The 144,179-nt window shown below is 48.4% G+C and overlaps 1 long non-coding RNA gene across 3 annotated transcripts; it reads left to right on the top strand.

Annotated features, from left to right (window-relative positions):
- The first annotated feature begins 10,722 nt into the window (after positions 1–10,722).
- On the top strand, positions 10,723–118,645 carry LOC138282312 (uncharacterized). 3 transcript variants are annotated; one of them, XR_011200913.1, is made up of 5 exons: positions 10,735–10,840; positions 10,948–11,020; positions 11,112–11,185; positions 111,548–111,608; positions 118,235–118,645. It is a non-coding gene; the product is annotated as an uncharacterized lncRNA (long non-coding RNA). The 3 variants fall into 3 exon arrangements; XR_011200914.1 differs by lacking the exons at positions 111,548–111,608; positions 118,235–118,645 and adding an exon at positions 11,587–19,701 and having other exon boundaries at positions 10,723–10,840; XR_011200912.1 differs by lacking the exon at positions 111,548–111,608.
- The last annotated feature ends 25,534 nt before the right edge of the window (positions 118,646–144,179 follow it).

A 144,179-nucleotide genomic window follows, 5' to 3' on the forward strand; every position in this document is an offset into this window, starting at 1 on the left:
CTGAGATGAACTGTGCTTAGTGCTGTCTTTTAGTCAATCAATTTCAGAAAGCGAAAGCGAGAAAGGGCTGGGTCTCGGCTGAGAATCAGTCTGCATCTGTGCCCTAGTGGGACCTCTGGGTGACATTGTTACCCCCTTAATAGCTGGTACAGCTTTGTGAGGGTAAAAAGCCTGGAGCCTGCAAAGTGAGATTACTCCCCCTAGAGGGTTAGAATGACACACATTCAAGGAGAGCTGTTGGACAAGGGAGGGCGCATTGAAGTTAATAACAATACAATCCCCTGTACCGGGGTTTTTGAGTGGACCCACCCAACCCACCCTCCTCACCATTAATATTGAGAGTATCATGTGAAAAGCAAATCTAGCATATCTATGAAGCCAGTGGATGACCTTATTTTTCAGTTCTGTAAATGATTCGGGAATATTAGGCTTAAGCTTAGGAACATTCGTAATAACAAGCACATAAGGGCAAGCTTCCGGTGGTAGGTGCAAAGTTCTCGTGTTGGGTCCTAGATCCCTATGCATCCGGTCTGCTGGAGAGTTTGTATGGACCTTAAGCAGTTTTGTGCCCATGTTCATGGAAGAAGCAATTTCATCAGTCCGCCTTGGGAGGAGGGAATCTCTCTTTGGGTGGGGGTTGGCCAGTCTAGTAGTAGAAGCCTTCACTGGTTGGTGCGAACAATCAGGGCAAAGTGGTTGAGAGATGTGGGCCATACTTGGTGGTAGAGGAGGGTTACTGGCACTGTTGACTGGAGGGCAAGGGGGAAAATATTGCTGCGAATATTGTGAATCTAATGAGGAAGAAGTATTTGGCTGATTAAGTTTGATGAGAACATCAAGTTTCTCCTCAATAGCTGATAGGTGAGTTGTTATAGGGTATAGTTTTTTGGAGAGCTCGTCTTTTATAAAATCTATTATGAAAGCTATGTCTAGGCTGCCGTTGTTAGTAGCTTGGGCAGCTTGGGCAGGTGTACAGTCCTTGGTCCGAGTAGGCACGGCATGATTGGGGGAGTTCAAAACGCGGGCCCGTTTGTTCTTTAGGTTTACCTCCCCTCGTTTCCTTTTGCCCTTTGAGCTATGCTCTGGGGAGGGTGCAGGCCTATCTGGCATAGACTGTGTAATTTCTGACGGATATTTGACCTTGTCCAGGGGCTCTGCGACGGGCATTCGGGTAGTTTGGATAGTTGGAGGTGGAGTTGGCGGGGCAGGCTGGAGTGCTGGTGGGTGTAAAGGTTGTGGTGGAGTTTTCGACAAAGCCTCCGTTGGTGGGGGGGCAGTCAGACGGCGCTCTACCAGTTCAATTTCTTTTTCAAATACCCCAACCGCTTTTTGAAGGAAACCATCTAGAGTCTTGTTATTGTCGGCTTTTACCAAAGGCATCCCCCCCTTCCGTCTACCCATCTTGCTTTGATAAGGCACTTAAGTCCAGTCCCAAAGTTTGGCAGTTTATTTCCGTGGGTGCCCTTCCTCTCCTGCTCCCACCTTGTTTTAGCTCTACTGGGGCTTTGTTAGGAAAAACTGAGACACCAGGAGGGCCAGAAGTGCAGCTCACCTATATTAAGAAGGTGTCCAGGTGGGTAAGTTATGTTCGTCCACTGGTCACCGACCTCGGAAGTCTGAAAGAAAATAATGTGGCCCAGCCCGGCCTCTTCCGGTCGCTGACGGGCGCAGGACGGGCCCCCCCCTTGGCCCGGGCTTCGCCCGGGCGGGAGCGCTGTCTCTGATTTAAAGGGCTCCTGCCCGTCACGAGGGTTACTGGGGGTTTTCTCCTCCCCTGAGCGCGTCCGGGAGCGCTGTCTCTGATTTAAAGGGCTCCTGCCCGTCACGAGGGTTACCGGGGGTTTTCTCCTCCCCTGAGCGCGTCCGGGAGCGCTGTCTCTGATTTAAAGGGCTCCTGCGCGTCACGAGGGTTACCGGGGGTTTTCTCCTCCCCTGAGCGCGTCCGGGAGCGCTGTCTCTGATTTAAAGGGCTCCTGCCCGTCACGAGGGTTACCGGGGGTTTTCTCCTCCCCTGAGCGCGTCCGGGAGCGCTGTCTCTGATTTAAAGGGCTCCTGCCCGTCACGAGGGTTGCCGGGAGTTTTCTCCTCCCCTGAGCGCGTCCGGGAGCGCTGTCTCTGATTTAAAGGGCTCCTGCCCGTCACAAGGGTTGCCGGGGGTTTTCTCCTCCCCTGCTGTTCACTCTATCACCCTACAAGTACGTCCATGGGTCTCATTTTAATTCCTCTCTGCATCCGCCCTGGGATTCCTCACTGGTGTCAGGAGCCAACGCAAGTTTGGATAGCCAGAATCACCTAGAAAAGGGTGCAATACAGAGTCCTCATTGTTAAGCACCTTGGTCAGGCAGCCTGGCTGCCTGCTATGTGTCAGTTAGTGACAGACACACTTACCTATGATCCACCCTCTGTCCTCTTGGAGTTGTTCCATCCTGTGTGGCACACTACTGTTCCTCAACACAAAGGAATCATTGACTGAGCCTAGGAACATGGCATTCACATGTGAGATGTACTGGTCTGCAGTACATACCAATTGGATGTTCATGGAGTGAAAGTTCTTTCTGTTTCTGTACACCTGTTCACTCACTCTTGGGGGGATGATCGGTGTGTGGGTGCCATCGATGGCACCTATAACATGGGGTATGTTGGCAAAGGCATGGAATTCAGACTTGATGGCGGGGAAGTCAGTACTTTGGGGAAACCTCACATAGGACTGCAGGTGTCATACAAATGTATTCAGAAATCTTGTCAGTACCATGCTGAACATTGACTGTGAAATTCCAGCACCCATGCCCACTGTCACTTGAAATGAGCCCGTGGCCAGGAAATGGAGTGCGGAGAGCACCTGCACTTCAGTAGGGATGGCATGCTGATTACGATTTCCCGGAGTTAGTCCAGTAAAACACAAAGTTCCTGAATTGTTGCACGTGTGAGTCTGTAATTGATTATGATCTGACGCTCCACCATGGTCCTCATATCAACATGTGGTCTGTACACCGATGGTGCCCTTCCTCGCCGTAAGGGTCGGTACCTACGAGGGGTATCAAAAAGGTGTGATGAAGACACATACATAGGCACACATTTTCATAATTTGTGCACTGCATAGTTCATTGTAGTGACTCAACATTAAAAGCTTCCTGACAGATCTACATCGACACCACAATGAGGGAACAGAGTTTTTCATGTGTGGTATATTACGGAATGGACACATGCTTAGGTGCTTCATGTGGCTAGTAGGGCCTGCATTGTGCAAAGTTTTATTTATAGATGCGTAGTTACTGCCAAAATGTCTGCCCACTGTAATCCAGGCCTTTTGTTGTGGAAGTGACCACATACCGCTAGCGGTTGACGTCACAGCATAAGGCGGTATTCACCGCCATTCGCACCGTCATTGGTTAACATGGATGCCAATGGGGATACCTGATGTATCATGATCGCCACCGGCGATGATGATGCACACCGCCGCGGTACGTACGCAATTTCATCATCAGTTATTCACTTGACTCCCTGATCTCGTGTGGACAGGTACTCCACTGTGTGTACTGCTGTGGCCTGCCTCTGGCAATGGATGTGGCTTGTGTTGCAGGGGAAAGGGCCTCGGCCTTCACCCAGGAGGAACTGGAGAGGCTAGTGGACGGAGTCCTGCCGCTGTACGCAAAACTGTACTGACGGCCAGAGGTACAGGTGAGTCTGGGTTTGGGGGGCACTGTTTGGGTGTAATGGATGCTGTTGAATGGACATATGTGTGCACGTCTGAGCATGCATGGGCTGTGGTGCATGGCATGCTGCGTGCGTATGGCCTGTAAGTCTAAGAGTACTGTCCATCCCATAGTGGACAATTAGCCAGCTGTACCTATCTTGCAAGTGCCTGACCTCTGTGTTCCATATCTGTGTCACCCTTTTAGGTCAGTGCCCACCAGAAGAGGGCTATTTGGCATGCCATCGCCAAGGAGGTGCGGACCCTGGGGGTCCACAACCGGCGTAGCACCCACTGCAGAAGGAAGTGGGAGGACCTGCGGCACTGGGCGCGTAAGATCTGTGAAGCCCAGCTGGGTAGGTCCTCCCAACGTGGAAGGGGTGCCCATCGAACACTAACCCCCCTCATCCGACGGTTCTTGGCGGTGGCGTACCCAGACCTGGATGGGCGCTTGAAGGCTGCACAGCAGTCACAAGGGGGTGAGTACTCATTTCACAAACCTCAGTCTGGAAGGATGTCTGTTTGTGCATTAGGGTTCATGCTGCTTAGAGGCAGGGACTCCGACTGGTGTCCATCTACATTATGGTCCCCAAAGGGTACAGTGGTGTCTTTGACAGGTCTCACACATGTCGCCTCCTTAGGTAGTCCAGAGGATGGGTGTAGAGCAGTATTCTGGTCAGTAGTCAGGGGCATGGCCATAGTGAACGGTGCTGCCTGTTGTGTGTGTCTTCTGAGTGGGTGTATGTCTGGCCATTATGTACCTCCATTCAGCTATTTACAATTGTCTCTCCTGTTTTGTCTCCCCATCCCTGTTCTCTTGTGTTGGTTTGGGACAGCAGCAACATCTGGCGAGGGAGCTGAGGCACCGGCAAGTGGGGAAGCAGTGGGCCATGGATCCTCGGAGGCAGAGACATCCGACGCCTAGGGGACCAGTGGGTGGGAGGGCGAGGGGAGTTCCACGGGGAGGCAACTACCACTGGAGGTAGTGACTCCGAGACCTCCTCCGATGGGGGTTCCCCGGCGGTGGCAGACCCTAGTAGCCACATCACTACAGTGACATCTTCCACCACCCCCATTCCATCACTGCCCTCCCTTCTGCTCCCCACCGAGTTGCCTGTGCCCGCTCACCCAGAAAGGTGGGCATCTCCTTCGCCCCAGGCACATCCTCCCCCGCCCCAGTCAGCCCTGCTTCCCTCCCAGAGGATGCTATTGACCTCCTGAGAACCATCTCCATAGGGCAGACAACCATAGTCAATGCCATCCAGGGGCTAGCATCAGAGGTACAGCAGACAAATGCCTATCTGGATGGCATTCACGGTGCCGTATCTGCACTACAGAGATATTTTCAGGCTCTGGCCTCCTCTTGGACGGCAGCCAGTTTCCCTTGCCATTCCGTCCCCCCTCGAACCTCCTCTACCCCTTCCAGCACTCCACTCCCTTCACCCGTCCAAGGCACACATTCAGACACGCAGTTAAGCACATCAACACACAGGAAGCACACTTCTAAACACAAGCACTACACCTCCCACCACAAGCATTCACACAGCCAACAGACACATGCACACACAACAACATCCACTTCCCCCAGTGTGCCCACCTCTTCTGCCTCCCTGTCTGTCCCCTCTACATCCACACCCTCATGCACTGCACCTTCAGTCACTGTTGCTGCTCCTCTTACTGCACTCACCACAATAGCAGACATCCATACATGCACCCCATGCACCACACCTGCACTCACCAGAACTACTGTAGTTGACACATGCAGCACACTCACCAGATTTGCAGACACCCACACAAAATACATCCACACTAGCTGCCTGTCTTCTCCCACTGTGTCCACCCCCCTCCTCCAAAAACACACAAACGCACTAACACCTACCCATCACACATCCACCACACCACAGCATACTGTCCAGTCACCTGCACCCACTACACGCACCCCTACACCACATACATCCACTGCCTCTGCCTCCACTCCCACGCCCTCATCCAGGACCACCCCAATTGCTCCAATAAACTTTACCTCTCCCATGCTGACCTCTTCCAACCCACTGGCCCACCCCCTCTTGTCCCCAAGCATGCTCACCTCCTTGCCCTTTCCACTCCTTACACTTCACAGCCCACCCCTGTCCGCCCCTCACATTCCCGTGCCCCTTACCCAGAGAAAGAAAAGGCCCGGGCAGAGCTTAGTCCATCTGGCTCCACCTGCTCAAAACACCCCCCATTCAAAGGACAAGCCCACCCCCTCCACCTTCCAAACGAAATTTCAAGGCCCACCCCTGTCGCAAATCCCCACCCCCACTACCCCCTGCCCCCATTCCATGAGGCACCTGGATGCCCCTTTGTTGCACCATTAGGTGGAGTATTGTGCACTTTTGGGAGTCAGGTTGGGTCCGTTGTGGCCCATAGCAATTGTAGCCGTACGGACTGGCCATTGGCCCTGTTTGGACTATTTGGCTGTGTGAGCTTTCATTAAAAATATCTGTGTCGCCTGTGTTTTGGCGGCCCACTGTAGAACCCTGGTCTTTCATTTCATTGTTTATGGGTGTGGGGCATTTGTATGTACTATGGTCAAGTTGGATTTGCCTTGTGTCAGGTAAGTACCTCTTGCTGTGGGATGTATGACTTGTGCTGCTGTGAAGGGTTGGGGGGCATTGCAGGGAGGGTGGAGTGGGTGGGTATGTGAATGTGCCCTTTCCTCCCTTGTTTCGTAGGTTGCGGGACTTACCATCTTTGTTGGCGGTCTAGGTCGTGGAGGTATATGGCAAGGAGCAAGGCTGGAATGATCTGCAGCTCTCTATCCATGTCTGTTTTGGCATTTCGTGTGGGCCTCCGGTGCGTGTTTACTTATATTTGGTTGATTTCCGCCTGGCTTTGCGTGGCGGTGGTTCCCGCCCCGGAACTGGCGGCAGACTGGTGGTTCATTATTTGACGGGCGGGTTGGGCCTTTCCGTCAGCCTGTGGGTGGACTCCGCCGTCGTCCTCAGCACTTCTTTGCTGGCGGTGGGTGGTTTTCGGGATGCCTGATTTTCGTTTGGTTCATTATTTGGCGGTCTGACCCGCTCCACTGTTGGCGTTTTTTACCGCCACCGCCGGCGGCACGGAATGGACCGCTGTGTTCATAATGAGGGCCTAAGTCAAACATGCTGAGGTAGGTGGCAGCTCCCAACCGATCAATGAGCTCATCAGCTCGGGGAATGGGGTGTGCTTCAGTATTGCTGACCGCATTGAGTCCCCAGGAGTCTACACAGAATCTGAGTTCCGGAGTGGCACCAGGTGCAGAAGCCTTTGGGACCAATACCACTGGGCTGGCACAAGGACTGCTGGAATGCTCAATAACCCCTGGGGTTAACATCTTAGATACCTCATCTTTAATGCTAGCCCTGACCCTGTCAGTCACCATGTAAACGTTCTGTTTAATGGGTGGACTGTCCCCAGTGTCCAAATCATGTGTGCACAAGTGTGTGACGCTTGGGATCAGGGAAAACAGTGAGGCAAACTGACCCAACACCTGGCGACAGTCCCTCTGCTGCTCTGCAGTCAGCGAGGGGGAGAGGATCACTCCCTACACAGACCCATCTTTTTCTCCTGCAGAAAGGAGGCCAGGAAGAGCCTCCCTCTCCTCCTCCACCCCATCATCTGTTGCAAGGAGCATGGACAGTTCAGTCTGCTCAAAGTGTGGTTTGAGGCGTTTAACATGCAGGACCCTTAAAGGGTTACTGGGAGTCTGCAAGTCCACCAGATAGGTGACTTCACTCTTCCACTCCACCACCTCATAAGGCCCAGTCCACTTGTCTTGGAGCACCCTAGGCTCCACTGGTGCCATCACCCACACTTTTTGACCAGGTTGAAACTCAACCAGAGTGGCATTCCGGTCATACCACCATTTTATATCCCCCTGGCTTGCTTCCAGGTTCTCCTGTGCGAGACTCCTGAAGCGGGCAATCTGGTTTCTCAGAGCCAGCTTGTAGCTAAATACATCCTGGGGGGGTTTACTAGAAGCTTTTTCCAACGTCTCCTTCACCAGACTTAAAGGTCCCCTCACAGGGTGGCTATAGATGAGCTCAACGGGACTAACCTCAAGTCCCTTTTGAGGCACCTCCCTGTAAGCGAACAGAAGGCATGGTAGGAGGACGTCCCACTTCCGCCTCAAGGGCTCTGATAGGGCCATGATCATGCCTTTCAAGGTTCGGTTGAACCTCTCAACCACACCATTGCTTTGGGGTGGTAAGGGGTGGTGAACTTGTAGGTTACCCCACACTCCTTCCACAGAGACTTCATATATGTGGATATGAAGTTGGGTCCCCTATCAGATACCACTTCCTTGGGGAACCCCAAGCGGGTAAAAACCCCCATCAAAGCACGACCCACCACAGGTGAAGTGATTGACCTCAGAGGAATGGCTTCTGGGTACCGGGTGGCATGGTCCAGCAAAACCAGGATGAACCTGTGCCCATGGCTGTCTTGGGATCTAGAGTCCCCACAATGTCAATACTAACCCTTTCAAAGGGGGTACTAACAAAAGGAAAAGGTTAGAAGGGAGCCTTACATTTCCCCGCACTCTTGCCACTTGCCTGACAAGTCTGTCAAGACCTGCAATGTGTGCATCTGAGTTCCTGCGCATTAGGGGCCAGTGAAAGGGGGTGACAAGCCTTTCAAAGGCCTTGTCCCGCCCCAAATGTCCAGCTAAAGGCACATCATGAGCCAACCCCAGTAGGAAGCCCCTGACACACTGAGGTACCACCAGCACATGGGCTGACCCAGGCTCAGGAACCTTAGGCTCACTATACAGGAGGGAAGACGATTCAAGGGAAAAAAAGGCACTCACAAATTCACCACGTTAGTAGGTAAATGCAAACAATTTTTAGACACGGTACTCCTGGCCAGTGGATCTTCCCCCTCCTCCAAAACAATCTCAAAATATTGACAAAAAAGGGGGGTTGCCAAGGGTTCTAGGTTTTCACCAGCATATGCGAACCTCTTTATGGGATACTTAGAACAGAAGGTGATTTGGAGCATGGAAGGCAATACTTGGAACACGGATATACTTTTCTGGGGTCGATATATCGATGACTGCATTATGATATGGACAGGAGACATCGACAAACTCAACAATTTTATTACCTATTTGAATTCAAATGATCTGAATATTAGATTTACCTGGGAACAGAGTAGGACTAATATCACCTTTTTGGACGTGCAACTTTTTATCCACAATGACCGAATTGAGAGTCGTCTTTATAGAAAAAGTACAGCCTGCAATTCAATACTGCACGCAACGAGTTCACATCCCAGACACCAAATCAACTTGATTCCATATGGTGAAATGGTGCGAGCAAGAAGAAATTGCAGCCTGAATGAGGATTTTAGGAATAGCATTGAGGACATGGAGGTTAGGTTCAAATCACGGGGCTATCCGTCATGTATTTTGAACAAAGCACGCAGTAGAGTCATGCGCTTAACTAGGGAGGACACCCTTGGACATAAAGCTAAAGTTACCAACACCAATTTGCGATGTATAGTCAGCTATACACATACCTCAGCAATTTTATGTAAATGCATGACTAAACACTGGCATGTACTAAAAGCTGATACAACCCTTAAGGGCTTAATTTTGGATTTGCCTACCTTTACTTATCGTAGGGGAAGAACCCTTAAGAACATATTGTGTCCCAGTTATCCAGTTACACATCAGCATGAGGATTGGCTTACAAGTCGTAACAAGGGGTTCCATAAATGTGGACGCTGCGGTATGTGCAAATGGACTTGATCAGGGATATCTACCTTCAACAGTCAGGCGAGTGATCAATTCCGCATTGCTTCAAACATTACTTGCAATAACAGTTATGTTATATATATAATTATCTGCAAGTGCGGACTTTACTATGTGGGCAGTACTATCAGATCTTTAAGAACGAGAGTGAGTGAACACTACAGGGCTCTTAGACAAGGGGATGAGAGATATCTCATTGAAATACACATGAGTCAGTGCCGGAAACAGGGCCAAACCCAGAGTTTTGAGTTTTTTGGCTTGGAGGTTGTACATAGAGATCCGCAGGGAGGGAACAGGGAATTAGCACTCAGAAAACTTGAATGCTATTGGATTCTCAAATTGAGGGCTGTGGAAGCAGGCCTCAACACTAACCATGAGATGGAGTATGTCTTGGGTTAACATCGATTTGCCCCTTGTACTGTTTACATATATGCACTGGGAGTGTGTCATATAACTATCTCTGTTTCTGCCCTGTATGTTTGATTTAACAGACAAATGTCACTTGTACACTATCGCCAACCTTTCCCAGTCAGTGCTGTTGTTGCATCAATGAATCTGTTATCTGTATTGACTGACATGAGCTCTTGGGAGCATACCGTAGAGATGTTTAGATAATCGTCTGACCTCATTCATCTTTGATATTGCAATGTCATAATCATCTTAGATTTGATACTATGTATGGTTCAAAGGATGTGGATTTTTCTTTTTACCATTGTTGTTTTTCTCCCATTTAGGTGTGTATGTATATTCATAATTTTATGTATGAAGGGAAACTGGTGTACATTATGAGGAGCTCTCTGAGTTGAAACTTGTGATGAGTGTCATGACACAAACGTGAAGAGGGTTGTCTACCACATAAAGGGTCACTACTTGCTACTGTATAATACTAAATAGACTCATTCTTTGATGATTTTCTGTCACTGTACAACCTTATCGTCTGTACTTTCATTCTTATTGAGGAATGGGGATGTGTAACTTCTCATCATCCATCTACATTTCAGTATGTTCCATTAACAAAGTGAATGTGGGTCGGCAGTTTACATTTTCTTACATACAAATTGTATACATTTTATATTTACTTCTTATTAATTTCAATACTTTCTTTGTTTTCTTTCGTTATGCAGACTAAAGTTCATAACTTTATGAGTAGTTCTCATAATCTTTACAAGATGGCGCTCAGGGCTTTTCGTTTTACTTTAGTACATGTCAAAATTATGGCGTCCGGGCCTTGGAGCGTTGTCCGTCCTTGCTGTTCTTTACTCTTTCTGCCATCTTTTAAACGCAAACACAGGGTTGCCGGTTGTGCTACTTGCTGACCGGAGCCTTCATAATATGGCTCCACGACACGCTATTACGTGCCGTTTCAACAACGCTAGGTAAGCGTGGGGTTTATTTTTGCTGCGATCACGTTAAATCGCAGTATGTTTTCCGTTTACAGCAGCTTATCCCGTAATCTTCAAATTATGTTTTCTTTTCCTTTCAGTTAAGTTGGTGTTTACATATACACCCCTAACGAGTATTCCTTTTGGATTTCGATACACAGAGCCACATAGTTGGTAGGTGCCTGTGCTTATTGGCTTGTTTAATACAATCTGAGGGATGTCTCTTTTTTAATTTCGCTTCACAAACCATTTGCTTTTTTCACAGTTTATTGATTTTAGGAACCAGAGGGATTATATTGCTACTTGGTTTCCTGAATATTTGCATCATACCATATTGAGGTATGTTCTTCCTTTCTGGAGTTATTGCTGTCTTTTACTGCACGACCTAATTGAATTTTGAAAATTTGGAAACTTTGTTCTTCGGATTTTTGCTAAGGACCTGGAGTTTAGTTTGGGCTTTGTCAATTCCGTGGCTTTCTTTTTCTTCACGTGGGTGTCCTGGTTTCTCACGCTTTTTCCAATTTAGATTGAATAGATAAGAGGAGTGTCTCTTCTGGTCAATTTTGGATACACACAGGTTGCCAAAAGTTCCTTTTGGTATATTAGGTGATATTTTCACTAAGTCATGTGGGTTTTGTTTTAGTTGTACATCAATTTTATAGATAAACATTACTTCATTGTATTTTGTATATACTATATTATTTATGTTATTTTTATAGTAATTTTGGTATCTTTTACAGCCCTGAGGAAGTCGCGGGGATCAGTTCTCCTACGACGAAACACGTGTTGGCTGTTTTCTGTTCAAACAAAAGATGAACATTCCATTCCAAGAATAAATTGGAGTTTTTTTTAACCTTTACGGTCTACTTTGATGTGGAAATTGTTTTGAAATTCAGTACACATGGACTACTGACCCCATATTATTATTTCATCAGTGCCTTGACTTCTATTGAGCTCACTATACAGGAGGTCATCCTCCAAATAGATCAGGTGAGATCCTGGCTCCTTGCCAGCCACCTGGTCTGCAGTCTACTGCTGCAAACCCTCCAGAGTGGGGCATGTCTTCTATGCTGCACCTAATCCTGACAGGCTGCCATTGACCTGATGGATATGCATACCCACCCAGGCAAACCCAGCATCTCCAAGTGTGACCTGTGTTCCACCTCCTTCCAAGGGGAATCCTCCAGGTCATTGCCAAGCAAACAATCTACAGGCATGGTTGGACTCACAGCTACTTTCAAGGGACCTGAGACCCCCCCCCCATTCAATGGGAACCTGCAACACTCTACACAGGCGCTCTGAGTTGTCCACTGCAACTAGTTGGTGAAGTACCCAGGAATCAATCTGCACTTCAGACATCAGCCAACTCCTCAATGTAGTCACACTGGTTCCTGTGTCTCTCAGAGCCTCCACCCTCTCTCCATTGATGGTAACCCACTGCCTGTACTTTTTAGTGTTCTCAGGCACGAGGGTTCTCTGGACCATCTCATTGTCCCCTAGTGAGACAATGGTCATCTCAGCTGGCTCCCACCCACCTGGAACCAACTCCTCTCCAAGCGCTACACTAGCCAAACCCTGGGACTGCGCACCAGTGGGTGCTGGTGTACTCTTGGGGAATTTGGTGTCTCCCCTCACATGTCCCACCTAGTCACATGCATAGCACTTACGTGGGGGGGGGGGGCTGCCACTGTCTTCCCTTTGGAGAACCATGGCTTCTTCTCACTGGGGGGCTGGGAATCATTACCCCGGGAATCAGTTTGGGGCCCATTAGAGAACTCTCCTTGTTTACCCTTCCCCCCCCTTTCTTCTGAGAGGGACCCTGCCCACCCTTGGCATGGTCTCCCCCATACCTCGGGACCCTGGTGCTCTCCCAGCAGTCCGCTTCCTGTGCAAGCTTCCTGGGATCAGTCAGCTTGCTGTCAATTAGGTGCTGGCACAGCTCTGGAAAACACAAACTGTTCAAGTGCTCCCAAGCAATCAAATTGTAAAGTCCCTCATACATTGTTACCTTACTGCCCTTCACCCAACCATCCAGTGACCTGCAGAATGAATCAACACACTCCAACCATGTTTGGGATTCCTTCTTCTTATAGGACCTAAACTTGTCCTTATACTGCTCAGGGGTGAGACAATATCTTGTGAGTAGGTCATCCTTCATGATAGAGTAAGTGAGCCCCTGAGAATCCCCTAAGGATGTCAGAGTATCTCTCCCCTGTACCTCAAAGTGCTTCCACAGACACACCCCACAATAAGCTTCAGGGACCAGATTCATGTTGAGAGCAGACTCATACCCCTTGAACCACAAGTATATGTCATCCTCCCTCTTGTAATCCTTCACTAGGTCTTTTGGAATGTGTACTCTTCTCTCAGGCTGCACTGTGCTGTTGCTGCCACCATCTCTACTGGACTGACTCTTCTGATCTAGCTCTCTCAAGCTAAGCTCATGAGGGAACAATATGTTCTTTTCCTCAATGGCCATCCTTCTGTCCTCCCTCTCCCTCTCGAGTTTGAGCTTTTCCAGCTCCAATTGGTACTCTCTATGTGCCTGTCTGTCCTGTAACTCTTCAGAAGTCAGCCCCTTGGATGGCACATTGCTACCTGCCCTGAAGACTCTCTCCCTGGACATGACAGGCCCACCCACTACATCATTGTGAGTGACTGGCTCCCCTTCCTCCTCCTGCTCTTTGTGCCCATCAGCTTGTATGGCTGTCACCCAGGCCCTCAGCACCTTTTGCAGGTCCTCCTTCTTGGATGAGCTCTTAATGGGACCGGCACAATCCTTTCAGAACTGCTTCAACTGAGCCACTGTGTAGCTCTCCAATTTCTCTGTGTCAAAAGCAGCTCCAGCTTATGCATCTCCAGATTGAGACATGATGAAGAGTTAAAAAAGTGCAAAGTTCCAAAGTTAGAAAAACAAGTTCCCAAATGAAGTTTTAAAAAAAAAGTCAATCAAGGGCTCAGCAAGAAGTAGAACAAAAAAGAAGTCCCAAAGTAAAAGGAAAACAAATCACAGGACAAGCAGTATGTGGTCATGTCTGAACTCAAAACAGTAGTATACACTTAATCACTGTATGTGAAGTACAAATACAAGTCCAATCCCATCCGCTGATCACCAGTGTTAGAAATGGGGTCTTTGGTTGGCAGTCAGATTATCCCCTGTCCAAGCAAGGACCCTCACTCTAGTCAGGGTAAAAGAGAATCACACTCAGCTAACCCCCGCTCACCCCCCTGGTAGCTTGGCACAAGCAGGCAGGTTTAACTTCAGAGCCCTAGGTGTAAAGTATTTGTACCAACACACACAGTAACTCAATGAAAACACTACAAAATGACACAACACAGGTTTAGAAAAAATAGAAAACATTTATCTATACAAAACAACAAAAATCCATCATACACAGATCAAGTTATTAATTAAAATGCACAAAAAAAAGTCTTCATATTCTTTTAAAGCTAACGCTGTTAGTGTGAAAATGTACCTGGGTCGTGTCAAAATAACCTGCACGGGCGAGTGTGCATCAAAAAAGGTAAGCGGTGCGTCGATTTCTCACCCACAAGCAGGGCCGTGTGTTGTTTCTCCTTCTCTGGTCCATTCGGCGTGCGTTGCTTCTTTCCTCACAGGGGAATGATGCATCGATCCGTGCACAGCACCTCGGGTCCGGGCAGGCTTGTGTTGATTTCCCACGCCCAGCGATGTTGCATCGTTGCAGCCTCCGCCAACGATGCCAAGTGTTGTTTCTCCAGCCGCGTGCGTCGATTTCACAGCTGTGCAGCAAGCACTGTGTCAATTTCAGACGCGGAGCTGGCGGCGCGTTGTTTCTTTAGCCACTCTCAGATGTTGCGTCAGAAATTTCACTGCACGGCAATCTGTGCATGGATTTCCAACCTTGGTCCACCAGTTTCAGCTGTCAATGCCCCAGGAACTGGATAGGCCACCACTTAGCAGGGCAGGAGTCTCAGCAGAGGCTCCAGGTCCTGGGAGGGAGAAATCTTTGCTGTCCCTGAGACTTCAACAACAGGAGGCAAGCTCAGTTTCAAGCCCTTGGAGAGTTCTTCACAAGCAGGAAGGCACACAAAGTCCAGTCTTTGCCCTCTGGCACAGGCAGAAGCAGCAACTACAGTATAGCTCCACAAAACACAGTCACAGGCAGGGCAGCTGTTCTTCCTCAGCTCTTCAGCTCTTCTCCAGGCAGAGGTTCCTCTTGGCTTCCAGAAGTGATCTAAAGTCTGTGGTTTTGGGTGCCCTTCTTATACCCATTTTGCCCTTTGAAGTAGGCTTACTTCAAAGCAAAGTCTCTACTTTTTGTGAAATCCTGCCTTGCCCAGGCCAGGCCCCAGACACACACCAGGGGGTTGGAGACTGCATTGTGTGAGGGCAGGCACAGCCCTTTCAGGTGTGCATGACCACTCCTCCCCTCCCTCCTAGCACAGATGGCTCATCAGGATTGGCAGGCTACACCCCAGCTCCCTTTGTGTCACTGTCTAGAGAGAGGTGCAAACAGCCCAACTGTCAAACTGACCCAGGCAGGGAATCCATAAATAGGCAGAGTCACAGAATGGTTTAAGCAAGAAAAAGCTCACTTTCTAAAAGTGGCATTTTCAAACACAAAATCTCAAAATCAACTTTACTAAAAGTTGTATTTTTAAATTGTGAGCTCAGAGACCCCGCATTCCACATGTCTATCCGCTCCCAAAGGGAATCTACACTTTAAGCATATTTAAAGGCAGTCCCCATGTTAACCTATGATAGGGATAGGCCTTGCAACAGTAAAAAATGAATTTAGCACTATTTTACTGTTAGGACATATAAAACACATTTGTATATGTCCTACCTTAAACCTACACTGCACCCTCCCCATGGGGCTACCTAGAGCCTACCTTAGGAGTCTCTTACATGTAAGAAAAGGGAAGGTTCAGGCCTGGCAAGTAGGTACACTTGCCAAGTCGAATTGGCAGGTTAAAACTGCACACGCAGACACTGCAGTGGCAGGTCTGAGACATGATTACAGAGCTATTTATGTGGGTAGCACAACCAGTACTGCAGGCCCACCAGTGGCATTTGATTTACAGGCCCTGGGTATCTCTAGAACACTGTACTAGGGACTTACAGGTAAATCAAATATGGCAATCATGGATGAACCAATATTTTGTATAGGAGCACTTGCACTTTAGCACTGGATAGCAGTGGTAAAGTACCGACAGTAACAAAAACAGCAAAAACAGAGCCCAGCACACATTAACAACCTGGGTAACAGAAGCAGAAAGTTAAGGGAGACCACACCAAGGATGAAAAGTCTAACAACCCACAAATGGCTTGCTGCCAATACATAGCTACTTTCTCAGGAACATTCAAGGCAGTTACATGTTTATATGGGCGATTGCGGGGGGAGATGTCTCTTTACTCCTGACGGCACTGAGGGTCCGATGGGAGGCAGACTTAGGAACTGCTATTCCGGACATCGACTGGGAGGTGATACTACGGCAGATACCCAAAGTAGCTAGAAATGCAAGGTTCAAACTTATTAACTTCCATATTTTACACAGGGCAACCCTCATGCAGGGGAGGATCAATAGGTATTATAATTTGACAAATGCGCACTGTTCCAGTTGTGGGGCAAAAGGGGCTAAATCTTTTCACATGTTCTGGAGTTGCCCTGAATTGCGCAGTTATTGGGAGGAGATAGTGGGTATGCTAGCTGATGCCATTGAGACTCTGTCTACTGAGCCGGTTCCTGCAAACTGCAAAGACCAAAGCCACAAGTAGATTCCAAGATGTAACTTTTGAGCTTGCTAAACGAGAGATTGCTAGATACTGGAAATATCCAAGAGGACACCAGGTGGCTATAAGGGAGCGAGAGCTTCTTAAATGGCCAGGATATGAAGGAGCAGTAAGACTCAGAGAGGCAAAAAGTGGTCAGGCCTCAATTGAGATTGCTAGCGCATGGGAGGTATTGGTAGATACATTGCGCCACCCCAAGCACTTGACACCCGAAGAGTGTTAATTCATCCCCCTAAACCTCCAAGTGATATCAGGACATGGTAAGTGACACACATCCACTATATGACTACACCCAGGGACAAATCTATATACCTGACTACATACCCATAGGGCTTTACACAGGATCTTCTTCACTGCTGGACCCATTGTTGTTCTATATAGAAGTGAGATGACCTTGGGACACGCACCAGGATGTGTGGAGGTACAGGTGGGACCTGTGATTCTTGATTTAATGAGAACAGGGGATTTAGATGTAAGTAGTCAAGGCATATCCTAATGTACAGCTCAAAGTGCTGACACGAAATAATTGATCCCCACCTGCTGGTTTCTTATTGCAAAGTGCTGACTGAGCACCTTCTGGAATCTTAGAATACCATACCGTAATGCAGTTGTGCCCTGAATGGGGTAGTGCTGTATTAATACGCAATAATTCAAGTTTGTTTTGCATCCATTGAAAAAAATATTGACTACATTTCACATGGCTGTATTCAGAGACCACTGGCCCAGGGAAAATGCATCATTGTCATTACCCCAGTCCCAGCCCTAGAGGCTGTTAAAAAAACAGCATTCTGAACACAACTGCATTGCATTCACTATGGATACAATGGGTTACCTCCTTAACTGCCACTGATGTTGACTATGTCTTTGACCCAAAATTACAATTTCAAGACTTTGTCCAATACGAACATGAGTACCCCATGCCCCCTTACATTATGCCTCTAGATCATTAAAAATACATCAATACTGATGGCTCAGCTCAAGCTGCTGTAGATACCAAACAACAATACTCCACAGCTTGTATACAGCTCTTTATGGAGTAATGATGGATGAAGCGCTCCACCCTCAACAAAACTGTACCCAGTTACTTGGGGACGGTACCGCACAACTTGCTGAACTGAAAGCATTGATTTTAGCATTGGAACATACAAATCCTGAATTTCCCACACTGATCATCTTTGATTTGTATTGTTGTAACCTGTCTTTCAATGAAAACCTACACTATTGGAGCCCTAACAGATTTAGAGACTCCAAAGGAAACACCATAAAGCATAAAATGCTTTTGGGGAAGGTGGCAGATATCAAGAACGACTGCCACAGGCTCATGTAATACATACATTGAATCATCAACGTGTTGAAATACATGTTGTAGGGAATTCATTGGCTGATGAAGCAGTGAAATCTGCATTTGACACTCAACAGTAGCTACAATAACTTATTCTCCAAAGAATATCCTAGTCTAGAACTAATTCAAGAGGCTCATGAGTGTGCTGCTTCTGCCCATGGTAGTGTGACAGCTACTATTCACTATTAAAATATGCTACTGGTGGCATGGTCTATCCAGACAGATCAAACAGTATTCCTTAGTTGTGACATCTGCCAACAAATCAAAGGTTCCACCATTAAACACCCACCACAGACATTCCTCTCAGTGTCCAACGTGCCTTTGCAGTGATGTACCTGGACCATTGTGATCCTTTAAATTCTGCCAGTGCATACAAATATATTCTACTAGCAGTAGACTCTTGCTCCAGGTTCCTTTGGGTGTGGCCACAACACTTGGCTGATGTTTGCACTGTTATTAAATAGTTGCAAGTCTTTATGGGGACATATGCAGTTGCCGCATTCCATTCAGACCAGGGCCCTGCTTTTTCCTCTAAGATGTACAGGGACGTTGGGTGTAGCAATGCGTTATTCTTCCCCCTATCATCCTGATGGAAATTCAATAGTGCAAAGGAAAAACGGATTTAAAGCAATCCTTGACAGCCAGAGTACTAGATGCAGGTCATAGTTGGATTAATCACCTATATGGGGTCGAAATAGCATGAAATAATCTGCCTACAAGGTCTTTGGGAGGCCATATAAAGTCCTGTGTGGCATTCCAATATGCATCCCAGATCTTGATGGTCCTGGAGCAGTGGCTGCAGAAACTCTATTTGGCATAAATGAACATATCACTGTCTTGCAGGAATTACAACAGCTCCAAGATAAAAGTTCCCCTGCATACTCTACCACTTTGGGAATGAGGGATTCAACAACTTCCACAGGCTGGATTCCAAGAATTGGGGATCTGGTTTGCAAGACAATCCCTGTGAAGAAGGAGTTTAGCCCATCTTACCAAGCACCGGTGTCTGTTCTTGGAATAGAGAGCACCAGAACTGCTGGTTTTGAAGAGAAACATTTTGTCTCCATTGATCAAATAATGTTACATTATGTGGCCCATCCTCCACTGTAGACCCTAAGGATTCCTGGGCAGTTCCCTTTCCCCTTTCATATAGGAGATACCTCTTCAAGCATTAAACAACACTGAAATTGTTTCCCCTAGTTTGGGGAGGATGGAGAATGAACATTTGTTGATTTTAGTTACCACTACACACACACGAAATGTCCCAGAAATAAATCTGTAACACTTTACTGAATCACAATCTGATGGAGATTTTTATGATGAACCAGCTCCAGATTTTTCACAGACTGCTTCTGGTTATGACATAGACGACTTTCCTCATCTTCAGCTACCACTTCCATACATGGTATACATAAGCTTTTTAACTGGCTTAACACATTTACTTGATTCGTCCATGGTATTATCTGTGGATTATATTAGTAATGCTTGCATTTTTCCTATGGATTGGATTTGTCATTGTCTTCTTTTTGTTCATACATTGGCATTATCTTCATGAACACCCTGCTGTTGAACTTGTAGCTGAGGTGTTTTAGCCTTATTTGTCATCACACAAAATTGGGAGAGAAGTACCTATTGAACATTTCTGGTATTCCAGTTCCTGATGGTATTGTTTGGGATAAAGTTCCATATGGTATTTTTGACTGTATTGAAATTATTAAAATCCATATGTACTTAAAATGGTATGTCTGATGAATGGGATGTAAAAACAGTTGATTCTACGCTTTCTCAACTTGAATATTATACTGTATATAAAAGTGAAGATATGCACATGAATTCTGCAAATTATGTTGAAATGTTGCTACCATTATTATGGGCACAGTTACATACACAGAGCTAGTACCCTATGTACAGCTTCTAATCACACACAATGGGAACACTGTTCCACTCCACCAGTGGGGAGTTCCAAAACATATATAGATGAATTCACACATTTTTATGGGCATATTGCTACAGATCCTGAGTCATATTATTTGAAACTGCCCACAATAAAAGCATGGAAAACCTTTGTCACCAGTACTAAATTAATATTTCCAAATGTATTCCTTTCCCAGCTGGCCATGCAGGGCTACAAATATTAGAAGAAAACAATTAATTTAAAAACTGTTTGGGGAACAAAAGATTGGCAAGTACAAAACGCCTTATATAAAGCATGCTTAATACCACTGCATAATATTTTTCTGAATGAACCTGTTAAAAAAACAACTTGCCTGGGTTTTACAAAAGTAAAAAATGTGAACGTGTCCAACATTCCGCTATAGCAAAATTCGAGAATTGGCAACATGTGAAAGATCAGCCCATTGGTATGGTTAAGGAAAGTACATTTAATTCTACACTTTCAGGTCTCAACGGGTGGTTATTGTGGCCAATGAACACAAATGGTTGTCATGCATGTTTTATTAACTCTACACAGGGTTTTAAAGCAAGCAGACTGGCCCCTCGTCATGTCATTACACAAAATACAGGTATAGTCACCACAGATAGCTGTTGAGGAACACCTCCTCTCCGAGGACGTAGGCTTGCATAATATCAGGTTAGATCCTAGGAAGCCATGCTCCAAAAGATTCTTCTATGCAATATACAACGAAATATGGAAGCTTTCATAAATGAAAGCTGATGCTTGTTTAAGGCAAATAGGTCAGGTCAATTTAGAAAAAGTATCAGCCGTTGTTGATAATGGTATGAACACATTGTCCACTTGCATTTATACACTAAACAGCATTGTGCCATTTGCAATATACATTACACAAGATTACACGTCCCTATTACAACATGGACAGAGTCAGCTTAGGTCCCTTATGCAGCGGAGTTGGACTCTACAGGTTCTCAAAGTGAACCTGGTGCCCTGGAAGCTCATGAACTTAAAAGAATTATTTCTACCACTTAACCTCACACAAACACAACAGATAATGGCAGAGAAAGAAGCCAGTAATACTCTGCTTAACTTCGAAAAGTTAGAAAAGTTGACTTTTGCAGTGGCTGAAACACTGTCATCAGTGAGGGTAATACATGGGATGATATCCCTGCTGATATCATCCTTTCAATTCACTTCATGTTTGAAACATTTTCCAATTGGCAGGTTCCAGCATTTACGGGAGAACTGTATTCATGAGGTGTGGGATTTGCCAGCGGAGGCTGAGGATTTGGATAATTTGACTTATTGGATGAGGCTTTGGTGGTAACATTATCTGAAGACGTGAGGTGCCGCTTGGTTTCCATCTCAACTAATGTTGTTGATGGCCTTATGCAAGACTTCGAGGATTTTTAGTTCAGACCTTTTTGTAATAAAAAACAATGGGGCATATTTATACTTTTTCGTGTAAAACTGCACTAACGCATTCCTGAGTGCGAGCCGGGCGCCATAAATATAGAATGGCGCAAGCCGGTGCAAAGGGTGGGCTAGCGTTAAAAAAATGACATTAGCCGGGTGGGGGTGGCGGTATGGTAGAAGGGGGTTTTGCACCACAAAATGACATTAGGTAGGTTAGAGGCACACAATTGCCTTTAACCAGCCTAGCGTCATTTTCTGAAGGAAAACCATGCATACCACATGCCTCCTGTCTTGGAAAAGACAGATGTCATGCCCACCACCCCAATGGCCAGCACAGGGGACCAGTGTCCCCTGGGCGCGGCCATTGCACCCTGTGCCATGCAGGGAGCCCCAAGTTGGGTGCACTATGGCACTTTAATTTAAAAAGAAAATACTTACCTATACTTACCTGGGATGGGGTCCCCCCTTCTCTGATGTCCCTCTGGTGTGGGTGGGGGTGTAGCTGGGGCTTGAAGAGGGCACCTGTGGACCCATTTCATGTTGTTTAACCGTGGAAATGGTTCCACAAGTCCCCTAACGCTTGGTCTGACCAGGTGTTAAATAATGGTGCAAAGCAAGCTTTGCACCATTATTTAGCCCTTCCTCCCACTTGTGCATCATTTTAGCACGGGGGATAAATATGGGGCTATGGGGTTAGCACCATTTTTTAGATGGGAATGCCTACCTTGCATCTCATTGATGCAATGTAGGTTCACACATCTAAAAATGGTGCAGATTCCTATACTTTGACGTTAGGCGTGTCTAACATAAAAAAATAAATGTTAGTTTTGCGCCGAATTTGCATTTTTAAAAAAAGACGCAAATTTGGCGCAAATGGAGTATAAATATGACCCAAAGGCCCATATTTATACTTTTTGACGCAAAACTACGCTAACGCAGTTTTGCGCCCAAAAAATTAGCTCCGGCTAACGCCATTCTGAAGCGCCATGCGGGCGCCGTATTTATTGAATGGCGTTAGCCGGCGTTAGCCGACCGGCGCTGCCTGGTGTGCGTGAAAAAAAACCACGTACACCAGGCAGCGCCGGCGTAGGGAAAAATGGCGTTTGGGCGTCCACAAATGGGGCAAGTCAGGCTGAGGCAAAAAAATCGTCTTAACCCGATTTGCGCCATTTTTTTACGACGCCCATCCCCCATAGAAATGACTCCTGTCTTAGCAAAGACAGGAGTCATGCCCCCTTGTCCAATGGCCATGCCCAGGGGACTTCTGTCCCCTGGGCATGGTCATTGGGCATAGTGGCATGTAGGGGGGCACAAATCAGGCCCCCCTATGCCACAAAAAAAATTAAAAAAAATACTTACCTGGACTTACCTTAATGTCCCTGGGGTGGGTCCCTCCAGCCTTGGGTGTCCTCCTGGGGTGGGCAAGGGTGGCAGGGGGTGTCCCTGGGGGCAGGGGAGGGCACCTCTGGGCACATTCTGAGCCCACAGGTCCCTTAACGCCTGCCCTGACCCAGGCGCTAAAATCAGGCGCAAATGCTGGTTTTTTAGACCCGCCCACTCCCGGGCGTCATTTTTGCCCGGGAGTATAAATACGACGCAATAGCATCGCAGTCATTTTTTAAGACGGGAACGCCTACCTTGCATATCATTAACGCAAGGAAGGTGTTCACGCAAAAAAATGACGCTAATTCCATGGACTTTGGCGCTAGACGCGTCTACCGCCAAAGTATAAATATGGAGTTAGTTTTGCGTCCAATTTGCGTCGAAAAAAACGATGCAAATTCGGCGCAAACGGAGTATAAATATGCCCCAAAGTATCTTCATTGGCCACCTCCTTTTGGGACACTCTGCTCATGGCCGTGGACATTTTTATAGACAATTTTAGAGTACTTTAGAATCGTTTACTCTCTTTTTGTAATCCTTCAAATCTGCACTCCATTACTGGCGAGAGGAGGATGTTGTGACCCTTTTAGTTTCTAAATTAGGCAACCCAGTTTTAGCTTAGTTTTACGGATTGTGCCTTATTCACATTTTAAACACGGTTTTATTGATGGATAGGGAGACTGCTTTTTAGTGATGGCTTTTACATATTTTATCAGTTGCTTAATTCTACGGATTGTACATTTAATCAGCATTTGCACCACATATCATTTGTATCCTTTGTCCAAGGCTGTTACATGCAGTACATGATATGCTAACTTGTGTTACCAGACAAGAAGCCAGCTTCTATCTCCAAGACACAGCATTACATCAGAACTGTGGTCCCAAAATGGTGTTTGTTATTATATAAACTACACACTGACCCAATGAGGCTAGAGGGCATTCCGGTCATAATCATCCTGGGACACGTACTGCACGACAGGCAGCTCTCTGGTGGTGAAAATGTAGCCTCCTGAGAGGATTGCCAACTTACATGACAGGCAGACCCATGCTATTCTATCCAGGGTTAGGGCTGGGGCCAATCCCTTAAGTCAGATAAGGCAGACTGTTACAACCACTATGCTCTCAGATATAGACATAGGGTTAGGTAAGGATCTATGGCACACCGAAAAACATACACAATATGGTGGGGTTGTTTATCTTCTTTACCCTGATCATCATGTTGGTTTCCTTGCTTTGTTTCATCTGCCTAAATACCATAGCACATGCTTTTTATACCAGATTGCGATTGCTTCAATAAAAGTATTGAAAATTCATTTTTCATCTCATGTTCAGTCTTGACATCCATGAGTAACTGAACAGAAGGGGTACAACCTGTTTCACAACTTCCGTGGGAAATCAAAGCTCCATGTTCAGGTTGCTGTAATCACATTTTACCCTGACAGATTTGGAGGTTTAGGTAGGTACTGCGAGCCAGCGAGGAGTTAGGAGGACAGCTACTTGCAGTAGGGGTTGCACTCAGTTTCCCACACTCAGCGGTTCTACCATCCTAAACAGGCAGTCCTATTACCAAAGTAGGAACCGCATAACAAATGGACAATGGGGCTAGCCATACCATGATAGTGGAAAGGCTAGTTTCCCCAGAGCAGTACACTGGCCTGGTGTGTAGGGTAACCCCAGCCCCTGGGCAGGTCTTTTTACCACCTTATGGTCCTTATTTCCCTGGAGTAGGGTGGGGAGGTGACCCAAAGAGGGTCATAGTTGGTCCCAAGATGCCAATAGGCTGCATTCTTGGGAATGAGGTATCCACGGTGACAGGAGATTTGGAAGTGGCGGCTGCCAAGGGTGCCCTGACAGTGCAGTTATCTGGAAGTACCACTCTCCAGAGGAGGGGATATGGGAGTACAGATGTAGGGGCAGATAACAAGGACTCACACCTGTCCCCTGCTCAACCTAATGGTACATAACCTTGGATGAAGGGCCTGTTGCAGGCTACTACACCCTGAACTGATAGGAGGTAGAGTGGGGAAAGGGTGGCAGTCACCTGGGGCTACTGCCCTTCACTCTGAGAAACTTCAGAGGTCAGAGAGCATTGGATGGCATGGAGTCTGGCTCATAGCATTGACAGCTGTCAGTGGCCTCTGTTGGTTGCTGTCCTTGTGGACAGAGTTTTCTTTGGGTTTGGGACAGAAGTCTGATCCAAGTGGTGAAATTAGTAACACCATGCCCAACAAAGTGATATAACTGTCTGCTTACTGGGTTGCATCTGTGAGCAAATTAAGGTTAGATACTGCACAGATGGGGTCCACAGGTGAGGAGAAGGGTTCCCCATATGTTAAGGTATTGATTAGTCTATCCTGGGTTTAGGCTGGAGGTAAATGTCCATCTTTGTAGGGTCAGTATAAACCTTTTTGCCTTCCTCGTTTTATGACCTCGTTTTTGTTGGCTTTAGGACTTTGTGCACCTTCCAGCTGCTAACCATTGCTAAGGTGCTTGCGCTCTCTCCTTACAATGTGGTAACATTGGCTTATCCACAGTTGGCATATATTTAATTTACTGATAAGTCCTTTTTAAGTGTACTTTATGTGTCCAGGGCCTGTAAATTAATTGCTACTAGTCGGCCTGCAGCATTGATAGTGCCACCACTTGTCTCAGGCCTGCCTGCCACTGCATAGTCCATCTGTGCCACTTCAACCTGGCAATTAAACTCCCATTTTATTACATATGTCACCCTTAAGGTAGGCCGTAGGTAGTCAATAGGGCAGGGTGCTAAGAAGCTCAAAGGTAGGACATGTACTGTTAAGTTTTGCATGTCCCCATAGTGAAGAAACAACCAAAGTCATTTTTTCACTACTTGGAGGCCTAACCCTCTCATGGGTTAATATTGGGAATTCCTTATTACATTTTTAAGTTGTAATTCCTGATTGAGAAGGAATAACTATGTTGTGTTTCATATCACTGGAATGGTAATGATAAATCCTCATTACTATTTTAGAAATGTCACTTTTAAAAAGTGGAAATGTTTCTACTCTTACAGCTCTGTGTGCCTGCAGCCTGTTTCCATTATACGTCTTGTGGAGGTGACTGCTAAACATTGTGCATTCCCTCTAGACAGACACAAACACAGGAATGTTAGGTGTGTCTGAGTGCTCTTCTGCATTCATCAGCATTCTGATGGCTCTTCCTGGGCAGGAAGGATGGGAGGGGCTGACACTTTCAACTGAATAGGCCATGCCTGTCCCTACATAGAGGGCTGATTATCCCCTACTGATACTTTAGAGCCAGGGCTGAGGAAGAAAGGGTATGTGTGCACTTCAAAGACCCTTCTTTCAAGTCATCCCCACTTCAAAGGCACATTTCAATATAAGTTCTGAGTTTCTGACCATACCAAATCAGACACTTTTGGACCTACAACTAGACTCTTTCAGAAGAACTGCTTTGCTGCAGCAAGAACAATTACTCTTCTGGACTGCTAACCTAGAAGGACTGCTTTTCTGCTGTGTTGTCCTTCTGCCTGTTGCTCTCTGATCTTGCTGAAAGATAGCTGGATCTCCAAGGGTGTTGTGTGCACTTGATCTCAAAATCTTAAGCTGAACCTTCTTAAGGTATTTGTGGAGACCAAATTTATACAGAGAAGTACTGTCCTGATTTGTCACCATTAACATACATCTGCATAACTGCCCTCTTGTTGTTTCATCTGAATAATCTACTAACATCCAGCAATTCTTAAACAGAAAAGCACATTTGTAAGTTGATAGGTCTGGTAACTGTAACCCCCCCCCCTTTCTCCAATCTTCTCATTTTTTCCCAAGACAACCTGATACTCTTGTTTGCCCAGATAAAACTGAAGAGCCTTCACTTACCTCTGTTAACTGATTTTTCTCAAAATCCAAAGAAATGGTGTAAAAAAGGAATGTGGACTTAGGGAAGGTTGCTGTTTCGATGTAGGTTTACCTTGCCTTATATGATAAGTGGTACTTTGTTCCACCTCCTTAATATAGAATCACATTTTCTTGCAGAACATCTTTTAGGTCCTGCATTATCTGTACCCCAGGTACCTACTCTCTTTCTCAGTAAGAGAATGTGCTACAAAGATATTCCATTCCATAACTTCTGTTTTACCCCCATTTAATTGATAACGCAAAAGGGCCCCAAACTCTCTCTCCACTTACTCCACCCACTGTTTAGCTCTCTGTGGGTTTGATGTGTATATATAACAATATCATCAGGATGCAAGGTTATCTTCCGTTCATAATTTTTAAATTTGAATGCCGGGATGCCACCATCTTCCCTGATCGTTAGCACAAAGTGTTCAATATATATGTTAACTGGGATGGAAGACATTAACAATGATTCTTGCCCTTGTGGCCCCATAACAGGCTTGAATCAGCCTTTCCACCATACCAGGAAATATCAGGAAAACCAAATCTATTCAGGCACTCCCGAAGAAATGACCATTTAGCCTGGTCAAATGCCCTAGCTGCATATAAGGTAATAACTGCCACTGGTGTCTTGTACATCTCTACCAGGTCTATTGTATAAGCCCCTCAGCTAATGTAGCCAATCTGGTTGCCAGAATTGAGGACAATATTCTATGTTCTATATGTAACAATGATATTTGCCTGTATAAGCCACATACTTTCAAATATTTTCATGCTTGAGTGTTAGCGAGGTGAGTGCCTTAAACCAGAACATTGGAATCTTTTCATCTCCCCTCAATATTGAAATGAATAGCTTTTTTAAAGCTGGATCCATATTTCTATTTCGATCTAATAAAGCTTAGTGGATATGCCATCGAGGCCAGCAGCTTCACCATTCTTTAGATTACTTATAGCCTTCCTGATCTCCATCTCACTGATTTCCTCCTCTATGCAGAACCAAGGTTGGTTTACAGCACTTGTTTGATGAAACCATTGCTTACTCTGCAAGAGATGGGCTGACCATTAATAGAAAAATATATATATTACTAGTGCAAGGAAAAAAGGTACAGAAACATATTTGGTTCCTTGCGGACGATAGACTTGAAGTAGTAAAAAGCTTCAAGTAACTTGGAGTTCATTTTAAGGGAAATAGAGGATATAGCACCCAATTGGAGGAAATTAGGAAGAAGGACAACGCTTTGGCTTTCAGCCTGAGGTCGCTATTCAACAAATTAAATAGCCCACCTTACGCCAATCTTGCAGGTGGCGCAAGCTAAGATCCTCCCCTCTCTAATCTATGGGAGCAAGGCACTCAGGGGTAAGGATTGTGCCGCCCCGGACAGAATGGTTCTCAAAATAAATATACAGGTCTATCTCCCAACTACCCCCAAATACATCACCTGCACAAATCAGGTTGGAGTTTGGCATTGCCAAGCAGTCTTTGGCTCGGAAGGCAGCCTCTGCACCCTATTGTCATAGGTTCAGCATGGCACTGGAAGGTTCCCTGGTCAGTCAACTTTGGCATAAATTGGAAATCAGGCTAAGCTCTCTGGCAAGGGTCTTTCTAAACCAAGCCTTGCACTCCCTGGGCATAACAAATGCCTGGGACTTTTTTTTTAGGCCGTATGAAGTTAGAAAAACTAACCAAATCTAGTGCTCAGTTGTTACCAATGGTTGAGGGCAAAGTCAAACTCTCTAAGCGTAGTCATGGGTGGCTGATTCGTCAGAAACCACAGGGCTAAACAAAACTTATGGAAACTGGGCCAAGGTACATTTTGTGAAATACAGGTCGTGTCTATTACCTCTAGTAAAACATCTTCTTCCATGTAAAAGGAGGCTGGGGCACAACGTCTGTCAGTTATGCATGCAAGAGCAGGAGAACATTGTTCACGTCTTATGCTTGTGTCATTCCGGCATGGGGGATCGACGAGAGCTCCTCCACAGGAAGTGGAAAGACCGGGGCTTAAGGACATTTAAGGAGGCAGTGATGGCCTGTTTTGATCCTACATATATTGGTCTGAACTGCACAATGCTTAAATTGTTACAGATATTTGATAAAAAATCTGCAACTAAGGGTTTAGTTGCTGCCAGGGAGGCAGGAATTGTTTGATTAGTCATATTCCTCCTGCTTCTCTATGTGTATTCACATTTTTAAATCCTCTGTATTTTGCACAATTACCCTCAGTCATTTTTAGGTCCCAATTCTTGACAGAGGTAATCATTTGCACTCTAAATTCGAATTGCACCTTAATTTCGAATTGCACTACCTCAGACCTTTTAAAGATTGCTTTGGTCCAGATATTATCATAAGCATTCACTCTGCATCTTTATAAAAATAGGTTTTATGAATTTCTATTGCTCTTTTATGGTTCCTATTGCACTGTTATAGAGTGCTGAAATTGGCATTGCATTTTCAACTTAAGCTGGTTTTTAAGAGTCCCATTGCACTTTGGATTTTACTTCTTTCTGACTCAACTCAAGCATTCACATTTTTAAATGGGTTTCAACTGGTTTTACTTTTATGAATCATGATGTTGGTTTCATTTCATGTGCCATGCATGGGTGTTTCATTATGTATTACATTGCAAAGGTTCATATTAATCAAGCAATAAAGATGTATTTACTTACTCCTCTTCTAACTTCTCCTGTTTGGTGCAATGTACTGTAGAACCAGCAGTGTCCTAGCAGCCAACAACCATCCTTAATCTCCTCACTAGTAATCATTGTCTCTTCTTTATACAAATTATGTTGATAAGTCTGGAAGGTCTTCAGGATTTCCCTACTTTCTGAGGTTCCCCCCTCCTTCAGTATTGCATATAGATCTTATGTAATTTCTATCACGGTCAAATCTTGATTTCCAAGCAAGCAGTTTCTCATATTTCTCATCATACTCAAAATGCTTAAGACCGCTCGCTTCTCATCTACCTTTTTCTTTCGCCGCTAGCCTCATCCTAAAATCCATCTTCACATGCTCTAGTTCTGCCTACTCTTTTTGATCTTCCCCTGACACTTTTATCAGCTCATCCTCCATTTTCCTTATCTGATTTAACAATCTATTGGCTTCTAGAAAATTTGCCTGGACGGTTTTCTGGACCATTTAGTTAATATGGCTCTTAAGAAGGCCTTATGAGAGTCCCATATAGGACCTCATTACAACCCTGGCGGTCGGTGTTAAAGCGGCGGTAATACCACCACCAGGCCGGCGGGAAAACAAAAATGGAATCCTGACCGTGGCGGAAACCGCCAACATAGACAGCCGCTTTAACACTCCGACTGCCATGGCGGTACAAACAAACAGCGCGGCGGTCACCGCCAACAGACAGGCGGCAGACAATGTACCGTCCACACTATTATGAGAGGCCAATCTGCCACTTTTTCCGGGGCTGAACCAACGCGAACAAAAACACGGAGGAAACAGGACTTGGAAGGGAAAACATTCACCTCTCCACATCCCACGAGGAACCAGGACGCCATGGAGCCAGAACTCCAAATACTCCCTGCGATAGTATTCCTGCTCATCTATCAGGAGCACCAAAGGCGGCGGCGACGACCACAGTGAGTACTGCACCTACAACACAGGGGAGGGGGGAGGGAAAAGAGAGTGACACACACACGCAACACGCAACACCCCCACCCACAACAACATACACACAAATACATGCTGCAACATTACATTCACACCCTCCCACCCCCGTTTCAAGAACGCAAGGACAAAAGGAAATGATTTGAACGATTGTAATCATGAAAAACCAGTAGTCAAAACTTGAAATACAGTATATACAATTATGTACACCAACTACACAAGTCCGATTAGTGCACCAATAATTGTCTGCAGACCACTGGGCCCAAAATGCATGGGCGAGGCCCACACTCGATACCAGACATCAAACGGAGAGAACACTGCAGGGGCATCAGATTGAAATGAAACAGGCACCTCAAAGGGGAAGGGAAGGAGGGGCACCTCAGCCGGATGAGTGCACAACCCACTGCTCCACGAGGGGGCGCCATGCCACTGCTGTATCCTGGGGAGTGCAAAGCCACAGTCTCTCAAGTTTCTCCAGTGGGTGGGTTGCCCACTGCTTTATCCCAGGGAGTGCAAAGCCACAGTCTCTCAAGCCTCTCCAGTGGGTGGGTTGCCCACTGCTTTATCCTGGGGAGTGCAAAGCCACAGTCACTCATGTGGATGACTTTTCCACTGGTTCTGGAGGGGGCTTTTACCCAGAGTGCTTCATCCTGCCAAGGACAGAGGTAGTGGATGTGATACTCCACTGGTTCTGGAGGGGGCTTTTTCCCCAGAGTGCTTCATCCTGCCAAGGGCTGAGGTAGTGGATGTGATACTCCACTGGTTCTGGAGGAGGCTTTGTGCCCAGAGTGCTTCATCCTGCCAAGGACAGAGGTAGTGGATGTGATACTCCACTGGCTCAGGAGGGGGCTTTGTGCCCAGAGTGTTCCATCCTGCCAAGGACAGAGGTAGTGGATGTGATACTCCACTGGTTCTGGTAGGGGCTTTGTGCCCAGAGTGCTTCATCTTGCCAAGGACTGAGGTAGTGGATGCCTTTCTCCACTGGTTCTGGAGGGGGCTTTGTGCCCAGAGTGCTTCATCCTGCCAAGGACAGAGGTAGTGGATGTGATACTCCACTGGTTCTGGAGGGGGCATTGTGCCCAGAGTGCTTCATCCTGCAAAGGATAGGGTGAGTGGATGCCTTTCTCCACTGAAGGTGTTGCATCATGGAAGCTGTCCAGGCTCCTGGAACTGACCACCAGGCTTGGTCGACTGACCACTAGGGATGGCAGGCATGTCTGCTGTGGTGCCACTGGCTCAGGATGTCGTCGAGCCGCTGGCGGTGCTTGCGGCGGTGTCAGTAGCAGCGGTGCTTGTGGTGGCCTCTGTGGCATTGGTGCTGGTGGTGGACTCTGTGGCAGCGGTTGCTTGTGGCGGCCTCTGAGGTATCGGTGCTGGCGGCGGACTCTGTGGCAGCGGTGCTTGCGGTGGCCTCTGTGACATTGGTGCTGGCGGCGGACTCTGTGGCAGCGGTGCTGCGGCGGCCTCTGTGGCATCGGTGCCGGTGGCGGGCTCTGTGATGGCGGTGCTGGTGGCGGACTCAGTGGCGGCGGTGCTGGGGGTGGTGCTGGTGGCGGTGCTGGTGGCGGGCTCTGTGGTGGCAGTGCTGGTGGCGGGCTCTGTGGCGGCAGTGCTGGTGGCGGGCTCTGTGGCGGCAGTGCTGGTGGCGGGCTCTGTGGCGGCAGTGCTGGTGGCGGGCTCAGTGACTGTAGTGCTGGTGGCAGGCTCAGTGACTGCGGTGCTGGTGGCGGGCTCAATGACAGCGGTGCTGGTAGCGGTGCAGGTGGCGGTGAAGGTGGCGGTCTTCTCCGCCGTACCGGTTGGCATTGACGTGGACAGAAGGTGTGACCCTGGTCCCATAGTCGGTGCCACCATGCCCTCTCCTGACCTGCCCTTGATTTTCTGGCCCTTCCCCACCTTGGATGGTGGCACAGCTGTCTTGCCACTATCCCCTTTTGTTTTCCCAGAGCCCTTGGTGGCAGGTGTTTTCGCCTTCTCCCTCCGGGATGTGGGCAACTTTTTTATTTTTGCAGGTGGCGGAATGTTCTTGCCCTCGCTCTGTGGCACACTGGCTGCCCTGGCTCACTCCAAAAGCCTGCTGTTGCTGGGACCACTGTGCCCGGTGATGTGGTGGCTGAGGTGGTGGGTTGGGACCTGGAAAGCCTGGCCCTAGGGGACGGACGGTGGGGGGAGGTGTAGGGAAGAGGTCAATGTTAGCCAGGAAATCTTTCTTACACACACTGGGACGGGTAGATGGAGTGGGTTTGGGAGTGGAGGAAGAGGTAGTGGTTGTAGGAGGTGTACGATTGCTGCATTTGGGTGAAGGTGCATGGGCTGGAGGCTGTTGTGAGGTGGATGGCTATTGGGTGGGTGTGTGCCTGCGTTTGTGTACTTTGGGAGGAGGGCTCACAGACACACTGGTAGATGACACAGGGGATGTGTGAATGGTAGTGGGGGTGGTGAGTGCACGTGAGCGGTGTGTGGTGATGGGCGTGCTGGTGATGGAGGTAGTGGCTGAAGATGTTGTGCATGCAGGTGTGAGTGAAGACGAGACAAGGAGGGAGGAGGACGACGTGGAGGTGGTGGACACAGTGGAGGCAGTGGATGTTGGTATGTCTGCATGGGAATGATGCTTGTGTGAGTGCCTGTGGGATGTGTGGCGCTTATGTTTGCCTGAGCCACCGTTGTGTGATAAGGTGTGTGCATGCGGGTCTGATGGTGTGCTTGGGATAGGCTGAGGTACAGGGGATTGGGTCTGGGTGGAGGAAGATGGAGGGGGGAGGCTGGACACAGGGACAATGGCTGCCATCAGTGCTGGGGCCAGAGCCTGAAATGCTCTCTGTTGGGCTGCCTGCCCAGAATGAATGCCCTCCAGGTATGCATTTGTTTGTTGCAAATGCCTCTTGACACCCTGGATAGCATTCACAATGGTAGATTGCCCAACAGTGAGGGATCTCAGGAGCTCAATAGCCTCCTCACTGAGGGCAGCAGGGCTGACTGGGGCAGGGCCTGAGGTGCCTGGGGCGAAGGAGATGCCCACCCTCCTGGGTGAGCGGCCATGGGACACACGCTGAGGGGCTGCTGGGAGGGCAGTGCTGGTAGGGGGGTGGCAGCTGTACCTGTTGATGCGGGGGCACAGAGGGGCCTGCCACCACAAGGGAGCTCCCATCAGAGGAGCAGTCGCTGATGTCACCTCCTGTCCCCACTGTGGAGCTCCCCTCGCCCTCCATCCCACTGGTGGCTTCAGACTCCGTTGTCTCGCCCTCCAGGGCCAAGTGTGATGCAGCTCCCTCCTACTCTGGTGCCACTGCTCCTCCGCCTGATGATGCTATTGCACACAAGAACAGGGAGACCACAAAAAGGGTGGGGGAAAGACAGAAGAAATACATGTTCAGTGCATGCAACACCACTACTGTTGGAGGACACTATAGACACAGCAGCCCTCTGCAATACGCCATGCACTTAGAGTTCCTAGATTAATCACATGTCCATGGGGTTCAAGGCCTATGCCTGATTGCTGCACACATGGAAGTCACAGGAGCCTGACTAGGTGTAGATGGCTCTTACCACTGGTGGGGTTGGGGTGCCACATAGCCTGCCTCACAAAGGGTCCTTGCCTACAAAGCTCGCCCTGGCCTAGGGTAACCCACTGCCTACCTTCCCCACCCAGACGCCTCATAATGCACGCAGAGTCAGACGGATGTGACGGTATTCACCCCCTTGTGGCTGCTGTGATGTCCTCAAGCGCCCATCCAACTCCGGATACGCCACCGCCAGGATCCGGAACATCAGGGGGTCATGGTGCGACGGGCACCCCTCCCACATTGGGAGGCCATCCCCATCTGGGCCTCCACCATCTTCTTGCTCCAGCGGCGAATGTCCTCCCATCTTTTACGGCAGTGGGTGCTCCGTCTATGGTGGACCCCCAGGGTCCGGACGTCCTTGACGATGGCATGCCAAATATCCTTCTTCTGGTGGGCGCTGATCTAGAGGAATAGTACAGGGGAAAAGGAAAAACTTTAACCTTTCGGACTGTCACAGTCATTGGCCCACGTTCCTACCCTTGCCCTGACGCACATACACTCACTGTCCGCACATGCAGGCCTCAGCCCCCCCCCCCATGTATCTTCCATCCACACCACTCCAAACAGGCATTGCCCATGCAGCATGCTCACAGTGTACTCGCCTGTTTGTCTGGAGGACCGTAGAGTAGCGTGAACTGGGGGAGGACCCCATCCACTAACTTCTCCAACTCCTCCGAAGTGAAGGCAGGGGCCCTTTCCCCAGATACATGAGCCATTGTCGCTTCCAGACTGAGGTCACAGCAGCACTTGCAGTGTAGGTCCTCTCCTGTCGAAGGTCAGGAATCAAGTGAGTGAACAGAAAGAAAATGGCGGTCACATCCGTGGCGGTGCATACCGTCACCACCGCTGTGCATCGTCATTGCCTCCTGGGACCCATAGGGTCCAATGTTAACCAATGCAAGATTGCGCTGCGGTCTTCGACCGCCTACCGTGACAGTGTAGAACGCCAGCACAGTTACCTAATATCTCCTTGTCCCACCTTACAAGTCCGGCAGCCACCATTTCAGGGGGCCACATGGCATTAATATTAACTGTGTCACACCTATCTAGGCCTTGCATACACACAGTAACAGGCACATTGCCGATTTACAAATGTTTGCTAATGACATTTAGTAATACCTCAGTGTTGGCTGACTCTCTGCTCGCTGTTTTCCTCCATAGGGCATGTCCGCTGGGGCAAGTGGTGAGATGGCGGCATCCTCCGGTGTACAGACCACTTGTGGACCTGTCGGCAATGGAAGAGAGACACAGATTAGTCACCTACAGACTTCATCGTGCAACAACCCATGAACTGTGTGCCCAGTTGGAGCCAGACCTGATGTCAGCAATCCGCCATCCCTCAGGAAGCCCCCCTCTAGTGCAGGTCCTGTCAATACTCCATTTCCTGGCAAGTGGGTCTTTTCAAACAACAGTGGTCATTGCATCAGGAATGTCCCAGCCTATGTTCTCAAACGTGTTGTCCAGAGTGTTGTCTGCCCTGCTTAAACACATGCGCAGCTACATTAATTTCCCTCAGGTGGAGGATTTGCCTACAGTGAAAGGTGACTTCTATGCCTTGGGACATATCCCCAACATCATAGGTGCCATTGATGGGACACATGTGGCCTTGGTACCCACCCCGCAGGGGTGAACAGGTGTACAGAAACCTGAAGAGCTACCATTCAATGAATGTGCAGATGGTGTGTTTGGCCGACCAGTACATCTCCAATGTGAATGGCAAGTTTCCTGACTCCGTGCATGACGCTTACATTCTGAGGAAGAGCAGCATCCCTTATGTGATGGGGCAACTCCAGAGGCACCGTGTGTGGGTAATAAGTGAGGACAACGACCCTATACCTTGTGAATAGTTGTCTGGGTCTGGGGTTGTCCCTAAGGGTTAGTGTGTGTCTAACAGTTGTCCCTCGACATTTGCAGGTGACTCTGGTTACCCCAACCTGTTATGGCTACTGACCCCAGTGAGAAATCCCAGGATAAAGGCAGAGGAACGCTACAATGAGGCACATGGGCGAACTAGGAGAGTGATCGAAAGGACCTTCGGCCTCCTGAAGGCCAGGTTCTGGTGCCTCCATCTGACAGGTGGTTCTCTCTACTACTCACCAAAGAAGGTGTGCCAGATCATCGTGGCCTGCTGTAAGCTGCACAACCTGGCTTTGTGACGACAGGTGCCTTTTCTGCAGGAGGATGGTCCAGATGGAGGTCCTGTGGCAGCAGTGGAGCCTGTGGACAGTGAAGAAGAGGAGGCAGAAGAAGAGGATATCGACAACAGAAACGTTATCCAGCAATAATTCCAGTGAGACACAGGTAAGAAGATGTTACTGCCTCACACCTCTCATACAATTGTTAGATCCATCATATGTCTGTCACTTTCACCCAGTGTATGGACCTTGACTTGTCCCTTTGTCTTTCCATTTCACAGATGTGGGTCCCACTGTGTGACCTCTGCTATATTACCTCATGGACTAGAGCTGTGTTACATCGGTATGTTGACAATACAATCAACATTGCTATATTCCATAGTTATTGCAAATACACATTTGTGAAAGCACAGACTGACTCCAGCTTGTTTTGTGATTCAAGGGTGTTTATTTCAGTGCAAAATAGTGGAGGGGGTTGTAAAATGGGCAGGGGTGATGGTGGACGATTGTCCATGGCAGAGTCCAGTCTATTTGTTTCACAGGTGCATTGTCCAAAGGGCATAGGAAGTGGAGCTGGGGCAGTTGATGGATGGACAGGGTGACGAAGTGGGACAGAATGATGGCCATTCAGGGGGGTCTCATTTCCTTGTGGGGGTCTTGGCATAGTTCTCTGTCTTTGTCCTGGATCTCAGGGACTGTTTGCGGGGTGGTTCTCCTTCTGCAGGGGGTGGGGTGCTGGTGTTGTGGCCCTGTGGTGGTGCCTCCTGTCCACTAGCACCGGTGGAGGTGGTGGGCTGTTCATCATCCAGGCTAGTGTCAGGGGCCCCTTGTTGTGCCACAGTGTCCCTCCTGGTGTTCACAAGGTCCTTCATCACCCCTACAATGGTGACAAGGGTGGTGTTGATGGACTTAAGTTCCTCCCTGATCCCCAGATACTGTTCCTCCTGCAGCCGCTGGGTCTCCTGAAACTTGCCCAGTACCGTTGCCATCGTCTTCTGGGAATGATGGTACGCTCCCATGATGTTGGAGAGGGCCTCGTGGAGAGTGGGTTCCCTGTGCCTGTCCTCCCCCTGTCGCACAGCAGTCCTCCCAGTTCCCCTGTTTTTCTGTGCCTCTGTCCCCTGAACCGTGTGCCCCCTGCCACTGCCCCCAGGTCCCTGATTTTCTTGGGTTGGTGGGTTTGCCTGGGTTCCCTGTAGTGGTGGACACACTGCTGCTTGACGTGTCCTGGGGACAGAGGGATGGGCCCGCTGGGTGGGTGCTGTGCTGGTGTTTCCTGAGGGGGGAGGCTCTGTGGTGGCTTGTGTCAGTGTCAGGGGAACCGACTGTCCCGAGGTCCCAGATGGGCCGGGCTGGTCATCTTGATCCAGTTGGACAGAGCTGCTGTCATCACTGTGGGCGTCTTCTGTGGGGGAGTGGACATGTCTGGAACCTCCTGTCCGGTGACGTTGGGTACGGGTCCTGCAGGGATGTAAAGGCATGATTATTGCATCTGTGTGCGTCATTGTGTGCAATGGGTGGGTGACCCTGTACTCCAGTGCTTGCATTCTTGTGTAGGACCTTGTGTGATATTAGGTTTGGGGTCTTTGTGGGTATCTGTAGTGGACATACCTTGGTGATGGGTGTCAATGCTTTGGTGTTGCATATAGGGCTTGGTGTTGGAATGTGTGGGTTGTGATAGTAGGACATTTGTGAGGTGTTGGAGTGATGGGGGTGAGGGTGGGGTATGTGATAGCATGCAGGTAGGGTGGAGGATGTACTAGTTAAGATTTGACTTACCAGAGTCCATTCCTCCTGCTATTCCTGCGAGGCCCTCAGGATGCAGTATAGCCAAGACTTGCTCCTCCCATGTTGTTAGTTCTAGGGGAGGAGGTGGGGGTCCGCGGCCAGTCCTCTGAACTGCAATCTGGTGTCTTGAGACCACGGAACGCACCTTCCCCCGTAGGTCATTCCACCTCATCCTGATGTCATCCCGTGTTCTTGGATGCTGTCCCACTGCGTTGACCCTGTCTACGATTCTGCGCCACAGCTCCATCCTAGCTATGGAGATGTGCTGCACCTGCGATCCGAATAGCTGTGGCTCTACCCGGACCATTTCCTCCACCATGACCCTGAGCTCCTCCTCAGAGAATCTGGGGTATCTTTGCGGTGCCATGGTGTGGTGTGGGTGATGTGTGAGGTGGTGCATGTTGTGATGTGTGAGTGGATGTGTTTTTGTGTGTTGTCTGAGGTGCGTGGATGTTGTGTGAGTGATGGTGTTGTGTCCCTGTGGATGCTAGTGTTGTTTCTGGTGGTGTCTCTCTCTGGCTTCTATTTCAATTTGTGTCTTAGGGGTTTGTGGGTGATGTGGGTGTGTGTTTTATATTGTACTGAGTGTGTGGGAGTGGTGTGTGTATGTGTATCAGGTGTGTGTATTTGGAATTCTCCAATGTGGTTGTGTTTGTAAATTTGTGAGTATTTTGAGCGCGGCGGTGTGTACCACCAATGGAATACCGCGGTTGAAAGACTGCCGCGTGGATTCGTGGGTCGTGATTGTGTGGGCGTATTCCTATTGGCGTGATGGTGGAGGTTTTGTAACCGCCAGTTTATCACTGACCTTTGCTCTGGCACACTTGTGTGGGTGTCTGGTTTTCGGCAGATTCCAGGCTGTGGGTCGTAATAGCTGTAGCAGTATTCCGCCGCGGTGTTTTGGAGGTCTTCTGCATGGCGGTAAGCGGGATTTACTGCCAATGTTGTAATGAGGGCCATAATATCCAACGTCCAGCTCAACATATTTTACTCAAGGAAGAACTCTGATTCTTTCTTACTCCCATTTACCAGGTCCTGATCCTGCAAAAGGCTGCGCTCAACTGTCCACCTTCTTGTGCCTGTTCCTGGTATGTGGATCGTAGCCGCTTTGTGATCCACGGCCAGGAAACCCCACTAGACAGCAGGGATTACACTTGGGGGGATCAGCCCCCACTGAAAACGGACTGGCCCCCCCATGGGCATATATATTTTTAATAAAATGTTAGTTTATCCCTGGCGGGGATTGATTACGCCCCGGGGGTTAAAAATGAATAATATATATATATATATATATATATATATATATATATATATATTTTAAATGAAACAGCGGACCTCCTGTGGGGGGCAATATTTTTTAAATAGCTGTATGGTTTCCCTGGGGACCACGATCGCCCCCCAGGGAGCCCATACAGCTATTCAAAAAGATATATATATATATATATATATATATATATATATATATATATATATATATATATGTGTGTGTGTGTTTTCAAACAAAGCACGCCAAAGATTCCGACGCGCACTGCAGCTGGTGCGAGGCAGGAGAGTTGGCCGAGCCCTCGATAAAATATATAATCAAAGAGTGATTGCCACGCACTCCGCTCAGCCACAAAGCAGGTTTAAAGAGAGTTATTCCGTGCAGAAAAAAAGAACAACGCGTTTTGACTTTACAGTCTTCTTCTTGGTTCCACAGTCCTTTCTCTATCAACCCTATTTATACTACTTTCTTTACAAAACATTACAATGCATTCTGGTCGCAGTAGTTCTTTATACAATACATAGATTTAACTAAGTGTATACCAAATTTAATTAAAAATAATAAATTCAAAAATTAACCTCATGAAATAATGTCTGTGATAAAAATTTGTAACTCAAAAATCTAATTATTTTAAATTATTTTGAATTGGAACCAAGAAGAAGACTGTAAAGTCGAAACGCTTTGTTCTTTTTTTCTGCACCAAATAAATCCCTTTAAACCTGCTTTGTGGCTGAGCGGAGTGCGTGGCAATCAATCAATCAATCAATAGTTTATTCGGTCCAAATTTAGGCCATTTTTAAAAGTAAACATACATACATAGAAATAAAAACCATAAACCAATGTATAGTAAAAGAAAGGATAAAAAGGGGTCGTATAGCTAAAATATTTCCATAAATAGTTGAAAAAAGAAGAATACTCAGGGTGGTCTCCGGATCTTGCCCTGTACATGATGCTGGACACTAAAATAATACTAATCAATTATTAAAAAGATAAAAACTGTTCTAGAACCAATCTAATCGATTATTAAAAAGATAAAAACTGTTCTAAGACCAATCACTATATAAAATCAGACATTAAAACTCCAGAAAATAGCACAGATTAAAAAAAAAAAAGAAAGTTAAGAGGTCGGGCCATAAGGAATGGTACCCATGATTGGTCAGTTCTATTAAATAGATTGGTCAGAATAGGATATAACTTAGCATTTATAAAATTATAAAGTTGTGGTAACCCACTAAACAGCATACTCGGGGATACAATCTAATATCCATGATAGGTCTCGGTTTTCGTTAGAGTCCCAGACTAATATGATCGAATGCTGGTTTACTGGCTGCTAGACCGCTCTTCAACTGATGGATTGGGATCTGAAATAATCCTGCTGCGAATTTTCCATGCTGCTGCCAAATATTTGGAAACAGAGCACACTGTCAGTATGGAAGTATCATATTTACATATTCTGAGTACACTATTGCGAGATGGCGAGGGCAGTGTTCTGCACAGAGGGGTAATCCACTTCCCTCGAGGACATTTATACAGAGGGCAAAAAAATAGAACGTGTTCATAAGTTTCCTTACATAGGTGACAGTTTATACATTTGTCCGATGGAGAACTGTTAGTCGACCAGCCGGCCGTGAAACTGTTGACTGCCAATGTTCCGTACCTAAGTTGGAGTAATAAGGAGCGAGCATGGGCTGGTATAGGGAGGTCCAGGAAGCTTTCAGACAGAGGAACATGCTTTACCAGCAGGAACTCTGCTGTCAGCCGACCTGAACTATTTGAGCCGAGGGATTCCTCATAGATCTTTTCCCAATAGTGGTCTTTGATCAGGCGTTTAGCATTGCCAGGAATCATCTCGGGATTCTCCCAATAATGGGATAGACTCAGTTTGGTCCATGCTGCTTTCATCTCCCTAAGCCACCGTACTTTTTCCCATCCATGACGAGGTGGCAGTAGTTCTTTAACTGCTGCCCTGTAGGGTTCGAGTTCATCCGTTTTCCATAGTCTGACCCAGTACAGGAGTGGTCTTAGATATGCTATGTCTTTGATACTGTGTAGACCCAGGTCAAGTCTGAGGGGGAGCATTGGTGTGCCCCTCCCCAGTCTGGCTATGTGTCTGAAGAAGTTATTTTCTTTGGTTTGAAGAGTATCCATTTGTCTGTGGGATCCCCAAAGTTCTGCTCCATACAGGGCCGCAGCACGGATTTGTACTTTGTATATTTCAGAGATGAGGATCAGAGGGGGGCTTGTTGCGGTGCTAGCTTTACGTCCTATTACTCCACATCTTTGGCTGATTGTTAATGCCCCTTTCCTTATAGCTGGATCCCAACCGCCCTTGTCAGATAGTCTGATGCCCAGATAATCATATTCCGTTACTCTCTCCACAAGGATTGAATCCATCTTTGTGTTTGCGCTGAGCTTCTTTTTCCTGGCGCTGTATATCATGAGTTTGGTTTTCTTAAGATTAATGTCTAACCCAAAGTCTCTGCAGTATGCACCGAACTGGTTGACCAGATTTTGTATTCCCATAGATGATTTAGACAGAAGAATAGTGTCGTCTGCATAGAGTAAGCAAGGGACTTTGGTTCCAGCCTGCATGGGGGAGTCATTTGTGCAATTTACTAAGTACTTGATACAGTTATTAATATATAAAAGAAAAAGAGTTGGTGCCAACACACACCCCTGTCTGACTCCTCTCTCGATAGCTACTGGTTCAGTAAGATCACCATTCTTGCCATTCCTAATTTGGGCATAGGTATTCTCATGTAGTCGGGCGATAAGTTTCAAAAGGCCATGCGGGACACCCATGTTGGCTAGTGTCAGCCATAACTGATTTCTAGGGACCAGATCAAACGCGGCTCTAAGATCGATAAAAACTACATAAAGGTTACCCCCTCCTACTTCTACAGTATTCCATTTTATTGTTAGAAATCTTAGTACTTGATCTATGGTACTGATTGCTGGTCTAAACCCTGCTTGTAAATCAGAAATGGCATTGTTTTCCAAAATCCATTCCTCTAGACAAGACAAAGTTTGCTTTGCAAAATTTTTTTGGAAGTTGTCGAGTAAGGAGATTGGGCGGTAGTTAGCAGGGTTAGAGGGGTTGCCTTTCTTAAAAATCGGAACTATCTCTGCTCCTAACCAGAAGCTCGTAACAGGTGCTCCTGCAGCTATCACATTAGAGATGAGGTTTAAATATGGAGCCCAAACATCTGGGTCAGTCTTGTAGAGATCACCTGGTATTTTGTCAAGGCCGGGGGCCTTTCCCCATTTAAGTGAGACAATCGCAGCCTTGGTTTCTGCCAGGGAAAATTCAATTTTGGGGGTCTCAGTGGTCATGATGTGGGTCAGTTCCCTGGCGGTGGCACCAATGGTCCCAAGATATAATCGGGAAAAATGATCGGTCCACTCTACAGGGAGTATTGAGGCGCCAGGCAAACAGTTAGGTTCATCGCTGGCATCAGCCACCAATTTCCAAAATTTAGAGGTGTCGTTTATTTTAGCAGATTCCAGAAGGGAGACCCATCTTGATTCGTCCCATTTCCTACGGGCTCTAGCTTGTTCCTGTTTATAGGCTTTCCTAGTTTCCCTTATAAAGTCTATCTGACCTCCTCTTAGAGCTCTCAGCAGTTTGTGCTGTGCTTCTCTACATGCGGCGTTGAACCATCTTGCATTACATTTCTTTTTAGGTTCTCTCACCGACTCTTTGGTAAATAGATTTTTTAAGGAGTTAAAAAATTGTGTGTGGGCTGCTATAAGCCCACCACTATCTTCTGGAGATTGAGATATATGGTCCATATGATCTGCCAGCTGCCTATACGCCGTTGTCAAAATGGTTGTGTCAGTGTTCAGGGATTCCCATCTAACATTACGTCTATTGTTGGACAGTGCGAGCTGTTGTCCGTAGGTCTTGGGACAAGAGACTTCAGGAAGGGGTAATAAATTCCTAAGAGATAAAATCAGTGGTTCGTGGTCACTTTCCTCATGTTCTACAATGTTCATGTCGACCATATGGCCCCACAAGCGGATATCGAGCAAGATATAATCTATTTGGCTCTTCTGTGACCCACGCCTAAATGTAGGGTGGAGATTAGGGTCCGAACGGGAGCGACCATTACAGGCCCGCAAGCCATGTGCCAGTGTAATGTCCATGACCTGGTGAGATAATCTATTAATTTTTGGTCTTTTTCTTGACACCAGCTGGGGAATACCCCAATAAGCGTCTTCATCTTTATATAATTCCTGGGCCAGCGAGTAGGGTTCAAAAGTGGCATTAAAATCTCCAGCAATGAGAATAAAATGAGAAGGTGATTTATAAGTAAGAAAACTATCCAAAATAGTCAGTGCGTCGGACTCATACTTGCTGCCCAGACTCCTATTGTAAATATTAATTATTAAAAATGGTTTCTCTCTAAGGGATGGTATTAATAAACCCATTAAATCAGGGCAGCCCAAGTCAATTATTTCAATCCGACATTTAAAAGAGCAACTGAGCCATATTAGCAGGCCGCCTGAGGGCCTCCCTGAATTCGTCTTAATTGCTGGGACCCAGTAGCTTTTATAGCCAATTCTATATTTGGGTTCCAGTGCCCATGTTTCTTGGAAAAGACATAGATTGTGTTCGTCTATAAATTTGCCCCATTCAGGGTTATTCATTTTGTTCTCCAAGCCTGCAATATTCCAACTAAGGATGGTAACTAGGCCGTCTATTTTGTCATGGGGAGCTTCAGCCACAGAGTTCTCTCTTGGAGATCGGGTACCGTGGGGAAATTTTATACCCTTTTCAATCGAATTTGGAATTCCTACTACGTTAATGCCCGGGGTGTTTCTTGCCCCATCTGAATCGGAGAGTAACCTGAGCTGTTCGGATGCCTGGAGTGGGGGCGGGTCTCTGTGTTTGCTACAATCTGGTAAGTCTGTGACTAAGTTAATCTCAGTCACCATACGCTCCTTGTCTGCACCCCCGATAAGGATTTCAGAACTCTTGGATGGATCTAACTGAGCAAGTGCGGGAATTGGGATAGGGTCACTAGTGTCGATGGTAAAAGTATGTTCAGCCGCATGATTGTTTTGCCCAACTTCATAAGTTTCAATTTTCCCAGCTATAGGAGACTTTTTATCCCGGTTGTTTGGGCCTTGGGAGTAGGGTAAACTGTACATAGTGCTTACTTTTAGTCAGTCGTTTTCAGAAAGTGTGGGCGAAGAAGCATTGCAACTTGGCCGAAAATCAGGTGACGTCTGTGCCCTAGAAGGACCTCTGGGTGAGATTGTCACCCCCTTAGTGCTTGGTACAGCTATATGAGGGTAGAAAGCCTGGAGCCTACAGAGTGAGATTACCCCCCCTAGGGGGTTAGAATGACACACATTTAGAGAAAGCTGTTGGACAAGGGAAGGCGTATCAAAATTAATAACGATACAATCCCCTGTACCAGGGTTTTTGAGTGGGCCCACCCAACCCACCCTCCTCACCATCAGTATTGAGGGTATCATATGAAAGGCGAATCTAGCGTGTCTGTGTAACCAATGGATGACCTTGTTTTTCAGTTCTGTGAATGATTCGGAAATGTTGGACTTGAGCTTAGGAACATTCGTAATAACTAGTACATAGGGGCAAGCTTCCGGTGGTAGATGTAAAGTTCTCAGGTTAGTTCCTGGATCCCTACACGTCTGGTCTGCTGGAATATTGGAATGGTTCCTGTGCAGTTTAGTGCCCATGTTTATGGAAGAGGCAATTTTACCTGGCCGCCTTGGGTAAAGGGGGTCACTTTTTGGGTGCCAAGTTTTAGGGGGATTGGCCAGGTTAGGTGTGGAAAGCTTCGCTGGTAGGTGGAGAGAGTCAGAGCAAGGTGGTTGAGGCTTATGAGCCGTACTTGGGGGTAAAAGAGGAATACTGGCACTGTTAACAGGGGGACATGGGAGAGAGTGATATTGCAAATAATGCAGGTCCAATGAGGAGGAGGAGATTGGCTGGTTAAATTTGATGAGAGCGTCGAGTTTCTCCTCAATGGCTGATAAACGGGTTATTATAGGGTGTAATTTTTTTGAGAGCTCATCCTTTATAAAGTCTGTAATGAAAGCTGTGTCCAGTTTGCCGTAGCAAGTAGTTTCGTCAGGTGTGCAATCCTTAGATCGAGTAGACACAGGATGATTGGGGGAGTCCAAAACTCGGGGCCGTTTGTTCTTTAGGTTCACCTCCCCTCGCTTCCTTTTACCCTTTGAGCTATGTTTTGGGGAGGATACGGGCCTGTTTGACATAGGCTGGGTAGTTTCTGAAGGGTGCATAGCTCTGCCCGGGGGTTCTGTATTGGGTGTTCGGGCAGTTAGGATGGTTAATGGTGGTGATGCTGCCGGGGTAGGCTGGGGAGCTGGTGGATAAAAAGATTGTAATGAGGTTTTCAGTGGAGCGTCAGTTGATGGTGGAGCGGTTAGACGGCGCTCAACCAGTTCAATTTCTTTTTCTAATGCCCCTACCGCTTTTTGGAGGAAGCCGTCTAAAGTCTTGTTGTTGGCTACTTCTTCCAAAGGCTTCCCCCCCTTCCGTCTACCCATCTTGATTTGGTAAGGTACTCAGGACCAACCCCAAAGTTTAACAATCTATTTCCAGAGATGCTCTTCCTCGCCCTTTCACACCCTATCTTGCTCTATCTTGCTCTACTGGAGTTTTTATTAGGAGAGACTGAGAAGCCTGAAGGGCCTAGAGAACTGCTCACCTATATTACAAGAGTGACCGGGTGGGTAAAAGAAGGTCGTCCGCTGGTCAGCTGCCTTGGGGAGTCCGGGTGAGAATAGTGTGGCCCGGCCCGGGCTCCTCAAATCATGCGTTTGGTTTAGTAGGGTTTCTGACCTTCGAGACCTCCCGGGTGGTCTTGGCAGCAGCGTGCTTCCTGTATGTGAAAGAGGGGTGGCCCAGCCCAGCCTCTTTCGGGCGATGACGGGCAAGGACGGGCCCGCCCTTGGCCCGGGCTTCGCCCGGGCGCCGCCCGCGCGCGTCCCGTGACGGCGGGAGCGCGACTCAAGTTTTAAAGGGCTCCTGCCCTGGCTGGACGGCTCGCGTCACTCCCGGGGCTTCCCTGGCCCCAATCAGTGCGTGGCAATCATTCTTTGATTATTTATTTATATATATATATATATATAGAGAGAGAGAGAGATCACTTTTGACAATGCGTGAGTGGTTTCCCTGGGGGCTGCGATCAGGGGAACCACACCCACATATAAAAGTGATCTCTTTACATATATATATATATATATATATATATATATATATATATATATATATATATATATATATATCTTATTCAAATCCAAAGTGGAATCGCGTATGATTGGCACACCTTTAACAGGCAGCAGAGAAAGGGTTGCGAACCCCTAAATTCCAAACATCCAGCTTTCTATAAACAGAAAGACGTCCCTGCCACACGGTGTAAGAATATATGGAAAGAGAAGTATGGACTGCGATTACTCAAGATCAAAGGAGCTGTGACTCCCGAAACGGGTAGAGTATTTTGTGTTTGTGGCCATAATAAAGAAATTGCAAAACAAGAAGACACTGTGTGGCAGAGGCGTCTTTCTGTTTATAGAAATCTGGTTGTTTGACTAGTGACAGTTTTGATGCCATAAAGTAGCGCAGAAGGTTTATATGCCTACTGTAAAGATCAAATCTTTATTTTATGTGAGTAGCTGAGTGGATTAGTAAAGCCAGCCATTACCTGCGCTATAATACAAATGAAATGTATGTACGAGGGGGGTTATGGAGAGAAGAAGGGCACTTTTGCTCGGTGACAGTGAGGGAATCCGAGGAGGAGGTCAAGGGAGTAGGAGCACCAATAATGATTGTCGGACTGGGCGCCAAAGGCACTAAAGACTGTGACGATTGTATGTGACAAGGTGAAGTAATAGTGTGTCTTTTTTTTTTTTTGAGTGTTTTGAGAGAACGTGCTGATTGAGGGAAGAAGCGAAAGTAAGGTGACCTTTGCTGTTGCACTCATCACACACACATCCACCAGCAATTTTGTGACTGTCTACGTAGGCTAGTATTTTAGGTGACAGTTTAGCCAGTAGCAGAGATGGCATCCCGTTAGATGACTGCTGCTCAAGCTCTAACTCGGGTTATGGAGGACAGCTCTGACGTAGGATCAGAGACAGCAGATACTGAGACAGCATCTGAGGGATAGGACAATGGCGCAGACACTGGGGGTGATTTTTTAGTTGGAGGAGTCCCATCCAACAACTCCTCTTCCAGTGATTCTGAGGGCGGCAATAAGGACAGTCCTGCTGTCCCTTCACAAGCACAGTCTGTGCAGCGGGACAATAGCCAGTTAGCTTAACCCAGAGAGCAAGTGCATGTGGCGGCAAGCACAGAGAGAATGCTCTCTTGTGAGCACCCTAATTTAGTTCAGCCCCAAATTCCACAGCCCAAATCGGATTGTGGAAACATCAAAATTATCTATCACAAAACAACTTGGTTTTGTAGGGCAGGCACCTGCATTTCTGGAAACTAGACACCTGGGGGAATCGACGGAGGCGTGTCTTGTGTGGATTCCCTGAAGTTTTCTTACCCAGAATACCCTGCAATGGTGAAATGTTGAATAAAAAGTCTATTTCTCTTGCATTTCTGTCAAACAAAACTACGGAAATATGCTGGGATCCACACAATTCCTACCACCCAGTGTTTCCTCACCTGTCCTGATAAAAAGACTACCCCACTTGAGTGCCTGTACCTAGTGCCTGAATCAGGAATGGATCACCCCAAGGTCAACAGTTGCCCTCATGTAAGGACTAACATTGACCGTTGTATGATCCATTCCTGACATGGGCACTAGGCCTACCCACACAAGTGAGGTACCATTCTTATCGTGAAACTTGAGGGAATGCTGGGTGGAAAGAAATTTGGGGCTTCTTGTAGGAGGCTGGCCTGGTTTGTAGTGGGTACCAATGGTACTTACACCTTGTACCAGGTCCAGTTATCCCTTATTAGTAGAGTGTAGTTGTGTTCTAGCACCTTAGGCTGATAGAGGTAGCAATAGCAGAGCAGCCAAGGCTGAACTAGGAGACATGCAAAGCTCATGCAATGTCACCTATATCATATAGGTACTATATCATAAGAAAGACAATACTCATAGTTACTAAAGAGAAAGGTACTTCATTTTAGTGACAATGTGCCAAAAAATATCTCAGAGGATATACTCACTTAGGAGGTAAGTAACATACAAAAAATATACACAACTAACCAAATCAGGTAAGTAAAAGAGTCAGAAAGTAGTGCAAACACTGTAAAACACAATAGGATGCAATAGGCCTAGGGGCAACACAAACCATATACTAAGAAAGTGGAATGCGAACCACAAATGCACCCCTAGGCAAGTGTAGTGTGTAGAGGGTCACTGGGAGTGTGAAAAAACACTAAGGGTGTAAAGGAGACCCCACCAAAGACTCTGGAAAGTAGGAGTAAAGTACTACTATTTCCCAAAAATACACTAAAGTCGTAATAAAGGATTTTGCAAGGACCACAACAGACTGCAAAGCACTGAAGATAGATACCTGGACCTGAAGACCTGCAAAGAAAGGGGACCAAGTCCAAGAGTCGCTAAAGTTTCCAGGGGGGCAGGAGCCCACTAAACCCCGGATGAAGGTGCAAAATGGCTGCCTCCGGTTGGAATAACATGCTGGTTTTGCACCAACGAAAGGAGGTAGGAGGTTCTTCTTCGTGCAGATGATGTCCCACGGCGTGCTGGAGAATGCAGAGTTGTTTCCTTGGCAAAATACCACAAACAAGTCTTGCTACCTTCAAGAGTTGCAGTTGAAGAAATAGGGTGCTGCCCAGGCCCAGGAAGGACCAGGATGTCGCCACTCAGGTGAGGAGACAGAGAGGGCCCTCAGCAACGTACAGAGTCCACTGAAAGGACAGAAGCACCCACAGAAGTCCTTGAACACGGGTTCAGGAAGTCTGAACACATCGGTCATCTCAACACTACAAAGAGAGGACACACGACACCGGAGGTCAACTCGGGGAGCCGACCATCACAGGAAAGAGTGCTGGGGTCCTAGGCTCAGCTGTGCATGCAGGATTTATTGGAAATGTGCACAGAAGCCCTTGTAGCTGCAGATCACACAGTGCAAAGGATTACTGGACTTACCTCCTCCAAATTCGGACAGTTTGACATCTGGACAGTCTGGGTCACTTGGGTCCACCACCAGTGTTCCAGGGTTCACGCTCATCAGGATGAGAGGGGACCCAGAGTACCAGTGAAGCTGAGGTTTGGTGCCTGCCGAAGCAGGGGGAAGACTCCGTCGACCCACAGGAGATTTCTTGATGGCTTCCAGTGCAGTGTGAAGGCAGGCAGCCCCCAGAGCATGCACCACCAGGAAACAGTTGAGAAAGCCGGCAGGATTAGGCGCTACAATGTTGCTGATAGTCTTCTGGCTACTTTGTTGCAGTTTTGCAGGCGTCCTAGAGCAGTCAGTGGTCGATCCTTGGCAGAAGTCGAAGAGAGAAGTGCAGAGGAGTCCTTCTGGATTCTTGCAAGTCGTAACCTGAGGAAAAGCCCACTGGAGAGACCCTAACTAGCCCTCCGAGCAGGATTGGCTACCTAGTCAGGTATGCACCTATCAGGAGGGGTCTATGACATCACCTGCTGGCACTGGCCACTCAGAGGCCTCCAGAGTGCCCCCACACCTCTGGAAACAAGATGGCAGAGATCTGAGACACATTGGAGGAGCTCTGGGCACCACCCCTGGGGTGGTGATGGGCAGGGGAGTGGTCACTCCCCTTTCTTTTGTCCAGTTTCGCACCAGAGCAGCGACTGGGGGTTCCCTAAACTTGTGTAGACTGGCTTATGCAAGGAGGGCACAATCTGTGCCCTTCAAAGCATTTCCAGAGGCTGTGAGAGGCTACCCCTCCCCAGCCTATAACACCTATATCCAAAGAGAGAGGATGTAACACCCTGCTCTCAGAGGAAAAGCTTTGTTCTGCCTTCCTGGGACTGGGATGCCCAGACCCCAGGAGGGCAGAACCCTGTGTGTGGGGTGGCATCAACTGTAGCTGCAGAGAAACCCCCAGAGAGCTGGTTTGGCAGTACTGAGGGTCCATGGTGGAGCCCCATGGATGCATGGAATTGGCTCCCCAATACCAGATTTGGAATGGGGGGACAATTCCATGATCTTAGACATGTTACATTGCCATATTCGGAGTTACCATTGTGAAGCTACATATAGGTATTGACCTATATGTAGTGCACGCATGTAATGGTGTCCCCGCACTCACAAAGTCCGGGGAAATGGCCCTGAACTATGTGGGGGCACCTTTGCTAGTGCAAGGGTGCCCTCACACTTAGTAACTTTGCACCTAACCTTCAGCAAGTGAAGGTTAGACATATAGGTGACTTATAAGTTACTTAAGTGCAGTGAAAATGGCAGTAAAATAACATGTGCCTTATTTCACGCAGGCTGCAATGGCACTTTTGTGTTGTTTGATTGAGCTCGCTATGAGTGGCAAAAGAAATGCTGCAGCTCATATGGATCTCCTGGAAGCCCAATGCCCTGGGTATCTAGGTACCGTATACTAGGGACTTATAAGGGGGGTCCAGTATGCCAATTAGAATTGGTAAATGTAGTCACTAGTCTATAGTGACCAACTTAAAGGCAGAGAGAGAGCATGAGCACTGAGGTTCTGATTGGCAGAGCCTCAGTGACACAGTTAGGCACTACACAGGCATACACATTAGTCCACAAACTATAAGCACTGGGGTCCTGGCTAGCAGGATCCCAGTGAGACAGGCAAAAACATACTGACATACATGTAAAACTGGGGGTAACACACCAAGAAAGATGGTACTTTCCTACACTTCTCTCAGATTCGAGAACTTTCTATCACCGAAACTTGAAAAAAAGTGTTTTTTTGCCAAATGTAGAGAGTTGCAAAGGATTCTGGGTAACAGAACCTGGTGAGAGCCCCATAAGTTACCCCATCCTGGGTTACCCTAGGGGTCTCGCTTTTCAGAAATGTCCAGGATTGCTCGGTTTTCCTAGGTGCCGGATGAGCTAGAGGCCAAAATCCACAGGTTGGCACTTTGCAAAAAACAGGTCAGTTTGAATAAGAAACATATGATGTGTCCATGTTGTGTTTTTTTGGGGCATTTCCTGTCACGAGTACAGGGCTTACACACTCAAGTAAAGTACCATTTTTATCAGGAGACCTATGGGAATGCTGGGTGGAAGGAAGTTTGTGGCTTCTCTCAGATTCCAGAACTTTGCAGCACGGATATCTGATGGAAAAGGTTTTTTTTTGCCAAATTTTGAGGTTTGCAAAGGATTCTGGGTAACAGAACCTGGTGAAAGCACCACAAGTCACCCTATCCTGGATTCCTCTAGGTGTCTAGTTTTAAAAAATGCACAGGTTTGGTCGGTTTCGTCAGGTGCCGGCTGAGATAGAGGCCAAAATCTACAGTTAGACACTCCAAAAAACACCTCAGATTTCAATGTGAAAATGTGATGTGTCCATGTTGCATTATCTGTCGCGGGCACTAGGCCTACCCACACAAGTGAGGTTCCATTTTTATTGGGAGACTTGGGGGAACACAGAATAGAAGTAGAAGTGTTATTGCCCCTTGTCGTTCACTTCATTTTTTCCTTCCAAATGTAAGACAGTGTGTAAAAAAGATTTTCTATTTGAAAAATGCCTAGTAATTCACATGCTAGTATGTGGACCCCGGAATTCAGACATGTGCAAATAACCACTGCTCCTCAACACCTTATCATGTGCCCATTTCAGAAATACAAAGGTTTCCTTGACACCTATTTTTCACTCTTTCTATTGCACCAAATGAATTTCAGTATACTCAGTATACAGTGAAAACCCATTGCAAGGTGCAGCTCATTTATTGGCTCTGGGTACCTAGGTTTCTTGATGAATCTACATGCCCTATAGATCCCCACAACCATAAGAGTCCAGCAGACATAATGGTATAAGGCGTTTAAAATCTGCCATAGCTGGAAAAAGTTATAGAAGAAAGTGTGGACAGAAATGGCTCTTTTTTCACCCCAATTTTAATATTTCTTTTATTTCAGCTGTTACTTTCTGAGGGAAAACCTTGAAGGATCTACAAAAATGACCCCTTCCTTAATTCAGAATTTTGTCTACTTTTCAGAAATGTTTAGCTGTCCAGGATCCAGTATTGGTTTCACCTACATTTCTGTCACTAACTGGAAGGAGGCTGAAAGCACAAAGAATAGTAAAAATGGGGTATTTCCCAGTAAAATGCAAAAATTGTGTTAAAAAATGTGTTTTGAGAAATGCCCGTGTTTATAGCTTTGAAAAGCGTAACCTCTTTGTGTCCCTGCCCTCGATTGCCATGCATGGCACAAACCCAAATAGAGCATTATCTGCTTTAAGGCTCTCAAAACATTTGGGGCCATATTTATACTTTTCGACGCACAACTGCGCCAACGCAGTTGTGCTTCAAAAAATCTAACGCCGGCTAACGCCATTCTGAAGCGCCATGCGGGCGCCGTATTTATTCAATGACGTTAGCCGGCGTTGGCCAGCGGCGCTGCCTGGTGTGCGTAAAAAAGAAAACGTACACCAGGCAGCGCCGGCGTAGGGGAATATGGAGCTTGGGCGCCAAAAAATGGGGCAAGTGAGGCTGAGGCAAAATTATCGCCTCAACCCGATTTGCGCCATTTTTTTCGACTCCCAACCCCCATTGAAATGACTCCTGTCTTAGCAAAGACAGGAGTCATGCCCCCTTGCCCAATGGCCATGCCCAGGGGACTTCTGTCCCATGGGCATGGTCATTGGGCATAGTGGCATGTAGGGGGGCACAAATCAGGCCCCCCTATGCCACAAAAAAAAAAAAAAAAATACTTACCTGAACTTACCTTATGTTCCCTGGGATGGGTCCCTCCATCCTTAGGCGTCCTCCTGGGGTGGGCAAGGGTGACAGGGGGGGTCCCTGGGGGCATGGGAGGGCACCTCTGGGCTCCTTCCGAGCCCACAGGTCCCTTAACGCCTGTCCTGACCAGGCGCTAAAAAACGACGCAAAAGCGTCTGGACGTCATTTTTTTTGACCCGCGTGATTTTTGCCCGGGAGTGTAAATACGGCGCACATGCCTCGGAGTCAATTTTTTAGACGGGAACGCCTACCTTGCATATCATTAACGCAAAGTAGGTGTCCACGCTAAAAAGTGACGCAAACTCCATGGACTTTGGCGCTAGACACGTCTAACGGCAGAGTATAAATATGGAGTTAGTTTTGCGTAAAAAAAGACGCAAATCCGGCGCAAACGGAGTATAAATATGCCCCTTGGAGAATTCAATGTTGATATTACTGATGATCCGTGTAACTCATTACTGAGAAGGGTATTACATCTGCCAACCATTTAAAGTGAAGAACTGCATTCCACCAGTTCTGATAGTAGATGTCTTGGTAGTCCTGATTTGTCAAGATTTCACACAAAGGCCCTCATTCTGACCCTGGCGGTCAGTGTTAAAGCGGCGGCCAACCCGCCAACAGGCTGGTGGTAAAAAAAAAAGGTATTCTGACCCTGGCGGGAACCGCCAACACAGCCCGCCACTTTAACACTCCGACCGCCACGTCGGGACAGACAAACAGCTCGGCGGTCACCGCCAACAGCCAGGCGGCAGACAATGTACCGCCCACCCTATCACAACTCACCAATCCGCCACCTTTTCCGGGGCGGGAGCCCCGCCGATAAAAACACGGCGGAAACAGACTACGAACGGGAAAACGCTCACCTATACACACTCCACGAGGAAGGAGGACAGCATGGAGCCCGAATTACACATCCTACCGGCTATTGTCTACCTGCTCATCTACCACGAGTACGAACGCCGGCGCAGACGACAACGGTGAGTACTGCACCTACGACACAGGGGAGGGGGGAGGAGGAAAGCTTACGGGCACACACATATGCGACCCCCCTCCCCCAACTATCTACACACCAATGCAGGGCACCAAGTCACAGTGACAACACCCAAACCCCCCGGAATAATGCAAAGATATAATTAAAGTGAGAAACAACATTTATGTATATAAGAGGTTCTTTGAAGTCATGCTAAAATAGCAATATGAATTGTAAAAAATCAAGTAAGAACATTGCGAAACCGATAAACATAGGCAATAAGTCCTGCACAGTCACCTAAATTTCCACTGTCCGTGGGCCAAAGTGTATCAACACATGGGCAAAGCCCACACAGGAGACCTGAGTCCGTTGGAGAGAACACTGCTGGGGCATCAGATGACAAAACTACAGGCACCTCAGGGGGAAGGGAAGGGGGGGGCACCTCAGCCACATGAGTCCACGACGCCAGATCCACGAAGGGTCCACCATGCCCACTGTGCCATCCTGGAGAGTGCAAAGCCACAGTCTCACAAGTCTCTACAGTGGGTGGATTGCCCACTGTGCGATCCTGGGGAGTGCAAAGCCACAGTCTCACAAGTCTCTACAGTGGGTGGGTTGCCCACTGTGCAATCCTGGGGAGTGCAAAGCCACAGTCTCCCAAGTCTCTACAGTGGGTGGGTTGCCCACTGTGCCATCCTGGGGAGTGCAAAGCCACAGTCTCCCAAGTCTCTACAGTGGGTGGGTTGCCCACTGTGCCATCCTGGGGAGTGCAAAGCCACAGTCTCACAAGTCTCTACAGTGGTTGGGTTGTACAGTCCATCAGGTGGATTACAGAGACCACTGGTCATGGAGGAGGCATGGTGGGCAGAGTGCGTCGTGAAGGCCTGCCCGACACAGAACCGGGACTGCCAATGGGCCAGCGGTGCTTGACAGGAAGGGCCCAGCGGAGCGGTGCTTGAGACGGCGGGGCCCAGCGGAGCGGTGCTTGAGACGGCGGGGCCCAGCGGAGCGGTGCTTGAGACGGCGGGGCCCAGCGGAGCGGTGCTTGAGACGGCGGGGCCCAGCGGAGCGGTGCTTGACAGGAAGGGCCCAGCGGAGCGGTGCTTGACAGGAAGGGCTCAGCGGAGCGGTGCTTGAGACGGCGGGGCCCAGCGGAGCGGTGCTTGAGACGGCTGGGCCCAGCGGAGCGGTGCTTGAGACGGCTGGGCCCAGCGGAGCGGTGCTTGAGACGGCTGGGCCCAGCGGAGCGGTGCTTGAGACGGCTGGGCCCAGCGGAGCGGTGCTTGACAGGAAGGGGCCCAGCGGAGCGGTGCTTGACAGGAAGGGGCCCAGCGGAGCGGTGCTTGACAGGAAGGGCCCCAGCGGAGCGGTGCTTGACAGGAAGGGCCCCAGCGGAGCGGTGCTTGACAGGAAGGGGCCCAGCGGAGCGGTGCTTGAGACGGCGGGGCCCAGCGGAGCGGTGCTTGACAGGAAGGGGCCCAGCGGAGCGGTGCTTGACAGGAAGGGGCCCAGCGGAGCGGTGCTTGACAGGAAGGGGCCCAGCGGAGCGGTGCTTGACAGGAAGGGGCCCAGCGGAGCGGTGCTTGACAGGAAGGGGCCCAGCGGAGCGGTGCTTGACAGGAAGGGGCCCAGCGGAGCGGTGCTTGACAGGAAGGGGCCCAGCGGAGCGGTGCTTGACAGGAAGGGGCCCAGCGGAGCGGTGCTTGACAGGAAGGGGCCCAGCGGAGCGGTGCTTGACAGGAAGGGGCCCAGCGGAGCGGTGCTTGACAGGAAGGGGCCCAGCGGAGCGGTGCTTGACAGGAAGGGGCCCAGCGGAGCGGTGCTTGACAGGAAGGGCCCAGCGGAGCGGTGCTTGAGACGGCGGGGCCCAGCGGAGCGGTGCTTGAGACGGCGGGGCTCAGCGGAGCGGTGCTTGACAGGAAGGGGCCCAGCGGAGCGGTGCTTGACAGGAAGGGGCCCAGCGGAGCGGTGCTTGACAGGAAGGGGCCCAGCGGAGCGGTGCTTGACAGGAAGGGGCCCAGCGGAGCGGTGCTTGACAGGAAGGGGCCCAGCGGAGCGGTGCTTGACAGGAAGGGGCCCAGCGGAGCGGTGCTTGACAGGAAGGGGCCCAGCGGAGCGGTGCTTGACAGGAAGGGGCCCAGCGGAGCGGTGCTTGACAGGAAGGGCCCAGCGGAGCGGTGCTTGAGACGGCGGGGCCCAGCGGAGCGGTGCTTGAGACGGCGGGGCCCAGCGGAGCGGTGCTTGAGACGGCGGGGCCCAGCGGAGCGGTGCTTGAGACGGCGGGGCCCAGCGGAGCGGTGCTTGAGACGGCGGGGCCCAGCGGAGCGGTGCTTGAGACGGCGGGGCCCAGCGGAGCGGTGCTTGAGACGGCGGGGCCCAGCGGAGCGGTGCTTGACAGGAAGGGGCCCAGCGGAGCGGTGCTTGAGACGGCGGGGCCCAGCGGAGCAGTGCTTGAGACGGCGGGGCCCAGCGGAGCAGTGCTTGAGACGGCGGGGCCCAGCGGAGCGGTGCTTGAGACGGCGGGGCCCAGCGGAGCGGTGCTTGAGACGGCGGGGCCCAGCGGAGCGGTGCTTGACAGGAAGGGGCCCAGCGGAGCGGTGCTTGACAGGAAGGGCCCAGCGGAGCGGTGCTTGACAGGAAGGGCCCAGCGGAGCGGTGCTTGAGACGGCGGGGCCCTCTTCAGCGGTGCCTTTCTGCACGGCGGGGCCCTCTTCAGCGGTGCCTTTCTGCACGGCGGGGCCCTCTTCAGCGGTGCCTTTCTGCACGGCGGGGCCCTCTTCAGCGGTGCCTTTCTGCACGGCGGGGCCCTCTTCAGCGGTGCCTTTCTGCACGGCGGGGCCCTCTTCAGCGGTGCCTTTCTGCACGGCGGGGCCCTCTTCAGCGGTGCCTTTCTGCACGGCGGGGCCCTCTTCAGCGGTGCCTTTCTGCACGGCGGGGCCCTCTTCAGCGGTGCCTTTCTGCACGGCGGGGCCCTCTTCAGCGGTGCCTTTCTGCACGGCGGGGCCCTCTTCAGCGGTGCCTTTCTGCACGGCGGGGCCCTCTTCAGCGGTGCCTTTCTGCACGGCGGGGCCCTCTTCAGCGGTGCCTTTCTGCACGGCGGGGCCCTCTTCAGCGGTGCCTTTCTGCACGGCGGGGCCCTCTTCAGCGGTGCCTTTCTGCACGGCGGGGCCCTCTTCAGCGGTGCCTTTCTGCCTTTCTGCACGGCGGGGGCCCTCTTCAGCGGTGCCTTTCTGCTCGGCGGGGCCCTCTTCAGCGGTGCCTTTCTGCATGGCGGGGCCCTCTTCAGCGGTGCCTTTCTGCACGGCGGGGCCCTCTTCAGCGGTGCCTTTCTGCACGGCGGGGCCCTCTTCAGCGGTGCTTGTCCAGTCATCCAAGGGAGCCAGACCTGGCCAGGACTCCCTGCTTAGTCGCCCTCCGACCGTGCAGTTGCTGGACCCTTCTGTGACGGAGTCCTGGGCCCGTGGGTGTCCTCCCTCACACCCGGGATGGGGCTTGTGGGGCCCTCCTGGTCCGCGCCCCTGCTGGCTGACTTCTCCGCCCTGCTGCCCTTGCCCTCCTTCGATGAGGCTCTCTGGCCCTTGCCTCCCCTGGATGTTGTGGCAGGTGACAGCCCAGGACTTTGCTCCTTGGGGCAGCCGTGTCAGTCTTCTCGCGGCGGCCCCTGATTTTACGGGTCCTCTTCCCAGGGGGGGGGGGGCTGGCTGTTCCTTTGCTGCTGGCCGATGTATCTGTGCTGGGAAAGGGTGGACTCCAAAACCCGTGCACAATGGTGACACTTGAAGCAGGGCTGGTGGTGGCTGAGGTGCTCTTGGGACTCTTAGAAGATGGAGGGGGTGGGTCAGGTGGGGCAAAGAGGTTAAGTTTGGAGAGGTAACGTTTTTTAAGACCAATGTAAAGGATAGGTGTAGTGGGTATGGGAGTGGAGGAAGAGGATGTGGTTGTAGGAGAGTCAGGTGTGCTGTCTTTGGGTGCAGGTGCTTGTGACGTAGGCTGTCGTGAGGTGGTTGGCTGTTGGGTGGGTGGCTGCCTGCGTTTGTGTGTCTTGGAAGAGGGGGTGACAGACACAGTGGGAGAGGACACAGGGGACGTGTAAATGGCAGTGGGGGTGGTGACTGCACGTGTGCGGACTGTACTGGAGGGTGTGCTGGTGATGAAAGTACTGGCTGATGGTGGTGTGCATGCAGGTGAGTGGAGAAGTCACAGGGAGCGAGGAGGGAGACGAGGAGGAGGGGGACACAGGGGTGGTAGTGACTGTTGGCATGTCTGCATCTGGGTGTTGCTTGGGTGAATGCTTGTGTGATCTGTGGTGCTTATGTCTGGATGAGCTTCCCTTGGGTGTTGAGGTGTGTGCAGGCTGGTCTGATGGTGTGGATGGGATAGGCTGAGGAACAGGAGACAGAGACAGGGTGGAGGCAGTTAGAAGAGGGAGGCTGGAAACAGGGACAATGGCTGCCGTCAGTGCTGAGGCCAGAGCATTGAACGATCGTTGATGGGCAGCCTGACCCGAATGAATGCCCTCCAGGTATGCATTGCTCCGATGCACCTCCCTCTCTACCCCCTGGATGGCATTCAAAAGGGTAGACTGCCCAACAATGATGGTCTGTAGGAGGTCAATGACCTCCGCACTGAGGGCAGCAGGGGTAACAGGGGCAGGGCCTGAGGTGCCTGGGGCGAAGGAGATGGCCGCCTTCTTGGGCGAGCGGGCACGGAGCAAAGGCTGAGGGGCTGCTGGGAGGGCGGAGCTGGTGCGCTGGGTGGCGGCTGTACCTGTAGAGGCGGGGGGCCCGGATGTTGCCGCCACCGCTAGGGAGCTCCCTTCCGAGGACGTGTCGGTGTCGCTGGTGTCACCACGGGTCCCCGTTGTGGTGCTCCCCTCGCCCTCCGTATCACTGGTGACCTCGGTGTCTGTACCATGGCCCACCGGGGCCTTGTGAGTTGCAGCTCCCTCGTGCTCCGATGCCAATTCTCCTCCGCCTGATGATGCTAATGCACACATGCACAAGAAGACAAAGAAAAAGGATGGGGGGAGAAATAAAAACAGGTTGAGTGCATGCATTGTCAACACCGTTGGCGGAGAGGACAGACACAGGAGCCTCATGCACTACGCCGCGCTATCGGGGTACACTACTCAGTACTTGTGACTAGGCCAACAGGTCTATGGACAACATATGCGCACATGGGTGATGCTGGACCATGGATTGCTGTACTTGGCACCCTACAGAGGTGGGGGGCGGGGGCACAGGGCCATGCCTAAAGGAGGGGACTACACTACAGAAAGCGTCCTGGCCTAATGTCACCCACAGCCCTCCTCCCCCACCCAGACGCCTCCACTGCGTGTAAAGATAGCAGAATGTGCTGGTACTCACCCCCTTGTGTCTGCTGTGATGTCCTCACGCGCCCATCCAATTCGGGGTAGGCCACCGCCAGGATCCGGGACATCAGGGGGGTCAAGGTACGACTGGCACCCCTCCTACGTTGGGAGGCCATCCCCAGCAGTGACTCGGCGGTCTTCCTGGTCCCGCGGCGGATGTCCTCCCACCTCTTTCAGCAGTGGGTGCCCCGTCTTGTGTGGACCCCCAGGGCCCGGACTTCCTTGGCGATGGCACGCCAAATGTCGACTTTATGATGGACGATGACCTATTTGACATGTACAGGGTGGGAAAGGAAATTTCAATATTTTTCTGCATGTTAGATGTGATTGCCCCCCCCCTCCCCAACCCTGCCATGTGGCACATGCTCTCATCTGTCGTGCCTTGCACTCCTCATTCGCTCCCCACCCCACCATCTTACATCCACCATACACAACCGAGGCATAGCCCATTCAACGTGCACCCAGTGTACTTACCTGTTGGTCTGGAGGACCGTAGAGTAGCGCATACTGGGGCAGGACCCCATCCACAAGTTTCTCCAACTCTTCTGAAGTGAAGGCAGGGGCCCTTTCCCCAGTCGCAGCAGCCATTGTCTCTTCCAGACCGAGGTCACAGCAGCACTTGCAGTATAGGTCCTCTCCTGTGGATGATCAGGTCTCGAGTGATTAAGCAGATAGAAAATGGCGGTCACGCCCGCGACGGTGCGTCCCGCTGCGGTGCGTACCGCGACCGCCGGCGCACATCGTCATTGGCTCCTGAGACCCATAGGGTTCAATGTTAACCAATGCTGCTTTGCGCCGCGGTCTTCGATCGCCTACCGCCACGGTGAGCCACGCCAGCGCAGTGACCTCACATCCCACTGTCACACTTCACAGGTCAGGCATTCGCCATTTCAAGGGCCCACATGGCATGATTTCTACTGCGTCACACAGGCCTAGGCCTTGCATTGCCACTCATACAAGCCTTTGAATGCATAGCGATTCGTGTACTGTGCAAGCTGTGGGAACGAACCTGAGGGTTGCTTGACTCTGTGCTCCATGTTGTCCTTCCTAGGCACCGTCCGCTGGGACTTGCGAGGAGAAGGATGAATCCTCCCGTGTACCGACCGCTGGTGGACCTGTCGACAATGGAAGAACGACATATTATACTTCGATACCGACTTGACCGAGCCACTATACATGAACTGTGTGCCCAGCTGGAGCCAGACCTGATGTCCCCCATCCGCCAACCCACAGGGATTCCCCCTCTGGTGCAGGTGCTGTCAGTACTCCATTTTTTGGCAAGTGGGTCTTTTCAGACAACAGTGGCCATGTCATCAGGGATGTCTCAGCCTATGTTTTCTAAGGTTTTGTCCAGAGTGTTGTCTGCCCTGATGAAATACATGCGGAGATACATTGTTTTCCCTGAGGAGGGTGATTTGGCCACTGTGAAGGGTGATTTCTATGCCCTTGGACATATCCCCAACATCATTGGTGCCATTGATTGGACCCATGTGGCTTTAGTACCCCCAAAAGACAATGAGCAGGTGTACAGAAATAGAAAAAGTTACCATTCGATGAATGTCCAGGTGGTCTGTTTGGCTGACCAGTACATCTTCCATCTAAATGCCAAGTTCCCTAGGTCAGTGCATGACGCGTATGTCATGCGAAATAGCAGCATCCCTTATGTGATGGAACAGCTACAGAGACACCGTGTGAGGCTAATAGGTGACTGGTTACCCCAACCTGCCTTGGCTATTGACCCCAGTGAGGAATCCCCGGACCAGGGCAGAGGAACGGTACAATGAGGCACATGGGCGAACTAGGAGGATTATAGAACGGACCTTCGGGGTCCTGAAGGCCAGGTTTAGGTGCCTGCATATGACAGGGGGATCCCTCATGTACTCACCAAAGAAGGTGTGTCATATCATCGTGGCCTGCTGTATGCTTCACAATCTTGCATTGCGACGCCAGGTGCCTTTCCTGCAGGAGGATGGTCCAGATGGTGGTGTTGTAGCAGCTGTGGAGCCTGTGGAGAGTGAAGAGGAGGAAGACGACGGGGACGACACGGACAACAGGGACACAGTTATACAACCGTATTTTCAGTAGCACCCAGGTAAGAATCACCCACGCCATTTTACATTTACTTCTGGCCTCCTGCATCTCTACTTTCTGTGTTTCCCCCCAGTTTCTTTTCACTGATTTTTGACTTTCCCTTCCCTTTTCAGAGCTGTATGACCCACAGCGTGACTTCTGCTTTGTTTGCCCATGGACTAATGCTTATTGACACTGGTATGTTGTCATCACAATGTAAATGAACATTATTGCACCGTTATGTGTAATACTTTTGTAAAGAATACAAGCCGACTACTGACATTTGAAGTGCAATTTGTGATTTATTTTAAGTGCTGCGTATAGGTCCATGATAGTAAAACGGTGATGGGTGGGGGTGGAGTAATGTCCATGGCAGAGTCCAGTTCTCAGTAGCACAGGTGCATTGTCCATATGCCTGTGGAAGGATGGAGCAGGGGCAGTTCAAGGTTGGACAGGGTGACAATGTGGGACAGTGGGATGACATCAGGGGGTATCTTAGGCTGGCGGGGGTCTTGGCATCCTACTCTGTCTTCTTGTGTGATCTCAGGTTCCGCTTGTGGGGTGGTTGATCTTCAGCAGGAGGTGGGGTTCTGATGGCCTGTCGTGGTGTGGGGGCCTCCTGTCCACTAGCGCCGGCGGAGTGGACAGGAGGCCCCCTGTCCACTCCGCCGGCTGTTCGTCGTCCGGGCTGGTGACAGGGGCCCTTTGGGGTGCCACATGGTCCCGCAATGTGGTGATTATCTGGTTGAGGGCCAGGACGATGGTCCCCATTGCGGTACCGATGTTCCGGAGTTCCTCTCTGAACCCCATGTACCGTTCCTCCTGCTGTGCCTGGATCTCCTGGAACCTGGCCAGTACCGTCGCCATCGTCTCCTGGGAGCGGTGGTATGCTCCCATGATGGTGGTGAGGGCCTCTTGGAGAGTGGGTTCCCTGGGCCGGTCAACCCCCTCTCGCACAGCAGCCCTCCCAGTTGCCCTGTTTCCCCGGGCCTCTGTCCCCTGGACGGTGTGCCCACTACCACTGCCTCCAGGTCCCTGTTGTTGTTGGGGTGGTGGGTCAGCCTGGGTGCCCTGTAGTGGCGGACTCACCGCTGATTGACGCGTCCTGGAGACAGAGGCATGGGCCCGCTGGGTGGGAGCTGTGCTGGTATTCCCAGAGGGGGTTGGGTCTGCTGTGGCCTGTGTCTGTGTGTGGGGAACCGACTGTCCAGAGGTCCCCGATGGTCCGGGCTGGTCATCAGGTTCTAGGTCGACAGAGCTGCTGTCATCACTGGGGGCCTGTTCTGGGGGCGGGATGGACAAATCTGGACCCTCCTGGCCGGTGTGTTGGCGTTCGGGCCCTGCAGGGGTAAAAGAGTATGGTTATTGCTTCTGTGTGTGCCATGGCGTGCGATTTGTGGGTGCCCTTGTCCCCCAGTGCTGGCATTCCCTTGTGGGAGGAGTTGTGAGGGTGGTTTGGGGGGGGGATGGGTATGTGCAGTGGTCATGCTTGGGTGATGGGTGTCCATGGTTTGTGTTGGCATTCAAGGATTGGTGTTGTGTTGGGTGGGTTGTGCTGGTGAGACATTGGCAGGGAGGATGTGTGCTGGGGGGTTGGGGGTGAGGGTGGGGGTGCGGGTTGGCATGCTGGTGGTTGGGGGGGGTGAAGTATTTGGGTTTAGACTTACCAGAGTCCATTCCTCCGCCTACTCCAGCGAGGCCCGCAGGATGCAGGATGTTCAAGACCTCTTGCTCCCATGATGTGCATTCGGGTGGAGTGGGTGGGGGTCCGCCGCCAGTCTTCTGCACAGCGATGTTGTGTCTTGACACCATCGACCGCACCTTCCCCCGTAGGTCGTTCCAGTGCTTTCGGATGTCTTCCCGGTTTCTGGGATGCTGTCCCACAGCGTTGACCCTGTGTTGGGGTTTGCGATAGCTGTGCTCTCTCTCTCTCTCTCTCTCTCTCTCTCTCTCGCCTTCTCTCCAAATTTCTAGTAGTGGGGGTTTGTGGGTGATGTGGGTGTGTGTTTTATAGTTGATTGGATGTGTGGGTGTGGTGTGTGTATGTGTATCAGGTGTGTGTATTTCGAATTGTCCAATGTGGCTGTGTTTTGTAAAGGTGTGTGTATTTTGACCGCGGCGGTGTGTACCGCCAATGGAATACCGTGGTTGAAAGGCCGCCGCTTTGATTCGTGGGTCGTAATGGCATGGGCGTGTTTGTGTTGGCGTGACTGTGGAGGTTTGGTCATCTCCAGTTTATCGCTGACCGCTGATGAGGCGGCCTTCCGTGGATGTCGGGTTTTTGGCGGTTTGGAAGTTGTGGGTCAGAATGACCGTGGCGGTTTGCAGCGGCGGTAGAATGGCGGACTTCTGACCGGCTGTAAGAGCCTTTTACCGCCGAGGTCAGAATGACCCCCAAAGTTCCCTGCATAAGCCCTGCGTTGATTACCAACTTTAATCTAAGCTACCGCCCATCTGTCCTGCTGATCCTCCACAAAACTCACTAACTTAATACTGCATTGCTATGTAATGATGATTGTCAACCCCCTGATTATACCTGCCTGTTCTATTACCACCAAATCCTGGACCCGACCTGAAGGAGGCTGACCTTGTTTGTAGTGGGTACCTTGGGTACTTACACCTTATACCAGGCCCAGTTATCCCTTGTTAGTGAATGTAGTTGTGTTCTAGAAGCTTAGGCCTATAGAGGTAGCTATAGCAGAGCAGCTTAGGCTGAACTAAGAGACATGCAAAGCTCATGCAATACCACTTATAGTTACACAGTACTTATGAACAAGTAAAGACAATACTCAGTGTTACCAAAAATAAAGGTATTTATTTTGGTGACACAGTACCAAAAATATCTTAGAGACAATACTCCTTCTAGAGGTAAGTATTATACACAATATATACACTAGACACCAAAATTAGACAAGTAAATAGTCCTAGAACAATGCAAATAGTAGGAAATCCTATAGAATGCAATGGGAGAAAATAGGTCTAGGGCCAACCCAAACCATATACTAAAAAAAGGAATGTGAATCACGAATTCCCCCCTAGACAAGTGTAGTGTGTGCAGAATCGCTGGGAGAGTAAGAATACAGTAAATGTAAGTAAATTACCTTACCCCAGAGCCCAGAAAAGCAGGAATAAAGTACTGCAAGTTTCCTTAGGACACACCACACCTCGTGTTTGGAATTTTGCAGCAGCCAACCAAGTCTGGAAAGAACGACTGCTGGATTATTGGACCTGAAGACCTGCAAAGGAAGGGGACCAAGTCCAGAAGTCGAAAGAAGTTCCAGGACAGGAGCCCCTGCCAACCCAGAAGAGGGTGCAAAAGAAGAGTCCCTGGTTAGTAGAAGACTGCAGAAATGCACCCTAGGAAGATGCCAGCAGGTTCCTGCATGATGCAAAAGGTGTCCCATGGCGTGAAGATTGTTGCAGATGAGATTTCATGTTGGAAGGTGTCAACAAGCCTTGGCTATGACAAAAGTGCGATTTTCATCAAGATGGTGCTGGATGGACGCAGGAGGGACCTGGAGGCATCAACTCTGTATGAGAAGGAAGAGGGGGCTCTCAGCACTTTAGAGAGCCCTCCGGATGCCAGCCAGCACACCCAGAAGCCGCAAGATCCAGGTTTAAAGGAAGTGCAAAACGCAGTTGATGCAGCACAACAAAAGAAGGTCCCACGCCGCCGGAGAGCAACTCAGCGAGTTGAGCGTCACAGGGTGAAGAGCTGGGGACCTGGGCCAGCCTATGCACAAAGAAATTTTGCAAAGAATGCACAAAGGCCTCAGGAGGCGAAGATGACACAATACACAGAGGTACTGTCGTTCTGGGGGAAGGCAAGGTCTTACCTCCTCCAAATTGCATCAGCTGGACTTCAGGAAAGTCTATGTCGATGATGTCTGCCCTCTGTGTCCTTAGGAGCATGCTCGTTGCCGTGAGAGGAGTCCCAGGGTACTGGTTGTCGCCTTGGAAGGTGCCTGCTTGGAGCAGTGGAGTGACTCCGTCACTCCACTAGAGATTTCTTTGATCCTTCTGGTGCAGGATGAAGACAGGGAGTCCCCAGAGCATGCACAACATGGAAACTGTTGCAGTTGCTGACTTGGAGCTGAGGTTGCTGAAGAAAAGTGTCTCTTGTAGACACTTTGTTGCAGTCACAGCGTTTCTTGGAGCATGCTGCGGTTGATCCGTGTTCAGAAGAGTCTGAAGTTGTTGCAGAGGATTCCTGAAGGAAACTAGCAAGCAGAATCTGAAGAGAACCCACAGGAGAGACCCTAAATAGCCCTGAGAGGGGGATTGGATACCTTATCAGGTATAGACCTATCAGGAGCGGTCTCTGACTTCATCCCCTGGCACTGGCCACTCAGAGCCCTCCAGAGTGCCCACACACCTTGCAAAGCAAATAGCTAAAGTCTGGGACACACTGGAGGAGCTCTGGGCACCACCCCTGGGGTGGTGATGGACAGGGAGTAGTCACTCCTCTTCCCTTTGTCCAGTTTCCCGCCAGAGCAGGGGAGAAGGGGTCCCTGAACCGGTGTAGACTGGTTTATGCAAGAAGGGCACCATCTGTGCCCTTCAAAGCATTTTCAGAGGCTGGGGGAGGCTACCCCTCCCCAGCCTGTAACACCTATTTCCAAAGGGAAAGGGTGTAACACCCTGCTCTCAAGGAAATGCTTTGTTCTGCCTTCCTGGGACTGGACTGCCCAGACACCAGGGGGGCAGAACCCTGTCTATGAGGTGGCAGCAGCTGTAGCTGCAGTGCAAGCCTCAGAGAGCTGGTTTGGCAGTTTTCGGGATCCATGGTGGAGCCCCCAGGATGCATGGAATTGGCTCCCCAATACCAGATTTGGAATGGGGGGACAATTCCATGATCTTAGACATGTTACATGGGCATTTTCGGAGGTACCATTGTGAATCTACATATAGGTATTGACCTATATGTAGTGCACGCGTGTAATGGCATCCCCGCACTCACAAAGTCTGGGGAAATGTCCCTGAACTATGTGGGATCATCTTTGCTAGTGCAAGAGTGCCCTCACACTTAGTAACTTTGCACCTAACCTTCAGCAAGTGAAGATTATACATATAGGTGTCTTATAAGTTACTTAAGTGCAGTGAAAATGGCTGTGAAATAGTGTGTGTACTATTTCACGCAGTCTGCAATGGCAGCCCTGTGTAAGGGTTTGTCTGAGCTCCCAATGGGTGGCAAAAGAAATGCTGCAGCCCATATGGATCTCCTGGAATCCCAATGCCCTGGGTACCTAGGTACCATATACTAGAGACTTATAACGGGGGTCCAGTGTGCCAATTGAAATTGGTAAATGAGTCACTGGCCTACAGTGACAAATGTAAAAGCAGAGAGTTAGCAGAGCCTCAGTGATACAGTTAGGGACTACACAGGCATACACATTAGACCACAATAGGTTTTTATCTATGAGCACTGGGGTCCTGGCTAGCAGGATCCCAGTGACACAGTAAAACCACACTGACACACACTCACAAACAAGCCAAACGGGGGGTTAACCATGATAGGAAGAGGCTACTTTCCTACGGATATCTCACTGTCAGCAGCCATGGAAGGGTAGGATAACCAGAGTCACCTGGCACAAATTTTGGATCTATCACAATACTAGCAGAGACAGAGGGTAGAATGTGAAGAGGGGTGTCATTACAGTTGCACATATAGTTATGGATACACACCAATGAGCCAAGCCCTCCCTCTCTGTAGTTGTGCCATCATGTGTGGGACATTGCTGTTATTCAGGATGTAGGAGTCATGCACAGATGCTTCTCGAAGCGCCCTCATGCCCTCCCCAAACCCAGTCATTCCACCTCCCAGTCCTCCCATGACCCCCCTGATACTACCCCTCCTCCTCCTCCTCTCCCAGCAAAGACTACCACCCCCCCCCCCAGGCAAGGACCATATAAGGGGAAAACCACCCCACCTCCAAGTCAAAATCAGATGACCCCCCAAAGCAAAACCTAAGGCTCCCCCCAAAGCCAAACCTAAGGACCCCCACCCAAACCAAAGCACCAACATCCCAAACCTCCACCTCGCCCCGCCCAGCACCCTTAAGGTGCCTGCATGCCCCATTGATGCCCCTGCCATGTGGAGGCCACTTTGCAGTCAGGAGTCAAGTTGAGGCCAGTTACTCTGCCCAGTGTGCCTGGGCAATGGACACTTTTGGACTGGCCAGTAGGCCTTTGTTGTATATAGTTGGTTTAAATGATGGAACATTCATTTTAAAAGCATCTGCACCAGTCACCTGTTGGTGCTGAGGTTAACAACCTTGTCCTGCCTTTCCTTCCACATGTATGTGTTGCATTTGTGCGATTTGTTGTGTGTCTTCTGAGTATGTGATGTGTTTGTGTAGCAGCATGAGTTGTGTAGGTGAGTTGTGCTATGGAGTCGATTTGAAATGTTGTGGTGTGTGTGTTGTGATGCATCTGTGACGCACTTTGTGTGTTGGGTGGACTTGACGTGTGAGGTGACACGTTGTTAGGTAGTGTTATTGTTTGGATTGATTGTGTGTTGTTGTTACGTGCTGCTAGCAGTTATGTGTTGTCCTGTGGAGGTGTGCGTAGTGCCTCTCTGCCAATGCATTTGTGTGGTTACGATGCTGTTGTGCTCCTGTGACTGGGTGGTGGTGTGTGTGGATGTGTTTAACAGTGGCGGTGGTGTGTGTGCAGTGGGGTGTGGGTATGACGTGTATGTAGGATGTAGTGTGTTGTTTGTGTGTGAGTGTGTATGTAGATGTGTTTGTGTGTTGGTACAGGTGTATGTTTGCATGTGTGTGTGGGTGTGGCTAGCCATGCCGGGGTTGTGTGTTGTGTGTGGGTGTGTACTAATGGCCTTCCCTCCAGTGTGTGCTAGGCGTGTACTTACGGGTGAGTCAAACTCGTAATGAGGGCCTTATTCTTTATTTAAAGTATCAAATACTAAATTAGTGTACCTCTAGAGACTTACACACCCTACTGATAAAGATTTTACTTTTTTGCCAATTCACACTTTATATATTCATGCATAAATTACTTATTATTTTCCCGAAATTTAACTCTTATGATTTTTAATCCCAGAATAGAACCTATACCTGTATGAGACATTGTTTTAATCTGTTTCTCTCTAATTGTAACTGGTACTCCTCAACCTACACACAGATGGAGAATGAATACTGATATTGCAGTCTCTGATTCAAATCAACATAAACCATTATCTGCTATCAAGGGCTATTTCTGTAAAAATAGCACTGAGATACATCCAAAACTATGCATTGGGATGCTCTTAAACCATACATAAGAGGCGTCACTGTTTCTGTAATGGCATACGAGAATAAGTGAGTTGGGTACATATTTATGGTTGTTGCCGCAGAACTGCACTAATAAAACTGGTTGTATATTTGCTAAGTATCTACAAATTTAAAAAGCTGCAAATCAGATCCATGGTATTTGTAACTCCACAGGACAACTGCTACTATCCACCACAGAGATGGCTAAGGAATTTTAAACAATGTTACTCAACTTTCTATAGCAAATCCCAGGATGCTCAAGATGCAACAAAAGGTCACTTTCTTCACAATTGTAATTTACCACCATTATCAACTCATTGTCAGAATTATCCTTGATGCCCCTTTAACTATAGTGAAAGTACACTCTGAAATTAAATCTTTAAATTCCAAAAAATTACCAGGGCCTGATGATATTCTATCAGAATTCTACAAAACTTTCACTGGTCAATTATCTCAGGTACTTTTATCTTTATTCCGGGCTTTCACTGCCAATGTGTCTCTTAAAGGATCTTTTGAAGATGCAACAATTATTGATCTCCCTAAACCAGATAAAGATCACAAACTACTTCAAAACTACCGTCCCATTTCACTTTTTAACCAAGATTGTAAAATATATGCCAAGATTCTTGCATCTAGATTATCTCCTACTCTAAATGCTATTATTCAATCAGACCAATCAGGTTTTATGAAAGGACGACTATTAGCACTCAATATTAGGCTTGTTTGTCACTCTATTGCGCCTCTTCATAACATTAAGGGCCAGACCAAAAAGCTTAGCGCTTATTAGCTCCATTTTTTAACGCCACCCGGGCGTCATATTCATACTTTGACGCTGGGTGCAGCTAAAAATTAGTTAGGGTCATTTCTTCCAACATGAACCATTAATCCTTGTTGTAAGGCACAATGACGTTAACAGAGGAAAAATTACTTTAATCCGGTTTATGACATGTAAACACATCGCAAAACGAAAATGCACCATTTTTGCCCACATTAGGGTCAAAAACAGATGCTAACGGAGTGAACAGTGCAAAGGAGACCCAAAATGGAGCCAGGAAACCAGGAGAGATCCCATTCAACCAGTAACTAGCTAGGAGGACCCAGACAAGACCCAGGGGAGGGAGAAGAAAAAGAGGAAGTGTTGTTTCAGGGCAAAGGAGCATGAAATACTGGTGAGAGAGGTGACGGAGCATCAACATCAACTCCTCGTCACCTCTAAATTGCCAATTGGAAGGAGAGAGTCAATCTGGCAGCAAATTGTGGATAAGATCAACAGTGTGGCAGAGGTCAGGAGAACTGTAACTGAGTGCAAGAAACGCTGGCATGACTGCAAGCGAAGGACAAAGGAAACAATGGCACAGAACAGGAAGGCAGCACTGCACACTGGAGGTGGGAGTTCAGCACCACATGAGGACTTGGACGAGATGGAGGAGATGGTTGCAGCGGTCATCCCGGAGGAAATCGTCACAATACAAGGACAGGACAGCGCAGACTACCAGGAAACACCACAAATGCAGGGTAAGTTGCATGGGGGAAATATATGCTAAAATGTCAAGTGCAAGAAAGGGAAGACAAAGAGGACTTACACAATGCATGTCAAAAGAGCGCAAAGGGACACAATGCAGATTAAGCAAGTTGCACCATGCCGATGTAAGCTACACATGTCCCTACTCCTTGGTAGTGCCATGCACCATGACACATACACAACCTGGACATATTTTGAACAGCAGGCCTAAATACCTACATGGACATATGCAGCACATGGGATGGATGGCATGTGTAATCACTGTGCCACTAGTTGTAACATCTCAACATCCCTAGCATGTAGTCACATCAACACCATCAACACAACCAAGTCTTCAGAGACCAGGTAGTCAGTCGACACCATTCCTGGGGTTACGTCATAGTGGTGTCCCTTGCAGTAACACCTTGCAACTGCCTTGCCTCATTGACCAAACGCATGTGTGCTGCCTCTCACAGCACACAAGTCATTGCAACTGTCCCAACAGTACCCAGTCAGGTGCCAGTTGCACCACCACACCGCACATAGACAACACATTCACATGAGGCAGCCATCCCTATATTATGCAGTCAGGGTGTCCCCTGGGTGCATGGAATAATGAACTGAACAGGCGCTGGGGGAATAGCTGGCTGGACCTGTATCATTGGTAACATGCCACTACCCAGACCAACTCAACTGAAGTAGTGTTGAACCACACATCTTGAAGCTGAACTGAAATGTCCACTACAGAAAATATGTACCACAGATAGCAAACAGTAGATCACATAAGTCACAGATTGAGCCCACAACTGTTGTGACACAACCATGTCAGACACATGGGAATGGGCAAATAAGCAGACACATACAACACATGGGGTATGACTGTGAACATAATGGCGGATAATTCCACATCAACGGGTGGGGGATGGTGCATCGACAAGCCTGGTGTAGGTAAGCCTGCCAGTGCAGTGTATCCTTTGCACTTGGCAGTATGAGTCACATGTTGGGATCGCGGCTGGAAATCTGTCTGCTCTTGATACCTCTGTGGGGCACTTAGTAATCATTGTTGATGGATCAAATAGAGTCAGTGCCACTTTTGGGATGCACTGGGTGTGACAGGACACGCTGCATTCAGCCCTGCAAATGAGGCAGTGGAAAAGGCAAAGGGCCAGGGTATGGGACCCCCTGCACTGCCCATGCCAAGTGCAAAGGCTGGTGAAAATGCGGAAACAGACCTAGAAGTTAGTGTTGAACGTAACACTGGTCTGGTGTCACAGGACAGATGCCATAACCAGTCTGTAAGCTGCTGGAAACATGCCATTTCCAGGCCATTGGCCCATGGGGCATTCCACATTGACAACAGTTGCCACTACCATCTGAGCTACATGAAATGAGGGACCAGTAGGACTACCTGCAGAATCACCTCTAACTTGCTTCAGGCCCTGACTTAAGTACAACTCCTGTTAAATGGCTATGTCCATAGACTCATTTACCATCAGGCACTGTCATATATAGAATGATGTACACAGCAGAAATTTCATACCCATACTGCCCATCCCTGGGTTCAACCCTGTGCTTGTGTCAAATGAGCTGTACTGTCACCATGCTGCACTCATGTCCATAGTGCAAGGAGGGCTGCATTGAAGGGGAGGACATAGGTGTTTAGTAAGGCAAACACACCTACACAGACAGGAGATGAAACTGATCTCTGCCAGGTCCATGAGTGCCATGCAATGTAGCACACAAACACAAACAACAACATGAAGAGCCATCAATGGCAACAAGAGCATAGTGTCCTGGCAATGCCATCCCTGGGGTGCTGCAAAGTCTCAGCACAACATGGGTGTATGTGAAACATGTAAGCCTGTGGCAGGTGAAAATTGCCATGTGTGGTGCTGTGGCATGAGCACAGCAATACCCATTGCAAGGCCTCACCATGCAAATGGATGCAAAGGGAGGGTAGAACATGAAAAAATGGCGACAAGCCACAAAAAGGATAGACAACACACTTAGAAGATATGACGCAGCCAATTGTGCCTACTGGGCTTCCATTCAAGTGACATGCAGGTGGGGCATAGGACTGTAGACTGCAGCTATGATGTACAGGAACAATTCTTTGGAACTAAGGGGCACATCATAGGCCCCTAGCGCCACAGGAGCATCACTTTCAGTGAAATTTCTGTGGCAATAAGCACTGCGCCGTATTCAGAAGATGGCTATAAGCCACTTTTTGTGGCTTATTGTCACCTTGTAAATATGGCCCCTTCCTGACCATCACTTTGCGTGGAAGGTGGTGCAATGGGTGTTGCTGTGGACGTGCCACAGCAACATCCATTGCATTTTGATTCTGCCTCACATAAATAGAATTTTGTCAACCTGAGGCAGTGCCAAAGCTCTTACACCAGCCCCAGGGGTGGTGTTGGCAAGGTGCAATGAGAAGGAATATATTTCTACCTCCTGGTTTTTTGCTTTTACAATGTGTGCTGCATTCTGCAGCATGCATAGGAAGAGCAAAATGCCACAAATTATAGTTTGTGTGTGTGAAAGTGTCTCTTCCTCCACATAAACAATCATTTGTAAATGACCCTTTGGCTCTTCTGTGTGTGCTGCATTCTACAGCTCACACAGAAGTGCCAAAGCGCCATTAGTGATTGTTAACGTGCAGGAAGGGGCACCTTCACGCACATAAGCAATCACACCACTCAACGCATGCACCCTTGCACGATGGTGCAAGGATGCCTGCGTTGGCAGCTGAATTTCACACCAGTGCGGGGGACAACATGGGGTGCACTGTATTCACTTACATATAGCGCATCCTTGTGTTACCAAAGTGACGCTGTGCTGCCACTTTTTGCACAGCACCGAGCTGCAACACTTTTACATAAATATGGCCCATAGATGACAATGAGCCTCAAATATCATCAGTGACGTGACATGTCAACTGCCACAACACAGATAGACTGATTTTACACCATCTCATTGCAGAGGATGATGGCTCTCCTGCGCATCTGCTTGTTCTGGAGTACCCTGATGATCTGGATGACCAATTGGCAGCTATCAGCCAAGAGACCCTCCAAGAAGTCCTTGTAAACCTCCAGACACCACGCCCAGTCACAAGGAGGAGTACTGATGTAGCAGACATCCCACAAGCCCCTCTTAGCACCCCAATAGTACGACCTGCCAGCACTGACACATAAGAGGACTCCGAGGACCCAGGCACCAGCTTTCAGAGGACAGTGGTAGGAGTCCAGCGGGATCTGACCAAGGAGGTGCAAACTATGGCAGCCAGCCTTGAAGGGATGCGGACATGCATGGTTATGGCTACAAAACAGACTGCAGCCAACCAACGGACACAATCCCCAATGCGTGGAGTCCAGGAGTGTCTGAGGGACATAGCTGTTGTCATGAGGAGAGGCCACAACAACTGTCCTCCCAAATTGGCATCAACGTGCTTAAGGATAAGATGGACTCCATGTATCGGGAAATGGTCTCCCTCAGGGGATGTTGCTGCTATACTTAAAAATCAGCAGCTCCTCCCTGCTACAGTGATGCCATATGTAGTGCCAGAGATAGCAGCTACCGGGAATTGAGAGTCCACTTCTCCAACCACTGAAGTGTGTGTGGCCCCCTCTACCTCCCCACTACCACCATCAAAGGTAGAGGAGGCACCACACACATCGGAGGATGAATATGTGCAATAGATCATCTTCACCCTTAGGAGTTCCCGGTAGCACCAGCCCATGCCACATGGGCAGTGTTTTCCATTGTCCTGTGCTTGACATCATGCCACTCTTTCAGATATGCACTCTTCTTCAACACACTGTTGACCTTTCTGCTATGGACTGCAATTGTCTCTAACTTTTCTATTGGCACTTTGGCGCTCATCACAACATCCGCCAAAAGACCGTTGCCTCGACTACCAGCCGTCTGCCATATTATGATCACAGCCGGATTTCCGTCACAAGAAGGGTGGAAATCCGGCTGTGGCCATACTGGTGGATGGCAGTAAGGCGGTGCTGCTATCACTAGCAGCGCCACGCCAGTAGACCGCCGCCAGCCATATTATGAGAAATAATGCGGCCTGGCGGGGTGCTGATCGCGGGCGCTGCTGGTGGTAGCAGCACTCCATCCTGTCTCCTGCTTGAAGACATACTGGATCCAGGTAAGTCGGGTCTCCGACAGGGGAGGAGGGTGGGGGGTTGTGTGTGTGGGGGGGTGCATATGCGTGTATGCATGATTGCGGTGTGTGTTGAGTGTTGATTGCGTGCATGAATGTATGGAAGTGTGAGTGCGTGTATGGTAAGGAATCGTAATGTGTGTCTGTGTGTATGTTTGGAAGTGTGTGTGGATGTGAGTGTGATTGGATGTATGCATGCATGTATGTATGTGTGATGAGTGTGTGTATGCATGTGTGTGTGTGAAGGGGTGTGTGGATGTAGGGGGTTGGGGTATTTGGAGAGGTAGGGGGTGCGGTGGGGGTCTTTGGAGAGGTAGGAGGGTGGGGGGCCCCTATCAGTGACAGGGAAGGACTTTCCTGTCACTGATATGGCCTACCGCCATGGTTTTTGTGGCGTTACAAACGCCACTAAAACGATGGTGGTAGGCGTGGTCATAATCCTGCAGGTGGCACAATGGCAGCCACCAGGCAGGAGATGGTGATCTCCAACCCAGCGGAAGCTACCACCATGGTGGTCGGGGTGGTACATTGGTGGGTTGGCTGAAGCCATTGTCATAATGTGGCAGTAAGTACCACCAGCCTGTTGGAGGTACTACCACCACTTTATCGCCAACAGATGTGGTCAAAATTACCCCCTTTATGTTCCCCTGCACTAAAAGACACTTTACCCAAGCATGTCCCATGACATGTCCCTCAACCCTGGACTTGTGTTGTGTCACAATTAGATGAAGTCCACGAATGGGGTCACAGACCTGGATATTGTAAATATTGCACTATAACACTTGTTATTAAACACCACCTACACACCCAGCATGTTTTTGTGTGTTGTGGCACACCTAATATGCCTTGGAATTGTAATGTGTGTGACATGTCTTAGGTCACAGAGTGTCAGTACAAGAGTGCATGAATATGCGGGCACATATCTATGCAGATGGTACCTACATGATGAACATCGATGCTGGTCTCATCCCCCACAAGCAATTCACTGAGTATCTAAAGCATGTTCAACACATGTATGCCACACCCACTACATACAACAGGAATGGCTGTGAAACTGTTCTCCCGCAATATCGTCAGCTGGAGAACCCGTAGAACACATTGGTGTGAAACAAAGGGACTCAACCTCATCTGTAATTGCCACTGGTCAGTTTAGCATGATAGGAATTAAATGTAGGCTGTTGTCAAATGTCCCTCAGTGCCCAAAATTCCTACACAAAACCCATATAATGACAGCTGAATTACCACACCTACCTCTCCTATACATTGTCAACATAGTCACCGTGAGTGGTGGGTACACTGGATGGCAGATGCACAGACAAGTAGATGTGTTGTAGCTGCCAATGTGATAGCTCAGTTGTAAAAAGGTGATAAACATGTCAAGAGAGTGATCTGGAGCAGGACTTAATCCCTATGACAACACACATTTTTCACTGTACACCCATTGGAAGACCCTGAGACCCAAGCATATGACACATGAAGTAAGGGAGTACCCACTTTTTTAAATAGACTTTAACAAAACTAAAAAGAATTAAGAACACCTATCCTAACCTAACCTATCCTAACTATACATAACCAAGAACAGACAGTAACTACTCTAAGCTACACTTGCCGAACACATTTAATGACATACTCTAAACATTGCCGCCCAACCCCCCACATATCACAAGACACATGCAGGAAAACATATACTACACTACACATATACTACCTATTACTATACAAACATATATTTTTTGGCATATATATATATATTTTTTTTAAATAACACAGAAAAGCCCCAACATCACCCCCACCCACCCAAATAGTATAATGTAAAAAGTAGAAAACCTACCCAGCAAACCTACTTATCCTAACTAAACCACTAACCTACAACTAAACCCATAATACACACAAAACATATTAAAACAAATAAGGAGGGAGGGGACTGAACTGGGGATGAGAGACATTTTGGCATTCACAGGTTGGCCCTCTTGAGTTTACGCTTTATGAATTTTAGTCTTTTAGTGTTCTTCTCAACATCCTTCTCAATAGAGTCCAACTTCTTGAGGACCTGTGTTACATCCCTCTGTAGTTCCCCGATGGCACCCATGTCCATGGCAAATGGTGTGGTTGGCATGGATGTTGAGGGTGCAGCAGCTGGGGCAATCGTGATGGTTGCCGTGATGGCCCCCTGCCCAGCTGTGGTGCTTGGTCCTCCCTGTGTGGGCAGTGTGGGACCCTCTTGGATGAATGCCCGCCACTCACTGATGGATCACTCTGTGCGAAGGCGGCATGCCGTCCTCCTGAACCTAGATTCTGCTGATAGTGGACTTCCCTCTTCTGAAAGGCACGAAGTGCCTCGTTGTTCATGTTGGCAGCTCTTCAAATGAGAGAGGCAACCATCAGTGTAAGCATTGTGTGGAGTATGTACAGATTATTAGCTTACACTCTACATTGAATTGCACATGCACTCCATCTTACATTCAGGATAATGCAATGGCCCTGATAAATTTAACGACAATGCTGCCTTAGCATAATTTCCTTGCACCATAGCCACCCAAAACAAAATTAGGAAACAAACAAACTTAGATGTGCATTGATTTTGTGCCATGTGTAACAATGAAAGGTAGTGTCATCTTCACATAGATCAAGGCCACTACTCCTCATCATCTGTGTCAAATTTCAGCCATACATCATCAGTAACTTGAAACTGTTATTGGGAGTATGGGATGCAGTTGGTAACCATTAGGGGTCAGTGTTGATAGATACACATGCAGGCCTAATCAAAATGACTGTCACCTACACTGTGAGCATCACATCTACCTACCAATGTGTTGTTCCCATCCCTGGTGCCTCAGGGGGGATGGCCATGCAATTCATCATCTCAACGGTCTAGGTCATCGACCAAGGCATGCCCACTCATACATGAAGTCAGGGAGTGGACCACATGTTAGGAGGGCTGACAACGAGGAAGCTAGTATCCATAGGTCTATCACATCTACATTCATGTGTCTAGGTGTAGACACCCATCAATACTTGATCAGCCAATACCATTCCTCACACACCCATATCCATGCCAGCACACGTTTGGACTTGACCTGCATGCATGCCTATTATAATCCATAGAAGTGTCATGTAAGTGGAGTACAATATATGTGGCACCATGCTGGGGGACAATTGCCCACCTAGTTCTGCATGTACATTACAATACAGGGATGCACCAATTTGTCTACAAAATGGTGCATCACTGTGTTGTGAGAATGATGGTTTGTCACAGTGCCAATATTTTCACAACGGTGTACATCTAAGTCACATATGGGCCTACATGTGGCTTGTCATCACTTTGTTTACACAATGCTGCCCATTAAGCACCACAAGCCTCACAAGATATGACTCTCTGCACATGTGTGGGTACCCCTTAAATGTGACACTGCATCACCATCCAGCCTACTTTGATATCTGATCTTTTGACAGCTCATCACTTCTAGCATTGTGTGCAAAATGACATGACTCACTCACAAAAAAGCCTTAATCAATACACAGGACAGACATAATCACACTTAATGGATACATCTAGGTCCTCAAATCTTGCCACTTTGCCTATGGTGAAGGGGACAGGTCCACCTGCAAGATATGGATGGAAAACCATGATTAGTATCATATCACTGTCACTACTAGTGGGCAACATATTACAGTGTATAATATTTCAGAGGAGTGAGCTAATTATCCAGATTGAGGACAGTGGAACAGACACACCACTGCAAATTCACAATGAGACTGACACTCAGGTGAGTCAGAGCCACACATCTGCACTCTCACACTGGTACTGAGACTCATGTAGTGCTACACCATGCAACAACCATATGTGGCCAATCAGTAGAAGAGGGAACTCCATGGAATGAGGGGGAGTTGGGTAACAGATACATGACACTACACTGGTGCTCTGCAAGACAACTGACTCGGGTATTCTGGCTTGTCCTGCAAGGCACACAGAAGCATTTTGTGAAGGACAAGCGGCTTAATTTTAGTCTGCAATTTTCATGCATTGAGTAATCCATGACTGATGTGTCACAGTTGTCTGATGGTATCAAATGCCCCACTGCCAGTGCCCCCTAAGGCAGGTTTGCCCCCTTCGCTAACATAACGGCAGGATGATGTATGTGAAATAATGACAATGTAGCACCATACATGGATTGCCCTGCTTTGTAATCACAATCCAGTTACATATGCTATGCTGGCGATGTCTTGCCCTATCATACATGACACAATGCTGGGACACAGATGTTGCCGTGGCCCCTGACGTGTGTGACTTAGTAATATTTACTGAAGACCATAGCACTCCGGAAGATGTATGTAAACAGAAATTGTTCGTTGTTCAATATGGTGCAGAAATGCCCAGCGATGCTTGAGCTGGTGATCGATGCGGCTGCAGTACACCCTCTTCAGGTGGTGGAGCACTTTGTCCCACCGCAGCTGCCTCGTCTCCGTCCTGTATCACACGGCCCCCCCGTTTCCAACATTAATGGGAGGTAGTGGGCTACCAGCCACACAAAGCCTATCAGCTCCTCCTCCCCAATCCTAGTCTGCCTCCCCCTACCAGACATATCACTGGGGTGCAGGTTGACAAAAAATATAGATTGTAAAAAAGAATTAAGGAAAAGAAACTTAACGCTCAAAAATAACAATCCCAACTAACCCAACTTAACAGCTAACCCAGGCAGACACCGCACTGAACAGGTCCAAGGAAAAATACAAATAACACACAAAATCACTAACACTGGGACAAAGTACAGTCAAATACTACAGAAAACACAACAGGAGGGATACCACAAGATACAAAACAGAGCAATAATACACCACCAACTCCAAGACACAACCACACAGTCAAAAGAGGCGCAGACTGTAGAAAGAAAGTGAAAATATACCCACTGTACCATGCCTGTAAACAGAATTTCCTATTACATCACTTCTTGTCCCCGTGAGGAATGATTTCTGTAATGCGTGTATTTATTTGACACATCTGATATTTGCGTGAGTATTTCTGACCCATGACTTACATGTGTCTTTTTTTATTGACGCATTACCTTTATGCGTCGATTTAACAGTAAATCAGCATTGAGATGAGTGCAAAGGTGGAAATCACGCTAATGTTCCATAGGCCATATACTTTGCGTTTGTGGATGTTTTTGACGCATTTGCGTCATTTTGTTTTACTCTATTCATGATTATGTGATTTTGTCCATTGTCAATGGATGCACCCTGTATCAACATACAAATTGAATGGGCTGGGCTGCAGTGTGGCATTTTGTGTATGGCCATATGTGGTAGTCCATACAACAATATGATTTGGGTGTGATTGGTCTGTTGCACCAATGTGTGTGTAGCAGAATCAACAGCATGCAAATGTACTCACGTCATGCATGTGTATGTGTGACAACAGTGCATCCACGTATGTTTGGCAGTCAGTACTATGCAAGAGTAATGGTATATGATCATGCTGTGTGTAGTTGTCTTACAGAGCATCACATTTCAGACGACATACACAGCTCAGGCATTGTTGACGATGGCTGATGAATGCTATCTAGCAAATGTTACCTGAGAACTGTCTCATATGTTGATCTTGAGTATATGGTGACCTGTGTGGACTACACATATGTCTGACATATGTACATATTTGATACATACTGTGATTAACACACTCTGCCTACATTCCAACCATATCATGTATTGAACTCAATAGTCATGCCAAAGTCATTACATTTAGCATTATAATGATAATTTTTGTGTGGTGGACCTGCAGCCCTAGCTGCATATGTTATCATCCATTCTGATGTGCATTCCACAGACGTGTCGGTCCAAAGTGTGAGGTCATGTGTACCCAGTGACAGGGTTGGGCCCCCTTGGCAGTGGCAGGACTGATTTCCATGGATGTACTGTGCAGGCTCCATTTCTCCCATTGCTTATCATACCAGCCTAATCATGATGACCATTGTCACCAATGATTTCCCCTCCTTGTCACACAGGCTCCATGCAGCCATTGCAACTCACACACTGAGGTGTGTCAGTGGTCTGTTCAAACACTAAAATCTCACCATGATTTGACATCCACTGCCTCATGTGTTGGACCCTTGTTTACCTCCCATTTGGACATGTTGTAGTTGTGTGTGATGAGCTATTGTTGTACAAGTTGTAAACATGGATGTAACTAATATTTTGTGGTCCATAGATTGTGTCCTTCAGTTATCACATTCAAGTGATGAGGCTATTTGTGAAATGAGTGATGGTAGCAGTTTAATCTTATGCATCTCATGTGATATTGGTACTGTACTCATCATACCAGTGTTTATGACATGCTCCCTGAGGCTAGACTCACAATCCTGTGGTATATGTTGTGTAGACTGAAGAGCCCAAAGCCGGATTTTGTGAATAAGTGAGGTGTTTATTGACAAAATCTACAAGGTGAGTTACTTAATTATTAAGTGAAGACGTTTTAAATGATGTGCATTCTGTGGTGTATCCCAGTAGCTGTGTTGTGCTGTTCCCCCTCATTTTCTTCTCCACCATCCTCCTCCTCAGCCAGGTCATCAACCTGCTCATATAAGGGGACGTTCATCCGCACACATATGTTGTGCAGGATGGCACAGGTCAAGATTATCTTGCAAATGATGTGTGGGGCATATGGGAGGCTGCCTCCTGTGATGTCCAGGCACCTGAATCTAGACTTCAGGATTCCAAATGTCCTTTCCACAATAGTCTGTGTCCTACGATGTACCTCATTATATGCACGCTCTGCTGCTGTGATGGGTTGGGAAATGGGGTAATTACCCATGGCTGTATGCCATAACCCTGATCCACTGCAAAAGATTAAAGGAGTAAGTTGTTTTTAGGGCTTGCAACAGGTATGTCATATAGCATGGCAGTTGATATTTAGAGCTGGTTGTGGCTCATATGTATTTGTGGTATGGTGTGAGTTCCTATACTTGTGTAATGTTCCCACAACACTAGATTGTTGGACATGACAATCTTGTGTTTGGCTCAAGGACCTGGGACATGTGATTTGGATTCCACACTGATGGTCATTATGAATGTGCCATGCGTTGTGTAGTGCCCATGTGTCTCAGTGTGCAATCACTAGAGGGGACATGAAACAACACAATGGAGTCTGCTGTGGTGGCGACATGGTAGCACTACAGAGCCTGGATATCCCATCCCTTTTGACATGTGTCATTGCAGATGATGTGTGACACTTAGGGCCTTTGAAATTAGTAAGTGAAAATGCACAACATGTATCCAAAATTGGCTGCACTGTCCAGCAACATTTTGACTATGCAAGAATGCCCCATGTGTGACATGTACTTGGCAACCCTTTGTTGTCTCCTGTGCCAGTTGCTCATGTGCAGCCGTGCACCGACACTACGTACCCTGCACCAGGGTACTTGGCTAGCTGCCTTGTGGAGGCGAATGTATCTGTGCAGGACGGTACACTGCCCTATACATATGCTGTTTTGATAGCCAATTGGCTCTTTCTGTGTGTGCAGCAGTATGCAGCATGCACTGGTGCCAAATCGTCTGAATTCATAGCACAGTCTACATCCTTATTTCAACCTGCATACAACACCCCTGGGGTGGTGTTTGTTGTTGGCAGTTCCTTAGGTTTTAGGTGACAGCTACACGTGAGTCAGCATCATCATGCTATGTATCTTGTGGTGACAGACCTGCAGCGAGAAACTTTGCACACCCCTTCCACACTACATACAGCATGGGAGGGTGGCCAATTTACAATGTGGCTTCAACTCATTATGAAATGGTCATCTGCCAAGTTGTACATACAGTGCAGGTCATGACAATGGAACTGTGGGCTATTACATAGGTTCCTTGGTGTTCCAGAGTGGCAGCTAATGTTTGTGGCAGCCATGAGGTATCCAAGGGTGTGTATCCCATTGTCAAAGGATGATCAACATAACTATCAGTGTCTCTCCCATCTTCCAAAACATTAATGTGCATTTACACTGTTGACACATGCAAGTGCCCACAGGGATGGAGCTCAGTGACTTAGCAAATGTGTCCCTTGGCACAGTGCATGTGAGGTCAGTGATGTTCTGTTTTCTCCTACTGGGTCCCACTATGACATCCATGATCTGCACTGTCTGACAGTGACTCTTTCCCATGTTGGGACATTTATTGTATCTGGTACAGACATGATGGTGTTGAGTAAGTGATTGTTGCATGTGAGGTTGCACTACAGTAGGTGTGGTACCACTTCTTACACATCTGGCACATGGTATGTGATGGGCATTGATCTTATATTCCTGTGTGTGTGAGCCAATGCGTCAGGCAGATGTCTCTGCACACTACAGGGTACAGTTAGGTATGTGTTGATGAGATGCACTTGATATAGGCGCAAGTTGTGTGGCGTTTGATATTTGTTCTAGCAGTTATTTGCACGGCATAACTTGAGGCATCTGTGCCTATTTGAAAGTTACATGACATGGGCATGGTGTATGCCATTGACATGTCTGTGCTATTTTTTGATTGCTGTAGTGTATTTGAAGTGTATTTAGTAGGCAACCTGTGGGCACTTGTAGTGGTCTGAGTAGTTCTGCTATTAGCAAAGGGTACATGTCTGCACCTTCTGCCAGTGGTGGGCCTGTCAAGCTGTGGGTGTGTTATGTACATTTAGGTGTATGTATTAGTGTTGTGCACTGATTGTACTGTACTGCAGCAGGATGCGTAAGTGTTCTCACCTACACATGTGTGTTACCCTGGCCATATGTTACTGTAGTGTCTTGTGTGTCTGACAGGGTTGGTGTGTTGTGTGTACATTGCTAGATTTGTTGACTTACCCACAAGAAGGCCATTTCCAAATTGTCCATCCTGCAATTGTTCATTGATCCTGCTGTGCCAGAATATGTAGGCATCATGGACACTCCCACGATACTTGGTGAAAATGTTTATGAATAGTCCGCAGTGGTTCACTATGCCCTGCACATTAATGGAATGCGTGTTCTTGCGATTCCGGTATAAGTGCTCTGTTGCTGCAGGTGGTTTGAGCCGGACATGGGTGCAGTCATTTGCACCGAGCACATGTGGGAAGCCATGGATTTGATAGAACCCCTGTTTGTTCTCCTGCTGCTTTTGCTAGGTGTTGAGGAAGCCAATGTGGTGGGGTGTCAGGGAGATGATAGCGTCTAACAGCTTTGGCAGGAATGCAGAGAATGACAGCTGTGTGACACCAGCAACCAGTGCACCCGTTGTTTGGAAGGAACCACTTGCCAGCACATGCAGGACACCAAGCAGCTTTGTCATAGGTGATATGTTGTGTAGGGTCTGCAGGCTGGCTGTAATTTGTGGCTCAGTGTGATGCAGGAGGTGAAGTATGCCTTGCCGGTTCAGTCTGTAGGTTCTAAAAATGTCCAGGTCTCTGAGGCCAAGGAGGGTTGTCCTGGTTTTGAAGACCCTCTCCTGCCTTCTGCGTTGCCTTTGTGGGCTGCATTGTCGTGATGGTGAGTGCAGGAGTTGTTGCTGTCTAGCAAGCTGTTTCATTATCACCTCCATCTTTTCCTGTGGGTTGTACTGTAGCTTCTGTGTGTTCTCCTTAGGCAGTGGTGTGTTTGCCTCATTTAACACCTGCCCTGGCTCATGCATTAAATTTTGATGCAAATCGGTGTTAACGTCATTTTTTGGGTCCGCCTCCCACCCATGCATCTTTTTTGCCCAGGTGGATAAATATGGCACTAGGGTGTTTGTCATTTTTTGGACGGGAACGCCTACCCTGCATCTCATTGATGCAAGGAGGTTTCACGCATCTGAAAAATGATGTCAACACCAATATCTTGACGTTAGACTTGTCTAGCATCAAAATATAAATATGGTGTTGAGTTTGTGCTGAATTAGCGTAAAACAAATACGATAATATAGCGCAAACAGAGTATAAATATGCCACTAAATATCCTAGTGGTCTCTGAGAATTATATGCTGAGAAAGCATTTGATAATTTAATTGGAAGTTTTAGTTTAAAACAAATGGAAACGTTCTGTTTTGGTAGCATATTTATTTCAATGGTTAGAGCATTATATTCATCTCCCAGGGCAACTATACACGTTAATGGTATTAATTCTACATATTTTCCTATATTTGAAGGTACAAGTCAAGATTGCCCTTTGTCCCCCCCTAATATTTTTGTTAGCAATTGAACCGTTCCTATGTCACATTGGTAACTCAACAGAAAACAAATGTTTTCCTATTCATAGCACAAGTATTAAACCTTCTGCTTATGCAGATGATATCCTACTACATGGTTATGACCTCATCACCTCCATACCCATTTTACTTAAATGTATTGAAGATTATGGCTTGGTTTCAAGTTATGCATTGAACATTAATGAGATTTTTTTCTCCCTCTAAGTGTTTATCATACAGATGATATGTTAAGTGGCACTACTATTATATGGAATGCACCTGGCTCAAATATTTAGGAATGCACTTTCAAAATTCAGTAAAGGGTACTGTTGGTATGAATTGCAAACAAATAATCTCCAAATGTTCACAAACATTAGGTAGATGGTCACCCTTACACAATTGTCTAGGTGGGCAAACTTGAAGTTATAAAAATGGTAATAAATCCACAAATATTATATATACTGTCAATTTTACCTGTGTCATTTCCAGTAACCTCTTTTAGACATATTAATAAAATCCTTACTAAATTCCTTTGGAATGGTAAACCTTCACAGGTCCAATTTAGAATATTGCAACTCTCTAAATTAGCAGAAGGTTTTGGTATTCCTAACATTCAGAAATATCACATCTGATTTTTAACTGCACAAGAGGTTCATTGGTTTTCAAGCTCCGAGCCATATCTAATTCCCAAATGGGTTCTTATAGAGAGTAATATTGCTGCACCTTTTCCTTTACCAGCAATTATTGCTATGGACCTTTGTGATATAAGGTGTTGTTCTCCGATTCTCAATGCAACAAAACTTGCCTTAGCTTCTATTGATACCATATTTAACAACAAGATTGTGTCCTCTAAAAAAGTATCATTATCGTATAATTCTAAAACAGAACTACATACACCAGCATTAGACTGTAATAAATGTATAGATGCGGGAATATTTTACATTTCCGACATTTGTCACAGCACTGTATTTTGGTCCTTTTCAGATATCTAAGCTAAATTCCACATTCCTACTAACTAATTCATATTAAATAAGTCATTGGTCTCCTGTGATATTATATGATGCACATTTATGTGACAACTCAGAAGGTGGTCACTGATTTGGAACCTGGTACTTTGTAGCACATGCTCTGTGATTGTCCGATTATTTTTCAATTTTGGGCTCATGTTTAGGCTGAAATCTCTTTAATCTTCCACATTACATTCCTTTAACCTTTGAAATTATTGTAAGTACATCCTCCATCTCACCTCTTCCTTTCACATATATAAATATGAAATTATTTGATCTTTTAATCTCATGTCCTACTAAATCAATTACCATGCATTGGAAATCCGCTCATCTCCCATGTGTACAGATACGGTGGTCTGGATTTTATATTTACGGAAATGAATTGAATTTTCTTTTAGCCAGTCCAAGACGCCATCTTCAATCAAATTACTTATTTGGAATACCCTGGATGAATACATTTCTAACTGCTAACTGCAAATGTGTTCTCCATTTCATTTTGTTACTCAGTACTATATTATTAGCCCATGTAAGTTCTTATTATTTTAGTTTTATTTTAGAATTCTTCAACTATTTTCACTTCTTTGTTATTATAAGGTTATTTATCATGTGTATTAGATTATTGCTACTTAATAATTTTAGTGTTATTTTTGTCTATCACAGTGTTCATTCTCTTTATAAAAATTAATCATTTGGACATCGTGTAGAAGGACATACTAGCAATAGACCAGGGCTGGCTCTCTAGTGTCCCAGAGATCACGACCAACTGCCCAAAGGTATCATGGTAAATGTATTTTTTAAAAGGGAAAAGTGTGAAGGGGTAAGTGCGAAAGGGTATAGGGACTCCCATTGAGCCTTTAGGGAAGTTTCCCCATTAGCGGAAGAGAATCAATAACACGGGTTGACAAAGAAATAATACGTTTATCTCATAAGCTTCCCAGTGCAGCCTTCTAAGGAGTAGCCAACAGTAACAAATGCATAACGTAGCTTATTTTCTGTCATCTGCATGCCTTTCATTTCCTGCTAAAGGCATATATATTTTAATTGCATCGTTTGCTCTAAAAAATGCTTCTTGTGCAGTCACTTAAAGGTTGATTTGGTGCACCTAGGTTTGCTGCCTGCATGCACATGGCAGACCTTTCTTGAGCTCCAGCGTTGTCAGGAAACCTTCAAGGGACGAGTGGCTGGAGTGTGCATAATGATGCATATGACTTGACTTTAAAGTCTGTACCAGCCAGGGGTTCCACACCATTTACAATGCGCACAATTGCAGTAATTACAGAAAATTAATGTTTTGTTCAAAGAAAATTCAAACTGGAGATGACACCCTGAACTTTATACAGTCCAGTAATACAGCCCCAAGTAATTTAGCATAGGCTATGCAAATGAAAGGAGCATTCATTTGTGAAGGGTTAATGGACTTCAGTATCAGCTCTGTGTATTGATTCCACATAAAAAACAGTACAATCTGAATCCGCACCTTTGGGAGAACTTGCATAAGTAGTATGCCACCCAGAAAATGAACCCTGTTAAAACCCATGAAGGTTCTTGCCGAGCTGACTTGATTAGCTTAACCTGTAGAAACAGCACGTAGATTCACAGCTGGAGAATACATTCTCATTACTTTGTTATGTTCCATCCTACTGCAAATGGAAGAGAATCACGAACGCAGGTTGATAAATAGGAATACATTTATTCTAGCAGATCCTAGTACAGTTAGCCAATGAGTAGCCAGCAGTATTCTGTCTCTTACATTCTACGCATAACAACCTCATCATAGATGACATGGAAGCATTCCAACACTGAGATAAACAACATTCTATACAGTAAGCAAAAACATTACACTTGAGTATTCATATCGTGCTAAAAATGGAAGTTAGCTCCAAGAGGTGTGTTTCTTGTAATAACAGGATCCTTGGAGCCCATTGTATAATCTGTGGCAGAACTGCACTTTGTGGTCACCCTCTCCAGCCTTTTCACATTTTCAATTTTTGGCTTTGTGTGACGTCTTCTCTTTCGTTTTGGTCCAGGCCCACTGCATGGGGCGCGGTGCCCTCTAAATTGTCCTATTTGTTAGTCTTTCAGTGTTTTCCAGTTTATGGTCAAGGGTTTATTTTCTTCTACCCACTCCCAGGCAGTTTCCAGCGTATCAAAGAAGCAAGATTTTCCCTCAAACATCACCTTTAATTTAGCTGGGAATAGCAGCTTACAGGATAATTGCATTGCTCTTAGTTTTTGCTTTGCTCCCACGAAAGATCTGTGCTGCTTCTGCACCCTGGCAGTGTAGTCTGGGAATATGAGGACATTAGCTGAGTCACATGGGAGATACTGTTTTCGTCTTGCCTTATGTAGGTAGTATTTCTGTTTGCATAATTCAGGAGTCTCATAACTATGGGATGTTGGTCCCCCCCGAGGGAGCCTAAGGGACAATGACTGATGGGCCCTCTCCAAAACGAAGCATGAGGAAAGGTCCTCTGCCAGAATCAAGATATCTGCCAGGTCATGAAGAAATGCTCTGGTCTGGTTCCTCTGTACCCCCTGGCACTCTAATCAGGCAGAGATTGTTTCTCTAGGATCGCCCCTCCACATCCTCTACTCTCTGTTCCAATGCACGAGTACTGTCCTTCAAACATTCCATTTCCATGTTTCTTTTTCTATTTGAGGCTTTGTATCTCATCTTTATCTGTGGAGATCTGATCTGTCAGATTGAGGAGGTTGTGGTGGAACAAGAACACCTCTACTTCAACACTCCAATCTTATGCTCTAATGCGATTTTGGACTCTTTGATGGATTGAAAAATGAGGGCAGAATTGTCCACCTTCCCAGAGTCATCTCAATTCTGTTATGCTGTCGTCGCCTCTCTAGTTGGTTGACTGATAGGGAGCCAGCCATATTTGTCCATCTTCTCCTGTGTTACGGCCCCATGGCCCTTATCCTTGCCCATGATAGTGGCATGATAGATCAGCAGTCCACCTGGGTTGTGCCTTCTGAGGGGACTGCCTGGTGCACTCCCTTCGCCTCACACCCCACCCTATTGAATGATTTTGTGGGAATCTATTTGTATATGTAATGTCTTGTGTACCTGTATGCAACTGAGTGTGTGTGTCTGTTAATATTTGTGACTGTACGTCACAGCTAACAAAGAGGTGGAGGTAAAAGTGTGAGCAAAGGTAGATATCTAAAGTCGCATAAGTGTAGATGTGCGTTAAAGGGGTGGAGAAGACCCTTCACAGATGCAAAATGACAACATTATTATTCAGGGGAATATAAAATGTGTTCATGCCTCCAGGTAAATCCTTTGGACTCCTAAAATTTTGAATGGAATTTCTCATGTAAGTTCCTTATTACAACTGTTTCAGAAAATTCTGATTCCTGTGTAAGCCCATGTTCGAGCCGTGGTTGGAATTCCAAGTTGGGCAGAGTTTATTACAACCAATAATTATTGGATTGGAAAATGTTTGCATTCCCTAATACATTTCAGCAGGTCAAAAGTGCCAGAATTTAACGAGGGAAAAACACTTGTTATATATTGGGACATGCAGATTATGGTACAGTAAGCACCAAAATCTGCATAGTGTTTCTCAAAAAGTCAGAATAAGTAGAATTTATTACACTTAATAAATTTCAAACCCTGGTCCCATCTAAATCGGGTTTTCTAAATTCTGACTACCACTCTGAGGAACTCGTAATCAGGTCCTACCTGTTGTAAGCCATCTGCAGAATTTTGAGACTAACTATATTGCTGCATCTACAGAACGCTGAGACTAAATACACCCCAAAAGGATTCTACTTTCAACTCACCTATTAGATAGTTATGCATCCGGGTGGTGGGATAGAGAAAGACCGATGTGTGGGGGTTCTTCACCATGACTATTCCATCACTTATTTGATATTTATTAAGTTATGGTAAACATTGCCCCTTAACATTTCTTCACTTAAAAAATCCCATTCCTTTTCAAACAGACTTCCCACATTTAATAATTCTGGGTTTTACCTCGTTAGGCTTCCTTGTGGGATTAGGTTTTCCTTGATGTTCAAGAGTGAGGGCAATTGATAAAGGGTTTGATTTAATGTTGATGAGAATGGAAAATCCTCAGTCTGTGAAGGAAGATCTAAAACCAGTGGAGAATCTTCAGGTGAAATATCCTAAACTATTCCATCCTTCAGTGATATGAAGTTCCATTGGCAAAATCTCCTTTGGATTTAACGCTTTGCCCAGAAATCAGAGTATTTGCTGCTTCTACAGAGCTCTGAGCCCTTTTTCACATTTTCTATCTTTAGCTAAGGCACGGTAAAAAATACGGAATTGAATTCAAGTTCTATCCCAAAATTGGCTATGAAACGAAGACGTTTTCTTTTTCCATTGCTCTTTTTTGTTACCATCAGCGCATTGGTTAATAGAAAATGGTGTTTTCAGTAATCCATGCTGTTGAGTATAAGCATGCCTGCATTACCTTTCAATCATTCTATAATGACATTTGTATTAGCTCGCTTAATTGCAGACATGGATATTTTAAGAGAATGTATTCTCACTTGAGCTCTTATTTACACTTTCCGATTAATATTTCAAAGCATGAATTCATGACCTTGCAACAATGAATAATTCAAATGTTAAGATGTTAAAGTGAATGTAACACACATCATCTAAATGAGGTTCCATGAAACGTTTCTCAGAAAATACTACAGTGAACTACAATCTCATTTGATACCATCAATATATAGATTTTAAAGGTCTTCATGTAAAGTGGCCCAGTAGATGGGCTAGATTTTTCCCACCTTGCAATTACAGGGGTCATTGGTAATTCTGGGTCCAATCTCCCGGGTATTTTTTTTTAACAGCTAAAATCTCATAGTGAAAACAAAGAGCTCTGCGGTGTACCTCCTCATCTCCAACTTCTACTGAGAACAGTAACTGCTGTTACCAGCCACTTTAGAATAACAAGCATTTGCAATGCAACAGGTCTTGCATTTGTGAGAGTTTAGAGCTATTGGCGTTGTAAATGCCTAATTGGACTTTTCTTGCCACATAAAACTTGCCTCATAATTTGCTCGTTTCCGGGGCACATAATTCCAGTGGCCCTGCAAATAACTAAAGCACTTCCATTAACCTTCTTCCTCTACCTGCAGGAAAACATTTAAATGTTGCCATTCAGCATCCTAATTTTGATCTGCCAGGCTAATTACAATATAATAACACTTTCACCACCCCACCATCAGAATTGCTGGCTGGCTAACACAATTCCCCCAAAAAAGACACAAGACAGCCACAGAGGAGTAATGAGATAAATAAACTAGAAGAGTCACCCAAACATATCAAGAGTTTTGAAACAGTCACAGGGGGTCATTCTGACCTCGGCGGTAAAAGGCGCTTACCGCCGGTCAGAAGACCGCCATAACACCGCCGCGGCCGCGGTAAACCGCCTCGGTCATTCTGACCCGCAACTTGCAAACCGCCAAAAACCCGACATCCACAAAAGTCTGCCACACCAAAGGTCAGCGAAAAAATGGCGATGACCAAACCTCCACCGTCACGCCAACAGAAATACGCCCACACTATCACGACACACGAATCCACGCGGCGGTCTTTCAAACGCGGTATTCCATTGGCGGTACACACCGCTGCGGTCAAAATACACACACACATAGAAAACTCAGCCACATTGGTCATTTTGAAACACACACACCTGATACACATACTAACACCACTCCCACACACCCAACACAATATAAAACACACACCCACATCACCCACAAACCCCTACGACCCGAAATTATTGACGAAGGCTAGAGAGAGAGCACAGAATAGACAATCCCACAACACAGAGGCACACAACACCATCACTCACACAGAATCCACACACCAAACACCACACACCACCACACGCACCACACTCATCACCACAAACGCCACCCCACACCTCATCCACACCACCCCATGGCACCCCAAAGACACCCCAGGTTCACTGACGCAGAACTCAGGGTCATGGTGGAGGAAATAGTCCGTGTAGAGCCCCAGCTCTTCGGGTCACAGGTGCAGCACACCACAATTGCCAGGAAGATGGAGCTATGGCAAAGGATAGTGGACAGGGTCAACGCGGTGGGACAGCATCCACGCAATCGGGATGACATAAGGAAGCGCTGGAACGACCTACGTGGGAAGGTGCGTTCCATGGTATCAAGGCACAACATTGCGGTGCAGAAGACTGGCGGCGGACCCCCACCTACTCCCCCAGAATTTACAGCATGGGAGGAGGAAGTCTTGCACATCCTGCATCCTGAGGGCCTCGCAGGAGTAGGCGGAGGAATGGACTCTGGTAAGTCAAATCTTCACTACTGCTTCGCACCCCCACCCCACCTGTGCCAGCACATACCCCCACCCTCACCCCCACCCCCATCACACCAACTCCTTGCAAATGGCTCACCATCACAACCCACCCATCCCAACACCAAGCCCTGCATGCGACTACAAAGCATGGACACCCATCACCAAAGCATGCCTACTGCACACACACATCACCCCCACAAGCCACCCTCACAAAAGCCCCCACAAGGGAATGCCTGCACTTGGGTACACGGACACCCACCCATCACACAAAATGCCACACACAGAAGCAATAACCATACCTTTATACCCCTGCAGGACCCGAACGCCACCACACCGCCACGGAGGGTACAGAGATGTCCATCCCACCCCCAGAAGAGGCCCCCAGCGATGACAGCAGCTCTGTCTCCCTGGACCCAGATGACCAGCCCGGCCCATCGGGGACCTCTGGACAGTCGGTTCCCCACAGACAGCCACAGGCTACACCAGACCCAACCCCTTCTGGGAACACCAGCACAGCTCCCACCCAGCGGGCCCATGCCTCTGTCTCCAGGACACGTCAATCAGCGGTATGTCCACCACTACAGGGCACCCAGGTTGACACACCACCCCAACAACAACAGCGACCTGGGGGCAGTGGTAGTGGGCACACCGTCCAGGGGACAGAGGCCCAGGAACACAGGAGAACTGGGAGGGCTGCTGTGTGACGGGGGGGGGGACAGGCCCAGGGAACCGACTCTCCAAGAGGCCCTCTCCTCCATCATGGGAGCTTACCACCACTCCCAGGAGACTATGGCGACGGTACTGGCCAGGTTCCAGGACATCCAGGCACTGCAGGAGGAACGGTACATGGGGTTCAGAGAGGAACTGAGGAACATCGGTTCCGCAATGGGGGACCATCGTCATGGCCCTTAACCAGATAGTCACCACATTGCGGGACCATGTGGCACCCCAAAGGGCCCCTGTCACTAGCCCAGGCCAGGAACAGCCTACCACCTCCGCCGGCGCTAGTGGACAGGAGGCCCCCACACAACGACAGGCCACCAGAACCCCACCTCCTGCAGAAGAAGAAACACCCCTCAAGCGGAACCTGAGATCTCACAAGAAGACAGAGTAGGATTGCAAGACCCCCGCCAGCATAAGATACCCCCTGATGTCATCCCACTGTCCCACATTGTCACCCTGTCCAACCTTTAACTGCCCCTGCTCCATCCTTCCACAGGCATATGGACAATGCACCTGTGAGACTGAGAACTGGACTCTGCCATGGACATTACTCCACCCCCACCTATCACCGGTTTACAATCATGTACCTATATGTAGCACTTAAAATAAATCACTTATTGCACTTAAAATAACAGGAGGCTGCTTGTATTCTTAACAAATGTATTACACATAACGGTGCAATAATGTCCAGTTACTATGTGATGACAACATACCAATTTCAATAAGCTTTAGTCCATGGGCAAACAAAGCAGAAGTCATGCAGTGGGTCATACAGCTCTGAAAAGGGAAGGGAAAGTCACAAATCAGTTAACAGGAACTGGGGGGAAACACAGACAGTAGAGACGCATGAGGCCTTAAGTAAATGTAAAATGGCGTGGGTGATTCTTACCTGTGTGCTACTGAAAATATTGTTGTATGACTGTATCCCTGTTGTCCGTGTCGTCCCCGTTGTCTTCCTCCTCTTCACTCTCCACAGGCTCCACAGCTGCTACAACACCACCATCTGGACCATCCTCCTGCAGAAAAGGCACCTAGCGTCGCAAAGCAAGATTGTGAAGCATACAGCAGGCCACGATGATATGGCACACCTTCTTTGGTGAGTACATTAGGGATCCCCCTGTCATATGCAGGCACCTAAACCTGGCCTTCAGGACCCCAAAGGTCCTTTCTATGATCCTCCTAGTTCGCCCATGGGCCTCATTGTACCGTTCCTCTGCCCTGGTCTGGGGATTCCTCACTGGGGTCAGTAGCCACGACAGGTTGGGGTAACCAGAGTCACCAATTAGCCACACACGGTGTCTCTGTAGCTGTTCCATCACATAAGGGATGCTGCTATTTCGCATGACATACGCGTCATGCACTGACCCAGGGAACTTGGCATTTACATGGGAGATGTACTGGTCAGCCAAACAGACCACCTGGACATTCATCGAATGATAACTTTTCCTGTTTCTGTACACCTGCTCACTTTCTTTGGGGGGAACCAAAGCCACATGGGTCCCATCAATGGCACCAATGATTTTGGGGATATGTCCAAGGGCATAGAAATCACCCTTCACTGTAGCCAAATCTCCCACCTCAGGGAAAATAATGTAGCTCCGCATGTATTTCATCAGGGCAGACAACACTCTGGACAAAACCTTAGAAAACATAGCCTGAGACATCCCAGATGATATGGCCACTGTTGTCTGAAAAGACCCACTTGCCAAAAAATGGAGTACTGACAGAACCTGCACCAGAGGGGGAATCCCTGTGGGTTGGCGGATGGGGGACATCAGGTCTGGCTCCAGCTGGGCACATAGTTCATGTATAGTTGCTCTGTCAAGCCTGTATGTAAGTATGATATGTCGTTCTTCCATTGTCGACAGGTCCACCAGCGGTCGGTACACAGGAGGATTCATCCTTCTCCTCGCAAGTCCCAGCGGACCGTGCCTAGGAAGGACAACATGGAGCACAGAGTCAAGCAACCCACAGGTTCGTTCACACAGCTTGCACAGTACACGAATCGCTATGCATTGAAAGGCTTGTATGAGTGGCAATGCAAGGCCTAGGCCTGTGTGACGCAGTAGAAATTATGCCATGTGGGCCCTTGAAATGGCGGCTGCCTGACCTGTGAAGTGTGACTTTGAGGTCAATGCGCTGGCGTGGCACACCGTGGCGGTAGGCGGTCGAAGACCGCGGTGCTAAGCCGCATTGGTTAACATTGCACCCTATGGGTTTCAGTAGCCAATGAGGATGGGCGCCTGCGGTCGCGGTACGCACCGCGGCGGTACGCACCGCCGCGGGCGTGACCGCCATTTTCTATCTGATTAATCACTCGAGACCTGATCATCCACAGGAGAGGACCGATACTGCAAGTGCTGCTGTGACCTCGGTCTGGGAGATACAATGGCTGCTGCGACTGGGGAAAGGGCCCCTGCCTTCACCTCTGAAGAATTGGAGAAACTTGTTGATGGGGTCCTCCCCCAGTATGCGCTACTCTACGGTCCTCCAGACCAACAGGTTAGTACACAGGGTGCACGTTGAATGGGCTATGCCTGTGTTGAGTGGGGTGTATGTAAGATGGTGGGGAGGGGAGCGAATGAGGAGTGCAACGCACGAAAGATGAGAGAATGTGCCACATGGCAAGGTTGGGGAGGGGGGGGGGGGGGCACTCACATTGACCAGGCAGAAAAGTGATGAGATTTCCTTTACCACCCTGTACATGTCACATAGGTCAGCGCCCATCAGAAGATCGACATTTGGCGTGCCATTGCCAAGGACATCCGGGCCCTGGGGGTCCACAACAGACGGGGCACCCACTGCCGAAAGAGGTGGGAGGACATCCACCGCGGGACCAGAAAGACCGCCGAGTCTCTGCTGGGGATGGCCTCCCAACATAGGAGGGGTGCCAGCCGCCAATTGACCCCCCTGATGTTCCGGATCCTGGCGGTGGCCTACCCCGATTTGGATGGGCACGTGAGGACATCACAGCAGACACAAGGGGGTGAGTATCAGCACACTCTGCTATCTTTGAGCGCAGTGAAGGTGTCTGGGTGGGGGAGGAGGGCTGTGGTTATCTCTAGGCCAGGGCGCATTCTGTAGGCTAGGCCCCTCCGTTAGGCATGGCCCTGTGCCCCCGCCCCCACCTCTGTAGGGTGCCAAGTACAGCTATCCATGGTCCGGCCTCACCCATGTGTGCATTTGTCGTCCATAGACCTGTAGGCCTAGTCACAATAACTGAGTAGTGTACCCCGATTGCGCGGCCTAGTGCAGGGGGCTTCTGTGTCTGTCCTCTCCGACAACGGTGTTGCCAATGCATGCACTCAACCTGTCTTCATTTCTCCCCCCCCCATTTTCTTTGTCTTCCTGTTCATGTGTGCATTAGCATCATCAGGCGGAGGAGAAGTGGCATCGGCGCACGAGGGAGCTGCATCTCACATGGCTCCGGAGGGCCATGCAACAGACTCTGAGTACACCAGTGAGACGGAGGGCGAGTGGAGCTCCACAACGGGGACCCGTGGAGACGTCAGCGACACCGACACGTCCTCGGAAGGGAGCTCCCTTGCGGTGGTGGCAACATCCGTGCCCACCGCCACAACAGGTACAGCCGCCACCCAGCGCACCAGCTCCGCCCTCCCAGCAGCCCCTCAGCCTTCGCTCCGTGCCCGCTCGCCCAGGAAGGCGGGCATCTCCTTCGCCCCAGGCACCTCAGGCCCTGCCCCAGTTACCCCTGCTGCCCTCAGTGAGGAGGTCATTGACCTCCTCAGGACCATCATTGTTGGGCAGTCTACCCTTTTGAATGCCATCCAGGGTGTAGAAAGGGAGGTGCATCGGAGCAATGCATACCTGGAGGGCATTCATTCGGGTCAGGCTGCCCATCAGCGATCGTTCAACGCTCTGGCCTCCGCACTGACGGCAGCCATTGTCCCTGTCTCCAGCCTCCCTCTTCTGACTCCCTCCACCCAGTCCCAGTCTCCTGTTCCTCTGCCTATCCCATCCACACCATCAGACCAGCCTGCACACACCTCTACACCCAAGGGCAGCTCATCCAGACATAAGCACCACAGATCCTACAAGCATTCACCCAAGCAACATCCAGATGCAGACATGCCAACAGTCACTACCACCTCTGTGTCCCCCACCTCCTCATCTCCCTCCTCCCTCCCTGTGACGTCTCCACTCACACCTGCATGCACACCACCATCAGCCAGTACTTCCATCACCAGCACACCCTCCATTACAGTCCGCACACGTGCAGTCACCACCCCCACTGCCATTTACACGTCCCCTGTGTCCTCTCCCAGTGTGTCTGTCACCCCCTCTTCCAAACCACACAAACGCAGGCAGCCACCCACCCAACAGCCATCCACCTCACGACAGCCTCCGTCACAAGCACCTGCACCCAAAGACAGCACACTTGACTCTCCTACAACCACATCCTCTTCCTCCACTCCCATACCCACTACACCTACCCGTCCCTGTCCTTCCAAAGTGCTTTTCCTTTCCAACCTTGACCTCGTTCCAACCACTGACCCACCCCCTCCATCTGGTAAGAGTCAAAATAAACACCTCAGCCACCACCAGCCCTGCATCTACTGTGACCATAGTGCAGGGCTATTGGAGTCCACCAGCCCCTAGGGCAGGAACATCGGCCAGCAGCAAGGGGACAGCCAGCCCACACCCTGGGAAGAGGACAAAAAAAACTAAGGGCCGGCGCGACAAGCCTGAGACGGCTGCCACCAAGGACAGTAGCCTTGCCCCATCACCTGCCACATCATCAAAGGGAGGCAAGGGCCACAGAGCTTCAGCGAAGGAGGGCAAAGGCAGCAGGGCGGAGAAGTCAGGCAGCAGGCGAGCTGCCCAGGAGAGCCCCTCCAGCCCCATTCCGGTTGTGACGGACGACACCCTCGGGCCCAGGACTCCATCACAGGAGGGCCCTGCGACCGCAAGATCGGATGGCGACTGAGCGGGAAGTCTTGGCCAGGTCTGGCTCCCTAGAAACACAGGACAAGCACCGCTGAACAAGGCCCCGCCGTGACGAGCACCGCTGAACAGGGCCCCGCCGTGACGAGCACCGCTGAACAGGGCCCCGCCGTGACAAGCACCGCTGAACAGGGCCCCGCCGTGACAAGCACCGCTGAACAGGGCCCCGCCGTGACAAGCACCGCTGAACAGGGCCCCGCCGTGACAAGCACCGCTGAACAGGGCCCCGCCGTGAGAAGCACCGCTGAACAGGGCCCCGCCGTGAGAAGCACCGCTCCGCTGTGCCCTTCATCTCAAGCACCGCTCCGCTGGGCCCTTCATCTCAAGCACCGCTCCGCTGGGCCCTTCATCTCAAGCACCGCTCCGCTGGGCCCTTCATCTCAAGCACCGCTCCGCTGGGCCCTTCCTGTCAAGCACCGCTCCGCTGGGCCCTTCCTGTCAAGCACCGCTCCGCTGGGCCCTTCCTGTCAAGCACCGCTCCGCTGGGCCCTTCCTGTCAAGCACCGCTCCGCTGGGCCCTTCCTGTCAAGCACCGCTCCGCTGGGCCCTTCCTGTCAAGCACCGCTCCGCTGGGCCCTTCCTGTCAAGCACCGCTCCGCTGGGCCCTTCCTGTCAAGCACCGCTCCGCTGGGCCCTGCCTGTCAAGCACCGCTCCGCTGGGCCCTGCCTGTCAAGCACCGCTCCGCTGGGCCCTGCCTGTCAAGCACCGCTCCGCTGGGCCCTGCCTGTCAAGCACCGCTCCGCTGGGCCCTTCCTGTCAAGCACCGCTCCGCTGGGCCCTTCATCTCCAGCACCGCTCCGCTGGGCCCTTCATCTCCAGCACCGCTCCGCTGGGCCCTTCATCTCCAGCACCGCTCCGCTGGGCCCTTCATCTCCAGCACCGCTCCGCTGGGCCCTTCATCTCAAGCACCGCTCCGCTGGCCACCGCCGTCTCAAGCACCGCTCCGCTGAGCCCTTCCTGTCAAGCACCGCTCCGCTGGGCCCTTCCTGTCAAGCACCGCTCCGCTGAGCCCTTCCTGTCAAGCACTGCTCCGCTGGGCCCTTCCTGTCAAGCACCGCTCCGCTGGGCCCTGCCTGTCAAGCACCGCTCCGCTGGGCCCTGCCTGTCAAGCACCGCTCCGCTGGGCCCTGCCTGTCAAGCACCGCTCCGCTGGGCCCTGCCTGTCAAGCACCGCTCCGCTGGGCCCTGCCTGTCAAGCACCGCTCCGCTGGGCCCTGCCTGTCAAGCACCGCTCCGCTGGGCCCTGCCTGTCAAGCACCGCTCCGCTGGGCCCTGCCTGTCAAGCACCGCTCCGCTGAGCCCTTTCTGTCAAGCACCGCTCCGCTGAGCCCTTTCTGTCAAGCACCGCTCCGCTGAGCCCTTCATCTCAAGCACCGCTCCGCTGGCCACCGCTGTCTCAAGCACCGCTCCGCTGGGCCCTTCCTGTCAAGCACCGCTCCGCTGGGCCCTTCCTGTCAAGCACCGCTCCGCTGGGCCCTGCCTGTCAAGCACCGCTCCGCTGGGCCCTGCCTGTCAAGCACCGCTCCGCTGGGCCCTTCCTGTCAAGCACCGCTCCGCTGGGCCCTTCCTGTCAAGCACCGCTCCGCTGGGCCCTTCCTGTCAAGCACCGCTCCGCTGGGCCCTTCCTGTCAAGCACCGCTCCGCTGGGCCCTTCCTGTCAAGCACCGCTCCGCTGGGCCCTTCCTGTCAAGCACCGCTCCGCTGGGCCCTTCATCTCCAGCACCGCTCCGCTGGGCCCTTCATCTCCAGCACCGCTCCGCTGGGCCCTTCATCTCAAGGACCGCTCCGCTGGCAACCGCCGTCTCAAGCACCGCTCCGCTGGGCCCTTCCTGTCAAGCACCGCTCCGCTGGGCCCTTCATCTCAAGCACCACTCCGCTGGCCACCGCCGTCTCAAGCACCGCTCCGCTGGGCCCTTCCTGTCAAGCACCGCTCCGCTGGGCCCTTCCTGTCAAGCACCGCTCCGCTGGGCCCTTCCTGTCAAGCACCGCTCCGCTGGGCCCTTCCTGTCAAGCACCGCTCCGCTGGGCCCTTCCTGTCAAGCACCGCTCCGCTTGGCCCTTCCTGTCAAGCACCGCTCCGCTGGGCAACGCCGTCTCAAGCACCGCTGGCCCATTGACAGTGCCGGTTCTGTGTCGAGCAGGGCTTCACGAAGCACTCTGGGCACCATGCCTCCTCCATTAACAATGGAGTCGGTAATTGTGAGAAGGTAGCCTCTTTCTAGCCTTGTTACCCCCACTTTTGGCCTGTTTGTGAGTGTATGTCAGGGTGTTTGTCACTGTTTTCACTGTCTCACTGGGATCCTGATAGGCAGGCCTCAGTGCTCATAGTGAAAACACTATGTTTTCAGTATGGTTGTTATGTGTCACTGGGATCCTGCTGGTCAGGACCCCAGTGCTCATAGGTTTGTGGCCTATATGTATGTGTCACTGGGACCCTGTCACACAGGGCCCCAGTGCTCATAGGTGTGCATGTATATGTTCCCTGTGTGGTGCCTAACTGTCTCACTGAGGCTCTGCTAACCAGAACCTCAGTGGTTATGCTCTCTCATTACTTTCAAATTGTCACTAACAGGCTAGTGACCAATTTTACCAATTTACATTGGCTTACTGGAACACCCTTATAATTCCCTAGTATATGGTACTGAGGTACCCAGGGTATTGGGGTTCCAGGAGATCCCTATGGGCTGCAGCATTTCTTTTGCCACCCATAGGGAGCTCTGACAATTCTTACACAGGCCTGCCACTGCAGCCTGAGTGAAATAACGTCCACGTTATTTCACAGCCATTTTACACTGCACTTAAGTAACTTATAAGTCACCTATATGTCTAACCTTTACCTGGTAAAGGTTAGGTGCAAAGTTACTTAGTGTGAGGGCACCCTGGCACTAGCCAAGGTGCCCCCACATTGTTCAGAGCCAATTCACTGAACTTTGTGAGTGCGGGGACACCATTACACGCGTGCACTACATATAGATCACTACCTATATGTAGCTTCACCATGGTAACTCCGAATATGGCCATGTAACATGTCTATGATCATGGAATTGCCCCCTCTATGCCATCCTGGCATTGTTGGTACAATTCCATGATCCCAGTGGTCTGTAGCACAGACCCTGGTACTGCCAGACTGACCTTCCTGGGGTTTCACTGCAGCTGCTGCTGCTGCCAACCCCTCAGACAGGCAGCTGCCCTCCTGGGGTCCAGCCAGGCCTGGCCCAGGATGGCAGAACAAAGAACTTCCTCTGAGAGAGGGTATGACACCCTCTTCTTTTGGAAAATGGTGTGAAGGCAGGGGAGGAGTAGCCTCCCCCAGCCTCTGGAAATGCTTCGTTGGGCACAGATGTGCCCAATTCTGCATAAGCCAGTCTACACCGGTTCAGGGACCCCTTAGCCCCTGCTCTGGCGCGAAACTGGACAAAGGAAAGGGGAGTGACCACTCCCCTGACCTGCACCTCCCCTGGGAGGTGTCCAGAGCTCCTCCAGTGTGCTCCAGACCTCTGCCATCTTGGAAACAGAGGTGCTGCTGGCACACTGGACTGCTCTGAGTGGCCAGTGCCACCAGGTGACGTCAGAGACTCCTGCTGATAGGCTCCTTCAGGTGTTAGAAGCCTTTCCTCTCTCCTAGGTAGCCAAACCCTCTTTTCTGGCTATTTAGGGTCTCTGTCTCTGGGGAAACTTTAGATAACGAATGCATGAGCTCAGCCGAGTTCCTCTGCATCTCCCTCTTCACCTTCTGATAAGGAATCGACCGCTGACCGCGCTGGAAGCCTGCAAACCTGCAACATAGTAGCAAAGATGACTACTGCAACTCTGTAACGCTGATCCTGCCGCCTTCTCGACTGTTTTCCTGCTTGTGCATGCTGTGGGGGTAGTCTGCCTCCTCTCTGCACCAGAAGCTCCGAAGAAATCTCCCGTGGGTCGACGGAATCTTCCCCCTGCAACCGCAGGCACCAAAAAGCTGCATTTCCGGTCCCTTGGGTCTCCTCTCAGCACGACGAGCGAGGTCCCTCGAATCCAGCGACACCGTCCAAGTGACCCCCACAGTCCAGTGACTCTTCAGCCCAAGTTTGGTGGAGGTAAGTCCTTGCCTCACCTCGCTGGGCTGCATTGCTGGGAACCGCGACTTTGCAAGCTACTCCGGCCCCTGTGCACTTCCGGCGGAAATCCTTCGTGCACAGCCAAGCCTGGGTCCACGGCACTCTAACCTGCATTGCACGACTTTCTAAGTTGGTCTCCGGCGACGTGGGACTCCTTTGTGCAACTTCGGCGAGCACCGTTTCACGCATCCTCGTAGTGCCTGTTTCTGGCACTTCTCCGGGTGCTACCTGCTTCAGTGAGGGCTCTTTGTCTTGCTCGACGTCCCCTCTCTCTTCAGGTCCAATTTGCGACCTCCTGGTCCCTCCTGGGCCCCAGCAGCGTCCAAAAACGCCAAACGCACGATTTGCGTGTAGCAAGGCTTGTTGGCGTCCATCCGGCGAGAAAATACTTCTGCACGACTCTCCAAGGCGTGGGGGATCCATCCTCCAAAGGGGAAGTCTCTAGCCCTTGTCGTTCCTGCAGTATTCACAGTTCTTCAGCCTAGTAAGAGCTTCTTTGCACCAACCGCTGGCATTTCTTGGGCATCTGCCCATCTCCGAGTTGCTTGTGACTTTTGGACTTGGTCCCCTTGTTCCACAGGTACCCTCAGTCAGGAATCCATCGTTGTTGCATTGCTGATTTGTGTTTTCCTTGCATTTTCCCTCTAACACGACTATTTTGTCCTTAGGGGAACTTTAGTTCACTTTGCACTCACTTTTCAGGGTCTTGGGGAGGGTTATTTTTCTAACTCTCACTATTTTCTAATAGTCCCAGCGACCCACTACAAGGTCACATAGGTTTGGGGTCCATTCGTGGTTCGCATTCCACTTCTGGAGTATATGGTTTGTGTTGCCCCTATCCCTATGTTTCCCCATTGCATCCTATTGTAACTATACATTGTTTGCACTGTTTTCTAAGACTATACTGCATATTTTTGCTATTGTGTATATATATCTTGTGTATATTTCCTATCCTCTCACTGAGGGTACACTCTAAGATACTTTGGCATATTGTCATAAAAATAAAGTACCTTTATTTTTAGTATAACTGTGTATTGTGTTTTCTTATGATATTGTGCATATGACACTAAGTGGTACTGTAGTAGCTTCACACGTCTCCTAGTTCAGCCTGAGCTGCTCTGCTAAGCTACCATTATCTATCAGCCTAAGCTGCTAGACACCCTATACACTAATAAGGGATCACTGGGCCTGGTGCAAGGTGCAAGTACCCCTTGGTACTCACTACAAGCCAGTCCAGCCTCCTACATTGGTTGTGCAGCGGTGGGATAAGTGCTTTGAGACTACTTACCACTCTTGTCATTGTACTTTTCATAAGAGAAAAATATACAAAACAAGGTCAGTGTATATACACATAGCCAAAAAGTTTTGCATTTCCTCTTTTCACTCTTTTCTAAGTGCTGAAAAGTACTTCTAAACTTTCAAAAAGTTCTTAAAAGTTTAAAAAGTTTTTTCTGTCTTTCCAAAAAGTTCTGAAAACTTTTTTCTCTTTTGCTATCACTTTAACTCTCTCTAAAAAAATGTCTGGCACAGGAAAAAATGTTGAACTGTCCAAACTTGCATATGATCACCTTAGCTGGAAAGGAGCAAGGAGTCTCTGCATAGAGAGAGGTTTGAGTGTAGGGAAGAATCCTTCCTTAGAACTGTTAATTAATATGCTTAGAGTACAGGATAAGGCCATAAGTGCCCAATCTGTAGAAAAAGTAGCTAATGGTTCTCAATTTGATCCAGGGACTCCCCCAGGAAAAGGTTCAGGAAAGAAACTTCTCAGCCTGCCCATTACTAGACAGTCTAGCATAGTTGGTACAGAGGTTGAATCACATCATATTGATGATGTGCTCTCACATTATGCTGGTAGCCAAGCTGTTAGGGTGCCCTCTGTAAGGGACAGGTCTCCTTCTGTTCATTCCCATCATACCTCTGTATCTAGAAATGTCCCTCCCACCCACCCTGATGACAGATTGTTAGAAAGGGAGCTCAATAGATTGAGAGTGGAACAAACCAGACTGAAGCTCAAGAAGCAACAGCTGGATTTGGATAGACAGTCTTTAGAATTAGAGAAGGAAAGACAGAAGTTGGGTTTAGATACCCATGGTGGCAGCAGCAGTATTCCCCATAGTCATCCTGCAAAAGAGCATGATTCCAGGAATCTGCACAAGATAGTTCCCCCTTATAAGGAGGGGGATGACATTAACAAGTGGTTTGCTGCACTTGAGAGGGCCTGTGCTGTACAGGATGTCCCTCAAAGGCAGTGGGCTGCTATCCTATGGCTATCATTTAGTGGAAAGGGTAGGGATAGACTCCTTACTGTGAAAGAAATTATGCCAATAATTTTACAGTTCTTAAGAATGCACTCCTGGATGGTTATGGCTTAACCACTGAACAATACAGGATAAAGTTCAGAGAGACCAAAAAGGAGTCTTCACAAGACTGGGTTGATTTCATTGACCATTCAGTGAAGGCCTTGGAGGGGTGGTTACATGGCAGTAAAGTTACTGATTATGAAAGCCTGTATAACACAATCCTGAGAGAGCATATACTTAATAATTGTGTGTCTGATTTGTTGCACCAGTACCTGGTAGACTCTGATCTGACCTCTCCCCAAGAATTGGGAAAGAAGGCAGACAAATGGGTCAGAACAAGGGTGAACAGAAAAGTTCATACAGGGGGTGACAAAGATGGCAATAAGAAGAAAGATGGTGAAAAATCTCAAGATAAGCATGGGGATAAGGGTAAAACCAAAGATCCCACTTCAAATCTTAAACACTCTCCAGAGGGTGGGGATAAAACAAATTCTTCCTCTTCTTCCCAACCTGCACACATTAATAAGCCTTGGTGCTTTGTGTGTAAAAATAGAGGCCATAGGCCAGGGGATAAGTCCTGTCCAGGTAAATCCCCTGAGCCTACCACCACTAATACATCAAGCTCTAGTGCCCCTAGCAGTAGTGGTACTAGTGGTGGGACTGCTGGCAACAGTCAAGCAAAGGGTGTAGTTGGGTTCACTTATGGGTCCATAGTGGAAACTGATGTAATCAGTCCCAAGACAGTTTCTGTCACACCTAGTGGCATTGGCCTTGCCACACTGGCTGCTTGTCCCCTTACAATGGATAAGTACAGGCAGACAGTTTCAATAAATGGTGTTGAGGCCTTGGCCTACAGGGACACAGGTGCCAGTTTCACTTTGGTGACTGAAAACCTAGTGCCTCCTGAACAACTGATCATTGGACAACAGTATAAGATTATTGATGTCCATAACTCCACTAAGTTTCTTCCCTTAGCTATAATTCAGTTTAGTTGGGGTGGAGTTACTGGCCCTAAGCAGGTGGTGGTATCACCTAGCTTACCTGTAGACTGTCTCTTAGGTAATGACCTAGAGGCCTCAGGTTGGGCTGATGTAGAGTTTTATGCCCATGCAGCCATGCTGGGCATCCCTGAGGAATTGTTCCCTCTCATTTCAAGTGAAATGAAAAAGCAAAGGAGAGAAGGCCTGAAAACTCAGGATCCCTCTCCATCAACAGGTAAAAAGGGTATCACAGTATCCCCTAACCACCCTACCATTCAGGATACTATTCCTGTGGTGGGAGAAACCTCTCCTGGGGTGGCACCTGTTCCAAGGGAATCATCAGCTGGCAAAGCTGGACTCCCTGAGGTAGAAGTACCTCTCTGTGGGATAACTAACATTGGTGAGAAAAAGAGCACCATTTTAGTTAACATGGAGCATCCCTCCAACCCGCCCAGAGAAACTTTAGTGCAGAAACCCTGCACTACCTCACAACACTTAGGACAGCATCCCTGCCCTAGTGTGGAGCTCATAGGACAGCATCCCTGCCCTGCTCCAACTCAAGAGAAACAGCATCCCTGTTCTCTCTTCCAGCCAGATGGACAAAGTTTTTGCCCAGCTATGGCTTTTCTGAGACAGCATCCCTGTCTGGCATTTCCATCACTACAAATAGGTTCAGTGGACAATTCCCACTGCTCTAAACTAAAACTTACTGATTGAAACTCTGAAAATACATCTTCACATTGTTGCTTAGCTAAAAAACTTCAAACAGGGTGGTTTACATCCCCACAGGGAAGTAACCATATAGTGGATGATAAAGGGAGTAACCAGTCTATTGCAGAGCTACTCTCTACTTATCACCACTTAGACAATAAAGTCTCAACTGGCCAAGGTTAGCCTTATTGTCCTTCGTTTGGGGGGGGGTTGTGTGAGAAGGTAGCCTCTTTCTAGCCTTGTTACCCCCACTTTTGGCCTGTTTGTGAGTGTATGTCAGGGTGTTTGTCACTGTTTTCACTGTCTCACTGGGATCCTGATAGCCAGGCCTCAGTGCTCATAGTGAAAACACTATGTTTTCAGTATGGTTCTTATGTGTCACTGGGATCCTGCTGGTCAGGACCCCAGTGCTCATAGGTTTGTGGCCTATATGTATGTGTCACTGGGACCCTGTCACACAGGGCCCCAGTGCTCATAGGTGTGCATGTATATGTTCCCTGTGTGGTGCCTAACTGTCTCACTGAGGCTCTGCTAACCAGAACCTCAGTGGTTATGCTCTCTCATTACTTTCAAATTGTCACTAACAGGCTAGTGACCAATTTTACCAATTTACATTGGCTTACTGGAACACCCTTATAATTCCCTAGTATATGGTACTGAGGTACCCAGGGTATTGGGGTTCCAGGAGATCCCTATGGGCTGCAGCATTTCTTTTGCCACCCATAGGGAGCTCTGACAATTCTTACACAGGCCTGCCACTGCAGCCTGAGTGAAATAACGTCCACGTTATTTCACAGCCATTTTACACTGCACTTAAGTAACTTATAAGTCACCTATATGTCTAACCTTTACCTGGTAAAGGTTAGGTGCAAAGTTACTTAGTGTGAGGGCACCCTGGCACTAGCCAAGGTGCCCCCACATTGTTCAGAGCCAATTCACTGAACTTTGTGAGTGCGGGGACACCATTACACGCGTGCACTACATATAGGTCACTACCTATATGTAGCTTCACCATGGTAACTCCGAATATGGCCATGTAACATGTCTATGATCATGGAATTGCCCCCTCTATGCCATCCTGGCATTGTTGGTACAATTCCATGATCCCAGTGGTCTGTAGCACAGACCCTGGTACTGCCAGACTGCCCTTCCTGGGGTTTCACTGCAGCTGCTGCTGCTGCCAACCCCTCAGACAGGCAGCTGCCCTCCTGGGGTCCAGCCAGGCCTGGCCCAGGATGGCAGAACAAAGAACTTCCTCTGAGAGAGGGTATGACACCCTCTCCCTTTGGAAAATGGTGTGAAGGCAGGGGAGGAGTAGCCTCCCCCAGCCTCTGGAAATGCTTTGTTGGGCACAGATGTGCCCAATTCTGCATAAGCCAGTCTACACCGGTTCAGGGACCCCTTAGCCCCTGCTCTGGCGCGAAACTGGACAAAGGAAAGGGGAGTGACCACTCCCCTGACCTGCACCTCCCCTGGGAGGTGTCCAGAGCTCCTCCAGTGTGCTCCAGACCTCTGCCATCTTGGAAACAGAGGTGCTGCTGGCACACTGGACTGCTCTGAGTGGCCAGTGCCACCAGGTGACGTCAGAGACTCCTGCTGATAGGCTCCTTCAGGTGTTAGAAGCCTTTCCTCTCTCCTAGGTAGCCAAACCCTCTTTTCTGGCTATTTAGGGTCTCTGTCTCTGGGGAAACTTTAGATAACGAATGCATGAGCTCAGCCGAGTTCCTCTGCATCTCCCTCTTCACCTTCTGATAAGGAATCGACCGCTGACCGCGCTGGAAGCCTGCAAACCTGCAACATAGTAGCAAAGATGACTACTGCAACTCTGTAACGCTGATCCTGCCGCCTTCTCGACTGTTTTCCTGCTTGTGCATGCTGTGGGGGTAGTCTGCCTCCTCTCTGCACCAGAAGCTCCGAAGAAATCTCCCGTGGGTCGACGGAATCTTCCCCCTGCAACCGCAGGCACCAAAAAGCTGCATTTCCGGTCCCTTGGGTCTCCTCTCAGCACGACGAGCGAGGTCCCTCGAATCCAGCGACACCGTCCAAGTGACCCCCACAGTCCAGTGACTCTTCAGCCCAAGTTTGGTGGAGGTAAGTCCTTGCCTCACCTCGCTGGGCTGCATTGCTGGGAACCGCGACTTTGCAAGCTACTCCGGCCCCTGTGCACTTCCGGCGGAAATCCTTCGTGCACAGCCAAGCCTGGGTCCACGGCACTCTAACCTGCATTGCACGACTTTCTAAGTTGGTCTCCGGCGACGTGGGACTCCTTTGTGCAACTTCGGCGAGCACCGTTTCACGCATCCTCGTAGTGCCTGTTTCTGGCACTTCTCCGGGTGCTACCTGCTTCAGTGAGGGCTCTTTGTCTTGCTCGACGTCCCCTCTCTCTTCAGGTCCAATTTGCGACCTCCTGGTCCCTCCTGGTCCCCAGCAGCGTCCAAAAACGCCAAACGCACGATTTGCGTGTAGCAAGGCTTGTTGGCGTCCATCCGGCGGGAAAACACTTCTGCACGACTCTCCAAGGCGTGGGGGATCCATCCTCCAAAGGGGAAGTCTCTAGCCCTTGTCGTTCCTGCAGTATTCACAGTTCTTCAGCCTAGTAAGAGCTTCTTTGCACCAACCGCTGGCATTTCTTGGGCATCTGCCCATCTCCGAGTTGCTTGTGACTTTTGGACTTGGTCCCCTTGTTCCACAGGTACCCTCAGTCAGGAATCCATCGTTGTTGCATTGCTGATTTGTGTTTTCCTTGCATTTTCCCTCTAACACGACTATTTTGTCCTTAGGGGAACTTTAGTGCACTTTGCACTCACTTTTCAGGGTCTTGGGGAGGGTTATTTTTCTAACTCTCACTATTTTCTAATAGTCCCAGCGACCCTCTACAAGGTCACATAGGTTTGGGGTCCATTCGTGGTTCGCATTCCACTTCTGGAGTATATGGTTTGTGTTGCCCCTATCCCTATGTTTCCCCATTGCATCCTATTGTAACTATACATTGTTTGCACTGTTTTCTAAGACTATACTGCATATTTTTGCTATTGTGTATATATATCTTGTGTATATTTCCTATCCTCTCACTGAGGGTACACTCTAAGATACTTTGGCATATTGTCATAAAAATAAAGTACCTTTATTTTTAGTATAACTGTGTATTGTGTTTTCTTATGATATTGTGCATATGACACTAAGTGGTACTGTAGTAGCTTCACACGTCTCCTAGTTCAGCCTGAGCTGCTCTGCTAAGCTACCATTATCTATCAGCCTAAGCTGCTAGACACCCTATACACTAATAAGGGATCACTGGGCCTGGTGCAAGGTGCAAGTACCCCTTGGTACTCACTACAAGCCAGTCCAGCCTCCTACAGTAATCCATCTGATGGACTGTGGCTTGCCACTTCCCAGGATGGAACAGTGGGCAAGCCACCCACTGTAGAGACTTGAGAGACTGTGGCTTTGCACTCCCCAGGATGGCACAGTGGGTAAGCCACCCACTGTAGAGACTTGTGAGACTGTGGCTTTGCACTCCCCAGGATGGGACAGTGGGCATGGAGGCCCCTCGTGGATCTGGCATCGTGGACTCATGTGGCTGAGGTGCCCCCCCCCCCCCCTTCCCTTACCCCTGAGGTGCCTGTAGTTTTATCATCTGATGCCCCAGCAGTGTTCTCTCCAATGGTATCTGGTCTCCTGTGTGGGCTTTGCCCATGTGTTTGTGCACATTGGCCCACGGACTATGGAACTTTGACAGAATGGGCAGGACTTATTGCCTATGTATATATTTTTAACTATGTTCATTCCTTATTTTGTATCTTTCATATTGCATATTTCCCATAACTTCAATGGAGCTATATTATACATATATTTTAAAGCTCATTTTAATTGTGTCTTTGCATTATTCCGGTGGGTTTGGGGGGTGTCACTCTGACTTGTTGCTCTGCATTGGGGTGTAGGTATTTGGGGTGGGGGGGTGGGTGTATGGCGTATGTGTGTGCCCGTAAGCTTTCCTCCTCCCCCCTCCCCTGTGTCATAGGTGCAGTACTCACCGTTGTCGTCTGCGCCGGCGTTCGTACTCCTGGTAGATGAGCAGGTAGACAATAGCTGGTAGGATGTTTAATTCGGGTTCCATGCTGTCCAGATTCCTTGTGGAGTGTGTAGAGGTGAGCGTTTTCCCGTTCGTAGTCTGTTTCCGCCGTGTTTTTATCGGCGGGGCTCCCGCCCCGGAAAAGGTGGCGGATTGGTGAGTTGTGATAGGGTGGGCGGTACATTGTCTGCCGCCTGCCTGTTGGCGGTGACCGCCGCGCTGTTTGTCTGTCCCGCCGTGGCGGTCGGAGTGTTAAAGTGGCGGCCTGTGTTGGCGGTTCCCGCCAGGGTCAGAATTCCATTTTTTAGACCGCCTGCCTGTTGGCGGGTTGGCCGCCGCTTTATCACCGACCGCCAGGGTTGGAATGACCCCCATAGTCTAATAAGGATGTTAAGTTGGCCTAAATCATGGTCATAATTGCAATAAGGAGAGATTAATAGAACACATAAGCCAAGGTTGGAAAAAAACTTGGCAAGCCATAGCATGTACTGGCAGGGCTGAATATCCACTTGATAGCCAAACAAGAGAATATTTAGGTAAGTTACTTAAGCTTGAAAAGGCAAACAAGTTAAGCCAGAACAACAAATAAACTAACACATTACATCTCTGATGACTGGCATGGGGGTCACATATTGCATTGCACACACACTGCGTCATGTGCAACAAAACTAAACACAGGCAGAAAGAGTTTAGATAGGACCACCCACTGTTAACTGCTTCAAATCCAACTGAAATGATCCTCATCCTTTCCAAAGCAGGGTATATAAAAGCTACACAGTTTCGCACACTCATTTTCCCCTTGTCACAAGCCACTGTTACCAGTGAGGACAGCACGGCATAACACGTGTGGAAAGTTGTTAAAAATATATCAAGTAAACATTATTTTGACATTCAAAACAAGAAAGAGCTGTACCAGTAACAGAAATGTAAGCAGCTTTAGACAACAGTAATCAGACCTGTGAGGGGGTGAGGGATCAGTCCAGAGAAGAGGATTGGGGAGGGGTTAGTTTTTTCCTAATAGACTGCCCAAATACACTCACCTACCTACATGCAGTACTGGATCAATAAACCAAAGAACACATATCTCGGTAAGTTGTAAGACACAGATTTGTAGCTCCATGTGAAGGCCAAGTATTACTTTCTTTAGTTACGCTCGTTATACAAAAATTCATGCATCTGTGTTTTTTCTCATTAATGAAAATGTATACTTCAATAGCAGGGTGCCCTCCTTTCTCGCCAAAGACTGCTAGTCAAGCCTCAAGCCTTAAAGGACAACTTAATGCACTCTGGGAAATGTAGTCTATTTGCTTCTACTGAGTAAATAGGAGAACTCACTTGATAAGCATGAGACTGGAGACGGGATCTGCAGCGCTGCAGAGTCACGTGGAGACCCCTCTTTCAGGAAGTAGATCACTTTGATATCAATAAAGTATTATGGACTGGCAGCAACAATCATGCTGGTGTTTAATTTGCATTTTAAAATGTTTTCCTCAAGTACACAAAATGAATTACAATTAAAGTGGCTACAGTAAAAGCCCCGCTCTCATCTTTGGCATTTTTTAAATAAAACTTCACCAAGTCTAGGAAGTATTCTTTATGTACAGAAACATGAATCTTGGTGCAGAGTGACCTCTGCAAACTGAATCGTCACTTGGGTTCCAGCACAGAACAGACACTGCCAAGCAAAACAGCCCGTGGCGCTGGCGGGAGCAGGGAATATCCCCTTTCACCGCCCCACCATCAGTGTTGCTGGCTGGCTAAAGTAATTCCCCCCAAACAAGCATTATACAAGGAACAAACATAGCATAACGTGACATAAAATAACAGAATAGCATAACACAACATTACATTTCAGGAAAGAATGTAAAGGGAAATCTAAATCATATTGCAGATAAATGGGAGCAGGGAGTGATGGGCAGGGAAAGAAACAAGGGAATAGTGATGGAAACAGTTGATCAGACAATAGTACTGCGGACATTTTGAACTTTTGAAAGCCGAAGCACAGTGAGCTATGAATAGAATAATCTGCTGAATTATTACATTTTCCAGAGCAATATGCTGCCCTAACCTCCAACCATCTGTGAAGAGAAAGAAACAATTGCAACCAAAAGTAGGTATTTTTCTTACCCTCCAAATGCACGTTATCTCGTTCACCACGGTGTTGATTTTTTTTAGGAAGGTGACAAAGTAAATACGAAATATGGAAGCAGCCTTAATGGAGACTTACTTCTGTACTGTTAGCCCGATTGTAATCGCACCAAATGACAGAGAACACAATGTGATCTCTTAAGCAGATAACACTTTGTGAATGATATTGCCCAGCCGAGCGGACATCTGTTTAACAATTCCTTATTGTTTCAGGGAGATCATGGAAATACTGCTGCCTGTCATTTTAAATTGAAAGGAATAAAACAATGAGTAAACAACAGGGTAAAGTCAGACAGTATCGCTTACGCTTTTGTGTGAGTTGCGCCAGTGGAGTGCGAGTCCCCCAGTGCGAGGCTAAGGCAGTGAAAAGAGTGCTTGTTTCCCCGTGGCTGGCGGAGAGGGCCCAGCCAGCCGTCGTAACTAATTGTGGCTCACTCAGGAAAGTCTTCATTAGCACTTGCCACACGTGCACACCAGATGTGTGGAGAAGGGGGAGCAGGCGGGGGAGCGGGCGGGAGCCAAACACCGAAGAATGGACTCTCTTTTTTAACCTAATAATCTGCCTTTTGTTTTGAGGGCTATTGTGCTGGTTGAGAGGGGAGGATAGTGAGACAGGGAGCCCCTGGACTGCTTTCTGCTGAAGCAATTGCCCTTGCAGATTAATGGAATTCATTGTGTGCAGAAAAAGAGACAAGCATTTGGAATGCAATGGTGTCGTGTTTGCTAGAGTTAGAGCTCTTAGCGTTGTAAATTACTGACTGGACTTTTATTGCCATACAGACTGAAAATAACAAAAGGAAGAGAGCGAAGGTGAGCTGGCCCTGGAAAAGCCCCTGTCTGCTCTTGGTTTATGTTTACATAGGGAGATGGTGGGGAGGAGTAACTGAACAAGCACCCACACTATTGATGTGAAACAGGCAAATGCCAAAAAAAAGTCCCTTACAGAAGAGATAAACAGGACCTAGCGTAATTACACAGTACTTTGTGCTGCTCCCAAAGTGAAAAAAGGCAGGGCAAAGATGCAGAACTGACCACTAGCAAGCAAGGATTTTTGAAGGACACTGCAACTAACCAATGTAAACGCTGGGACTCACTCTATAGTATACTCAAAAGTATACAGCAGGCCGAACGCTAACGCTCGTCCTAAAAAGGCTATTTGCAATTAGGGTCTTAATGCTTTTATACGTTCATGTCTGTCTATGGAAATATAGGGGTGTGCAAAGTTTCTTTTTGTTACGTTTACAGTGGTCAATAGAAATGTTTGCAGCTTTGATAGTTTGCAAAGGTTCGTGTCTCAGAAGACTCATGAGAAAAAAATTGACTTTTGCAACTGTGTATCTCATATATAAATATCTTTGGAGGGTATGAAATGGTTCTGAAGAAAAAATGTATCAGGGTAAACTATTAGGCTTTCATTTTGATTCTGTAAAGATTCTTCTGCAATCATTTTGCACCCTGAGCTCCAGGTTCCACAGGGATCAGTAATTCTGGGATGCACTGGTACTGCGGTATTACAACGTTTCACAATGGAATGGAGAATTACTAAGGAAAATGGTGTTCCTGCACAGATTTTTGCAGGTAATTCCTGGCCGTTTCTGGGGAATAAATACCCCCAGGTTTCATCAATATAATATGTCTTTGTAAAAATGGATGGAATAATACTGTTAGACCTGCCAGCCATTGGGTGGTCTTCACTCAAACGTTTTGCTTTCTCCCCTCCTGTTTGCTGGAATTCATTTTTGTTGGCCTTAGAACTCTGTGCACTTTAACCCTGCTAACCAGTTCTAAAGTGCTTATGGTCACTTACTTAAACATGGTAAAATTGGCTAATACCTAATTGGCACATTTAATATATTTATAAGTAATTTATAAGTACCTAGTAAAGTGGTATAACTTACTCAGGACCAGTAAATAAATGCTATTAGTGGCCTTGTAGCACCTATTATGCTTTCCAATTACATAGCCCTTTTAAGTGTGTCTGGGACCGCCAATGCAGGCTTTGTGCAGTTTCAAACTGCCAATTCAATCAGGCAATATAACCCCTTTGCTAGACCTAAACCTTCCTTTTTAATAAATGTAAGTCAACCCTAAGGTAGGCCCTAGACAGCCCTTAGGGAAGAGTGCAGTGTAGTTAAATAGTGGGACATGTACCTTTTACGCTTTACTTGTCCTGGTAGTGAAAAACTCTTAGATTCAGTTTTTACTACTGCAATGCTTACCTCTCCCCTAGGCTATCATTAAGTTACCTTATTACATTTAATAAGTGATAACGTTTATTTGAGAACATGTAGAAATGTCATGTTTGGTCTCAAGAAAATTGTAATTTAAAGTCCTCTTTAACTGTAAAGTTGGATTTAAAGTCACAATTAAAATGCCAGTTTTTAGAAACTTGGCATTTTCTTATACTGACCATTTGGTGCCTTCAGCCTGTGTCTTGGGTCACATGGCTGTGATTAACATGGCAGTTGGCATTTGTGTATTCCTCCCGATGACTCAAAAGGGGACTAGATGTTGGCAGGATGGACCATTCTTCCAGGATGTGTGGAGCACAGCTCTTCTCTGCCACACTTCCATTTCAAAGGAGCTGCCTCAGCACACTCAAACTTCACAATACATTTTTTTTCACTCCAGACACCCTAGAGCCTGGTCAGGAAGGAAAGAAATTCCTGCAACATCTGTGGGTGGTGAGGGAGGGGCTCTAGAAGCTTCTTCCACTTCAAAGCTGACATCAGGTGTAAAAATAGGACCCTCATACCCACTCTTTATTTCACTCTTGGACCATTGGTGACCTCCAGAAGGACCGCTTTATACTTCAGAGGACTGCTCTGCTGCTTAAGGTCAGCTTTATACCTCAGCAGACTGCCTTGCTACTACCAGAGTCTGCCTTGCTGATTGATGCCTGCCTTGTTCCCTCAGTGGACTGCCCTGCTTCTTGAGGCATGCATTGCTGCTTGATCCCAGGGCTACCAGTGTAACACCAAGGGCAAGCTGACTGGCCACTTGTTTAGAGCTGCATGGACATAAAAAGCTCCAATAACTTGAATCCTGAACCTGGACCCTGCCTAAAGTGAATCTTATCCTCCAAGTGGTGTCCACCCAGTCCTGGACCTTTCGAAGTGGTGCTAAAAGTGCCCAAACAGCCAAAATCCAAAACCTGGGACTTTGAACATTTTTTAATAAAAAGTGCTCTGGGAACTGACAAGTGACCTATCTGCTCACCAATCTGCCCAAGATGTATCATTGGTTGGATCCAACTTTGCGGTGACTCTCTCTACATTCTTCTCTGCAGCAGCAAATCCTCTTCAGAAGGGCATCCAGCCTCCTGGAGCCCGTGTCCGATATAGCCTGTAGCCTCCCTCCGCTGTGGATTTTTGACTTCCAAATGAGAGACTAAGGGCATCATTATGGCCCTGGCAGTCTTGATAATGCAAGGGTCGCTGTGGCGGCTGGACCACAGCCAATGTGGTGGTCTGGCAGCCATATTACGACCTTGGCGGTCGCGCCACGGTTGGACCACCAGCACTTCCAGATCAATACGTTTTGTCAGTCTGGCAGTGTTGGTGGTCTAATCCGCCAGGACAACACTGTGAGCAGCACTGCCCTGGGGATTACAAGTCCCTTCTCCGCCAGTGATTATATGGCGGTAGCCCCTGCTCTTCCTATGCACTTGGCATGGGCAATGCAGGGGCACCCCAGGCCAGCCCTGCCACGATTTCGCAACAGGTGCATCATACACACTACAGCACTGCCACTGGCTCAATTCTGAGCTGACGTCAATGTTGTTGGCCGTTTCCTGCTGGGCTGGGAAACAATGGGGCCCACAGGAAGCAGACTGTACTGGTGGTAACCTGACTGCTGGTGTTTGGCAGACGGTCTTTTCCGTCCACCAAACTCATAATGACCCCCTAAATCCAAATCTAGAAATCTTCACCACAACTTCATCCAACACATCCTGTAAGACAATGCCTCCTCTTCGGACAGAGCCAGCTGCCTTTCACTGGTGAAATTGACCTTCCCAGACATTTTACTTCAAAATGTGATCTAAGTCTAAAGGTAAGCCATGACTGGACCCAATCCACCTTGTGTATCCCAAAAGTGTTCCATTGTGATCAGCCATAAATTTCTACTTTGTCCTAGTCTCATGCTATCAAATGGCCACTTTTGGTGCTTTGATCTTTTAGGCACTAACTTTTACTAACAAATTTAAAAACTCATAACTCTGGTTCTGCTGTTTGGATTTTTGTTGCGTTGTTCTCAAATTATTACATTTTTCTCTATTTTTCTAAAGTGGTGTGAGATTTTTCTCATGTTGTCTTTTCACTTTATTACTGGTTGAGAGCTCCACATTGCTTCTCAGTTAATCCTGACTACTTTGGGCCAAGTTACCAGAGGTTTCAGCACAGAATAAATTAATGACTTTTGCAGTTCACCCTGACAGGGCATCTTGCTTGCGAAGGGTTCTCACCTTCTTCAACCAAAAACCCAATTTCCTACAAATACCACAAGCAATATTGCTGCATTACTTCTCACAGAAATCCACTGTCTAGTTGTAGTTTAGTGAAAAGGAAAAGGAAGTTGCTTAAGTGGGATACTGCTCTCAAGAGCCTAGTGAAATCATTTCTCTAGAAACAGAAAGGTGTTCTGTAAACTTGACACCTTTTTATATATTGGCAACCACAGGAGTCTGAGGTGAATGTTTTCTGAGACTGGGCAAGGTAGGATGCTTTTTACAGACACATTTAAGAGCATGCTTCTAACTCAGATAATAGTATATTGAGCTGAAGAAAACACCATTCAGTTGCAATACAATATGACATCTCACCCAGAAATTAACCTGACTGCTTCTATGTTTGAGGGGTGGCGTTGTGGTGCTCCTATCTCGTATATCATGTATGAATGCACAGTGTACCTGGAAGGCGAGTAACGATTAGTCTACCAACTCCAAAGGGAAAAACATTGTCTGCTTCAGTTCATAATATTTTCTATCTTAATGGAAAAGGTTGCCCTGAAAACAAGATAGATGCAACTTTTTTTACCTTCATGATAAAGCTGGGAATCTTAAGTGGATGGCTGGTTGGGGTTTATGAGAAGAGATCTAATCCCTCCACACTCTACACAAAATTCAAAGATACAGATTTAAATTGTAACCTGTGTCTGTGAACATGCACAATAAAAAATGTTTAAACCATATAGGTATTGTATTCTAAGCAGATCTTTTTACGCAAGTTGAAAACATCTCAAGTTTGCACTGGTTGTTCACTCCTTTTCCAAACAGATACACCCTGGAATGCTACAAAAAAACCTCTGGAATTCTTTTACGTAAATCACTGAAAGAGAAATGCAAACATGGAGTGATGAAGAAAGAGCCTTGGGTGGGAAAAAACAAAAAAAATCCTGAAAGAAAAAAAATGAAACTACCCCACTGTCATAATTTACACCACCACCAGATAGGGATACTCCAGAAAACTGCAGCCCATTAACTTTCATAGTTTATGATCAGTAATCTGGTCATCTTTTTTGGGAGTTGTAGGGCTGAAATATATTTGTTGGGCAGAACAATACACATATTCCCACCTTCAATATCTGCCACAGATATAGCCTCAAAGGAAAGAGAAAAGTACCAATCTTTTAAATATATATATCGGCACCTCATATGATTGTTTCATCAACATTCTGTAGAAATGAGAAAAGTACCAATTATGACCAATCACCTCTGTAAGTAAAACTACGTTATTCCAAGACCCTATTGTTAGATGGAATGTAGAGTGAAACCATTGTCTCATATAGAGACAAGTATCCTTTCCCCTCAAAGGAGCATACTGTGGGCTTTGTCATGCCAAGAGAGCGTGTTTGAAAACGTCCTTGCTTACTTCACCTGCGAAAATACAAACTGTTTACCTTCATGCTCTGTTCGCATTTTTACTGGATGCCTCACAGACACTACAGGTCCCTGGCCACAAGCCCCTGCTTAATATTTAGCAAAGCCATTGCGGCAGGGTGCTAAGTATAGGAAGAAGAGAAGCCACCATTCTTTAATAATACCACCTTCTCATGGACAGTAGTGATCTCTCAGCGGTCTGGGTCATACAAGCCAACTGATGTGCTCTCAGGTGGTCTGAAGATCCTGCAGTAATCTTGGTTCCTAGTCAGTACCACACCCCATTTTGGAAGCTATAAAGAAGGTATTTAAAGATGAAGACAAATTTTGAAAGGAAGGAATATTTTAAAAAAGCCTATTTTTGGATAACATGAGACTTTTCATAAAATAATACACTTGATCCAAGCACAGCTTTTAGAATATTGGCAAGCAGTGCAGAGCTTCTCTGGAGAACTCACTATGTGACTTTGAGTGAAATGCTTGATTCATTTGAATGTCACATATGAGTATGTGAAATATGTTGTAACAAAATGAGTGCCAAAGCTTATATCTCTATAACATGATAGGAATTTTAATGACTGAAAATGTTGTCTACTTTCTTTACATTGTATAAAATAAATAGATGACATGTAATATACAAAAATACTGTAGGACAAAACTTGGTGTATCAATATGGAATACAAAACATCTGTCTGCTTATGTCATTCTAGGTGCCCTGGAGCGCATAAGTCCAGCAGACTTCTCTGGAGGCTTTCCCTGCTAAAGGGTAAAATCTCAAAATGTAAATTCCCCGCTATATACCACTCACTGATAAAAGTGCTTCAATGGACTATATCTAATTTCATACTATATTGAACGTCAATCTGTCAACTCAATTTCTTTGTTATCATTTTTGCAATACAGCCTTGCCTCAAGTACTCTTACTCCACTGATCTAACACTATCAAAGATTTTCACATTATGACTTATTAAAGAGCATAACCTGGCTGGGCCATTATGTCTCTTAAAATGTGAGAAGAAGGCGTGGTTATTTTCCTTTTCTAATGTGTAAAGAGAATTGTTAAATGTGGTGCACTGAAAAAACATCAGTAAAAGTGCACAATAAATTTAATGTTTAATATATGTCACATTTAGTCCTCATTTGCAAGAATATCTATGTTATAGTATTTTAGAAATGTTATTCTTTGTAACCATTTTGTATTCAAGAAGTATAACATTTAAAACATATTGAACTGAAAGTACATTCATGTTCATTTTAGTTTGGTTGGAGTGAAGACCAAATTATTTTTGTGTATTTTAACCTTCAACGTGAAAGATTATTTCCCTAAAGCTGCAGGTGCTGAAGTTAACAAGGAACTTGTTGTGCATGAGAGATAAGAGAGCCTGAGAGAAGCGCTACAGGACAAAAGGAGTATCCTGGAACTAGCTGCTGTAGCAGTTAAGGTTCCTGAATCCAAGGGTGTATCAAGGTCGAGTGTCAAAAGCTTCAGAAGACTAAAGTGTTGATTATAATTGATTTGCGGGTTAATTTACAAAATGAGAGTTTTGGTTGTGATGTCATCACACCTGGAAGAATCAAGATTTAAGTGTAGTTTAATTGGCGAGAGATTCAGAATCTCTTTGCCCCTTGCTCACAGCAGACCTTTCTGAGGTACAGACCTCATACGTTCTATGTGGCTTTATGCCACAGCACCTCTCTTGAACAGAATCTTCTACCAAAGTTCTGTTTGCTAACCTATTCTTTTTGCATTAGAATAGCTTCATTTTTTGACACTCCGATGATGCAGCGAGTCTGCCCATACTTATAAGCCACGCAATGTCACTTTACATCGACATTCATGGCCTTGTAAATATGGACTCCTTTCACTCATAACATTGCTTGAACAGGCGTTCCATGGGTGTTGCGTGGGTTGTTCCCATGCAACACCCATGGAACCCAAAGGAATCTGACAAATTTCTCAGATTTACAAGTCTGGCGTAAGAATGATGCAATGCGGAGAAATATCTGCAGCACACACAGAAAGAGGAAAACACCTTTTGTGATTGTTTTTGTGCAGGAAAGTGTCTCTTCCTGCACAAAAAAACATCCCCACTGTGAGAAAGTAGCCTCTTTCTAGCCTTGTTACCCCCACCTTTGGCCTGTTTGTGAGTATATGTCAGGGTGTTTTCACTGTCTCACTGGGATCCTGCTAGCCAAGGCCCAGTGCTCATAGGGAAAACCCTATTTTGTCAGTATGTTTGTTAGGTGTCACTGGGACCCTGCTATGCATGTGTTCCCTGTGTGATGCCTAACTGTCTCACTGAGGCTCTGCTAACCAGAACCTCAGTGGTTATGCTCTCTCTGCTTTCCAAATTTGTCACTAACAGGCTAATGACTAAATTTACCAATTCACATTGGCATACTGGTACACCCATATAATTCCCTAGTATATGATACTGAGGTACCCAGGGTATTGAGGTTCCAGGAGATCCCTATGGGCTTCAGCATTTCTTTTGACACTCATAGGGAGATCTGACAATTCTTACACAGGCCTGCCACTGCAGCCTGAGTGAAATAACGTTCACGTTATTTCACAGCCATTTACCATAGCACTTAAGTAACTTATAAGTCACCTATATGTCTAACCTTCACCTGGTGAAGGTTGGGTGCAAAGTTACTTAGTGTGTGGGCACCCTGGCACTAGCCAAGGTGCCCTCACATTGTTCAGGGCAAATTCCCCTGACTTTGTGAGTGCGGGGACACCATTACACGCATGCACTGTACATAGGTCACTACCTACGTACAGCGTCACAATGGTAACTCCGAACATGGCCATGTAACATGTCTAAGATCATGGAATTGTCACCCCAATGCCATTCAGGCATTGGGGTGACATTTCCATGATCCCCTGGGTCTCTAGCACAGAACCCGGGTACTGCCAAACTGCCTTTCTGGGGTCTCCACTGCAGCTGCTGCCAACCCCTCAGACAGGTTGCTGCCCTCCTCGGGTCCAGGCAGCCCTAGCCCAGGAAGGCAGAACAAAGGATTTCCTCTGAGAGAGGGTGTAACACCCTCTCCCTTTGGAAATAGGTGTGAAGGCTGGGGAGGAGTAGCCTCCCCCAGCCTCTGGAAAGGCTTTGATCGGCACAGATGGTGCCCATCTCTGCATAAGCCAGTCTACACCGGTTCAGGGATCCCCCAGCCCTGATCTGGCACGAAACAGGACAAAGGAAAGGGGAGGTGCCCAGAGCTCCTCCAGTGTGTCCCAGACCTCTGCCATCTTGGAAACAGAGGTGTCTGTGGCACACTGGACTGCTCTGAGTGGCCAGTACCAGCAGGTGACGTCAGAGGCTCCTTCTGATAGGCTCTTACCTCTCTTGGTAGCCAATCCTCCTTCCTAGGTATCCAAACCTCCTTTTCTGGCTATTTAGGGTCTCTGCTTTGGGGATCTCAGCAGATAACGAATGCAAGAGCTCATCAGAGTTCCTCTGCATCTCCCTCTTCACCTTCTACCAAAGGATCAACCGCTGACTGCTCAGGACGCCTGCAAAACCGCAACAAAGTAGCAAGACGACTACTAGCAACCTTGTATCGCTTCATCCTGCCGGCTTTCTCAACTGTTTCCAGGTGGTGCATGCTCTGGGGGTAGCCTGCCTCCTTTCTACACCAGAAGCTCTTAAGAAATCTCCCATGGGTCGACGGAATCTTCCCCCTGGAACCGCAGGCAGCAAAAGACTGCATCACCGGTCCTCTGGGTCCCCTCTCAGCACGATGAGCGTGGTCCCTGGAACTCAGCAACTCTGTCCAAGTGACTCCCACAGTCCAGTGACTCTCCAGTCCAAGTTTGGTGGAGGTAAGTCCTTGCCTCCCCATGCTAGACTGCATTGCTGGGTACCGCATGATTTGCAGCTGCTCCGGCTCCTGTGCACTCTTCCAGGATTTCCTTCATGCACAGCCAAGCCTGGGTCCCCGACACTCCAACCTGCAGTGCACAACCTTCTGAGTTGTCCTCCGGTGTCGTGGGCCTCTCTTTTGTGACTTCGCATGGATTCCGGTTCACTCTTCTTCCAAGTGCCTGTTCAGGTACTTCTGCGGGTGCTGCCTACTTCTGTGAGGGCTCCCTGACTTGCTGGGTGCCCCCTCTGTCTCCTCACCCAAGTGGCGACATCCTGGTCCCTCCTGGGCCACAGCAGCATCCAAAAACCCGAACTGCGACCCCTGCAGCTAGCAAGGCTTGTTTGCTGTCTTTCTGCGTGGGAACACCTCTGCAAGCTTCATCGCGACGTGGGACATCCATCCTCCAAAGGGAAAGTTCCTAGTCCTCTTCTCTCTTGCAGAACTCTAAGCTTCTTCCATCCGGTGGCAGCTTCCTTGCACCCTCAGCTGGCATTTCCTGGGCTCCTGCCCACTCTTGACACTGTCATGACTATTGGACTTGGTCCCCTTGTCTTACAGGTACTCAGGTCCGGAAATCCACTGTTGTTGCATTGCTGGTGTTTGTTCTTCCTGCAGAATCCCCCTATCACAACTTCTGTGCTCTCTGGGGGTAGTAGGTGCACTTTACACCTACCTTTCAGGGTTTTGGGGTGGGCTATTTTTCTAACCCTCACTGTTTTCTTACAGTCCCAGCGACCCTCTACAAGCTCACATAGGTTTGGGGTCCATTCGTGGTTCGTATTCCACTTTTGGAGTATATGGTTTGTGTTGCCCCTATAACTATGTGCTCCTATTGCAATCTATTGTAACTTTACACTGCTTGCATTACTTTTCTTGCTATTACCTGCATAATTTTGGTTTGTGTACATATATCTTGTGTATATATCTCATCCTCATACTGAGGGTACTCACTGAGATACTTTTGGCATATTGTCATAAAAATAAAGTACCTTTATTTTTAGTACTTCTGTGTATTGTGTTTTCTTATGATATTGTGCATATGACACCAGTGGTATAGTAGGAGATTTACATGTCTCCTAGTTCAGCCTAAGCTGCTTTGCCATTGCTACCTTCTATCAGCCTAAGCTGCTAGAAACACCTCTTCTACACTAATAAGGGATAACTGGACCTGGCACAAGGTGTAAGTACCTCTGGTACCCACTACAAGCCAGGCCAGCCTCCTACCCCCACAAAGCAGGCACCCTTGCACCGTAGCTCAAGGGTGCCTGTGTTGGCCTAGGCAGCAATTTTTGTGCGCTAGCACAGGGGGAGAGGACAGAAATGCACCATATCCTGTAGATATAGCACATTTCTGCCCTTTCCGGGCAGCGCAGCAAGATACTTGCTGCAACGCCCTGCGCAACACACCTTGTAAATGAGGCCCTTAAGTTTAGAATCCAGATATCACATACTTTTCCTTATTTAAAGCATTGTTGCTATTGAAATATTGGTCTTTTATATTTTGCTTCTATACCATATTGTGCAACGCTTTAATTCTTCATTGGTGATTTTGCATACCTAAACTACAGTTTTGAGACTAAGGGCCAGATGTATCAAGGTTTTTTGCATTCGTAAACGGTGCGAATGCCCATTTGCGAATGCAAAAAGCCAGTTCAGAATGTATGAAAGATATTCTGAAAGCAATTTTAAGGAATCGCTAAAATAGCGATTCCTTAAAATTGCGACCCTGTTTAGAGAGTCGCAAATTGCAACTCTCTAAATAAGAAATCTCAAATAAGGATTCCTTATTTGCGATTTCTTAGCACATGTATGAAGCCATTCCTAAATGCGATTTGGGTATTTAGGAATCGCTATTTACCACCAGTTTGAACCTGGTGGTAACCATGTGCAAAATTTAAAAATGCATTTAAAATGCATTTTTAAAATGTACATGTAAAGCACACATGCCCTTTTGGCATGTGTGCACCTTACATGTCCCAAACAAAATTTTGGGAGTGCAGCAGAGGGGGCCTTAGGCCCCAAGCACCCTGGGGTTTTGCATTTCCAAAATTGCGATTTCTGGTTAAGAAATTGCAATTTTGGAAATGCTAAAAATTCGCAGATATGGGCCAACAGGCCCATAGGTGCGAATGGGGCCGGTATCGCAATTTGCGATTCGGTAATAGCATTTGCGATTTTTAAGAAATCGCTATTACCGATTCGCAAATGTGATACACTGCATTTTGCGAGTCGGAACTAGCGATTTCTTAAAAATCGCTATTTCCGAATCGCAAAAGGCCTTCATCATACATCTGGCCCTAACTTATGTAACTTTGACTTCAAGTCTGTAATAAAGCCCTTAGAAACTTTAATTTGGACTCTGAGGTGTGATGCGTGACTATTGAGTTACTCTGTAATTGATTTGAATAATCTGGTAAATCTTCTTGTCATCCCTCGGAAATAAGATGAAAAATTCATCGGACCCCCAGATAAAGAAATATGGCCCTTTGCTAGATCGCTGACTATACATAAGAAAAGATTACTGAAAACAACTGTAGCAGGATGTGAGGCAGGTGACATTTAAATTTATTTAGCACTTACTACCCCTGACCAGTTTGTTAACTCGAAAATCCCCAAACTGTAAAAATATTAGATGATGGTTCATCCAAAATCATTAAATTGCATATGAGAAAAATGAATTTACATGCACATTGTGTAATCAAAATATGTTTTATGTACTTTGCAAAACTTGTTCCAACAAACACCTAATATAATATGCAGTCTGGTTACATAAATCTGCGTAAACGAATTCTATATTTATTCTGTTGTCAGCATGAGCTAGCGGTTTCATTTGAGGGAGAATCCCCTCTCAGGTCCAGTAATGTGAAACTCACTTCACGGTGTCCATTTCTGACAAGGTTGGCTAAGGTTACAGAGTAGTGAGGCCTCCAGGGGCACGTGTCATCAAACAGATTGCCATATGAGTCCCTATGGCCTGGTGTGGTTATAAGAAACTCTAATGGGATCTATTGTAGCAGAATACATAACATTTAATGATAAACTTGTGTAGGGGAAAAAGTAAAAATCTGTTAGCCCTACCAAGAATGTAGACAGATATTCTGTGGAAATCAGTAGCGAACCAACAAAGAGTACTTCATCCATTTAGTCTGTATCTCAGAAAAGATTGTGAACGAAGCATTACAAATAGAATGCATTCAGCTGCACTTTACTGACGGATAGATGGTCAGTTTAATGATGTTTATGAATTACCGCGATGCTTCTCTGTGGACAGTCTGTCATTGAAGCATTTAAAGGTTGTCAGGGACAGAGAAGTGGCCCCCAGAGGCTATCATGTTTAACTTGATAATGTAGACACTGCCGAGCAGAATTCCGGAAAAGAAGAGCTTTTGCTGGTGACAGGTGCTATCTATACTGTTCACTGCTTCCCACTTCGCCTTGCATCACTTCCGTAACAAGCTACAGTGGCCACGCGCGGCCCTACTCCATTTTTTAAATTAATAGAAACAGTACGCTATAGCGCCCCCTGTCCAGTGTCGTACCTTACATCTCATATGTATGTCATGAGGGGCAGCATAGTACAGTGGTCTGATTTTGTTAATTTGTTTTGGAATTTGTTGAGACAGAGCGCTTTAGATTAAATCGATTGAGGCACTTTCAGGAGATCCATCAAATTATGCTGAGAGGGATCTTTTCTTGCATTATGAATAAAACACATACATAGTCGTTTTATGGGTGAGCACAAAGTGCCCCGTCCCATGCTGTAATCTCCCTTTGGGCTTCTAACTACGCCCATGTCACGTCAGTCACTTTCATTGGTTCGTGGGCTTGCCTTTTAAAATCCGCTTGCTTTTATTTGTGAAAGGTATGCATACGTCATGCCTTTTCAAGTGATTAGCCCACCTACATAGCACTGGTAACTACTGAAACCATTCGAGTCTCGATGCTTTCACCATGGTTTCCGGACTACTTTATCTTTTTATTTTCCACGCAGCGCGATCGCGCTGGGGTTTACATAGCTCATTCGCTCTTGGATTTCCATTTTCAATTTTAGCGCAATCGCACTGTGTTAATTTCTTGTAATTTGTGTGGCAAAAAAAGTCCAGTTAGGAGTTTACAACGCTAATAGCTCTAACTCGAGCAAATGCGAGACCCGTTGCATTGCAAATGCTTGTTTAAGTGTAGGTAGTGCTTCGATTTGATTATTTTACTGGTTTCAAATCGATACCACACGATTTCTATGGTGCACGACCCTGGTGGCCCTCAACATTTTGAACAGGAGCACCACTGAGGCCTGAACTGCATGAAGCCTGGTGAGCATGCAGTTAAACAATTTTTGCAGAAGTTTCAACCTATGTGCCTCTTGTTACTTAGGGGGTCATTCTGACCTCTGCGGTAAAAGGCCCTTACCGCCGGTCAGAAGTCCGCCATTCTACCGCCGCGGCCGCGGTAAACCGCCACGGTCATTCTGACCACCAACTGTGAAACCGCCAACAATCCGACATCCAAGGAAGGCCGCCTCATCAGCGGGCCGCGGAAAACTGGAGATGACCAAACCTCCACCGTCACGCCAACACAAACACGCCCATGCCATTCTGACCCACGAATCCACGCGGCGGTCTTTCAACCGCGGTATTCCATTGGCGGTACACACCGCCGCGCTCAAAATACACAAACAGCTCCAAAACACAGCCACATTGAACAATTTGAAATACACACACCTGAGACACATACAAACAACACTCCCACACATCCAATCAACTATAAAACACACACCCACATCACCCACAAACCCCCACTAGTTGGAAATCGGAGAGAAGGCGATAGAGATAGAGATAGAGAGAGCGAGCACAGCAATAGAAAACCCCAACACACAGGAACCCAACTTCATCACCCACACCACATCTACGCACACATCACCACATATCACCACGCACATCACCACAAACACCACCCCACACCTCATCCACACCACCCCATGGCACCCCAAAGACACCCCAGGTTCTCGGACCAAGAACTCAGGGTCATGGTGGAGGAAATTATAAGGGTTGAGCCCCAGCTCTTCGGCACACAGGTGCAGCACACCACTGTAGCAAGGAAGGCTGAGCTATGGCAAAGGATCGTAGACAGGGTCAACGCTGTGGGACAGCATCCCAGAAATCGGGAAGATATCAGAAAGCGATGGAACGACCTACGGGGGAAGGTGCGCTCGATGATCTCAAGGCACAACATCGCTGTGCAGAAGACTGGCGGCAGACCCCCACCCACTCACCCCCAATTCACAGCATGGGAGCAAGAGGTGGTAAACATCCTGCATCCTGATGGCCTCGCTGGAGTACACGGAGGAATGGACTCTGGTAAGTCGAATCTCAACTACTTCACCCCCCCCAACCACCAGCATGCCAAACCCCCCCCACCCCCAATCTCAACCCCCCAGCACACAACCTCCCTGCCAATGTCTCACCAGCACAACCCACCCTAAACAACACCAACCCCTGAATGCCAACACAAACCATAGACAGCCACCACCAAAGCATGACCATTGCACATACCCATACACCCCCCCCCACCACCCTCACAACACCTCCCACAAGGGAATGCCAGCACTGGGGGACAAGGGCACTCAAAATGCACGCCATGGCACACACAGAAACAATAACCATACTCCTTTACCCCTGCAGGGCCCGAACGCCAACACACCGCCACGGAGGGTCCAGATTTGTCCATCCCACCCCCAGAACAGGCCCCCAGCGAGGACAGCAGCTCTGTCGACCTAGAACCTGATGACCAGCCCGGACCATCGGGGACCTCTGGACAGTCGGTTCCCCACACACAGACACAGGCCACAGCAGACCCAACCCCCTCTGGGAACACCAGCACAGCTCCCACCCAGCGTGTCCATGCCTCTGTCTCGTGGACGCGTCAATCAGCGGTGTGTCCGCCACTACAGGGCACCCAGGCTGACCCAACAACAACAGGGACCTGGGGGCAGTGGCAGTGGGCACACCGTCCAGGGGACAGAGGCCCGGGGAAACAGGGCAACTGGGAGGGCTGCTGTGCGAGAGGGGGGGGAGGACAGGCCCAGGGAACCGACTCTCCAAGAGGCCCTCACCACCATCATGGGAGCATACCATCACTCCCAGGAGACGATGGCGACGGTACTGGCCAGGTTCACCGATATCCAGGCACAGCAGGAGGAACGGTACATGGGGTTCAGCAATGAACTCAGGAACATCGCTACCGCTATGGGGACCATAGTCCAGGCCCTCAACCGGATAGAAACCACATTGCGGGACCATGTGGCACCACAAAGGGCCCCTGTCACTAGCCAGGAACAGCCTACCACCTCCGCCGGCGCTAGTGGTCAGGAGGCCCCCACAGAACGACGGCCCACCAGAACCCCACCTCCTGCTGAAGAACAACCACCCCGCAAGAGGAACCTGAGATCTCAAAGGAAGACAGAGTAGGATGCCAAGACCCCCGCCAGCCTAATATCCCCCCGGATGTCATTCCACTGTCCCACAGTGTCACCCTGTCCAACGTGAACTGCCCCTGCTCCATCCTTCCACAGGCATATGGACAATGCACCTGTGCGACCGAGAACTGGACTCTGCCATGGACATAACTCCACCCTCACCCATCACCGTTTTAATATCATGTACCAATATCTAGCACTACAAATAAATCACTCATTGCACTGAAATCATTCAGGAGTCAGCCTGTATTATTTACAAATGTATAACACATTACTGATCAATAATGTTCTGTTATTTTTGTGATGACAACATACCGATGTCAATAAGCATTAGTCCATGGGTTAACCAAGCAGAAGTCACTCAGTGGGTCATACAGCACTGAAAAGGGAAGGGAAAATCAAACATCAGTTTAAAAGAACTGGGGGGAAATACACAAAGTAAAGATGCAGGGGGCTTTCAGTAAATGTTAAATGGCGTGGGTGATTCTTACCTGTGTGCTACTGAAAATACTGTTGGATAACTCTGTCCCTGTTGTCTGGGTCGTCCTCTTCGTCTTCCTCCTCTTCACTCTCCGCAGGCTCCACAGCTGCTTCAACAACACCATCTGGACCATCCTCCTGCAGGAAAGGCACCTGACGTCGCAATGCCAGATTGTGAAGCATACAGCAGGCCACGATGATCTGGCACACCTTCTTTGGTGAGTACATCAGGGATCCCCCTGTCATATGCAGGCACCTAAACCTGTCCTTCAGGAGGCCAAAGGTTCTTTCTATGATCCTCCTAGTTCGCCCATGGGCCTCATTTTACCGTTCCTCTGCCCTGGTCCGGGGATTCCTCACTGGGGTCAATAGCCAAGGCAGGTTGGGGTAACCAGAGTCACCAATTAGCCACACACGGTGTCTCTGTAGCTGTTCCATCACATAAGGGATGCTGCTATTTCGCATCACATACGCGTCATGCACTGACCCAGGGAACTTGGCATTCACATGGGAGATGTACTGGTCAGCCAAACAGACCACCTGGACGTTCATAGAATGTTAACTTTTCCTGTTTCTGTACACCTGCTCATCGTCTTTTGGGGGTACTAAAGCCACATGGGTCCCATCAATGGCACCAATTATGTTGGGGATATGTCCAAGGGCATAAAAATCACCCTTCACAGTGGCCAAATCAACCTCCTCAGGGAATACAATGTAGCTCCGCATGTGTTTCGTCAGGGCAGACAACACTCTAGACAAGATTTTTGAAAACATAGGCTGAGACATTCCAGATGACATGGCCACTGTTGTCTGGAATGAGCCACTTGCCAAAAAATGGAGGACTGACAGAACCTGCACTAGAGGGGGAATTCCTGTGGGTTGGCGGATGGGGGACATCAGGGCTGGCTCCAGCTGGGCACACAGTTCATGTATAGTGGCTCGGTCAAGTCGGTATCGTAGTATGATATGGCGTTCTTCCATTGTCGACAGGTCCACCAGCGGTCGGTACACGCGAGGATTCATCCTTCTCCTCGCAAGTCCCAGCGGACGGTGCCTAGGAAGGACAACATGGAGCACAGAGTCAAGCAAATCACAGGTACGTTCACCACAGCATGCATAGCACACGATTATCTATGTATTGAAAGGCGTGTATGTGTGGCAATGCAAGGCCTAGGCCTGTGTGACGCAGTACAAATTATGCCATGTGGGCCCTTGAAATGGCGGCTGCCTGACCTGTGAAGTGGGACAATGGGATGTGAGGTCAATGCGCTGGTGTGGCACACCGTGGCGGTAGGCGGTCGAAGACCGCTATACGAATCCGCATTGGCTAACATTGAAGCACATGGGTTTCAGGAGCCAATGACGAGGTGCGCCGGCGGTCGCGGTACGCACCGCCGCGGTACGCACCGCCGCGGGCGTGACCGCCATTTTCTATCTGCTTAATCACACGAGACCTGATCATCCACAGAGAGGACCTATACTGCAAGTGCTGCTGTGACCTCGGTCTGGAAGTGACAATGGCTGCTGCGACTGGGGAAAGGGCCCCTGCCTTCACGTCTGAGGAGTTGGAGAAACTTGTGGATGGGGTCCTCCCCCAGTATGCGTTACTCTACGGTCCTCCAGACCAACAGGTAAGTACACTGGGTGCACATTGAATGGGCTATGCCTGTGTGGAGTGGGGTGGATGTAAGTTGGTGGGGTGGGGGGCGAATGAGGAGTGCAACGCACGACAGATGAGAGCATGTGCCATATGGCAAGGTTGGGGAGGGGGGGCCAATCGCATCTAACATGCAGAAAATTGATGAATTTTTCCTTCCCACCCTGTACATGTCAAATAGGTCAGCGCCCATCAGAAAGTGGACATTTGGCGTGCCATCGCCAAGGAAAGTCCGGGCCCTGGGGGTCCACGTCAGACGGGGCACCCACTGCCGCAAGAGGTGGGAGGACATCCGCTGCGGGACCAGGAAGACTGCCGAGTCACTGCTGGGGATGGCCTCCCAACCTAGGAGGGGTGCCAGTCGTACCCTCACCCCCCTGATGTCCCGGATCCTGGCGGTGGCCTACCCTGATTTGGATGGGCGGTTGAGGACATCACAGCAGACACAAGGGGGTGAGTATCAGCACATTCTGCTATCTCTCTGCGCAGTGGAGGCATCTGGGTGGGGGAGGAGGGTTGTGGGTGACATTAGGCCAGGGCGCTTTCTGTAGTGTAGTCCTCTCCTTTAGGCATGGCCCTGTGCTCCCGGCCCCCACCTCTGTAGGGCTATCGATGGTCCAGCATCACACATGTGCGCGTTTGTCATCTCTAGACCTGTTGTCCTAGTCAGAAGTACTGAGTAGTGTACCCCGAATGCGCGGCTTAGTGCATGAGGCTCCTGTGTCTGTCCTCTCCGCCAAGGGTGTTGACATTGCATGCACTCAACCTGGTCTTCGTTTTTCTCCCCCCACCCTTCTTCTTCATCTTCTTGTGCATGTGTGCATTAGCATCATCAGGCGGAGGAGAATTGGCATCGGAGCACCAGGGAGCTGCAAGTCACAAGGCCCCAGTGGGACCAGGAACAGACACCGAGGGCACCAGTGATCCAGAGGGCGAGGGGAGCACCACAACGGGGACCGGTGGTGACACCAGCGACAGCGACACGTCCTCGGATGGAAGCTCCCTAGCGGTGGTGGCAACATCTGGGCCCCCCGCCTCTACAGGTACAGCCACCACCCAGCGCACCAGCCCCGCCCTCCCAGCAGCCCCTCAGCCTACGCTCCGTGCCCGCTCGCCCAGGAAGGCGGGCGTCTCCTTCGCCCCAGGCACCTCAGGCCCTGCCCCTGTTACCCCTGCTGCCCTCAGTGAGGAGGTCATTGACCTCCTTCAGACCATCATTGTTGGGCAGACTACCCTTTTGAATGCCATCCAGGGGGTAGAAAGGGAGGTGCATCGGAGCAATGCCTACCTGGAAGGCATTCATTCGGGTCAGGCTGCCCATCAACGATCGTTCAATGCTCTGGCCTCGGCACTGACGGCAGCCATTGTCCCTGTTTCCAGCCTCCCTCTTCTGACTGCCTCCACCCTGTCTCTGTCTCCTGCTCCTCAGCCTATCCCATCCACACCATCAGACCAGCCTGCACACACCTCAACACCCAAGGGCAGCTCATCCAGACACAAGCACCACAGAACCCACAAGCATTCACGCAAGCAACACCCAGATGCAGACATTCCAACAGTCACCACCACCTCTGTGTCCCCCTCCTCCTCGTCTCCCTCCTCCCTCCCTGTGACATCTACACTCACACCTGCATGCACACCACCATCAGCCAGTGCTTCCATCACCAGCACACCCTCCAGTCCAGTCCGCACACGTGCAGTCACCACCCCCACTACCATTTACACGTCCCCTGTGTCCTCTCCCACTGTGTCTGTCACCCCCTCTTCCAAGACACACAAACGCAGGCAGACACCCACCCAACAGCCATCCACCTCACGACAGCCTCCAGCACAAGCACCTGCACCCAAAGACAGCACACCTGACTCTCCTACAACCACATCCTCTTCCTCCACTCCCATCACCACTTCTCCTACCTTTTACCTTGGTCCTAAGAAAGTTTTCCTCGCTAATCTTGACCTCTTTCCCTCCACTGACCCACCCCCTCCATCTGCAAAGAGTCCCAAGAGCACCTCAGCCACCACCAGCCCAGCTTCGAGTGTCACTGTGGTGCATGGGTTCTGGAGTCCACCCTTTGCCAGCAGTGACACTTCAATCAGCAGCAAGGGGACAGCCAGCCCCCCACCAGGCAAGAGGACCAGGAAACTAAAGGGCCGCCGTGAGAAGACTGACACGGCTGCCCCCAAGGAGCAAAGTTCGCCCACTTCACCAGCCACAACATCTAGGGGAGGCAAGGGCCCGAGAGCCCCATCTAAGGCGCGAAAGGGCAGCAGGGCGGAGAAGTCAGCCAGCAGGAGCGCGGAGCAGGAGGGGCCCACAAGCCCCATCCCGGGTGTTAGGGAGAACACCAAAGGGCCCAGGACTCCGTCACCGAAGGGTCCAGCAACAGCACGGTCGGAGGGCGACTGAGCAGGGAGTCCAGGCCAGGTCTGGCTCCCTTGACTTACTGGACGAGCACCGCTGAACAGGGCCCCGCCGTGCAGAAGAGCACCGCTGAAGAGGGCCCCGCTGTGCAGAAGAGCACCGCTGAAGAGGGCCCCGCCGTGCAGAAGAGCAACGCTGAAGAGGGCCCCGCCGTGCAGAAGAGCACCGCTGAAGAGGGCCCCACCGTGCAGAAGAGCACCGCTGAAGAGGGCTCCGCCGTGCAGAAGAGCACCGCTGAAGAGGGCTCCGCCGTGCAGAAGAGCACCGCTGAACAGGGCCCCACCGTGCAGAAGAGCACCGCTGAACAGGGCCCCGCCGTGCAGAGGAGCACTGCTGAACAGGGCCCCGCCGTCTCAAGCACCGCTCCGCTGGGCCCCGCCTTCTCAACCACCGCTCCGCTGGGCCCTGCCGTCTCAAGCACCGCTCCGCTGGGCCCCGCCGTCTCAAGCACCGCTCTGCTGGGCCCCGCTGTCTCAAGCACCGCTCTGCTGGGCCCCGCTGTCTCAAGCACCGCTCCGCTGGGCCCCGTCGTCTCAAGCACCGCTCCGCTGGGCCCTTCCTGTCAAGCACCGCTCCGCTGGGCCCCGCCGTCTCATGCACCGCTCCGCTGGGCCCTGCCGTCTCAAGCACCGCTCCGCTGGGCCCTTCCTGTCAAGCACCGCTCCGTTGGGCCCTTCCTGTCAAGCACCGCTCCGCTGGGCCCTTCCTGTCAAGCACCGCTCCGCTGGGCCCCGCCGTCTCAAGCACCGCTCCGCTGGGCCCCGCCGTCTCAAGCACCGCTCCGCTGGGCCCTTCCTGTCATGCACCGCTCCGCTGGGCCCTTCCTGTCATGCACCGCTCCGCTGGGCCCTTCCTGTCAAGCACCGCTCCGCTGGGCCCTTCCTGTCAAGCACCGCTCCGCTGGGCCCTTCCTGTCAAGCACCGCTCCGCTGGGCCCTTCCTGTCAAGCACCGCTCCGCTGGGCCCCTCCTGTCAAGCACTGCTCCGCTGGGCCCCTCCTGTCAAGCACCGCTCCGCTGGGCCCCGCCGTCTCATGCACCGCTCCGCTGGGCCCCGCCGTCTCAAGCACCGCTCCGCTGGGCCCCGCCGTCTCAAGCACCGCTCCGCTGGGCCCCGCCGTCTCAAGCACCGCTCCGCTGGGCCCCGCCGTCTCAAGCACCGCTCCGCTGGGCCCCTCCTGTCAAGCACCGCTCCGCTGGGCCCCGCCGTCTCATGCACCGCTCCGCTGGGCCCCGCCGTCTCAAGCACCGCTCCGCTGGGCCCTTCCTGTCAAGCACCGCTCCGCTGGGCCCTTCCTGTCAAGCACCGCTCCGCTGGGCCCCGCCGTCTCAAGCACCGCTCCGCTGGGCCCTTCCTGTCAAGCACCGCTCCGCTGGGCCCGCCGTCTCATGCACCGCTCCGCTGGGCCCCGTCGTCTCAAGCACCGCTCCGCTGGGCCCTTCCTGTCAAGCACCGCTCCGCTGCGCCCTTCCTGTCAAGCACCGCTCCGCTGGGCCCCGCCATCTCAATCACCGCTCCGCTGGGCCCTTCCTGCATGCACTGTTAACGGTTCACTGTGCCCACCATGCCTCCTCCTTGACCAGTGGAGACTGTAATCCACCTGATGGACTGTGGCTTTGCACTCCCCAGGATGGAACAGTGGGCAACCCACCAACTGTAGAGACTTGAGAGACTGTGGCTTTGCACTCCCCAGGATGGCACAGTAGGCATGGTGGCCCCTTCGTGGATCTGGCATTGTGGACTCATGTGGCTGTGGTTCCCCCCCTTCCCTTCCCCCTGAGGTGCCTGTAGTTTTTTCATCAGATGCCCCTGCAGTGTTCTCTCCAGAGGACTCAGGTCTCCTGTGTGGGCTTTGCCCTTGTGTTGTTACACTTTGGCCCACGGACACTTTGGTTTTCTTTTGATGTGCAGGACTAATTGCCTCGGTTATCCATTGCACTGTGTATGGATTTATTTTGATATTGATTATTTGGCTAGTTGACCATTACTTTTCAGAGCCTATTTTGTACATAAATTTGTATTCACAATTTAATTATGTCTTTGCATTTTTCTGGGGGGTTTGGGTGGTGTCACTGTGACTTGTTGCTCTGCATTGGTGTGTACATAGTTTGGGGGGGTGGAGGTCGCATATGTGTGTGCCGTAAGCTTTCCTCCTCCCCCCTCCCGTGTGTCGTAGGTGCAGTACTCACCGTTGTCGTCTGCGCCGGCGTTCGTACTCGTGGTAGATGAGCAGGTAGACGAGAGCAGGTAGGATGTTTAATTCGGGTTCCATGCTGTCCTCCTTCCTCGTGGAGTGCGTAGAGGTGAGCGTTTTCCCATTCGTAGTCTGTTTCTGCCGTGTTTTTATCGGCGGTGCTCCCGCCCCGGAAAAGGTGGTGGATTGGCCGGTCATAATAGTGTGGGCGGTACATTGTCTGCCGCCTGTCTGTTGGCGGTGACCGCCGCGCTGTTTGTTTGTACCGCCGTGGCGGTCGGAGTGTTAATGTGGCGGGTTGTGTTGGCGGTTCCCGCCAGGGTCAGAATTCCATTTTTTGGACCGCCGGCCTGTTGGCGGGTTGGCCGCCGCTTTATCACCGACCGCCAGGGTTAGAATCACCCCCTTAGTCTGTGGCTGGGCTGCTCCAAATAACAATGACCTACTAGGTAAAGGCTACTTCTCAACAGGTGGAAAACCAAATATTCAACATAAATTCAGTATTTTGTAAATGGCCACAAACTTTCATATTGCTCCAATTTCTCAACTAAATTTCCATGTTTTATCTTGAAATCATTACTGTGTTGATTAATTGTACAATCCTGCATAGGAGTTTCTCTTCTCACCTCATCAGCAGGACCTCTAACTCAGGTTACCAAATTATGAAACATAGCTTTGTTTTCACCTGCATAATTAAAACTCAGCCATCCTTGAGTGTTTGCATTTTTGTGAGGGAGGGGTTAAACAATTGAAAGTGCTTATGAGAAACAGGAGCTGTGAATGAGAGTGAAATGAACAGGAGAATTCAGGCCCAGATTTATGAGGGACTAGCGCCATTCCAGCATCACGTTAGCGTCATTTATTTGACACTGATGTGGCATTGGAAGGCCAAAAACGCTGTACCATATTTAAAAAGTGGTGCAATGCTTGCATTGTGCAACTTTGTAACTCCTTGCGCCACATTATGCCTGTGTATAATGTCGGCATTTTTAATGCCTGCTAAGAGCAACATTTTTTACATTAATCCTGCAAAGCGCCAGACTAGTGTCAAAATTAATGATGCTAGCCCCCCTGACTGCCACCATGGTGCACCATATTTTAAAACAGCACACACATGGTGGTGTTAGGGGGGCGCTAAATGGTGTAGGAAAAGTGGCGCTGCCCATAGTGCTGCACCACTTTTCATAATTCTCCCCCTCAGTGTTTAGAAAATTGAGTGCATGAGAAGGGTAAGTAAATGGGGGTTACAAAGGAAAGGATTTGAAGATAATGGAATGTGGGCATGTGTTTATGAGGGGAGCATGTCATATAGAGGAGAGGGTGTAAGGTTGTGTGAGTGAAAATGTTTTGTTAAGAGGAGTGTGTGGGACAGAAAAGAGGGATTTTGAAAGCAGGGTGTGTAGGAGGCTGGCCATGCTTGTAGTGGGTACCTAAGATACTTACACCTTATAGCAGGTCCAATTATCCCTTATTAGTGAAATGTAGTCAATGTCTTGAAGCCAGGCTGTCTAGAGGTAGCTGTAGGCAGAGCAGCCAAGGCTGAACTAGGAGACATGCACAGCTCTTGCAATACCACTGTAGTCACACAGTACTCACACACATGAAAGGCAATACTCAGTGTTACAAAATAAAGGTACTTTATTTTAGTGACACAATGCCAAAAATACTTTGGAGACTATACTCCCTTAGGAGGCAAGTAAATTACACAATACACTAGTAACCAAAAACAGGTAAGTACACAGATGGAAAACAGTGTAAATAGTGAAAATCGCAATAGGTTGCAATGGGCCTAGAGGGAACACAAACTATATACTCAATAGTGGAAATTGAAAGTCGGTTTCCCACCTAAGCAATGTAGTATGTAGAGGGGCGCTGGGAGTGTAAGAAAACACCAGAGGGGAGTAAAATATGTGGGGTAGCCCAGGAAAGCAGGAGTAAAACACAGCATGTTTCCCTAAGACACACTAGAAGTCGTGATAGAAGATAATGCAAGAACCAGAAGAGACTGCAAGACACCAGTGATGGATTCCTGGACCTGAAGACCTGTGGAAGAAGGGGACCAAGTCCAAGAAGCACAGAAGAGTCGAGGGAGAACAGGAGCCCCTGCTAACCCAGATGAAGAGGCTAAGAAGAACCACCGGTGAGAAGACAAAGTCAGTATTGGTGCAGAAGATGTCCCATGCCAGATGGATGAGCTCAGTCTGGTTTACGTCGCTGGATTCCACCAACAAGCACATGCAAAGCTCGCGGTTAGCAGAAAATGGCGCTGCCAGGACCAGGAGGGACCTGGTGGCCTGTACCCAGGAGGGGTAGACTGAGGGGGCTCTCAACAACTAAGAGAGCCCTCAGAAAACCAGGCAGCATGCCCAGGAGTTCCACAGCACGGGGGACAAAGAAAGTGCAAATGAAGGCCCATGCAGCATGACACAAAGGATTCCCATACCGCCAGTAAACCACTCAGGAAGCGGTGCGTCACAGGATGGAGTGCTGGGGGCCTAACCTGTGCTGTACATCGTAACTTCTTGGAAGGTCTCACACAAGCCTTGGCAACTGCAAGTCACACGGTGCACGGGGGTACTGTCTTGCGTGGGGAGGCAAGGTCTTACCTCCACCAAAGTTGTACAGCTGACTAGCAGGATCCCAGTGACCCAGTCAAAAACACACTGACATCAGGCAGAAATTGGGGGTAACATGCCAAAAAGAGGGTACTTTCCTACACCACCAATTACCTCGAAGACTGCCAATGATTTGCTGGGCTGACAGTTTTGAGTACCATACAGGAATAAACTCTGTATTTGACAGGTAAACGTCTGGAACCATGTTGCTTTTTAGTTTTTATGTTGTAGTTTCTTAGAGTTTGATCAAACTACAACACATTGCTGGACAGTGTATTATGACTTGTAGGAGGGAATGCTAATTTGTCAGTCACCTATTTTACATGATTGGGGTAGTGTGATATGTGTTGAGATGTATATCATTACTGGTATTTCTCATAAGAGTAATGCCTACTGTACCGACAATCTATTATATTGTTACTTGGAATGTATGGGATCTGGGCGCAGTACACAAATGCTACAGCATATGCTACAGAATATTAGCCCAGGAGATATACACAAATCATTTATTTACAAAAAAATCATCTTACTGCTCCTGAAGCCCAAAGACTGCGTAAGGAATGGAAGGACCAACAGTTTCATATGGCCTGTGCCGCATTTGCTAGAGGGGCTGTGATATGGATCAGGGATATTTTCGATTTGCTACACAGGATAATAGGATTGACACACAAGGCCGCTATGTTCTGCTTAAAAGGGACACTGGATGGTACACCAATTATTCTGGGATACATATACGCATCCAACACAGAACAAGACACTTTTCTCTCCCACTTATCATTTGTATTAACAGACTGGGCACATTATCTGTGGGTATTGGGGAAGACTTTAACACAGTGCTAGATGTGGCCCTAGACTGCTCCCACCTCAATTTACCTGGTACAGCTCTGATAGAACAGGCTAGGGCACTGCAGCAATCAACAGAGGGTTGAGACTTCACAGATGTATGGTGCAGTTGCAATGTGGGTATAAGGGAATATTCTTTTTATTCACATCCATATGCACTCCACTCCCACCTGGACAGATTTGTCTGTTTGTTCCACCTTCAATCTACTCATGCCAATTACTCAATTACATTCAATTACTCATGCCACGTATCTGTTCCAAACCCTCTCTGATCATAATCCCTTGGAAATTACCTTATCATGGGGTTGAGTGCCCTTCCTAATTCTTACCTGGTACATACAATTGATACTTCTAGAGGATGCAGCATTTCATGAAAAGGTCACCACCACAATTGACACCTACTTTGCAGACAACACAGGGACAGCCCCTTCACTGTTGGTGGAATGGGAGGCATTCAAGGTAGTGATAAGGGGAACATCTATAACCAAAGTGGTGGGTGTCTGCAAGGAGGTCCTCCCCAAGCTCGGTGAAGTGGAAAAAAAACATGGGCCACTTAGAACAAAAAGCAGCTGGTAATGGTGACGCTGTAACCCCTTACAAAATGCTACAATGACACATGCAAAGCTCCTTGAACCCCTCTGGGTAATTGACTCACCCTGGGCCAGAGCACAGTCATGACACAACTCGAAATCAATGCAGCATTTTGTTATTTCCATGCTGCACTCTATGCCGCCCGACAGTCCTCCTGACCTGCTGACATAGTCTTGTTTCTACTATTGTCCAGCGAATCTGCAGCAGCCATGGAGGCCCTTGTTGGTTACACTGGAAGAAATATGAAGAGCTATTAAGGAAATAGCCCGAAATAAAACACTGGGCTCGGATGGGCTCCCAGTAGAATTTTATTCCACATTTGCAGCACAACTGGTCCCCCAGCTAGAAAAATATTACAATGCCTCACTGGAGTGCGGGTCACTTTCCCCCTCTGAGACCTCTCTGTTATAACCTGGTAGACCACCCTCGGACTGGTCCTCATATAGCTCCTTATCCATACTGAACACGGACTACAAATTCCTAAGTAAGGTCCTTGCATGTTGGTAGCTCTCTTTGATCCCAACCCTGTTGCATTTGTAGCATTTGTCCTGCGACACAATAGCTCATTAAACATACACCGCTTGTTTCAAATAATGAATGCGGCACACGGAGCCTACCCATTTGTGGGTTGTCTCTCCTTTGATATCAGACAAGCCTTTGATACCGTGAGCTGAAACTTAATGCTAGCAGCATTGCTTTGATATGGGATACCGCCAGTCTGTGTTCATTGGGTGAAGCTCTCATACTCAAAATCCACAGCGCAGACTAAAAACTGGAGCCCACATCTCAGCCCCCTATGAGGTGTCTCATAGAACCTAACAGGCCTGCCCACTGCCGCCACTGCTTTTTGATTTAGCAGTCGAACCCATGGCACCAACAGGGAATGGTAGAATGGGGAATACAGATAGATAATATTACACACTTTATATCGTTATATGCTGACAATATGATTCCATATCTGAAGGACCTTTGTGGTAGCCTGGAGGGGATGGCCTGATTGTTGTCTGAATTCAGAGAGTTGTCAGGTCTTCAAGTTAATGCGGAAAAGTCCTGTGACTTCTCCTTGCAAACACTCACACAGAACCTATGCTGTACTTTGGGGATGTGAACATAATGGTGGCTCCACAGACATTAAGCTATTTAAGTATTCATATACATCGTGAGATGCAAGATTTGATGGTGGGTAACCTCATGTGCATGATTGGTTCCCTCGGATCTCAGGTAGGGTTTTGGATCACATTGCCCCACTCGGTGGCTGGCGCTTGGCCTTGATGAAAATGGTTTCATTACCAAGACTACTGTGTGAATCTACCTATCATGATGCTGGCCCAAGAGTTTAGCTTACAGAAGACATTATTGTTAGAACTCACCTGGCTAACTGGTCGTTGTAGGGAAGCCTTGCCCGGCTGCAGCTACCGGTGGACAGAGGCGGCATGGGAGTCCCAAGCTTTAAGGCATAATGTATTGCCAGATGACTACAATGGCTGGTGCACTGGCTGGCCAGGCGTAATCTCCCGGAAATAGGATACACAGCGGAGCAGATTGACCGTGGACAATTGCACTGGCCAGTATGTCTACGCATAGCCCTCACCTCTAGGAAGTTAGCTACGCGTTACACAGCTTCACCAATGTAATATGCACTGAATGTCCCTTTACATGTCCTCCCAACATCTTCCGGCACACTGACAGCACAGAGACTGGGTCCATGGGAGCAGAATGGAGTACTACCAATGGGCTTATTGTTTGAGAGCGGTGTACTATTATCACATTTCAATGTTGTGGGCACACATGGATTACCAGAAACATTGTTTATAACACATGCCAGCATTCTCCACTATTGCTGCCCAATTTGGACAACAGATGGTAACGAACCAGTAACAAATGAACTATTGCAAGTACTACACACAAAGGGACATGGCAGGCACTTTGGGACTTATTACAAGACTGGCGGTCCAAGGACCGCCAGTCGGGCGGTGGCAGTCGGACCACCACACTCCAGTTCCAATCGCCACAGGAATATGGTTCCAGACGTGCTGCCGGCAGTCTGACTCGTGTTAAGCCAGAGCACCGCCAGGCTGAGTACAAGTTCTATTTCCGCCAGTCTTTCCATGGCAGTTTAACCTCCATGGAAAGGCTGGTGGAAAGGCTGTGCAGGCGGGCCACATGGGAGCAGTGGCATGGGCAGTGCAGGGGTCCTGCTGCCAGCACTCTCGGAATGCGCACTGTCTGCTTTCCAAGGGTGCTGTTTTGCGATGATATTGTCCTCAGCTCCCTTAAGAGAGCTGAGACTAATACTGTAGCATTGTTCCTGCCAGGCTGACTGGTGGGAACGTCGTAATACGATGTTCCTGCCAGTCAGCCTGTTGGAAACACAGTAATACAGCATGGGATGAGGCAGCCGGCTTGGCAGCCGCCTTATCCAGCAAGAATGTATAATTACTGGACATTGACATGTCTGACACAGCCATAGTATGTGTATTGTCATAACGTTGCTCAAATATGCCATGTATCTACTGCATGTAATTAAATCACCATAACATTTGTGTTAAAAGACATAGAGAGGTTCCAATGGCAGGTTTCAGAGTCCAGCATTGTGTAGTAGACAGTTCTGTGGCATGGGAGCTTTGCAAACCTGTTTCCTGTATGTCTAGAGCTTATTGATTAACAAAGCTTGGTTACACATTCCTGCCTCCAGCCTCCTATGTGTGTGTACAAGAAAGTTCCACATTAAAGTGGTGTTTTGTATTCACCATTTTTTCATTAAATAGGCCATACTGGGCATAGGTCGCTTTCACTCATGAGTAAGCAAGGTTTCTGTATTGGTATAGCAAGAACTCAACAGTTGAGGTCCAAGGTCAAATAACAAATATGCATGTAGTGTCAGCGGCTGGATCTAAAGGAAGTGACAGGTCTCCGAGTAACAGTGTCAGACTTTCAGGAAGCTGACATGGAATATCACAAAAGTGGGGATGATGTCCAAACTTGTATATTCACTTACCCATCTACATCTAAATTATTTTCAGTGAGTTAAGCACGTGCTTCAGAGTTCTCAGATCTGTAACTTAAATGACACTCGTGCCTTAATTCTATGAACAATGAAAACATGCACTAGTCTCCCATTATGACTGTTCTGTAGGAAATCAAAGACTGCAATTACCGCCTTACGGTGCTTTCCCATTCTGTACCAGCTCTGTGAGGAAGCAAAGCTTACCCTGCTGCTTTCTGATTTGTATGTATCTTGTGATGGGAAAATGTACTCTGCTGCTGCTCTAGGTGTGCCTATCCTCTAAGTGTCTGTGGTTTTTAATGTTTTTGCCCAAAAAGTGCCTGTTCTACGAAAATGGATTGTTTAAAACCTGTTGCCCCATCTTATGAAAAAAACAAGGATACATTGCGTGCAGTTGCCTAACATGCTATATAAACTAGGAATTCAAAATATTTGATGTGAGACACTGAGGCCCAGATTTATACTTTTTGACACAAAACTGCGTTTGAACAGTTTTGCCTCAAAAAGTATAGCCCCGGTTTGAGCCATTCCAGGATGCCAGTCAGGCGCAATATAAATGGAATGGCGCAATCCGGCGCAAAGGGTGGGCTAGCGTAAAAAACAATAACGTTGGCCGGGCGGTATGGGAGAAGAGTGTTTGCACCATATACATTACATTACATTGATTTTGGGATTGTAATAAAGCCTTGAAGCTTTATTCTGTTTGGAGTTTGATTTAGTGCTAAAATTGTTCATGGTGTTCAGAACTGTTTATGGTTTTATGTCATGGATTTGTGTCTGAATAAATCCGACCGCTACACTCTTCATCAAGTCCAAAGATCCAGTTGACTTCTATTGGTGAGGATAAGGTAGATTGTCTCACCAGCACCCTTGTGGTTTCTGATCCCGAGGTGGAAAGAAGACCACCGCAAGCGTGCCATGTCAGACTGCCATCTGCCATGTCTCTAACTTTCAGATACATTTGCCTTTTATTAAAATATATATATATATATATATTCACTGAAAAAACAAAGGTTAAAGTAATTAACATTTTGAACTTAAAAAGACACAGAAATTCGGCAGTTATAGTTAGCAGTCCTAGCACTAGCAACCAATCAAAAACAAACCCTAAGCCCTACCTCCAATATACATTCTAACCCTAGGAACCAATCAGAACTCAAGACCTATCAGCCAATCAGAACCCAAAGCCTGAGCTGTAGGTCCAATAGTAACCCTAGCTTTAGCAACCAACTAGAACCCTAGCCCTATCAGCCAATCATAACACAAAACCTAAGCCCTAGGTCCAATAGAAGCCCTAGTAACGAATCAGAACACAAATGTAACAACCAATAAGAAACCTATTTAAAGAGCATGTGACCTTAAACGTAAGGGGGAGAAAGGGAAAGACTGGTATGGGGAGAGATCTCTGATAGAAAATATTACATTGTAACTTACTGGTCATAATCCATGGGTATCAGAGTGTTTGTCAGGCCTACTTAGATGCTACCTATGGGACAATCACTAAAGCACAAACTGGTGTACAGGAGCGAGGAGGTGCTCCTGAAGTCAGAATCTCCTTGAATACAGACAGGCTCAGGTCACACTTTGCAGTTTCTGTTCAACCCTGTTGATAAGGTCTTGATCTAAAACCACTAAAATAATGCTTTTTGTGCACTTAAATATCATTTTATGTATGATTTTATTACCATTTCTGTAAAGTACAAGGCTGATCAAATCACAGATGCTGTTACAATTAAAGATACGGTCATAGGAGCTCAGCCTCCATTCAAAGAATGCACTGCGATGTTACAGGCCACTCCTGTTAACAATAATCACCTAATTTAGACTCAGCAGGTGTAGGAGGGGGTCATGGGTTCTAGTGGGTACCTAAGGTACTTACACCTTATACCAGGTCCAGTTATCCCTTATTTGCACCTAGCCTTCAGTAAATGAAGGTTAGCTATGTAAGTGACTTATACGTTACCTGGTGCAGTGAAAAATGGCTGTGAAATAGTGTGTGCACTATTACACTCAGGCTAAAGTGGCTGTCCTGAAGAAAGGTTTGTATGAGCTCCTGTTGGGAGGCAAAAGAAATGATGCAGCCCATAAGGATCTCCTGGAACCTCAATACCCTGAGTACCTAGGTACTATGTACTAGTGACATATAAGAGGGGGTCCAGTGAGCCAATCAGAATTGGAATATGCAGTCACTAAACTATAGTGACAAACTTGGTAAACAGAGAGACCATAAGCATTGGAGTTCTGGTTAGCAGAACTTCAGTGACAAAGTCAAGCATACTGACAACACATATAGGCCACAAACTATGAGCACTGGGGTCCTGAATAGCAGGATCCCAGTGAGACAGTAAAAACACACTGACAAATAGGTATAAAACTATGAGCACTGGGGTCCTGACTAGCAGGATCCCAGTGAGACAGTAAAAACACACCGACAAACAGGCAAAAAATCAGGGTAGCCATACTAGAAAGACGCTACTTTCTCACAGCAGAAGACAAAA

This window comes from Pleurodeles waltl, chromosome 2_2 (genome assembly GCF_031143425.1).
Source record: "Pleurodeles waltl isolate 20211129_DDA chromosome 2_2, aPleWal1.hap1.20221129, whole genome shotgun sequence".
Lineage (NCBI taxonomy): Eukaryota > Metazoa > Chordata > Amphibia > Caudata > Salamandridae > Pleurodeles > Pleurodeles waltl.